Source organism: Mixophyes fleayi, chromosome 9 (assembly GCF_038048845.1).
Source record: "Mixophyes fleayi isolate aMixFle1 chromosome 9, aMixFle1.hap1, whole genome shotgun sequence".
In the NCBI taxonomy this organism is placed as follows: Eukaryota; Metazoa; Chordata; class Amphibia; order Anura; family Limnodynastidae; genus Mixophyes; species Mixophyes fleayi.
The window spans coordinates 111329357-111467858 of record NC_134410.1 but is presented as its reverse complement, the minus strand read 5'-3'; the positions used below and the strand labels follow the sequence as shown (position 1 = coordinate 111467858).

Sequence of the window (138502 nt, the reverse complement as noted above, 5' to 3'; positions counted from 1 at the left end):
GTACATTTACTCCACAGAAATAAAATGTAGTGTGACCATTGTGACTATTGCTTTCTAACAGGTTGATCTTCTGTGCCTCACACTTTGTGACTACACCATCAATTCAACGTCTTTGTACTCACAGGCCTGTTTTGAGGGTGGAGCAAAACAGGCTACTGCCTGAGGATATAGTAAACTCCTGGTTCAGAATTTATAGCTGAGTAAGGAGACCGAAATTCATATATAGGAAGGCTCCTAATATAAAAGATCTCATTGTCCGCAGTATAGTACCTAGGGAGCCTTATCAAAAGCGGATCAATACTGTAGGTTTCCATAGATGCAGTATGTGTTTGCCGTGCAGGACTATCCACAGTAATCAATCTAAGATTACTGACTATATATCTACGGCTAATGGTTCGAATCACAAGATAAAAGATTTTATCACTTGTCACTCAAACAACGTGATATATTTGATACAATGCACATGTAGCAAACAATATATAGGAAAGACCAGCCGACCTTCGAAAGTCCGTTTAGCTGAATATTTGAGAAACATAAAGAAGGGTAACATCAATCATTCCTTATCAGCTCATTGTAAGGACCTACATGAGTGTAACACTAATTCACTTTTGTTTTTTTGTGGAATTAGAAAGGTTACAACTAATTGGAGATGTAATGATTTGTAAAACAGATTAGCAAAGGCAGAAATGGAAAGCATTTACAAGTTAAAAACGTTGGTCCCGGATGGACTCAACGTGGAATTTGAACTTAAGTGGTTTTTGAAATAAACAACCCCATGTTAGTACACCTAGGGATGAGTAGATACTATGCCCATCATATTCTCGTTATTTGTTCAATAATGAATGTAAAGGGACTCATTGACGTATTAATTTAGAGATCTCTTATAGATTCATGGTCAGTTATGTCGTTTTCATTCTGACATAGGAATGGGAAAATTGCTATGTATATTTATGTTTTATAATTTTATTTGTTTACTTTATTCCTAGTTCTGTTTGGTCTAGGGAGTATACATATATATATATATATATATATATATATATATATATATATATATATATATCTATGCACATTTGATAACATGCAATCTTTCCAATTGCATATGACTTCTTTTTTGAACGTAGAAGGATTCTGCATGATAATGAATAACAATTTGCGATATGGATCTTAAGAGTTAATATGAATCATTTATGTTTCCACATTATAATATGGTGTGGTTTTTATGGTGATCGACATAGTCTATAGTATGTATTTTGATTATGGACACATGGTTTATTGGATCACCATGCCGTTGCCTGTAAAATAGAATTAGTTATTGAAGCGGTGTTCGCATTTGCCAGTTGCTTTTTATTGTATTTTAGAACTTATAGAAGTGTATCTATACTTGTTTTTAACATTATTTTCTTGGAATGCATTATCTTGACAATGATTGGTTATCATATGCATAAATTAAGATTGGCCGGAACCCCGTGCATACCTTGACAAAGACCCCAAAGGCGGGTCCGAAACGCGTCGGTAAGCACGGTGTATATTGATTGACAGCAGCGTCTACTATCCGGACGGAGGTTGATTGACCAGCTGATATTGCCTGGGACTTTACATCTTCATACTGGTTTCTATCTTTCATCTATTAGGAGTACATCTGCTAGTTCATTTAAGGATATCTGTATAGATGTTTTATCCCACCCAGTGGGTTGGTGATTGTACATTTGTTTTAATCTAATAAAATCTCAAAGGTATTACGCTAGTCCCCCCCCCCCCCTTCTCTTTTTTATATGCATTGAATGGGAGAATAAGATACGATAGGAAATGGGAGAGAGCTATGTTGAAGGAAGATATACCTTTCGAGTGGACTTACATATAATGTAAGTGAACATTTTGTTTTATATTTATTCCATTAGATATTCTCTTCACCTGTGGTGTTATTAGGACTTGTTATTAACAAGCACACTACCTTTAGTGGTGTTTTTGGGATTATCGATACTTGTATTTGTTTTTCAATTACTAATCCAGTTCCCACTCCTTGTTTATTTCTAAATACCACTGATTTGGAGATATAATAATAAACAGATGGGACAATTGATTGGATATCTGTTACAGAAAGAACTTTATGAGGATTTACACTCAGCTTTATGTGAAAAAGAAAAAATACTATATGTTGGACATTGTACATGACACCAAGTCTGTTTGATTATACAGCTGTATCGTGTTTATTTTGCAATACGCGCCTTTGGTATTTTCATGCGTACATTTCTAAATTCTGATGGTGAATTTTACCATCATCACCTCATGTGATACAGTCCTACCACTGCTAATTCATTCTTAACGTATAAGGCAGAATGAATCATCACATGGAAGGGTAATTTTTCCAGACCCGATGAGATGTTTGCCAGATGTTTGAAAAGTACACATTTCTTTAGATCTAAAATCAAATCGTCCAATCAAGTTTCACAAATTAGGATGTTATTCTTACAAAATTACTCTTTTTATGCATTGCAGATTTTTACATTCTCCGTTCCTTAAAATGTTTTCCAGTCAATAATAATTCAACACATGGACATTGTAGAGGCACTGACTGCAACTCCAACCATGACAACAACAAAACTCATGTTTGGAGAGCAATATTTTATTCTTTTATTGTAATGGAGAAAACTTCCTGTCATTTATAAACACTCCAAACACTGTAATTCAGGCTAAGGGAGACTCTCTGAATTTTTCATGTTTCTACATTCTTCAGGGCACTCTAATCTCATTTTATTTTCACATTATAGTTCTTTAATATAAGTATAATGGAATGAATGGATACAAATATTATTTATGTTATAAGACTTACCGGTAATTTTTTTTTTTTTTTTTAAAGTGTTTTCTTTCCAGAGTCTTTGGGGCATATTCAATTGACGGCCGAAAATCCCGCGCTCAAAGAATATAACAGTTAATACGGTAATTACTCGCTGGATTTCAGCTCGCAGCTCCCTGAGCTGCGAGCTGAAATCCAGCGAGTAAATTACCGTATTAACGGTTTTCCCGCGCAGGATTACCGTAATAACGTGGGATTTTTCGGCGATCCCGCCGTCAATTGAATACCCCCCTTTGTGTCAGTCTTATTCGTTTGTGATAACCCTCTCAATACATTAGTCTGCAGTTGTGGTTTGTGACATCTTTGAGTGTAGGTATGGGGTCATTGGGTGCATGACCTAACTGGTAACTTATTGCCTACACATAAGGACTGCGTAATACTCTGAGCCTGAAAAAGTGTAGGTTGCAAATTGGGCCTAATTTACGCTTAAAAATACATATACTGAACTGGGATAGGAAGAGCCACGTAAGTTTCTGTGATGTGCACGTGGCTCTCCCTATCCCATAACAGTTTTTTGTCTTAAGTCTAGCAGGCTATGTGATGTCACTTGCATTGACGGGTCATTCCACATGAAATCAATACAGGGTTTCAAACTGACAGTTTCAGATTGTAATGACATTTGGGGGTAAATGTATCATAGTCCGGTTTTTGCATCCCGCAAAAACCGGACTATGATACATTAACCCCTTGGTATAATAAATGCTGAATGAAAATCTTGCTTTCAATGTTTTTTTAAATTCCATTTGTAGATCACCTGATTGAGCTAGAGAGTTGGGCAAGATTTTGTTTTAAACCTCTTTTTTTATGGTCTTTCATATGATATATAACACAGCATCATGTTTCAATTAAAAATTAAAATTGTACAATTTTCAAAATCAAAATTTTGATTTTCTCAAAAAGCCATATTTTTACATTTTTGAAAAACATCTCAAAAATGGTTCATACTGTTGTTAATAAATCCCCAAAGTTGTATTTTGGGATCATGATGGGATCATCTGCTGCAAGATTTTTTATTTTGGACTGTTTGTTAAAATAATGAAAATGAGAACTATCTGGGACTGTTCATTACTTTTAATTTATCTCCTTAAACAATCCCTTTGATGTATATTATGTACAATGATACATTATGTTAAATATATGCCTTTCACATAGTTTAAGAAAGCTTACTACATATCATTACCATTTGTTGCTGCTGCTCTGGATGGATGGTGCTACTTGATAGGTTGGAACTGCCTGAAGGCTTCATTTATTTTTAGTATTTCCATTTTAGAAGGGTGTACATTCCACCTGTTGGAGTTAACGGACCTTACACAGAACATCTACCATAGTAATCCATGAAACACTTCCTTGGATAAGAAAATGGTGGCGATGGACCATCTGGGTGGAGGAATGTCACCTTCACTTCATCAATGTTTTCATCTTTCTCCAGAAGAAATGCGAGCCACCATATCTTGTCATCGACAGCAGTTACTTGCCCTCTGATGTCAGCAAGTGGTATCTGATACTACATTATCTTGATGAGCTAAACATTGACCTTCTTGCCCTTCTCGAAGTGTCCCGAGTTGTTTTCTGCAGCTGGCACAGACTTTTGCCACTTTTGCTGAGGGGTGACAGGAGCATGTACTGAGCTCTGATTGGAGGAACCCATCACATGCTCCTCTGACCCATTGAGATCAGCAGCAGCCTCATGGGCTGTGCCTTCTCTTCTCTGCCTGGCCGGGTGACTGAAGCTTCTTCTTGTGAGTACAGTGTTGCTCCCAGCGTTCTGAGTCTCTCCCTCCCAGCACCCCTTCCCTAATTTGCTGTTCCTCCCTGCTCCCAGCACACATTCTCCCAGTCTGATATGCCACTGTAATTAAACACTCCACTTTTTCAAATGTGACACAAATGGTCCAGGGACAGGTTAGGGTTGGGTAGGCTTAAATTAGTGACCAAGGAGCTTTTCTTCACTAAGTAAAGCCCACCCAAACCTAACCTGTCCCTGTAAACTGCAGGCCTATTCAACACAATTGAAGTGTCTTTCCACATAGAGTATCTTTCCACTTAAGTTTACACACCGTGCAGAAATGGGAGCAGGCGCTGTCTGTAAAATCTTGTCTTATTTTTAATGAAACATGTTACTGTGTTATATATCATACGAAAGCCCATAAAAAGAGGTTTAAAATGAGACCTTGCCCAACTCTAGCTCAATCAGGGGCGCTACAAATGCAATTTTAAAAAATGTTACAAGCAAGTTTTTTGTTAAAAAGTGCAACTTTAAAGGCATATTATTATTATTATCATTTATTTGTTAGGCGCCACAAGGTATCCACAGCGCCGCACACAGTACTAACAGTAGACTATACAGGGTGAAACTATACAGAACAATGAACAAAACGTACCAATACTTCAGAAACTCCGGCTAGTCATATGCAGTAAAGACGGAGCGGAAGAACAGGTATGGAGACAGGAGGGGAGGGGGCCCTGCTCATACGAGCTTACATCCTAAGGGAGGGTAAACAGACCAAGCACAAGAGGAGCCAGTTGAGGCAAGAGGAGAGAAGGGAGGACGAGCTAAAGGGAGGAGATAGGGGTTAAGTAGATGGTTGGTAGGCTTTGAGGAAGAGGTGAGTTTTGAGTGCACGTTTGAAGGAGCACAGAGTAGGAGAGAGATTCTGGAGTGGGAAGAGGTGATAAGAGTGGAGGAGAGGCCGAGCGCAGGGAGCGGGCAGGAGTGTGAATGGAGAGGAGGTTAGAGATATAAGGGGCAGTAGACTGGGAGAGAGCCTTGTAAGTGGTGGTGAGGAGTTTGAAAAGGATTCTGTAGGGGAAGGGGAGCATATAACTTCAAAACCAGTGCACATATCAGTCTAAGATTTGGGGGTTTTCTTTACACCCATGACAGCATTTATTATACCAAATTTAATTGAAATTAGGGAATGTAAGGTAGAATTTTTTCTAAAATTGTGTTCATTTTATGTGGAATGACCCAGACTCTTCCCCACCCCCTCACACAATGGAGCCCAGTCCACTGAGAAAGAGCATAGTTTAAAACTCCATGTAAAAGCTCCCTACTCTTACATACACTATATGGACTAAAGTATTAAGACGCTTGATCATTACACCAACAGGGACTGTAATGACATTGTATTCAAATAAATATACTTTAATATGCAGTTGGTCCCCCGTTTACAGCGATAACAGCTTCCACTCTTCTTGGAAGGCTTTCCATCAGATGTTGGAGTGTTTCTGTGGGAACTTGTGTCCATTCATTCTGTAGAGCATTTATGAGGTCAGGCACTGATGTTGTACGACAAGGCCTGGCTCACAATCCCCATTCCAGTTCATCCCAAAGGTGTTCGATGGGGTTGAGATCAGGGCTCTGTGCGGGCCAGTCATGTTCTTCCACACCCAACTAATGAAACCATGTCTTTGTAGTCCTTTTTTGATGCACTGGGGCACAGTCATGTTGGAATAGAAAAGGGCCTTCCACAAACTATTGCCACAAAGTTGGAAGCATAGCATTGTCCAAAATGACTTGGTATGCTGAAGCATTAAGATTGCCCTTCACTGGAGATAAGGGGTTTAGTCCAAACCCTGAAAAACAGACCCATACCATTATCCCTCTTCCACCAAACTTCACAGTTAGCATAATGCAGTCAGGCAGGTAACGTTCTCCCGGCATCCGTCAAACCCAGACTCATCCATCTGTCTGACAGAGAAGTGTGATTCATCACTCCACAGAACATGTTTCCACTGCTCCACAGTCCAGTGCTTTACACCACTCCATCCGATGCTTGGCATTGGCCTTGGTGATGTGAGGCTTGCACGCAGCTGCTCGACCATGGAAACCCATTCTATTAAGCTCCCGCCGCACAGTTTTTGTGCTTACATTAATGCCAGTGGAAGTTCTAAAATCTTCAGCTATGGAGTCAGCAGAGCATTGGAGACTTTTACACACAACGCACTTTAGAAGTCGTTGACCCCACTCTGTGATTTTACGTTGCTGTTGTTCCTAAATGCTTACACTTTCTAAAAATATCACTTACAGTTGACCATGGATTATCCAGCAGGGATGAAATTTCACAAACCGTCTTATTGCAAAGGTGGCATCGTATCACAGAACCACGCCTGAAGTCACTGAGCTCTTCGAAACGACCCATTTTGTATCACAAATGTTTGCAAATGGCTGGGTGTTTCATTTTATAGACCTCAGGCAACGGGTCTGATTTAAACACCTTAATTCAATAATTAACAGGTGTGGCCAAATACTTTTGTCCATATAGTGTATTTTTAAATGTTTAATATGCTGTAACTGACATTAGTCCTACTATGTCCAGTGATAAAAGTGGACTGGTATACGGTGGTATTCCATTCTGTCACTCCTACTGACTTCATTGTAAAACTATTAAGTTCCATTCACTTACATTCCCATTACATTTTTCATACCACCACTTTTAAATTTCCACTTCAACCACTGACTATGCCAGAATTTACTGACTGGGTGCTACCATGAAGGGGTCTCTCAAAGCAGGCACAATCCTGTTTAAAATGTACAATAACATAAATGGTTTGCTCTTATGGTCTATTTTTAAGTATCATATTTAACCAGGTAAAGGAGTTGTAACGCTTTACCATAACATATGGTGATGCTAATCGGGCAGTTTAATGACCCGTGTCAGTAGCAGCATTCAGTGAGAACTTAAATTAATACAAGACATCCAGCTGCAATGAAACATTAGGCATTTTATATATAAATCACAAAAAGGTAATAAAAATGTCTAAATGTCCTAATTTAATATTCTTAAGACATTCAATAGGCATATTGAACAACTGATAATTAAAATCAGAAATCTGTCGTCAGAGGCAAGGAAGAGTGTTCTCCAGATGTGTGCCCAGAACATATCACCCCCCTTTTCACTATTCAGAAAGAAGGTCTTCCTTGTGTTTCTTATGGACTGGATAGAGTCATCATTACAAAAAGAGACCCAAGTACAACATTTCTTTATTTGGGAAAGCTTTATTGATCTGTATAAATACAGATCTGGAAATGCTTCTGTCACACTACATGGTACAAAGCACGTATGTGTGTTGACAATCCACTTATATCATTGGCAATGGACTAGATGATTCCATGATCCTCAGGGGTGGCTCCCACACGCCTTGATGTTAATACCTTCTTTGGAGCAAGAATAGCAAATGTCATCTACTCTACCACTGTACTAATTTTCGTGTATCATCATGTATTATTGGCTGTCAACTTTGATGCCAAGGTACTAAAAGATGCCACCCTACATAATATAGTCCATTCGGCAATTATTTAATATTGTAGTAATCCTAATGGTTAAGTAAAGCACCTAATTTATTTATAATAGTACATGTGGTAGCAATTAAGAAACAGGTTAGCTAAATCACAATGCAGTGCTAAACAACAGACGTACATAAAACTGTCCATTACCAGAAAGTATGTGTCACGTCCACTATGGTCAGAGGAATGCCCGTACAGTCCTCTCAAATTGGTACTTCCTCCTAAGAGGCGCGGAATCTAACGGAGAGGGATGTTTTCGCCAGTGACTTCTGCAAAGGAGTTTGGACTTCGAGGCTCCTAGACCGCAGGTCACAGGCCCCCTAGGGGCGAAACTGTGATGAGAACCAAAGAGTATAACAGTGGATACCAAGGATAAGTAGAATTGGAATAACTGAGGACGTTAGAGGTAGGTTCCACGAGGGCTAGATACACAGAGTGTAATAATCTGCGGAGCAGTACACTGGAGACTCAGGAGGCATGCAGCAATGGTCTGCAGGGTGTTTACCACGAAGGCAGTGGAGAAAGCACAGTGGCTGTGATGGTCTGCAGACCAATATGCTGGAGACTCAGGAGACAGGTAGCGATGGTTTGCAGAGCGTTTACCACAAAGACAGTGGAGAAGGCACAGAAGCTGCGATGGTTTGCTGATCAATATGCTGGAGACTCCGGGGACAGGTAGCAACGGTCTGCAGAGCGTTTACTACGAAGACAGTGGAGAAGGCACAGAAGCTGCGATGGTCTGCGGACCAATATGCTGGAGACTCAGGAGACAGGTATTAAACTGGGTACAAGACGTCTGAACAGGAGATGAGACCTGCAGATCCAGCAACCTACACAGGTAAGAGGTGTGTTGAAATAGTGGAAGCAGGCAGCTGAATGGCTGGAACGAATAAATGGAGAGAAATGCTGGTTTGCGTATACGCAGTTCACCCGACAAGATGACGTCCCGTCAGGAGAATTGCGATGTCTCTCCCAGAGAAGTACAGCCGCCGGGGAGAAGGTGAGTAACAGTGGGGAGCCAGGACGGCCCCAGATATGTAATATCCACTCTGGAACATGCTTGTGTAAAAAAAAAAAAAATGAAGAGAGCCGTCGCAAACAGCTTCTACAGTGTAGAAGCTCCGATACGCAATGAACTTAGTTCATTGCACTAGGTCTATTTGTAGTATTAGTGGATTTTCCCACGCTGTTGTGGGAAACCACTAATACTATAAATAGACCTAGCGCAATGAACTTAGTATCGGAGCTTCTACACTGTAGAATCTGTTTGCGGCGGCTCTCCTCTTCTTCTATTTTGTTCAAGCAAGCATTTTCCAGAGTGGATATTACAAATCTGGGGTCCTCCTGGCTGAAGAGAAGATGACTTCAAGCAACAAGGGGGCCCTCCTGGCCAAGAAGAAATGAAGACTGCAATCTCCAAGGGGGGCTTTTTGCCCAAGAAGAAGAGAAGACATTAGAAGCAGGGACTTTTGGATACAAATAATTTTTGGACATTTCAAGCCGGACTTTGGGAATTACAAATTTATTTTGGACTTTTTCAAGCCGGACTATTGGATATAAAAATTTTTTGGGACTTGGTTGACAGCCATTTTCGTATTAAAAGCTGCTGACAACAGATGAAAACATCAGTGGTGAGTATAAGGGGATTTATTCTTAATAAAAATATGTGGTATAAATGAGGATGTTTACTGTCTTTATTGGGGTTTTATTATTTTTATTAAATGTGGTTTTAATGAGGGTGTGGTGGTTTATTTAACATTTTCTTTTGTGGAACTACAGGTCTCAGCCAGCCATGGGTGTCAGGGCATGTTGGCATTTGTGGTTCTCCAAGTGCCAACATGCCCTTGCTGCCATGGGTATGCTGGTGCTTGTAGTTATACAAGTATCAGCATGCCCTCACTGTTGGCTGGCTGGGACTTGTAGCTCCACAAAACAAAATGGCGTCAGTTTATATTTTTGTATTTTTATCGCCGTTTATTACCCTACACCCACCGCCCAGAGGTGTAGGAAGAGCCTTAGTGCTTTCAGCACTGTGCTGGGTGTCCCTAGAGAGGGTGGCCCGCTTGTTTTTTTCGGTGGACCCCACTCCCTAGGGATTCCAGCCCAGTGCTGAACCTGGGGTTGGTTGTCATTATGGCAGGGGGACCCCTGCCGTGTGTCCCCCCTGCCATAGTGCCACCAACCCCGGCTGGTTATGTGAAAATCGATTTTCACTTAACCAGCAGTAAGCTGGCAGCACTAGGGTTAATAGTGAATACAGGGGGGACCCCCACGCTTTTTTTTTCCACTTGTATCTATTTTTTACAGTTTTGACAGCTGCCGGGACCTCCGGCTGTATAGACAGGGTCAGCGTAACAGTGATGTGTTTACTAATCTCGCAGCTAGATAAGGGCAACACAGGAGAGTTAGCTAAACACGGGAGTGTTTGACATCGCAGCAAATCGCCAGAGATGACCAGCGATTTTGAAGATCAGGATAAAAATTGTAGCTTAATACATTTGAGAAATTTTGGACTAAAATCGCAGATTTTCACTTGCGATTTAACACGCTGAAAAAAATCTGACTTTTATACATTTACCCCCTGGATTTTTTCAAAGGATTTCAAGTATCTGATCCATATGCGTACAAGATGTAATATGGAAAAGACTGTTTTTTATAACATAGAGCAAGGTTATCATAAAATTAAAAACTACCTTACTTGACAAATAAAGATTACACCATAGTCGTCATGTTTTTATGAGTTTCACTCTCCTTGACGACCGGGGCGTCACATTCGGTTTTCGGACAATATGTCAGTTTGCCGCATCCCTGCAGCACAGTGCAGCCGGGCGTGTGCGCTTTAATTACCACCAAGCCTGCAGGCTAAGTAGTCATCATTACATTTATAAAGCAGCGCCTGGGGGGCTGATTAGGTCATACTTGCCCCTGGCCCTGATTGGCTACATTTAGTATTTAAGGCAGGGATGGCTTAGCCTCCCTGCCGGTTATAGCGTTTGATTCCCTGTGGATTGCTGACTTGCTGACTCCTGATTGATCTTCTGTTTTGACCTTGGCTTGTTTTGGACTGCTTGAACTCTGATTGCCCTAAACTCTGCTTGTTATTTGGATATTCCTGCTTGCTGCCAGCACTGACAGGCCAATGCTATCTTTGACTACTCTGCTTGCTTCGGACCCCTGACTTCGGCCTCGTCTGACCATCCGTTACCATCTGTATTGCCTCCTCCGGCCCTGCCGCTGCGTTTTTTGTTAATAAACTTACACTACAATAGAGTTAAGACCTGGGGGCATCTAAGTACCTTTGAGCACATCAAGCTCTACGGGAAAGGCGGCTGCTATAGGCGAAGACCTCTACCGCTAGTTCTGTAAGCCTAACATTATAACTGGCCAAAAAGAAATAACTTGGAGGAAATCACTTAGATGGATGAGAGCGGGACTGGTCCAACTCCAGCCCAAGTTCTGGCTGGTCAAATTCAGACCCTATCCCAGATGGTTCAGGGATTATCGCATCGGCTATCTGCACAGGAAAAAGCTTCCAGGACTTCACAAGTCAGTCTGTCACCTGTCGCATAACCTAAATTAAATTTGCCAGACCTGTTTTCTGGGGACAGATCTTTGTTCCGGAATTTCAAGGAGAGCTGTAAGCTCTACTTCCGCCTGAGACCTCGGTCTTCCGGCTCTGAACAGCAAATGGTTGGTATCATCATCTCCCTTCTCCAAGGTGATCCGCAGTCATGGGCCTTTAGTTTGACTCCAACAAGTTTAACATTGCAGTCAGTGGATGCTTTCTTTAATGCCTTGGGTCTACTCTATGATGATCCAGATCGTGTGGCATCGGCTTGAAGCAAGGCCGGCACTCTCTTGAGGAGTACTGTACTGAATTTAGGCGATTGTCTACTGACAGCGAATGGAATGGTCCGGCGTTATGCAGCCAATTTCACTTAGGGTTGTCAGAACAGGAAAGGCGACTGCTATATGTGAAGACCTCTACCGCTAGTTCTGTAAGTTTATTACGAGGCCGGCAGCCTAACACACAGCCTTAAGTTTAGCCCTTATACCTTTCTCTAATCTAGATCTAACCACACCTTAGGTATGAAAATGAACAAAAGAAATGGGGGAACACATTTTAGGATATAATTTTGGGAGTTGCTTCTATAAATAAATGACTATTAAAAGCTGGAAAGGAAGCCCTTTCTATCAGAAAAAAGACAATGTATATTTTACTTGGCTATGCTAACGTAAAAGAGCTATTCTTGAATATAGAATGTCCAACAGGTCTGTGGCTAGGGCGGTGCTACGTGTGCCACCACCCAGGATGCAAGGCTGAAGGGAGGGCTGGCTCTGACTGTACTGACAGTGGCAGAGTGACTCGCTTGGAGCAATAAAATACAGCAGTCCTTTTTTGGTGCTTCTGGTGGCTGGTCCTGTGCAGTGGCGGAACTACCATTGGTGCGGCAGGTGTGGTGCATCGGGGCCCCTCAGAATAATGGTGCTCGCTGCATGGCAGATGCAGAGGGTTGGGCCCTGGTTCCCGCCTCCCTGCATCGGGGCCCAGAGCTCACTAGTTCCGTCTCTGGTCTCGGAAACATAATTCTATCCACCACAGACCCCTCCCCTCACTTTTTTCTTTCTCTCTCTCCCGCTCTCTCCTTTTTCACCCCTCCACTACCCTTTCTACTGCTCCTCAGCCTCCCACTCTGCATTCTTACACACTGGCCTGTAATACTTACAACATTCTTGGCTCATCAGCAGTCACATCTGTGCACCTGCTTTGGGTAGTTCTAATCTGAGTTCAGAGTACTAAATTGTTCAGGGTAAGTCTCTCCTTCATCAGTGTGACACATAGGTGATAGCAGTATGCAAATAACAAGTTGACACAACTGCTTTAAATCTACAGACTGGTGAGACAGTGAATCCCAAAAGCTCTTGAAACTATTCGTGCCCTCCAGATGATAGCTCCCCTCCACTCTCAACCCCCGTCTTTCCTCCCTTACCCTCTCTTTCTTTCCTTTTCCACTTCCCTCATCCCCTCCCACTTCAGAGACTGAAGTGATCTGGTGAGGGAAGTGCTTGTCCCTGAATAGATCCACCATCCCAACTGGAGAGCAGGTAAGTGTATTTTTGAGGGAGTATTAATATTATTTGGGTGCTGGTGGAGTTATTAATATTAAGGTGCTGCTTGTGGACAAGAAGATGGAGGCTAGTTGGGTATTAATGTTATTTGTGATCATATTTATGTACTGTGTTGTCTATGTTAAATGTGGAGCTAATAAATGTTTACTCACTTAGGGAAATTTGAATACTATTAACTTGATATTGGTGCTGCTTTGGGGGAAGCAGGCCTATTTATTAATACATAAATACTGTTAATTTAATGTTGGGCTGGTTGGGAGGAAGGAGTGCTACCTTTTTAACGTGGGTGCCATTAATTTAATATTGGAATAGTTTGAGAGAGGCTTAGAGTGTTCACTTAATGCTCAGATTTCCAAGAGGTTAATAGTAAATATCTGTTTTCCAAACAGGGACCCAACATTGCAGGATCTGGCCAAGCTGAAACTGAGCTTAATACAGAAGCAGCAGCAGGTAGTCAAAGCTGCAAGAATGGATACGTTAGAGCAACTTTCCGAGGTTTGCCCCGTGGTGACAGGACTTTGTCTTGACTGCTCCTCTTCACAATGCTGTGCCCAGGAAGGGGAGCCACTGCATTTCAGTGTGTTTGAAGGGGAATGGTAGTGGTTGAGGTTGGCCTAACTTAGACCTAGCCAAAAAAATATCAATAAAAAGCCAAAACGTGCAGAATGGAAGGGGTCGGGGAAGGTGGGGATTGTATGGTAGCCATGTAAGGCAAGGCACGCCCCACACAGTAGGCAGTATACATACATGTACATTAAGATGGGGCCTGGGGCACCAGTGTTGTCTCTTGCTCTGGGAACTGAAATGTCTATTTACAGCTCTAATGTCTATGTATATTGATCTTTCTGTCATAATAAATTAAATATGTTCTAAAAAAGTTATAAAAAAAAGTCTAACCAACACATCAAGGGGTAAATTTATCAAGCTGCGAGTTTCCAGCGGGTTTGAAAAGTGGAGATGTTGCCTATAGTAACCAATCAGAATCTAGTAAACATTTATTTAGTACATATGTACTAAACTGCGGGTTTGAAAAAATGTATGTATTGCCTATAGCTACCAATCAGATTCTAGCTATTATTTTGTAGAATGTACTAAATAAATGATAGGTAACATCTCCACTTTTCAAACCCGCCGGAAACTCGAATGTTTGTGGCCGCAAAGCTAGAAACTGCCACCAGTCATTATGGGGTTACATTACTGTTGTTACTTTAATTTACAATGGCACTTTACTTTCAAATAATAAAATAAACAATATATAGAACAATATACCTTCATATTTAAAGAGAACCTATCACATACAGTGGAGGCATTTTGGGGGGCTGAACCTGTTTGATTCCTATGAGCTTGCTGATTTAAATTGTTCACTGTGCAGGCTAATGATAAAAATAAAATAACCTCAGCTTACTATCCTCGTGTGGGTTACTTTCTTTTTAGAAATAATTTTAGTCACCTCGTAGCCAACACATCTGGTGGGGTTGCGTGATGATGGGTTTTTAAAAGAGATGAGGCCAGAGTAGAAACAAACAAAGTGTGGGCATGAGTGTGTTTTATGTGGACCATATGCCAATTCTTGCTATTTTAGTTGTAGAACAACATGTGGTGCTTAACATATTTGTGTAAAAATGAGAAACCATAGGGAGAATTTTAGTATATCTCTGTTTCTAAAATGTTTCAAGCTTTTCTTTCAGCAAAATGCAAAACAACAAATGCAGAAGGCTTCCTTTACAGTTGCATGCATGTCAATACTTCTGGTATAAATTTACGCATTTCCATAGTGTGCATGCTTACCAAAATACATCTGTATCTACATTTGTCCTGATTACACCTCCAGCAAAGATCAGAGAAGCTGGGCATCATTCTCTTGAGGACACTCGGGCATCTATACAACCTATTAAAGTAATTTCATCGGTTCATGTGGTTCCAAAGCACAAAGATATTTAATTGCAAAATATAGCAGCATTTACAGCAAGCCATTATTACACATAAAATATATTACAATAAAGCAGGAAAGTATAAAAACACCAAATACATTACATCTCCTCTAATGCTTCATCCAGGCCCAGGATAAGGTATTCATGTCTGCTGTAGTCAAGCCACAAGAGAGCTAGCTGGGGGAAGCAGCTTGATAATATCCAGTTTTAGTATAGAAAATACTACTGATAATGTCACTATGTACACAAGCATCACGTCTAGGGGTCTTCATTGGCTCACGGTTAATGATGTTCCAGTTGTCTGCTGGTCATAGGTTAATTCAAAGGATTTCTCTGATAAGGTGTGATCACCCAACCCCCAACTGCTGCACACATGCTGGTGCTTAAGGAACTAACTCTTAATACATTTTTCTAATAAATAAATGTGGATTGGAACCTTAATAAATGTGTATTATTTACAAGTGTAAGTGCGAATGTAAATGTGTGTATTATGAATCCGTGCGATTGCGTCATAACACGTGGTGTACTAATCGCAATCGGACAGTAAAACAATATTAATCAATTTGGTTTACTTCATCCAATTAGTTGACCTTCACAAACCTATAAAGAATTTTAAGTTACCTTTCTAGAACTGATACTGAGGTGGAGCTTGCATGAGCAAAACGGAAGATCTGATGCCACCGATCTCCGTCCACTTCGAGTTCCTGGTTCCAGGACAAAGCATAGCTGGGGAATGAGGTGGAAACTGTCTCTAAGCATTGTTTATCAATTTGATTTCCAGGACGGCTCTTAAAGGCCAAGAATAGAATGCCTCAGGTGAAGGTAAACCCAGGGCGTTAGATGTATGTAAGGAAGGCTAGCAACTTTTCACATTTAATACTAACATGATCAAACCGTATTTTTACGCTTTAGTTGTTCGAAAGTATACTTATTTGTATGTCTGAAGAAAGCCTGACACAGAAATGATGACTTGAACATATCGTGAGATATTTGTGATATACATAATCGTATATAGGCGTACAGTCAGGATGCAAAATGCTTCCAACTCTAAATGAGGCCCAGTTATTACATTATAAAAAACATGTCATTATTAACCCAGGACAGAGGTATTTTATACCTTGATGGCCTGGGAAAAATAGGGAGCTTGGACCTAATTAAATACACATTGTACAACAGTTAAACAAATAAGAAGCATGTGCTCTGCGTGACATAACTGTAACGATACTTACCTTTCCTCGCTCCCCCGCCGCTCCTTCGGACCCGGAAGCCGCACTTCCGGGTTCGGCGGTCACATGACCGCCAGACCTGGGCCGGGAATTCCATTCTGGACTTCCTATTTAAACAGCGCTCTGACACTCTAGAAGTGTCAGAGCAACTTACCTGTTCCTGGCTCCTGATTCCTGTGTCCTCCTGGTTTCAGCTCCTTGTGTGTATTGATCTCCTGTGTACCGACCCGGCTTGCTGACCGTTCTGGATTCTGTTGCCCCTGTGTACCGACCCGGCTTGCTGACCTCCCTGATTGCCTGTGCTCCTGACCCGGATTGTCTGACGCTCCTTCCTCTATACGTTTATCTGCCATCTCTGTGTACCTACCCGGCTAGCTGACTTCGCATCTGTTCTGGTGACCCGTGTACCGATCCGGCTTGATTGACTCCGAGATTGTCTCCCGAATCTGTCTGCATTGCCTACCTGTGTACCAACCCGGCCTGTCCGACTATTCTCATCCTGCTCCTGCTCCGCTGTACTACATCTTGAGGCAAACCTGAGGACCGCGACCTGCGACTCCTGGCAGCAAAGCCCATCCCGCCTTGCGGCGGTTCTTGGTGAATACCGGGGAGATCGTTAGACTCCGCACCTCAGGTAAGCCAGCACTAATCAAGGTTAGTAGTGTATCCAGTAATCCGTTACAATAACAAATTGGTGCAAATTGTGTAAGTCTCAGTTTATGGAAACTAATAGTTTATAGAAACTAGTTAGATGTTGAAATAGGGATCAAGAAGAAAACAACATTTTACCTTCTTGGAGAAACCTGCTGTCATCCTCCATAGACAATTTCAAAATACAATTTTGGATTTATTCATAAAACATATAGGTAGACAGGGATTCAGTGCTCCTTTAGACTTCTTTGAGTGAGTGCTCAACATCCAGATACAGGTGTTTCACACGTTTCTTTATTTTGTAGTCCTCAGCCAGCACTACAGTACGGTTTTAACAGTTTCAGGGGGGTGGGGGTGCTGGCAATGACATAGGACTTTATTCAGTTGTTTATAGGCACCACAGAGATTGAGAGATGCAGTACATTGAGCAGGCTTGTTTTTCCCTTTGTCAACTAAAATGAACAAAAGCACAAAATAGTAGTAAAAAAAATAAAACAACTGACAACAGGGTCGGCACCACATAAGACGGTGGCCAGCAATTTGGGGGCACCTTCTACACTAAAGCGTCAGCCGCTTTAGTGATTTTAATTTGAACTCCCCACCCTCTCCTTCTTCATTGGCTGACAATGGAAAAAGAAGAGATGTGTTTAATAATTTAAATTAAATTGTGTGTGTCCTGCACACTTCTTGCCTGTAGGGGTGCTATACCTCCACATCACTAATAGGCTGGGAGTATGACGTGATGTCACAACTCACTCCCAGCCTGACACAGAAGAGGAACAGCACTGACATTACCCTCCGCTGTCTGCCCCCTCATTGCTTTGTGGGGGCAGACAGAGGAGGTGAATCCCTGCTATGGGGGACAGGGATGCCTAGTATCTTCCACCAGCCCTGGTGACAGGAAAGCTACAGGGTTTTCTGTGTAAATGAGGTGAGTCTAGTGTCCTATAACCCCAACCTATCCACTAAGTTCATCCTAGGCTGCTACAGCCTTTCTTTTTATAGTAGGCTAATATGGTACTTGTTGGGGCACAGCTGCTAATACTGGCTCGGCAGGCCAAAATGTGGCTTCTTTTCTTGTACAGTTCTCCATTATGTTAAACCCATTTCCACATGTTCTAGTGAGAAAAAGAAAATCAACATTCATTTGCTAAGTAAAGATTTTGGCATAAAATTTGTCAGCAATTATAAGACACATTTTAAGGAAACTCGGGAGTGGGTGTGGAGCTATAAAGTTGCAAACTCATATTATCACTCTGAATGACCTCATTTGGAATAATTCACCATCCCTGGGAGAGTGATCTCATACCGAAGCCAATTATAGAGAATATATACAGTATATATTTCCATAGTAATAAAGATGCAATGCATAGCAACACAGCAGTACTTATTTACCTTCTTGACTAAGTCAGTGTCAAAAAATATAAAGCTGAAGAAAATATTAATCTCAATATTTTCTAAAGGAGACACTTTTTCAATCTGCATGCTAATAATAATACCTCCCATCCATCCTTCTTCTGGTAGAGTACACCTTCTTTTTATCCCAAATCCCTCTACCTATAAAAAAAAAGTTTTATGTCCATGTCCCTTCACTAGCTCTCAAGTGTTCTTTATTTTCAATTTTAGTTATGGCAGGTAGGGCTGACAACTGTTGACCTAGGGAGACAAATGGGAGAACCCATCATCTTTACAATAACAGGCTATATGACTTGGTGATTTCCTAGTTCATTGATACCTCTGGGCTCCTGGCGCCTAGCCCCTCATTTACTTACTCTTTTAGAAGCCAAAGAAGCTTTTAAGGAGACTCTATATACTTACTTTGCAACTAACTCCCCGGGACACACCCCATTCTTCAACTTCTGGTGTACACTTAAAGCAGTTATATGGGGTACAGCTATCCAGACGGGAGCAAGACTTAAACGCACATCCCTATATCATCAAACGAGTTGGAAACAGAGCTCTCTTCTATTGCGTCTGTTAACAAGGTGCACCCCTCAGACGACCTTAAAACATGTATTGCTCAAATTAAGTCCGAACTCCAAAAACTTCTTCTTACTCGTACTCAAGTTGCAATGAGTAGATTACGTTAAAAATATTATGTCTCAGGCAATAGGGCAGGTAGATTGCTTGCAAGGAAACGAAGAGGAAAAAGGGCACACAACCGGATTAAACATTTGGTAAATTATGCTGGTGCAAGGATATCCAATCCCAAGGTCATTGCCGATACCTTTGCGGCCTATTATTCTAAATTGCATAACCTCTCTGACTGCTCCAGAACCTCCCAGCCGACCCAACCTCTGATTGAAAGTTTTTTAAGCAAGCTCAATCTCCCATCCATAGACCTTGACTTAAAAGAGGCCCTTAATGCCCCATGGACTCAGTTGGAGATTCTGTCAGTAATTAAGGGCCTGATTCATTAAGGATCTTAACTTGAGAAACTTATTATTTCAGTCTCCTGGACAAATCCATGTTACAATGCAAAGGGGGCAAATTAGCATTCTGTTTTGCACATAAGTTAAATACTGACTGTTTTTTCATGTAACACACAAATACTTGATAGCTTATTTGTACACTGAAATTTAAAGTTGATATTTGTGTGTTACATGAAAAAAAACAGTCAGTATTTAACTTATGTGCAAAACAGAATACTAATTTGCAGCCCTTGCATTGTGACATGGTTTTGTCCAGGAGACTGAAATAAGAAATTTCTCAAGTTAAGATCCTTAATGCATCAGGCCCTAAGTCATTACCCAAAGACAAAGCCCCTGGACCTGATGTATTTATTTACCTTTTTTATTCTACGTTCCAGACTGAACTTAGCCCTTATCTAGAACAACTGTATAATGAAGGCACCCGACAGGGACACTTCCCAGCGGAGACGCTGGAGTCCGGAACAGTGACGATTCCCAAGCCGGGTAAGGACCCGACCTTGTGTCAAAATTATAGGCCTATTGCTTTACTTAATTCAGATATAAAGATCTATGCCAAACTAATCGCAAATTGCTTAGCCCCCTAATCCCGAAATTTATACACCCAGATCAAGTGGGTTTTGTTCTGGGCAGGCAGGCATCTGATAACAAACGCAGATTAATCAACATCCTGGAACAAGTGAACAAATCCTCTGACAAGTTGTTAATTCTCTCATTGGATGCAGAAAAAGCATTTGACAGGCTCCCTTGGGAATACATGCAGGAGGTCCTTGTCCTGTTTGGACTCAGTCACGAAATTTTAAACTTAATCATGACACTATATAATGTATAATGGGCCGTCAGCATCTGTATATAGTAACGGTTTCACTTTGGACAAATTTCTAATAACGGTACTAGACAGGGGTGTCCCCTTTCGCCCCTCATATTTTTGTTAGCGATAGAACCTCTAGCTGAAAAAATTAGACAACATTCTCTTCTCCCTGGTATCACTCTGGCTTCAACTTTACATAAACTATGTTTATTCGCTGATAATATTTTGTTGTTTATTACCAGCCCAGAGACCTTGTTACTGATTTTACATGACTTGCTACTCAAATATGGCGATGCCTCATACTACAAATTAAACACGTACAAAACTAATGCCCTACCTATTAACATGTTGGGCCCTCTCCTGATACGTTTGAAGGCAGCCTTTCCGTATGCTTGGAAAGCCCCGTCGATATCATAACTAGGGATACTGATAACCCCTCACATAGACTCCCTGATCGAAGCAAACTATGTTCCACTATTGCTACAATTGACCAATTTGGCGAGATCATGGCAGTGTCACAAGGTCTCCTGGCTGGGCAGAATTGCAGCATTCAAAATGTCAATGTTACCCAAAATGATGTATCTGTTCCTCACACTCCCCTTCATGCTACCCAAATTTTACATAGATAAGCTTGATCACATCATTAGCTATCCCATACAGTGATGACTTGTTCCAAAAGGATGTGTGGTCTGGCCCTTCCCGACATAGCAAATACCAGGAATTAGCCATACTTACACAGCTCAGAGATTGGTCTCTCCCGTCTCTCCATAAACCATGGGTGGATTTAGAGAGAGAGTTGGTTCAGGCCTTTCCGTTGGCAGATCTCCTGTGGATTCCTAAGCCTTGGCGTCCATCTCCATCCGAACTCCCTAAGCTTACAAAAGATGCGTTGCAAGTGTGAGATAAGGCTTTGAGGTCTACAGGAATAATGTCCCTTCCTACTTCTAACCTCTCTATTCCAGCCCTAGGGAAACTCATCCCAGATCTCAACCTTAACATATGGTTTGCTAAAGGAGTTACTACTATTAAGACCTTATTTTTAGACCAAACTAATTTATCTTTTTCGCAACTACAGGAACAGTTTCATAGAGTAAAGCAGGACTTTTATAAATACCTACAGTTCCACCACTGGTTGACTTCATTACATTCCCAGCACCTTTCCCTACAGCAGTCCCCTTCGCACCTCTATGCTAGATTAACTATAGGGGCATATAGGGCTGCCATATCTTTTTGGTACCCTTTTCTCAATTCTGAGACTGAACCGGCAAAGCTCTCCTCCCAATGTGCCTGGGAAAGGGACCTTGGTTTTGTACTAGACGAGAATCAATGGGATCGAGTCTTCCAAATTGCTTATTGAATCTCAAAGTGGCTGAATCACTCTGAGATGTTCTATAAATTACTTTATAGACTTTACCTGACCCCTGATAAGCTCCATAAGATGTGGCCTACACAGTCTAAGGCCGGCTGGCGGAATTGTGGAGGGATAGGCGACATGATACATACGTTCTGGAGTTGCCAATAGTCTGTGGTCTGCAGTATATACTATGGTATCCCAGGTTATTTTGACTCCAATCCCATTTTCTCCAGAGGGGGCACTTCTACAGCTCTTCCCATCACAATTGACCTATGACGATCGTTATGTAGTTGGTCACATATTTATAGCAACTAGGGCGGTGATTGCACAATCATGAAAAACTCCTTCCCCCCCCCATCTGTTGCCAAGATAATATCCAAAATCCAGCTAAGCTGCGACATGGAAACATTAAGTGTCCCATACTCCTCCTCTGCTTTCTCACCCCATATGATCTGGTTCACATGGAATGATTATGTAACCCATTGCCCGGTCCCTCAGGATAATGTAAACACATTATTATCTTCCTCCAAGTAACCCTTCAACATAAGCAAGTGTGCTGATAACATGTATAATGTGATTGGAATTTCAAAATATGTAATGTAATTTCTAGGATAATATGTGTGTACTTCCACTCCCCCTCCTCCCCCCCTTCTTTCCTCTATTTTAATGTATGTTTTCTGAAAACTTAAATAAAAACTATTGTAGATTGTAGAGAGAACTAGAAGACTATAGTTAGTCTTACCAGTTTTGCCCTAACCTCTTGCCAATCTACCCTTGCTTTGTAGTGCTTGTAACATATATCTTCTTCTTTATTTATATAAAAGAATACGTTTGTTTTTTGGCGAATGTCTTATATCTGTGGCCACTGCAGAAGGTTTAAATTAGTATAATACAGTGCACTACTGTAAAAAACATATACTTAGCAGGATGCACGGTACAGTGAAAAAATAATATACTTGACATGCATGGTACTGCAAAAAAAGTCATGCTTACTGTAGCGTAAAATTGATTGCTTGGCATGTGTTATATGGTAAAAAAGATTCAGTCTACTTATTGAGCCAAGCACAGCTTCACAATACGTTATAAAAGTAAATATTTAATTCATGGCCAGTAACTAAGTAATTACTGTGCACATTAGACCCACTGACTGACATATGCAATGTCCAGAACAAACAGTAGATTCACTGGTTCAACACATACAGCCACAAACCCCACCATATACAGTTATATGCCAGTTCAACAGCTCCATGCTACTATATACAGCCTCATTATGTTACCATAAACCTCTATAATGCCCCCAAATAGCCATACAACTGCATTGTATATATCACCATAAACCTCATAATGTCAATTGCTTACAAATAATTAAGGTTCTATATTTCAGAGCACTCTGACTGGTTGGAGTTACTAGGATGTACAACATGAGTGCTGTGTAAAGTTGTCTAGTACCTATCTGTTTACTCCCAGTGACTAGATTTGGCATGTGATCAGCTCCTCTCACTGACTGTATAACAAAGTCCCAAAACAATTATATGTCTTGAAGGATTATCTTGGTCTTAAAAACAAAGGGTGTCTATTGTTTTCCTAGGACCCAGGGATGTTGAAGCCTTTCGTGGCTCCATATCCAGGAATTCTCCATCCACATTCCTGCAAAGCCTCATCCACTTTTCAAAATCCCTGCCCCTTTCAGTGTCTGAGAATCAGGAGAGTCCCACCAAAATTAGGACTAATAGGAGTGAGGTCCAATATTGTGACTTTATTATAAACAGGTTGGTGAGAAATCCTCGATTGCTAATGAGTTTGCAAAAAGTGATAATTTACTTACCTGGTCCTCTGTGACTATACCCCATATATCCGTGGAAACCTTGATGGTAGCTGCAAGGGGTTCTATATCAAGGGCAAAATTTAGAGTGGAGAGGGGACAGCCGTGGCTTGTGCTGAGATGGGGTCAGAGGGATAACCATATTCCATAATGCTCACCAAGGGATGGGCGTATAGAGCTTTGATACTTCAGGAGACACAAGGCATGTGACACACCTGCCTTTTTTAATTGTCTTTAACGCAATTAGGGACATTCTGTGCACCTGTTCAGGCAAATGAAATGTATTTACTAAAGGCTTGGTTGTGTTATTCTGAATGAACACACCTGATAAATACATACACACCACTCTATGCAAGTATGTATATCATGATACAGTGTTGTTATTAGCAATGATGTTGCATTGCTAAGTATGCCCCTTTAATTAAAAACACTTGCAAACTACATACATTTTCAGGCAACTGCCTATTGTTTAAACAAATGCTGATGCGTTACTACTACATAATGCTGTCAGTATATCACTAAAGTCCTGTAACATCTAAGCATAGCTTAGCATGCAAATAGGTATCTTACAGTACAGCAGAAGAAGAGCAGGCAAAAGGGTATAGGTCATGCTACACTGTGTATTGGCCAGAGACGGTTTCGGTGCTGTTACTATGAGTATGAAATCCTTGTTTTCTGTTTATTTAATATTGAAACCATTTCATTCACAGTTCACTAGCAAATTGCATCATTATTTTCCTAATAGGGCCCCTATGTGACAGACCTGTGCTGGAGGATGAGCCATTAGGGAAATGTCAATTTAAGTCAGCTGACAGGAAAGGTGAGCAAAGAGGCCAGCTAGCAAAGAGGGGGGCAAAGACTTCTTATTAACTGCTTCATGGAACTTTTACATATTCTTTTATTCAATTTTAAGACAAATGCTAGTAATTTTGATTGAATCAGTGTAACCGAAGGCCAACAGCCAATCTTGAGGATAAGTTAATGTGTTATTATTTTAAAAGTGAAGTAAATGGGATATGCAGGAAATATTTTGGAGATGGAGGTAACATTTCAGTACAAGTGCTTGAAAGCAGGGAGAGAGGGGACAGGGCAGAACCAATCATGACTCCAAGACAATGGACCTGGGATTTGGAAGTGATGTTATTGCTGTTTACACAGATATATCAGATATTGTAGTGATAAGGAAAGTTGGCAAAACAAAAGTAAATATATATCATTCTCTTCTAGGGATATAGTTACCAAACTGCGGGTTTGAAAAAGTGGAGATGTTGCCTATAGCAACCAATCAGATTCTAGTTAACATTTATTAGTACATTCTACAAAATGATAGCTAGAATCTGATTGGTTGCTACAGGCAATACCTCCACTTTTTCAAACCCGCAGTTTAGTAAATATACCCCCTAGTGTCCGAAGTGCGCACCGATACAAATAACCATTCCTTTCTCTTTCTCGCCTTTTGTGATAGATATATAGTGGTTATGGATATCCCCATCCATATTTATTTCTTCCCCAACCAGCCCCAACACTAAATTAATAACATTCCCATTAAATAAAAAAGCCTATTTCCCCCATCAACTTACAAATTTCCCCCCACATTTAATAGTCTTTTGAAGGTATTAATGATGTATTCTTTATAAACACATTTAATTACTGATTATGTGCTACAGTATTTATGTACCATATAATTATGTACCACAAAGAAAATCCTAACTTCCCTCCAACCCCCAGTACCCTCTGCTTCCTGGCTGCTGGTTCCCCTCTGCACCTCTCCACTGACAGTGTCCTGACGTAATTTTATTCATGTCAGCGACGATATAGAGAGCCGGGCTCACTTCCTCATTGTGCTGCACTCTGTTGCCATGAAAGTGCAGTGCTGCGATGCTACCCTGAGGCACGCACCGCGTTCATGTGTACATGGGAGGCTGGACATTTGGCATATAGCGGCCAGTCGATGCACCCTTGTGCCCTGGCAGCCATACCAGGCTCGTTATGGTCCTGGTCTTTCTTCAGAATATAAACTCTTAAGTGTTGAGAATAACATCAGAATTAGCACTGTCCTCTAAAATAGAAGAGTATATCAGTCTCTAGGTTAAAGTACACTTTAAGCGAAGTGTTACTACATGCTGTGCTAAGCTCTACTTTACACATATAAGGCCTGATTAATTTACAAATGCAGAATGAGCGTAAATCGTTTTTTAAAAAATGCACGTACATCGGGCATACGTATGTCTGTATTCAACAAGGAGCGGACGTAACGGATTTTCTGCTCTAACAGACAACACACTGGCGGATACGTCCAATACATATGTGGAATATAAAGTCCCAAAAGTACCCAAAGAAGAAAAAAAAATTCCAATGATTGTCACCTGTTAATAATATTGTCATTAATGACAATTTTTTGTGCATAATAGACATTTATTTGGATGTTATGAATGTCTGCTGTACATGAAATATAGTTTTACAGATTACAAACACATGTTATAGCATGCATACACAGCCATCATCACTAGTAATCGGTACTTACACCAGACCGGTACCTGGAGCAAGTGAAAAGAAAAACACGTACCTTTGAGATGCTCAAAGCTTGAATAGCGCTCCAGCTTGGCACGTACCTATTGTACATTAACTACGTACGTACGTACGTACGTACACCTTATCCCCTCCCTGTTCCAAATTACGGTGTGTATAGGTATTTACATTCCTTAATGACTCAGGCCCAAAAAGCTTTGTTTAATTCATAACTATGGCATTTGTCCACCGAAAATTCCAGTGCAATATGTGTCACCAGATCTTCTCTACACCTTCCCTCACCTTTAATGAAGAAAACTTGGAGAAGTTTCCCGGGAATATTCCTTGTCATCTGTAGCACTGTGTGGGATTAATGCACCTATTGTGTAATCATCTAAAACTCAGATTAATTTAAATCTGTGGTTTTCAAGAAATGTAAATACAATGGTTAACTTGTGTTTAAAAAGTCTTGATATGAACAGAAATGACTGCAGTCAGTAATAAATACCTAGTGGACAGGGGAGCAGAGTCATTCTAACTGCGTGTAAAAGCCAGTAATTGCTATTTATTTACAGCCAATTCCCAGATCTCTTTCTTGTTTCTTAAAAAGCATAAGATAGTTCACAAAGGGGCGATTGTACTTTGAAACACATCAAGCCCTTTTCCTTTGGTTTCTAAATTTGAAATACAGTTCTATTAATAGTATGAGCAAATATCTTAGTCATCTAACTTCCTACTCTAGTAACTGTACGTAGAAGGGTAAACAAACGTATTCAATTAATTAAAGGCTTTGTATATATCATAGAAGGTTATTCTAAGAGAATATGAAGCTTAGGGATCGTTCATATCTATGCACCTTCCTTGCTCTTTAAACCCTCTAAGATCACAAGTAAAAAGCGGATAGGACACCAGAAGAGTCTAGGTTAGAGGTGATGGAGGGAGAGTTTGGAAGAGGGCCTGATAAGTCTGAAGAGTTTGAAGTGCCAAGAGAGGCTTCAGGAACAGTGGTGAGAATGCCGGGGGAAGATGAGGGAGTTCGACATAAGGCAACCTACATAGTTGACCTACGATAGAGTGCATGAGGCCTCCAAGAGTTGTAAGCCATAGCACTCCATTGTGTGAATGGCATGAGAACCGAGGAACGAGATTAGGTAGGCACATGGCTCCAAATTTTGTTGGCATGGTGAACAGTCATTGAAGAACAGCTCTAGTTCACCAGCGGGTGAGTGAAACCCCCAGACCAAGAGCTCACCTGTATATAGAGGAAAGGTCTAAAAGAGAGAACTGCCAATTCCAGAGGGGAGTCAGACTCTGAGAGCACTTCAATGTAGTAGACAATCCGGCAAAGGAGGACCCCCAGAAAATAAAGAATAATATAGTATGTACCATTTATAAACTAGTGAAGTAAAACCGTGAGAAAATATGTGCTCACCAAATTTATGTGTTATGGTAGCTATGTAAAAAGATTCTCTCTCAATCCAAATGATTCAGAGATCAATCCAAATGAATCAGACAAACCAGAGAAAGGAAACAATAGGGCCTCGATAGGCGTAGGTGAACAACTTTAAAGATAACTTTTCGTTGTGTATTGTAGTGATGTATCAATAACCAGAATGTTCATGCTCAAAAAAGGGAAAACAAGGAAATAGCAAAGTAGATTCCGTTACTTACATAGAGAAAGTGAAATGTATTTGCCCGCTCACCTGGGATTAAATGAAAATATCACATTAAATGAATCCACTGTTTTCATGGAGTAAATGAAAAATATCTTTGTTCTAAAAGAGATAACAAAATATGATGCAATTTTCTTAATAAAATAAATATTGTACAGGAGAAAGTTGCACTCACAAGAATTGGATTCAAATCAGCATATAAATGAAAAACCAGTCATAAAAGTTAATCTACTGGTGAAGTTGAAGTACAATCTATCTGTCACTTCAATATTTCTGTCTGCTTCTGAGGAAAGTGTTTAGACTAAAGTTGTAGAGAATATATCATAGCTGGTCATTTTTGGTGCTTGGAGATCACTAAACTAATTTTAACAATACAGGCTTTAAAATTAATATCTTCTAATAATATATATATAATTTAACAAATAACATCATCAATGAAAGAGGTAATAATTCAGACCCCAAACCCAGTCCTCAGGGCTCCCCAACATTGCAGGTTTTCCGGATCACATGTGACATAATTAGGACCACCTGTGGATCTGTTACAATGTGTCAGTCAGTAATGATTACACCTGTGCTCCAGCAAGGAGATATGGAAAACCTGCACTGTTAGGGAGCGCTGAGGACTGGGTTTGGGAAACCCTGATTCAGACAATAAATACATTTTCATATATAGTTGAAATATAAAAGGATTCCGGCTCAGAAGAACTCCGATATTTCTTCCATCAGAAATAAAGTAATAAATTCAGATTAAATTAGAATTGGCTCCATATGGAGAGTAGGTTACTTTGTTTTAACTATTGTGCTTAAAACATTTAAAACAACCCGCTTTGTTTCTTTCTGTGAATGGCAACTATGTTTAAAATAAACACAGTCAAATTGTATTCATTGTGTGGGTATGAGTGTGTGTATCAGCGAACTTCATTAAGGGAACATTTATTATCATGTGAGGATCCGGTATGGAAAAGTGAAACCAGAGTGGTTCCAATCAAACTCAAATGCTGACTTAGGGCTAGATTTACTAAACTGCGGGTTTGAAAAAGTGGAGATGTTGCCTATAGCAACCAATCAGATTCTAGCTGTCATTTATTTAGTGCATTCTACAAAATGATAGCTAGAATCTGATTGGTTGCCATAGGCAACATCTCCACTTTTTCAAACCCGCAGCTTGGTAAATATACTCCTTAGTGAGGTTTAATATCCAAGTCAGTAGGGCGTATCTATTAAACCGAATAAATTACTGCAAAATAATTGTTTTTAAAGATACCCTCTATTCTAACAATAAATATGGTGCTCATCATAGTTAACTATCAAAATAGTACAGGCAATGGCACTTTACTAAATAATCCTAAAACTAAATAAAAGGCCAACACAAGTCTCAAGAATGTTGTATGAATTCAGGTAAAGTCTGTTGCATCAAAACTAGATTACATAGTCTTCTATTTTTTGTAGTGGAAATTTAGAAGTGGCGGTATGGAAAGTGTAAATGAATTAAATGTGATAGTTTTATAAACACAGCAGTAAGAGAAGTAGCGGTATGGCATCATCATCATTATCATCTATTTATTTATATAGTGCCACCAATTTCGCAGCGCTGCATAGAGAACTCATTCACATCGGTCCCTGCCCCAAAAATCAGGAGTTGGTATTAAACCTTGCTGTTTGAGATCATGCGCTTTGATGTATGGTTTGGTCTTTGATAAATTGCTGATATCTGGTCAGAGTGGTGGAAGTGGGGGTGTATACGGTGGCTTAGTGGTTAGCACTTCTGCCTCACAGCGCTGGGGTCATGAGTTCAATTCCCGGCCATGGCCTTATCTGTGTGGAGTTTGTATGTTCTCCCTGTGTTTGCGTGGGTTTCCTCCGGGTGCTCCGGTTTCCTTCCACACTCCAAAAACATACTGGTAGGTTAATTGGCTGCTATCAAAATTGACCCTAGTCTGTGTGTCTGTCTGTCCCCCTCTCTCTCTGTCTGTCTGTGTCTGTGTGTGAGTGTGTGTCTACATTACGGAATTTAGACTGTAAGCTCCAATGGGGCAGGGACTGATGTGAATGAGTTCTCTGTACAGCGCTGCGGAATTAGTGGCGCTATATAAATAAATGATGATGATGATGATGATTTCTGTAATGCTGTTAAAATAATATTTAATTATTAAATAATGCGCATACACACAACAAAGCAGCCTGGACTGGCAAAACAGTAAGTTACCCTTACCCATACTTGCCGACTTTGTGACTCTGTCCTCCGGGACAGGTCACATGACAGGGGTAGGGGGGGTGTGGTGATGTCTTTGCGTCACCACAGCCATGCCCCCACTATAAAATGGCTACATTTACTGTATTGAATAGCAGGAGGGGGGCTTAATGACGCCTTAATGACGCCATTAAGCCCCCCCCCCCCCCCCCCCCAATATTCAATACCGTGAATTTCAGCATTTTTTAGGATCCGCAGGGTTGCCTACTCTTCTGGGAGTACAGGAGGACTCCCCTACATTCGTGAGCCTCCCGGAAATTCCGGGAGAGTAGGCAAGTATGCCATTACCACTTCATTTGTTGCAGTACTGTTTAAAATAATTATTAAATAACATTGTGTTTATTAATTTATGCAAAAAAATCAACACCATAAGTTATATATTGTATATAATGTAGTAGTGTGTGTGTTTTTAAACATTTTTTGTATGTAACTAATGTAGATGAAAGCATCGCGCACAGCCATAGAGACTGGTCCGGTAAAGCGGTAAGTTACCATTACCGCTTCTATCTCCAAGGTGCCTTGTGCAGCATGTGCGGGGACTAAGGGCTCCTAGCCACAGGTTGTAAGTATGGTACACAATAAAGGAGCTCTGTATATACTAATGGTAATCTAAGTTTCGGGTAACAATGACATACATCAGCAATATATTGTTTCAAGCATAGGGGACAGCTTTAGAAAAACAAAACTCCACTGTCAATAATGGTATCTCCATAGTCATTGACTTTCAAAATCTCGCATCAAATCAGTGCAGATAATACTTGGTAGCTTGTGGCCAGATTGCCGACTCACCAAATTGTGAAGATATTACAGCGTGTAAACCTTCTTGATCCACAGTTGTGTGTTCAGCTTTCCCAGTAATTATTTCCATCATTTCAGGCGGTTGGATGGGGGGAACCGCAACAATCTGTGAGATACTGAAAGTTTTAAAGTAGCCTCATTGGTAGTATAGCAATGACAGGCTACTTTATTACATGTTGTGGGCAGTGGAAGGTCTTTTATCGGGGAGACTTGTTTTTGTGGCTTCCCAATACATTTATATGGATATTGACCAGTGATAGTGAAAACTGAAAAGTACAGTAAATTTAGTTTTTTGCACCAGATAAAAAAAAAATACACTGGTTGATATAGGATACACACTAGTTCCTTGTGATTTCAACACCTATATGGGGAACAACAACTGATACGTACAAAGAGCAGACAGGACAGAAGTGAATATAGTCAGAGGTCTGCCCACTAATGTATGACAGCTCAAGTCACAAGTCACAAATAGTAGTATTTATGGACTTTTTCTTAGAACTGTCCAGAATGAATGCGTGCCAGAGTGCTGTAAGATGCTTTTATAACACTATAAATATGTGACATTTCTCAATCCTTGCTGATTGCCTTCTTTACATTCCATGCACCACGATGGACTGGATTCTTTAGGGGGAGTACATTACTGGATGAAATCAATTTCTCCTTCCCAAATAAAAGAAATTCTATTGCAGTATCATCAACATTTAAAGATGAGCTAATTAATGGGGTATTATTAACAAAAAATAACATTGCCAATATTTCTGTGCATGCAGCTGTCCATATAGATTTGGTATATTACTCCAAAGTTATTACCGTGTGACAATAGGGAGTTATAATGGAACACTTAGATCAGCGTGTGGCCTGTGTTAGCTGAGTGGGAGCTGCCATGTTGATTTCTCTCAAAGTGAGCCTTATGGTTCATATACAAAGAACAAAGACATGGAAAGGCCTTACTGTCAGTAACATTTGTTACCTTTTAACAGGTAAACAGAATAAAATAAAATGGTTATCTGCAACATACATCGCTACATTGCAATTGCGTCAAGTCCCATCCTCGCCCACTTTAACAGTGAACTCGGCTGAGTGCGAGTTGTCACGGTTTGGTAAACTGGATTCTTAGGTCTGCCAAACTTGGTGCTACTCCCAGCAGGGCGCGTAGTCCAACGGACGGATGGTTTTCACCAGTGACCACCGCAAGGTGATTTGGACTTAGCGGCATCCGCCAGCAAATCGCGGCCCCTACCAGGAGTGTCAGGCGAGACCCTAGGGGATTAAATAGCATAAGATATTATAGAGAGACACAGTGGAGGCAGATGGAGCGTAAGCTCTTTGGCCAGCGGGCCAGTGGAGACTGATGGAGTGTAAGCTTTTTGGCCAGCGGCATGATGGAGACAGGTGGAGCGTAAGCTCTTCAGCCCAATGGCAGAGTGAAGACAGATGCAGGGTGCACAATTCAGCCAGCAGGATAACGGAGACAGGTGCCGCTTGAGCAGTACAACCCGTAGTATAGCGGTACAGCGGAGACAGGTGCGGCGTGAACAGTCCAGCCAGCAAGGTAACGAGGACAAGGAGGCGCTGAGAATCCAAGGTAAACGCTCAGGAGACAATACGAAGTCTAATCAGGCAGGTAACTTGATCAACAGGCACTGAGGAGAAAGGGGAAGTGTCTTTTCAATTTTGGAGCCAAACTGATAACCAATGGAAAACATGCAGAGGACACAAAGGTTAAAGTCTGCGCATGCGCAGAACCAAAGCCAGGATGCCAGCAGCTGAAGTATGAATCATTGAGGAACAGGGGAGCGTGTCGGTCTTCGGTTGTGGAAGCCGAATGAGCGCCGTGTGACAGGAGGCCTTCTCTTCCTGGAGTCTGGGAGACTCCCTGAAAATCTTGAGACATTCTTTCTTGTGAATGGCCACTCATTTATTAGAGGAAGATTTTATTCACACCTATATGTGGTTTTCAGACATGTTACATGCATGAAAACCAAATACAAATACTGATTACTATAATAAAACCCCCGCAGTGTACAGGGTATTGCAGGGGGGCTGCATTTTTATGTGGACCCAAACTCACTAGGGTATGCAGCCCTGAGCGGCCTGGGGCTGGTTTGTCATTACGACAGGGGGACACTATGCTTTTTGCCTCTCTGATTTTGCTAGTACCAGCCTCCTTAAGCTGTATGGGAGGGGAAACACCGTATTTTTTTTTAACAGGTATTGCTGTTTTGTTTACATCTGTTGACATTTTGAAAGTCGACTTTACAACCCTGTCCACATTTTACATGTCGGCATAATGAACATGTACACATTATGATTGTCGACATTTTGACTGTCCAAATTTCATTTCCAAACCATTTCTACCTATTAGCCCGCAAAAATAACATTTACTCTGCAATGGTTAATAAGTTAAGAGAACTCTAGTTATAATTCAGACTTTCTAGAAACTATGATATTACTTATTTTGCTGTTAAGATTTTGTTTTTTTTTATTAATGTTGCATATTGATATTATATGTTCTTTGATACACTTTGAGGGGTTTTTTTCTGCACACATCCACCCAGCTTTTTTTTAACATTGAAGCTTTAAAAGAATACTTGTGGTCCAGGGAAGTATTTATAGTTCCTCTGCACCCCCATGTGCTTGGACTCTTGCCATTGAACTAAAGTTATGGGCCAAATTTAGGCTTTTCACCAGCCTTTCCCCTTCCCTCTAGTTTAACAATATGTGCAATGACTCATATTACCCCATCTTTCCTCCACCTCTCCAAGACCTTCCCTTTTTCATTTTCATTAGTGGTGCGTTCTCTTGATTTAAACTTGTTAGTCCCTTTGACATTTAAACGACTACAAGCGTAATGTCGTTTAATGTTAAAAGTTTGAACAACCCAGTGAAGCAGATGGCGGGAGATGAACTCACCTCTTAATTAAACAGCAATCACGTTCTCAGATTTGAATCATGGATTTCAAATAGAAAGGGCTCCCACCTTCTGTCTTTCATTCATGTGACACAAGGCAGAAGGTTGGAGCTATTCTATTTGAAATACCTCCACAATTCAAGTCTGAGAACGTGATTGCATGATTTGTAGGTTCTCTCAATAATTCTCCTGTCACCTTGGTGAACGTTTACGTTCGAGAGATCGAGCCACAGTTTTTGTCTCACGTGATGAAAAAAAATCTCACAATGTAGAAAAGGAGAAATCATAATGACAGGGGATCTTAAGATCATATTAAACACCAGTTTAGACCGATATACACCCCTGCTTCTATCCATTCTAAGAAGTGAGCGTTGTTACACACCCTTCTTACAAAGCATCTATTGTCTCATTCTTGGAATCATAGGAACCCCTTAACTAGAGATTTCTGGTATTAAGTTATAATGCCTGATATTTATACAAGGATTAATGTAATTTTTTTTAGGACAAGCAGGGACCGTGACATCAGATCATGCCCCTATAGCAGTTGATTTATGTGGAATTTTACATTGAACCATCTAAAAGGCATAAGTAGCATGGACACCCATAAGATTTTAATAAGGGGTCTTATTATTCAGGCTGCCTCCCATATTAAACGACAATGAACAGAAAAGCTAAATCACCTGACCTATCATCTCCAGCATTGATTCATGAAGGTGAGGAGGAATTAAACATTCTTTTATCTGCCCATACCGAGAGGTGTTTATTTTTAGTAAAAAAAATTATGAGCTGGGTCTCTGCAGGTGTTCGATTTGGAGGGGATCTAATATTTCATGATGCCTTTATCTCCTGGGATGCTCTGCGCTCTAATTTCCCAAGTCTCCATCCTAAATTCTATGAGTATTTCCAGTTACGGCACTTTGTAGGCTCTCTCCTCGGGGGGACTCCTTCCCCCTCCCTTGATTCCCCCTTTGAAACTTTATGTCTCTCCTCATCTTTGGGTAGGGGGACGATTTCCTATATCTACAGCCTTATTCTTGATGTACTTCTACCTCCGGGAGGTAGGCATGAGAGGGAGTGGGAGAGGGATCTGGGGCCCCCCCCGGAGGAGGATTACTGGGAAACCATAAGGGAACAGGTTGCCACCAGCTCTATTTCCACTTTAGTTAAGGAGAACGCATATAAAATATACTATAGATGGTATTACACCCCTGACAAACTTACTAAAATGTTCCCCTCTAGTTCTCCGTTATGTTGGCGGGGTTGTGGCCAGATGGGTTCTTTCTTACATATCTGGTGGACCTGCCCTAAAATATCCTCCTTTTGGGAACGAGTTAGGACCCTCCTCTCCTCCCTCCTTCCGTGCCCAGTCCGGAAAGACCCATGGTCTTTTCTTCTCTGTTGTCCTCTGATTGATGATGATAGACAGTCTGTGAAATTGGCTTCCCATATCCTTGCAGCTGCACTTTGCCTAGTGGCTAAGTCATGGAAACAAGTTGATCTCCCCACTATGGCGGCCTTACGATCCTATATTTGGTACATTGCACAGATGGAACAGATTACATACCACCTTCACGATAAGGAGGATAAATTCCACCAGATTTGGGCTCCTTGGCTTTACTTATAACCCCTTAGCTCCTGCACCAACTCCTTCCTGTCAAGTGAACTCCTTATGTGCATAGGTGGCCTGACTCCTGAAGCTGTCTCCCTGTCCCGAAAACCTTGGTAATACTCTGTTCTGAACTTACTTTTTAAAATGAAAGAAGATAAAAGGAAGAATGTTCTCTTTTTATTTTTATTTTTTTACTTTTTTTTTTTTTTGGGGGGGTGACAACCAGTGCCACCACCCCCCTCATCCCCTCCCCCCCCACTATACTATTATAAAATGTTTTTGATGTTTGTATATCCTGAGTAACAATTGTGTACTTACCTGTTTCCTCAATGGCATTCTGTTGATGTCCTGGATATCCATTACTCAAAAAAAATTCTGTTTCATTGTTATTTACTCATGTTTTGCTTTGTTTTCTGTTTTGTTTTGTTTTTTTCTACTTCTGCAATGTACTAATTTGCTGATTCGTATCTGTATATCACTGTGATTTCTCAAAATAAATAGTTAAAAAAAAAAGAAAATGAGAAGGGAGATAAAGCAGACAAACTACAGTATCAGAAACTGAGGACAAAAATTGTCCAAAGATATATGGTCTATATTGAAAATAAAAGTGCTACCCTATCACATGACCCTGTCAAAATTCTCAGGGAATTTGAGAAATTTTATCACAATTTGTACAATTCTCATCATAACTCAAAATTCCGTCTAGCATTAAGGAAATTATTTTTATCTTATTGGGATGTCACCTGCCCAGACTGGGTCATTCCAGGGTTGAACATGTAAGGGGAAAAATATCCTACGCAAAAGTAGCCCAGGAAATAATGGGACATACATAAGCCAACATCTCTCCTCTTTTTCTTAGGACATTGAGAAGTCGTTCAAGAGAATGGCCCTTTATGTTGGCCACAATGGATAAATTTGGTGGGGTGGCACATTGTTTTACAGGAATAAATGTGCTCTATTTAAACCCCTCCACTAAAGTGTTAGTGGTTTGTATGTTTGCATTTTTCATATTGGGAATGCCGCTACACAGGATATCCTTTTATTTTGTCCCAACAGTTGAACCATTGGCGGAACTAGTGGAAATATTTTTACTTTAGAAAAGAGACGTCTTAGAGGGGATATGATTACTTTGTACAAATACATTAAGGGTCAATACAAAGAACTTTCATGGGAACTTTATACCCCGAAGACTGTACACAGGACACACAGTCACCCACTAAGGTTAGAGGAAGTTTCACAACCAGCAAAGGAAGGGGTTCTTTACAGTAAGGGCAGTCAAGATATGGAATTCACTGCCAGGGAAGGTTGTGATGGCAGATTCAATCGATATGTTTAAGGAAGGGTTAGACAAATTTTTAGTGGAAAAGGGTATCCAGGGTTACGACCGCTAATTAAAATGAAGGATAGTAGTGGATCCAGGGAGAAATAAGACTGCAATATTGGGTCAGGAGTGATTTTACCAGATTGAAACAGATTGGTGGTTGCTTCATCTGGATCAATTTCTAATAAAAGCGGGATCGCAGGAGATCCAAAATAGGTTGAACGTGATAGACTGGAGTCTTTTTTTCAACCTCAACTATGTTACTATGTAAATAAATAAAGACACTAGACGAGTAAAGGTAGTGGGGAAAGAATGTATCACTATGTGCTAATGATGTTGTACTCACCCTTTCTCCCCTTATACCTATCTCCCAAACCTATATAAAACTTTAGAATCATACTCCATATTATTTGGATACAAAAAAACTATACAAAATCAGAGCCCCTACAAATTCATATCTCAGAATTAGAGAAGCAACTCTCAGAATTACATTAACTGAAGATCAAAGAGTACCGTGGGCAGCATGGTGGCTCAGTGGTTAGCGCTTCTGTCTCACAGCGCTGGGGCCATGAGTTTGATTCCTGACCATGCCCTTATCTGTGAGGAGTTTGTATGTTCTCCCCGTGTTTGCGTGGGTTTCATCCGGGTGCTCTGGTTTCCTTCCACACTCCAAAAACATACCAGTAGGTTAATGAGCTGCTATTAAATTTTCCTTAGTCTCTCTCAGTCTGTGTGTATATTAGGGAATTTAGATTGTAAGCTCCAATGGGGCAGGGACTGATGTGAATGAGTTCTCTGTACAGCGCTGCGGAATTAGTGGCGCTGTATAAATAAATAGGTGATGATGATATACCTGGGCATTTGTATTACAAGTCATTATATTCTACAATACAAATAGAATTTACCTTCTTTGTTATTTCCTGGTAGAACATGGATTAATGTACATGGGGACAGCAATTAAATCAGGCAACTAGTGGCAATTAAAACAAATGTGAAGAATATCATATTATTGCCAAACAATTTCTGTCCATGTTCCTCAGGAAGTTATTAAACAAATAAGAAACTTATTTTTACTTGTATAGGTAAACCCCAGGCTAAATATCTCAGGTACAACCTAATACTCTGAATCTGGGACCTAAATTAGCTTATGACTCTGTCGTCAGAGTTAAATAACGCTCTTTAAATTAACTATACAAAAGGCAAAACATCTCCCAGCTTAAACTGTACAAATACTTTCAGGTACATTCATATTTACCATAAATATCGAGGGAACAGTTGTTTAGACCTCTTGCACCCTTTAAGAGACATAATTATTCAGCTCTAAATAAATCTATTTGTTCCATAATCTATAATGCGTTGCTATCCGCTAAATAAAAACTGCTAATGACGTATGAGATTGAGTGGGGTTAAGAACCCCTCAGAAGAGGATATCTGGTCGAGTGGAAAGTGGTTAAGTCCTCAAGGAAATGTGTTTAAGGATTACACCAGATGGTATTTAGTACCAGTTTGATTTAATGAGATTTACCCATCTACTTCAACATTGTGTTGGCGAAATTGGGATAAAAGAGTTTATTTCTCCCACATTTGATGAACAGGTCCTAAGATATCCATCTTCTGGTGAGAAGTTCAAAATCTACTTGAGGATATAGTGCAAATAAATATCCATTTGACCTCCTGGTTGGTTCTCCTTGGTCTACTTATCTCTAATATGGATAGATGCTCTGATAAATTTGCATTCCATATTCTATATGTAACCAATTTAAATGTATGTATTTTCTTAAATTTTCACATGGTTTGATTCACGTAGCGCTTGATTCCAATATGATTTTATTGCATTAAGAATGTTGGTTTGATATACATATTTATGTTTAAACCCCTTAGAGACACAATCCAGCTCTGTTCTTTTACTGTGTGTTTTTTTTAATCTTTATTTATAGGGTATAAGTAGTAACATCCCTGTGAACAGCAGCAGAGGATTCTATCTCTTGGCACAATCATCTTTCTAAATATACCAATTCAAGCTGGATTGAAAGTTATAGCCTAAAATGTTTCACTTTTAAAGGAAGACACAGATTACATGCTTAAATTTGCATTTACTTTGCTTTATTATATTGTCAAATAATCAACATTTCAACAATGTCATTTTTTAAGTAAAAGGTTTTAAAAAGAAGGAACATATAAAACTACTACAACTTTGCTTAGTAATTCTCCGTAAAATGCTGACAAATAAAGCGGCAGGTGATGTTTCTCTCTTACTTGTTGCCAATCTAGAATGTGATTCTTTCTGATGTCCAAAACGCATATAACTCCTTAAAGTATTCATTAACAGTTCAGACAAATATAAATGTCCGAAGAGATGTCAATATTCTGTCACATGAAACGGTAGCGCACCTGAGCCAGGCTAATGTTTTTTTCTCTTTAGGTGTTCCAATAGGGGGTAATGGTCTTTGTATCAGCATATGTAGGGCAGCACTGTGGCTAAGTGGTTAGCACTTCTGCCTTACAGCACTGGGGTCATGAGTTCAATTCCCGACCATGGCCTTATCTGTGAGGAGTTTGTATGTTCTCCCCGTGTTTGTGTGGGTTTCCTTCAGGGGCTCTGGTTTCCTCCCACACTCCAAAAACATACTGGTAGGTTAATTGGCTGCTATCAAATTGACCCTAGTCTCTCTCTGTCTGTGTGTGTGTATGTGTTAGGGAATTTAGACTGTAAGCTCCAATGGGGCAGGGACTGATGTGAGTGAGTTCTCTGTACAGCGCTGCGGAATTAGTGGCGCTATATAAATAGATGATGATGATATGTAATGTAAGAACCTGTCATAACTTGCTGGTTTTCTACTGGCTGGAAGGGAATGTCACTTGGACATTGCCTCTGTGTACAGCAGAGATACTCTGGGGGTCTTCTTGCTGACCTCACAGAATGAGGAACAGATATGTAGCTAATCTTTGAGAATATGTTTTGCCATAGGGTGCTTTGAGAATAACAATACATGTTCTGTGCTTGTCTGCTTCACTCCCTGGGCCACTGATACATTTTACAGAAGGTTTTAGTTCATACTTGCCTACTCTCCAGGGCCCTCTTAACAACAGTTGGGGCCCCCGGGCAAAGCAGTGCACCGGGGCCCCTATATATATAAAAAAAAGAAAGAATATATTTTGGGCCCTGCAGCCCAAGGGGCCCGTCAGAGGCAGCGAGAGACAAAAGTTCCTGAAAAGAAGAAGAAGAAAATACTTACCTTGCTCTCAGCTGGCGATCCGGCTCCCTCCATGGTCTCCTCCTCCGTGCTGCGCTCTGCAATGGATGTCGGGCGGGCATGATGACGTCACGCCCGACATGCACTGCGAGCGCAGCACGGAGGAGGAGACCAGGGAGGGAGCTGGATCGCCAGCTGAGAGCAAGGTAAGTATTGTCTTCTTCTTTTCAGGAACTTTTTTTTTTTAGCTGCCTCTGATGGGCCCCTTGGGCTGCAGGGCCCCTGGGCACCTGCCCATCGTGCCCTATGGAAGAGACGGCCCTGCTACTCTCCCGGAAGGCTCCCGAATTTCGTGGAGTCCTCACAGACTCCCGGTAGAGTAGGCAAAGCTCCCGCATTTGCCGAAATTAATGACATTGAATGTAGGGGACGGGGCTTAATATCGTCATTATTGCTCTGCCCCCTCTATTCAATGCCGTGAATTTTGGCTTTTTATAGTGGGGACGTGGCTATGGTGACGCGACAATGTCACCACTCCCTCCTCCTACCCCGTGTCACATGACTTCTCCTCCGGGGGAGAAATCTTAAAGGTTGGCATGCATGTTTTAGTTATGATTTATTTGGTACATTCTACAAAATGACAGCTAGAATCTTATTGGTTGCTATAGGCAACATCTCTACTTTTTCAAACCCGCAGTTTCGTAAATATAACCCCATGAAGTGGCAGAACTACCATTGGTGCAGCAGGTGCAGTGCATCGGGGCCCATGGAGACAATGGAGCCCGCAGAGGGTCAGGGGCCCTGGCTCCCTCCTCCCCAACCAGGGGCCCACAGCTTGCTAGTTCCGCCTCTGCCCCCATGTCTCAGCTCAGGATTGCTGTAGTCATGCACAGGTGACTTGGTGTACTTGGCTCTGTCAGTAATTAGCAATTACCCTATCTGTTTCCACAGACAGAAATCCTCAAAATGAGCCATTGCGGTGCGTGGAAACTAGAGTTAAGAAACACTATTTTAAAGGGTGGTGGGGTCATGTAACCGAGTTGTGTTTTATATCTTCACACAGTCCAGAATGGGGTCAATATATGGAAAGAAGCAGCAGTGTTGTCCAGATATTGCCCTAGCGGAACGTGTGCAATTATAAAGTGACGATTTGCACCAGGTAACATTATGAAAGCTTTGGTGCAATCTGTATTTCTTCATTTTTAGCTAGAACAAATAAACCAAAGTCTTGAATATTTTAAAAATAACCTATTCAGAATAGGGAGCATATATATAGGACTTAGTGGTTTGAAGGGATCATTTAGTGAAGAGCTTGCCACCGCTAATTTTTGCTAGAGCACCTCTCACAGCTGACCCTCCAGTAAATAAGTAAACATGTCTTTTAGCTGCCTACCATCTCATCTTTGATGTCCTGTGCTGCATTTGACTTCATTTAAAAAGCTATTGACACACTTCAGAAACTGGGCTGAACTTCAAAATATTTTGGTTTCATTTAGAGCAAAAAGGGGGGGGGGGATTGGAAGGAGTTGGCCTGTCTCCAATTAAGCGTCCCGAGCCTAACTCATCTGGACAATCATGGCTTGTAAAGGAATGAATGCATCTTTTATAGACCTTAACACCCAAAAGAAAAAATACTCTAGGTTTAAAAGTGCAAAGGAAAGTCCATCCGTACGGAGTGAATTCAAAGAGCAGACTCTTCCTTGTGATGCTCCTTAGATATTTCAGTTGTGATCTTATGGTGTCAGGTATGGGGAATTTATTAAGAAACTACTTTCTACTGCTTGTGTCTCTATCCATTGCCGACCCGTCCTTCGCTGATGGGAGCAGTCTTAGAAGTCCCTACCTGGAGGTAAGCCTGGCACACTACGTTTACTTTAATTTGTTCTATCTATTTTGTACAGTACGTAGTGTAGCAGATTTGCTTGCTGCTTTCATGTGCTATTTTGACCTGCAAAATATTATCATATGACTAGTGAAATGTGTTAAAGTTGGCATTTTGTATATGTAATATGTAAGTTTACAATCAAGAAGATGTAATAAACATATTCAGAGAGCCCCAGGCAGTATGAAATTCCCCACTAAGTGTTGTCAGCATAATGAAGGTACATGCTATGTAAGGGGGCCAAGTGCAGTCTATTAGTAGCAAATATACACTGGGCTAAAGACATTTTATTACAATATATTGTGGAAAATAATAAATTATATTTTTAAAAACATATTTGCTTTTTTTTAGTTACTATTTGTAAAAATATGTTTCTCTTTTGAAAACTTGTTAAGTCTGTGCCCATAGTAAAAGAGGCACCCGACTGTATTCTGAGCTTAGTTTGCTGAAACGTTTGGTGATTTCCCAGGAAAGTTGTGTTTCGTTATGTTAGTGAAGGAGTGTAATTATAGTTCATCTTACTTATTTATCTCCTGAGTATTGCAAATGATTTCCTGCTACATTCCCAGGCTTGAAAACATTTCATATGAAAGATGTTTACCAGTAAGAGCTCCTGAGCTGGCCCCAAGACGCTTTGTCAAAGCTGAAAATAGGCTATTTTGTGTCTTGTGATAGTTTTTACAAGCATGTGTATTATAGCACAACAAGGGCACAAGTAAGAGAAAACAGGTGTCTGCCGAGTTCTTGTAAATAATTGTGTGTGGAAATTTAGTTCCCTTAAGAACTGCAAATGTTAAGCAAGTAAAGGATCAAAATAAATAAAATCTTGAGGCTATTCCTGATCATGAGATGATTTGCAGAATACATCAGTACTGTATGTGTGGTAGAACAGGTTACTGATCTGCAGATCTCTAGAAAGAATATTACAATGGAAGTCACAGATAGTTTTCCAAATATATATAGTTTCTAAAGTATATATCTTTACATTTAAATTTGCCCAGTTCTGTATGAACATTTAAAACTTTTTAAATTATATTGGTGATATGTGCATAATTTTAGGTGTGTAGAATTTTTAAAATATTGAGTAAATATTAATTATTATTATTACACAAACTAATTATTATTGAGCAGTAAATCACTAAATGCTCAAAACACACTGTCCATATCACGTAATAAATCAGTTTAAACATACATCATTACCAGATATATTTAATATTGTGTCAGTCTTGACCTAATACAATATCTCAAGATTTTCGTTAACAGGACCGAAATAATTAAAGACTTTTTCTTTTATAGAGATTCAAGCGTCAAATCCGTGCAACAAAAACAGAGGTAAGTGGTGAACAAAACAGACCTTTGTTGCTTTTAGAAAACGTTTTATTGACAAGTTAAACCATATTTATCCTCTGAAACTTCTGGGAACGAGTGTTATCTTTTGAGCATGGGATTTAAAGAGAAAATAAACCTAAACACTAAGAGTTTATATCTTTTCATAAAGGGTGGATTGTACTGCCCTACATTTTTCCCAGTGTTGGACTAACTCATTAATTAATTTATCAGTTAGCTGTTAGGTTTCCATATTTCGGTGAAATTCATCCCAGTCAATAAATATAAATATAATTATATATATATATATATATATATATATATATATATATTTGGGATGAATTTCAGGGATGATGGATATTGAGATATATATATATATATATATATATATATATATATATATATATATATATATATATATATATATATATATATATATGTCATTTAGAGGATCATGTGGTGGTTGTGGTTGTTTCATTTACCTGTTTGCATAATTGTAGCCATCAATATCCATCATTCTAGAATCTAATATGGTCTGAGCAAAAGTATTTACATTTTTTTAGTTATTGTAATTTTATAACAAATAAAGGGACATAAGAATATTACGGAGGACTTCATAGTGCAGTAGAAGACAATATAATAATTAGACATATACCATGTATATTAGAAGATAGATGACTAAACCATATTGATAAACCCAGCAGCTATTGTAGATATGTGAAAACATTTTGTAGCTAAAGGTAAGGTCAAAATCAGGTGTTACATTTGATCCACAAAGGCGGGCCACAGGGTTCAGATGCCCCGCAAAGGCGGGCCACAGGGTTCAGATGCCCCGCAAAGGCGGGCCACAGGGTTCAGATGCCCCGCAAAGGCGGGCCACAGGGTTCAGATGCCCCGCAAAGGCGGGCCACAGGGTTCAGATGCCCCGCAAAGGCGGGCCACAGGGTTCAGATGCCCCAACCAAGGCGGGCCACAGGGTTCAGATGCCCCTACCAAGGCGGGCCACAGGGTTCAGATGCCCCACCAAGGTGGGCCACAGTGTTCAGTTGCTGTTCTACTAACACTTTTTTCTCCACTATTTTCATGGGGTGGCTAAATATAAGGTCTGTAGCATCAATATTTTCATTACCATAGATGTCTTGTGCTAAAAGTTTTCAGAGCTAACGATATAAAACTGAGATTTTCGGGAAATTGCCTGCTTTTTCAATGGTCCAGGTGGTCTCCCTCTAATTCGGGAGTCTCCCAGACATTTCAGGAGAGTATATGAGCTGCAGACAACAATGAGGATCATTTCTGACTCAAGACATGTTAATACTTCTTACTATTGTAGCCAGTCTTGATATGGTTGCCTCCAACAAGAAACTTAATAATGATCATTTATGAAACTGGAAAACTGCTGGCCTGCATCGGCCTAGTTTTGTGCTTACGCACCTGATTTTGTACAAGGTACATGGAAAAAATGTCCTAGCACACATGAGGGCCTCATTTTAAGCCAACATGCAAACATGAGATTTCCCTTTGTGGAACAAAATATATCATTGAGATTGAAGGGTTGGAGGGGGCCCATTCACAGGGATGATGCCTGTTTAGCACACACCCTGCGTTCCCTGGCAATAGAACTTGATTTTTCCACCTGCTCAGGGGTGGCAGAGATCGGTTGCTCCTATACTTTCAATGTGGCGCTTTTTGCATTTTTTTTGCACAGTTTATTCCAGAAAAATCATTCCTAATTTAAAATAAATAATAAATCACAGTGGCCTAGTGGTTAGCACTTCTGCTTCACAGCACTGGGGTCATAAGTTTGATTCCTGACCATGGCCTTATCTGTGTGGAGTTTGTATGTTCTCCCCGTGTTTGCGTGGGTTTCCTCCGGGTGCTCCGGTTTCCTCCCACACTCCAAAAACATACTAGTAGGTTAATTGGCTGCTTACAAATTGACCCCAGTCTCTCTCTCTCTGTGTCTGTCTGTGTGTGTATGTTAGGGAATTTAGACTGTAAGCTCCAATGGGGCAGGGACTGATGTGAGTGAGTTCTCTGTACAGCGCTGCGGAATTAGTGGTGCTATATAAATAACTGATGATGGTAATGGTGTACAATAGTGACACAAGTATTAAGGCCGATATCCACCCATTCTCATGATTTATCTAACCAAGCATCATTTTAGGTTAAAAACTGAAATTAATGAAGGATAATGTCCTAAACTGAAGGTAGATTCTACTCTGCCCACCATATGCATCGCCAGCTGAATCAATGTTGCCGCCATATAGATAGAGAGCGCTTCTGGCAGATACAGAAACTGTAATGTGTACAGGAGATGGATGAAAAGGCACATTCACACAAATCAAAACACTATGCCAGGGGCACATTTTTCCCAGTATGTACATGACCTCCAAATTAGTGGTACTTATGTATTTGCAGTAGAGTCAGGTAGTTACTGCTGAGACAGCAGAGCTATCAGAACGACCGCTTCAGCTTCCAACAATTAAACTTTAAAATTGCAGATTTACGTGGACAATTTTACCCACACAAAATAGAAACTAAGTGAATTATAGTCAGTTTTGATTATAGTGCCCATTAAGTAGTTTTATGATGCAAGTACAGAAATATGGCATTTTATAAATATCCCAGCATGTATACCACTCAGTAGGGACATTATGCTACGCTGCTAAACGGGGCTTTTACTCTTGGCATCCTGCACGCGTACACTTTCATGTTCCCTGATTAAAAGTTACCTCTTGCAAAGATCTCTGCTCCCCTCAGCTAAGAGGAAACATCTCAGGAATGTTAGGTGGACAGGATGTTTACACAACAACTCTGTGGTCCTTGCCTGCTGGGGAAGGGTATAAAAGTCCCAATCATTGATGTGTCCCAAAATACCACTGTCCCTGTTGAATAAACAGAAGCGGAATGTGCTGAGTGACAAGCATCACAGAGCCGTCATTGCTCCTGCTCATTTTTTTTATCAGATCCAGGGGATGCATTATGTTGACAACATTCCTCATGACCACTTTGAGAACAAATAGTTAAGTCGTGGAACTTATTAATTGAAGGATAGATTAAACTGGGCAGAACTGTGGCACGGTGGTCAGCATTGCCGCGGTGCAATGCTGAGGTCAGGAGTTTGGTTCTACCCAGGGTGCTATCTGTCTATAATTTGTATGTTCTCCCCGTGTTTGCGTGGGTTTCCCTCCGGGTGTTCCGGTTTTCTCCCACAGTCCAAAAACATACTGGTAGGTTAATTGGCCCCCGGCTTCAATTGACCATTGAGCTTGTGTGTGTGCTTTTGAATTTAGACTGTAAGCTCCAATGGGCTAGGGACTGAGATGAATGATGCATTTTCTATATAGACCACTGCGTAATATTGTGGCACTATCTAAATAAACTAAATTAAATAAATACATCTAAAGTACAAGTTATTACACTCTGAAAGTGAGCTTGTAACATTTACATATACAAGGAAAAAGTGATTATATTGTGAACAGAATATAGAATCTGGGACATTAGCGGCTAACTAAATGGTGTACATAGAAAATGGTGCTGTAAGCGGTAGAAACCAATCATATTGTAGTTCTCATTAGGGTGGTGTCACGTGGCAGCAATTGAACTGTGCACTTATTTAGATGAAAAAGACCAGAATCCATATGAGCTGCAACCCCACTGTCTGACCACACAAGACTGTTAATAGTAACTTTCTCCTTTAAAGTTACATTACTACCTCAGTGGCAAAACAATACAGTATTCCTGTCTAAAATGGCTGTGGGGGGACTGACCAATCATAAGGTGCATTCTCTAATTGGGGCTTCTGACTGGTTCTCCCATTCACACTCCTTTTCCCTATTTTTACGCAGCCTCAAACAGACCCAGTTTATGGCCGGATGAACCACTGAACTCTTGGCGAAAATGCTCCTGGGAAGGGGAAGGAGGAGGTTAGGATATAGATGGTAAAGCTTTGCTACCTAGTGCCTTGTGTACTATATAGTTATAAAGAAGAATGTGGGTAACAATCTTACCCCATTTACCAAGGGGAGAGCAGTAATAGCAGTATGCTATACCCTATGCTCTATCCTGGGCATACTTCCTCCAAAGTGTACAGCAGGAAAGCTGAGAGTTATAGAGAAACCCGGGCCCAGAGTGAGCTCACTACGCCGACAGTTTGACTCCCCGGATCAGACTGCATTATGCTCAGCTATGAACAGCTTCCACCAAAACTCAGAGCTGTCCTGCTGTATAACTTGTTGGAAGGAAGTCTGGAAGAGAGCATAGTGCAGAAGGAGTTACCCCAATTTTGTTTTTCACATAATGCACTATGTAATAAATCAATTAAATGACAGAGTGTATCGTGTTCTACCTACCTCGACGCACTGACCTGTGAAAAAGTACCAACCTGTACCAGAACACAATGCAAGACCTCCTTACCGGTAAAGAGGAAACACAAATGAATATCTGGGATGGCCTAGCTGATCGTGCTCAGAATGTTTAGCTGGGATAAGGCACCTCTCTGCCCAACCTGGTTACTCTGGCCTGGACAGGGGGACTACAATTTTCCGCAGCAGAAACGTATCCCACAAGGTCACCTTACTCGCGTGGATGCGAGGGAAAGCCAGAACCATCACCAGGGATGGCAGAAGATCCCTTGATCGTAATTCACTCATCTATACTGCTACACCTGCCAATGAAAAACACAGAATAAATCCTCCCACAGTCTGCAACCCTACCCTAACTAAACCTGACATCCCACTGAATAACAGGTACAAAATGCAATAGAATACAGTACAGCCAAAGCAATAGCTCACACAGTGCAGGTAAACAGTGAAAAATAATCAATGATCAAGGGTTACTCACCTCAGTCTACCTGTAATGGGGGCCTGATTGAGGTTCCCAGGGAAGAGAATACACACCACCGTGCAGAAATTGGAGAGATCAGAGATGAAGCTTAATCAAGGGATCCCTACCTGCTCTCCAACATGAAGGCGAGTCTGTCCCCAACACTGGGCACCTCTTCTCAATAGAACCTTGTGACAGGTCTGCTTTTATATTTAGCAGTGGAGCATTGTCGATTTGGTTTTCCACATCAGGTACAGGAGATTGGTGGAGATTTACATGTAGTACTTTTCAGCATCTGATATTAATCCTTTACACAGCAAACTATTAAACCCATATACAATAAAGTTCACTTCCTCATTCATGTATATTTTTAGGCAGGACTGTGTCTATAACAAGGCAAATTGAGGCAGTTGTCTCAGCAGGTTGCGGAGGGAATCAATATATAGGGAGTTAGGTATCAAAAGTTATTATTTCTACCTTCTTTGTAGATGCCATATTAAATAGAGTGGCAATATCTTCCTTTATACTGTATACTATACAGTGGTATGGTCGGGCACATCTGTTCTTTGGATGTAATAGATGTCTGGGGTCATCATCATATATCATATTTAAAACATGTTTTGATTGCTATACCACTTGTAGCCTGCAGGTAGAGCAGAATATGGTAGAATATTAATATATTGTATAAATCAATTGCTGTTTGAGTCTGCAGTTTGTATATATGTGAATATTATATGTATAAGAATAAAAGTCATGCTTTGCCTTTAAAAGTGGTCAAAAACAAGTTAAATAGAGAGAAGGAATAGGGGATTTTATCTGTAAGGTGCTGCTGCATACTGTGGCAAGATCGTATTGGGGTTGCCGCCCTCTGGGGTGGACGGTTGCCCTTCAGCCAGATAAATCACAAATCCAGTGTTTTAGGTTCAATAGCCTCAGCTAGTTTTATTCACCAGCTTGCAAATATAACAAATTATAGACAAAATCCTAGCCATCTGGCTACTAACTAATACAGAGGTATTCCCCCTCTAGAGTGAGGAACCTAGTGTCCCTCACTTAAACCAAACAATGGCACTCACAGATCAGAGTTGCAGTGTCTTTCAGCAGCCATCTGACCTCCTCCCCAGACATTGAGAGAGTGAGTGAACTGCCTAACAGCCTTTTACAGGCAGCACACAGGTGCAACTCCTTATTAGTCTGCTGAGAGACTGGCAGACCAGGAGACCCAGACTGGGTCTTTTGTATGGAGCCCACCTTTCTCTCTCCATACATAACACCAGAGACCCTTACCATATTTTCCAACAACTGGACAAACACTTTGAGAAGCTTTTACTCTGACACAATCTCTCTGGTGTTTTATAATACAAATGACAGGAATCTAGGTCTTATATACCTGTCGTTCACTTATTTACCAGCACTTCTGTCACAATACATATAGGGAACATTTTATAAAAGCAGGTAAACTGCTTGACAAAATACCCTACATTTAGTGAATCTGCACTGTCAATTATTCTACACCAGGTCTGACCTACTGGATGTCAGACGCCGTCCCCGCTGATCTCCTGTCAGACGGGGAACAGACGTCTGATCTCCCTGTCGGCCGCTCCGGGACTTCACTTCCGGGTTCTCGGGCGCATGCGCCCTGTCCTCTGTCCCGTTGCTAAGCAACGGGACGCCGCTATCCCACGAGGTTCCGCCTCTTCCTCTCCGCCAATCTGTGCATCCAGACCTCTATTTAAACCTGTCTCTGGCGCCATTAGGGTGCCAGAGTAACAGGTTCACCACCAGTGTTCCTGGCTTCCTCATTCTCCATACTCCTGAGTATCCTGCTTCCTGATTACCTGTTGTGACTTCGGCTTGGCGACTATTCCTTTGGATTACCCTCTGTACCTGATATTCCTGATTGCTGTGACCCGGAATCGTCTGACCTTTCTACACTACACTGGTGACTGGCTAATAGGACCGCGACCTGCGTGCCCTGTGCAGCAAAGTCCAAACCTCCTTGCGGGGGTCCCTGATGAACACCAGGGGCATGTTAGACTCCGCGCCTGTTAGACCAGTTGTGCTAATACCGGTTAGTGTTTACTCCTCTCCAGTATCCCTAGGCCTACGGCCTGACACTGGACAAATACCTTAACCCCTTCATGAGTGGTATGTTGTTCTCCTCTCCAGTATTCCTAGGCCTACGGCCTGACACTGGACAAATACCTTAACCCCTTTATGAGTGGTATGTTGTTCTCCTCTCCAGTATTCCTAGGCCTACGGCCTGACACTGGACAAATACCTTAACCCCTTTATGAGTGGTATGTTGTTCTCCTCTCCAGTATTCCTAGGCCTACGGCCTGACACTGGACAAATACCTTAACCCCTTTATGAGTGGTATGTTGTTCTCCTCTCCAGTATTCCTAGGCCTACGGCCTGACACTGGACAAATACCTTAACCCCTTTATGAGTGGTATGTTGTTCTCCTCTCCAGTATTCCTAGGCCTACGGCCTGACACTGGACAAATACCTTAACCCCTTCATGAGTGGTATGTTGTTTATGTTTTTCTGCTGTTTTGCCATCAGTGGAAATAACTTTTATTTCTAATTTAGCAGATTTTGTATTGTTGGCATATTGGAATAATTTATTTGATTTTGTGGGCATTCCAAAACCAGACAAAATCACACACAGTTGTTCACTTTACTGCTGCTTTTTATTAATGCTACTAGTACTATTTTCAGCAGTAAATTATTGGATCTAAGATGGTCTTCTAATAGCTAATGTAGCAATTCTTATTATCCACTTTGCTGGGATTTCTCATTATTGCCTGATTCATCTCTTCCTCTTCTAAGGGGTGATGGGAACTTCTACATGTTTCTATGTGAATGTTGTGAATTGCCTTTTCATAGTTAGGTTTAGTGGCTGTTTAAATTAAGATCATGCCAAAATAGGTCATCATTCCTTATATACATTTACCTATGAAGAAAAACAGACAATAGAAAATAGTATTACATCTGAACAAAAATATTCATTTTATATTTATTTTCTATCATCGTCATCATTTGATTCATATCAAAACGTTAAATGGAAAATTATAGATACGGTAAAATGTGTTCAGGTATTTAATATAATGGGAGCAATTTACAACTATATATTTAAAAGGTTTAATAACTTTACAATATTATTTAATATTTGAAATTATATAAAATCTTGTTAACTAGCTCACTTTAGGCAACTTACCTGTGTATGACTATCTTTAACAGCGCTGGAACGCTTAGTGCAATGTCCTTCTGTATATTTAGATTTATAGAGGTATCCGTACCATCTAAGGAGCATGTTACCTTTTTCTCCTAGTTAGAAATGAATGCTATCAATTTATAGCTAACTAATAACAAAATATCCTGCATTGAGGAACGAACAAGATTTTTTCGAACAAGAGTTTTAAACTGAACTAAAAATCTCATTTAACGATGGAACAATGTGGTTCCAATCCTGCAGTGTGTATGCACTCTGCACTATTGAAACGACAGTTTAGCTATAAGTAGGAGGTGCAAGGTGTTGTGTAGTAGTGTGAGATTCTCTAATACTTACACATGTATCTCCAAGCTTGTTGCTCTCCACCGATCACCAAATAATCAAACGAGTAATGGGGGCGGCGCTCACAACACCCAAGTCTTGAACACCCACATAACTGGGAGTGCTGAGGCGCACCTGTAGATGAAGCTGCTGGTGTATCTACAAGTGTTATGTAGCAGTGATCTAATGAATGAATGTGATGGAGAAGATCTGCTATGTGGAAAAGTGACGGATCCAGTGCTGTAAAGTGAACTTGTAGATAGTGATCTGTTGTAACAATTGTTGGGGACAGAGCAGCGAGTTGTAGCACTAGACCCGCAGTTGGATCTACCCCTTCCTCGGTGTAACTGCTGGACCGGGAATCTGATGGGAGCGGGTGGAGTAGTGTGACTGCTTCCCCACGACACTGTCTGTAGCAGGGCTCCTTGTAAAATTAAATTCATTATAGCTTTCTTTTAAGGGGTATATCATTGACAGCAAAATACATACTTGCTTCAATTTGGTGCTTTTGCTGTTTAAGGTTTTGATCTATTGTTTAAAGATATTTTCAGGAATTTGTATATAAGTGTGTATGTTACGTGTCAAAACTGCAGCAAGAGCAATTTTTTTATGTACACATAATGGTATGTGACTAAATTTATATTCATTGTTTTTGTGAAGTAATTCCATTTGGTTAAAGCACTGACAGTCCAATCCTTTACAATAGAGCCAAACCTGCCGCCGTTCTTTGTGCGCTGTGCCTGGCACATCTGCGCTGTGGTCCCCTGTACGGACTGGCGGGGTCAGTGACACTTACCCACTATAAGGATCCACATCTCTATCTGTACTCCTGTCATTCTCCCTCCTGTCAGATGGTTATGACTGGCTAGTCCATTGATACAAGTGAAGCAACCAATTCCAAGAATCCAGAGTCTATAGTATGTATGCATGAATCGTCCTACTGATCGGGACTCCAGTCTGACGATTCATGACGATATCATATAGTTTGACATTTTCTGTAGTGTGTCCACAGCCTTACCATCCACCCTGCTTTTGACCTTCCCATAACCTGAACATAAGCCTTTCATCATCATCATCATCATTTATTTTATATAGCACCACTGATTCCTCAGCACTGTACAGAGAACTCACTCACATCAGTCCCTGCCCCATTGGAGCTTACAGTCTAATTTCCCTAACATACACACACATACAGACCGATGGTCAATTATGATAGCAGCCAATTAACTTACTAGTATGTTTTCGGAGTGTGGGAGGAAACCGGAGCACCCTGAGGAAACCCACACAAACATGGGGAGAACATACAAACTCCACACAGATAAGGCCATGGACGGGACTTGAACTCATGACCCCAGCACTGTGAGGCAGAAGTGCTAACCACTGAGCCACCTTTAGTCCGTCTCCAAAACAGTGCTGTCTGTCTTGACCTTTGGACTGTTTCCGACTACACCTGTGACTTTTCTTATTGTCTCCTGTTCTGTACACTCTCAGCTTCTGCCTACTTGGGTTGGCCTTCTGGTGCTTCACAACTAAACCCATTATCACCGTGCAAGGTTCTTGTTGAAGTCCAGACTCTCATTAGACTCATGATGGAATTTGGAATTCCACAACACTTGGAAAGCCACAGGTTTCCTACCTTTCCTAAAAAATATCTCCCTAATCCCTCGAGAGCCAGAGGGAACCGTAGTTCAGAATTCCACATGTCTTTCAGAATTTGGACAAGTAGACAAAATTTTTCCAGTGGCACGTCTTTAATTAAGTCACATTTAAGGAAGCAGGTGTTTAAAGGCTTCCTGTGATGCCGGTGAAGTACATTTCTTTATGGAGAGATGTCTGAGAGCTAAAACATATGGACTATGAAAGAAAAGGGTGATTATTTCATTGCTTCTAAAAAGGTAAAACAGTAGCGGAAATATATCATTTTTTATTCGGTTCATGATTTTCAGCTATTTTGAGATTCTGTTCAACTTTGTGCTGAAAAAAGGAAAAGGAAATGAACAAAATTCAAATGTTTTCGTATTACCATGGTCTAAAGATGGGGTTTCCATACATGTGCACAAGGCTGTATTTTTGAACTATGAAAATATTTGAAAAAAATGGGATTATATGTTTGCTAGCAGAGAGACACCTGTAGCAAAGCAACAAGAAGGTTAAGTTTATATATTTAAAAAAAAAAAAAAGTAGTTAGGGTGAGTCACATTAGTTACATTAAGAACTTCCAGTAACAGTCAAAGTGATAGTAAAAATATGGTTTTAGGGCCTGATTCATTAAGGATACTTGAGAAACTTCTTATTTCAGTCTCCTGGACAAAACCATGTTACAATGCAAGGGGTGCAATTTAGTATTTTGTTTTGCACATAAGTTAAATACTGACTGTTTTTTCATGTAGCACACAAATATCAACTTTAAATTTCAGTGTATAAATAAGCTATCAAGTATTTGTATGCTACATGAAAAAACAGTCAGTATTTAACTTATGTGCAAAACAGAATACTAATTTGCACCCCTTGCATTGTAACATGGTTTTGTCCAGGAGACTGAAATAAGAAGTTTCTCAAGTTAAGATCTTTAATGAATCAGGCCCTTAGTTCTAGGCAAATTGTATAAACCCCATTGCCAAGCACACAGGGAGGTAATTATCATGCATAGACCCTGATGTCAAGCAATCGCATTGCACATGCCCAAACAAAACAGGGATATAAAAGGGAGTGGACTAGGGATGCAGGGAGTTCTGAAGAAGGGATTTATATGAAAAAATGACATAAACAAAACACAGAAACATAGGATTTGATGGTAGATAAAAAACAGTTGCCCATTTTTTAAACTATGGTAACGTCAAACCCTATTTGATCCTTCGTTCTGTGTAAAAATGTCCTTATGTCTATCTGAGGCATGTTTAAATTGCTCTACTGTATTAGCCTCTACCACCTCTGATGGGAGGTTATTCCACTTACCCACTACCCTTACTGTGAAGTAATATTTCCTCAAATTTCCTCTGAACCTACTCCCCCCCCAGTCTCAGTGCATGTCCTCGTGTTCTAATACTTCTCTTCCTATGAAGAATGTTTCTCTCCTGCACCTTGTTAAAACCCTTGATATATTCGAACAATTCTATTATTTCCCCCCTGTCCCTTCTCTGCTCCAAACTACACATATTAAGACTGTTTAGTCTTTCCGGATAAGTTTTGTGCTGTAGGCCATACACCATTATAGTTGCCCTTCTTTGTACAGTCTCTAATATATTTATATCCTTCTGGAGATATGGCCTCCACAATTGAGCACAGTGTTCTAGATGAGGCCGTACCAATGATCTATATGGTGCCATTATTATTTATTTATTTCTGCTACTGATTCCTCTCCCTATGCAACCAAACATCTGACTCACCTCTCTCATTGCTTTGTTACATTACTTACCTGCCTTCAAGTCACCTGAGATAGTGACTCCCAGATCCATGACCTCCTCAGTAGTTTCCATTATAGTGTCGTTAACACTGTATTTAGTCTTTGGGTTTTTGAGACCCAAGTACATGATTTTTCATTTTTTGGCATTAAACTGTAGTCGACCATTCCTCTAGTCTACCTAGATCATCAATCATTTGTTTTACCCCTCCTGGTGTCTACCCTGTTGCATATCTTTGTGTCAACTGCAAAAACTCATACTTTCCCTTCAATACCATTTGCAATGTCACCAATAAAGATATTAAAAAGCACTTTTCCAAGTACAGATCCCTGGGGTACTCCACTGGTACCCGTTCCCTCCTGTGAATGCACTCCATTTACTATAACACTCTGTTTTCTATCCTGCAACCAAGATCTTATCCATTCAATACCATCTTAGAATCCAATCCCAAGCTTTCAAGTTATTTAACAGTCTGCGATGTAGGACAGTGTCATAAGCTTCAATAAAGTCTAGATAGGCTACATCTACGGCCCCTCCTTGATCTAATACTTTAGGCACCCAGTCAAAAAAGTCAATAATATTTGTTTGACATGATCTCCCCCCAGTTAATCCATGCTGTTTAGGATCCTGTAAGTTACTGAATTTTAGATACTCTGAAAGAAAGAGTTGTAATCAATTTCCCTACTACTGTTAGGCTCAATGGTCAGTAGTTGCTCGCCTCTTCCTTGCTTACACTTTTGTGCCGTGGGATTACATTTGCTCTCGTCCAGTCCTCTGGAATTACTCCTGTAGCTAGTGACTGATTGAATTATTCTGTTACCAGCACCCCTTTAAGCTCTTTTAGCATCCTTGGATGTATCCCATCTGACCCCGTTGATTTATCCACTTTCAGTTCTGTTAGGACCTTCTCCTCTGTAAATGCACTTGTATCTATCTCATTTTTATGAATATACTTGTAACTTAACTGCAGCCCCTTCCACTCTCTTTCTGTAGAGATGATCTTTGATTATTTTGTCTTCTTTCACTTATGTACCTAAAAAAAAGTTTTGCCACCTTTACCTACTGACTGGGCCATTTTCTCTTCAGCTTGTGCCTCTGCACATCTGATTACCTTCATAGCCTCCTTCTGTCTAACAAGATACACCTCTTTGTCTTCATTATTCTGAGTCTGCTTATATTTCCTAAAGGCCATCACAATACTTGCTACTTCTTTTACAAACCACACTGGCTTCCTTTTCCCTGTGCTTTTCCTAACCCTTTTGATACAAAGGTCTATTCATACTTGCCAACTTTTTGTAGTTGGCACCCGGGAGTCTCCCGGAGAGAGGTGGACGCATGTGGGGCGAGGCTCCGAAATTGCGGCATTTTGCACCCGCCCCCATGATGCAATGACGCAAATGCGGCAGTTTACAGAGGGGGTGTGGCCAGATGCCGCTATTCCTGGAGAATTGCAGCATTTTGGACCTAATTCTGCCCACTTCACTAGGAAGTGGGCAGATGCGGGAGACTGCCATACACTCCCGGGAGTCCGGGAGACCCACCCGAAATGCGTGAGTTTCCCGGACATTCTGGGAGAGCTAGCAAGTATGGGTCTATTGCTAGTATTCCACTTTTTAATTTTTCCCACCTCGCCTGCTCTCCTTTCATGGGCATCCAGACAGTGAAATGAAAATAAGAAAACTTTGGCCACGTTTACCGCTCTGATCTGCTCTGGGCTCTGCTTAGATCTCTGTACAATGACCATTTGCTCCCCTCACTACTTTTCTTCCTCTTTTGTTGCTGTTTTGGTGTGTTTTCATGTGTTGACAAGGACTTTATTAAATTAAATGGACTTTATTAAATAAAAGGGAGTCCCGATAACAAATGTATATCAAAACCACATGTGCCTATTTTGTCATTGAGCAGGAGTCCTGAATTAGATGAAAATCTTCTCAATGCACGAGAGACAGGCATCACAGCACGGTCATCAATACAATACTTGCTTACAACTGCAACATTCCTGAAAATAGTGTATTACTTTTACACAGTAACTGCATTTATAATAAAGTGTGTGTTTAATCGTAATGAATGTGTTTAATGTCTTCTAGCTGACCATCAGCAGCCTCTACATTCAGTCCACCATAGTCTCCCGCTATGCCTTTACCAAGGTGCAGTCCGTTATGTACAACCCTCACAATGAATCCAAGGAGGCGATCTTTGACTTGGAGTTGCCCAGCTCAGCATTTATGTCCAACTTCACACTGTAAGTAGATCACATTATTTTATGTGAACTAGGCTTAATTACAGGACAAACTGAACAAACAGCTATAAAAATGACTAGAGCTTAGCTAAATTTCTCTACTGTTTCATGTTAATATAGCCAGTGCTATGAATATATATTGGGAAATCATCATCACCATTTATTTATATAGCGCCACTAATTCCGCAGCGCTGTACAGAGAACTCACTCACATCAGTCCCTGCCCTTTTGGGGCTTACAGTCTAAATTCCCTAACACACACACACACACAGAAACACGCAAACACAGCCAGACTAGGGTCAATTTGTTAGCAGCCAATTAACCTACCAGTATGTTTTTTGGAGTGTGGGAGGAAACCCACGCAAACACGGGAAGAACATACAAACTCCTCACAGATAAGGCAATGGTCGGGAATTGAACTCATGACCTGGGTGCTGTAAGGCAGAAGTGCTAACCACTACGCCACCCTGCTGCCCATGAAATGCCATTTAGGATTCCATTGAGGTAATATCATCATCAGTTATTTATATAGCGCTACTGATTCCGCAGCGCTGTACAGAGAACTCACATCAGTCCCTGCCCCATTGGGGCTTACAGTCTAAATTCCCTAATATAGACACACACAGACCGAGAGAGACTAACTAAGGGCAATTTAATAGCAGCCAATTAACCTACTAGTATGTTTTTGGCGTGTTGGAGGAAACACACGAAAACACGGGGAGAACATAAAAACTCCTCACAGATAAGGCCATGGTCAGGAATTGAACTCATGACCCCAGTGCCGTGAGGCGGAAGTGCTAACCACTAAGCCACTTTCTCATGCAAACAGTAGGCTTAGTAACAGTGTGGTCCCTGTCTTCCAAATTTGTCTGGCATTGCACCATGTGGGGCACAAAACCGTTGTTCTTAACATTTTAGTGTTCATTGTTCAGCATGAAAACTTAATTACCAACTATAAACAAAATATAGAGCTTAAAAAAAAGACATTCGCGCTGCGAAATTGGTGGTGCTGTATAAATAAATGATGATGATGATTTTTGACAGTATTAAATGATATAGGATATTTTTTTTAGATTAAGAGCGTCTGCAGAAGGGCCATGTGTTCAATGACAACCAGGGTACTATTTGTGTGGAGTTTGCGTGGGTTTCCTCCGGGTGCTTCGGTTTCCTCCCACACTCCAAAAACATACTGGTAGGTTAATTGACAAAATTAACCGTAGTGTCCGTGTGATAGGGAATATGGATTGTAAGCTCCAGTGGAGCAGGAATTGATGTGAATGACTAAATATTCTCTGTAAAGCGCTGCATAATATGTAGATGCTATATACAATAACAGTTAATAAACACATTTGTGGGAGCATTAGACTGCTGGGGGTAAATGTATCGATCTGCGAGTTTTGAGAAGTGAAGATGTTGCCTAGAGCAACCAATCAGATTCTAGCTGTCATCTTGTAGAATGTACTAAATAAATGATAACTAGAATCTGATTGGTTGCTATAGGCAACATCTCCACTTTTCAAACCCGCCGGAAACTTGCAGCTTGATACTTTTACGCCCTTGACTGTTCCAGGAGTGTGCTAAACGCTGGTAATATTACTTGGTTGCTCTTTGTGTGCTTCTCTTATATGTTAGCGGGCATGTTTACTTTTTAAAGGGATCTTTGTGTTAGTTGCTGTGAAACTCGTGAGGCTATTTTTTAAAAAAAATATATTTTTCCTCAATCTTGATGGTTGGTGCCCAGTCTCTCTCTTCCTTAATTCCTAATAAGTAGTCCAATTAGACAAGGCTACCACTTAGACACAACTTAGGAAAAAACAGACGAAATTGGGACTCAGGATGTTGCTTTCGTCTGGGTCTCATCGCCAGGGGAAATAGAAAAACTCCAGTAATATCCTTGACATTTCAAATACAGTGTAAAATATTCAGCAACAGAATTAAATGTCTAGGAGCGAACTGGATAAAATAAATTATATTTTGGGTTATTTCCAGTTTCTAAGTGTATAAATATGTATCTGGCACAGAGAATTTAGAACAAGGTTATATTCTCTAGATTATTTGTTTTCAAAATGCATATACCGACACCTGTCTGGATGTGGAAGCTGTGGATGTGGAATGGCTAAATATAGTCCAAACTTGGTCTCCTAGGGAGATAAGGGGTTTAACATATAAATAAATATGAAATATAAATAATTGCAAAAGTTCTGTGTGATGGCACTGCCAATGCTTCCCAATGTGCCAGGGCACGGGCCGTCATTAAGTGCTCAGGTGCCTCATGTTATGTACCATATTCAGGGCCAGGAACCTATCAGAATGGTACAGGAGGGTACAGACGGGCAGGGCACAGTCGAACACCAACTCCGTGGAATGAGACCATGTTTGCACCCTGTGCCACCACATTAGTTATACTAGCGAATATGTTTTACTTATCCATTATTTATGTCATTCTAGAAAAGTGATTGGCAACTTGACATCTTCAAAATGATCGCACATTACCCTTAATTGTAAGGGTGATAAACAGCCAGAAAACTACCTGGGCATGCCCACATCACGCATCCCAAAATGCACCCACATGCTGCTCATTTCCTCCAAAATTCCACGACATGCCACCCAGACCTCCCATTTGCTTCAAAATGTCACCACATTCCCTAAGAACTCCTACTTGCCACAAATTGCCAATACAAGCCCTCATGTCTCACATGTACTCGAATACCCCCCCCCCACATGCCACTCAGATCTCCGTACATGCCCTCAACATGCCACTTAGACCTCTTCACGTGCCCCTCAGACCTCAGGCCCCTCTCATGGTCATAAGGTCTTCTCCACATGCCCCTTACACCTTCCTCACAAGCCTCATATGCCTCTCATACCACCCCCAGGTTTACATCTGGAGCTCTTGGCTGATGGAGGATTGCAGTGGTACAAGCACTGCCGGAGAGAGCCAGCACGCTGGTAGACTTTAATATATAGGGTTAAGTCCTATCTCTAGCTATTCTATGTTTAATAAATAGACTCGTATGTATGTACCCAAGATGTTTGATTCAAATTATCAGCCTCCAGAACTAAACACACATTGTCCCATTCCAGTGGCGGATCCAGGGGGGGGGGGGCGATCGGGGCGACCCTAGCAGACACTTGCTGCCGACGGCTGCACAGTATGTGCAGGTCCGTCCAGCCGTGACAGGCGGGGACAGTGTGCTGCCCCGCTGCTCTGACTGTGTTTAAAACACAATCAGAACAGTCGGGCAGCACACTGTCCCTGCCTGTCACGGCTGGACGGACCTGCACATAGTGTGCAGCCGTCGGCAGCCTAAGATGTTAGAAAGGGGCGGGGCCTAAATCGCCCCCAAAGCCCCCCTCCCCCTAAATCGCCCCGGGTACAGCACTTTTCTAGATCCGCCCCTGTCCCATTCCCTGCTGCAGAGATCCTTCCCTCATAGGGTCCTTTCTCAAAACAACACTATAATAATATCTGAGTATTCCTGCCCTGCCACTTCTACCACTACCAGATGCACAGTAATTTCTGCCATTAGTTCCTCTACGAGATTTAGTGTCCACTCTGGCATTGTCCATGCCTGTATATATTGGCCTCAATCACTCAACGTTTAGCGGCTTCTTTTGCCTAAACATCACCAGGCACTATAAGCACAGAATTTCTATGTCACAAGTGCTGATAATCTCTATGAAAGCTGCAGCTGAGTTTATACATGCAATCAGCGGTCCAAGGGGAAATTTAGATGTGTCGGTATGGAAAATGTAAGTGAATGGAATTTGATAGTTGCACAATCCAAGCAGTAAAAGAAGTGGCGGTATGGCATACCACCTGTGAGAAAGTACACCATTCACATGGATCGGGCACAGGTATGCTGAACCATTTAGCTGTTTATTAGAAGTTTTCAGGATGGTAAAACAGCTCCAATGCTGGTACAGCATTCATATCCAGTAACAGTACACAAAAATCCCCACCACCTACATCTGGCTATACATTACTTCCTTGTCTGCTCGCCGGCCACTTACTGGCATCGGTGGTCCCACCCACACATACAGACAGTGTCTTTATCCTCCACCCCAAGCACTAAAACAAATCACAGCAAACCAATCACACCCATGTGGAAGACCTGTGTGTGTGTGTGTGCTAAGAGAGGAACCTAGGGAAGACTTAACCCTTTCTGCAGCCTGCTGCTGCAGACTATCTGTGTTCCTACCTGTTCCCTTACAGGGAACTGTGGTAAATATCCCTCTTTGCCACACACTGTATACACCCCTACTCAGGGGCGGGCTGGGCCGGGGGGCAGGGGGGCATCGGCCCCTCGGGCCGCTCACAATCACGGCTGTTAGGGCCGGCCGCCCCCCCGGAAGTAATATAAATGTGATGCGGCCGCCTGTGCGGCGTGTGCCCCCCGGGCTGACGTCCGTCAGCCCGCGCCTGCCCCTACTTCAACACTCTGCATGCAATACATGGAGCAGGCCTAGACAACCTGTGGCTCTCCAGGTGTTGTAAAACTACAAACCCCAGCATGCTTTGCCAGCTGATAACCAGCCAATAGCTAGCAGGGTATGTTGGGTCTTGTAGCTCGACACCTGGAGAGCCACAGGTTGGCCAGGCCTGGCACAGGGCACTCTGTGCCAGCATACAACATTGTTTTTCACGGCTTGATCAAACCATTGAAGTTGATCATCATAACACAATTACATAAATTATCATTGACACGGTACACATACAGAGAGCAGATACTGAGAATTAGATCCAGCATAAACAACAAGAGAAGTGTTACTGTGCAGTTGGTCCAACCGTTATACATGGAATTAATCCCTAATTGTCCATGGGAGATGAAATTTGTATCCCAAGGGACTTTATTTGTGTTTAGCAATAACAAACTCCCTGGATGTTTTGGCCGTAGTGTCAGTATGCTTGTCGCTAGGTAATTATAAGATCTAGGCATTACCAGAAAAGGTTGCTGCCGTTTTCATGCCATTATGCTGATGTTGGCCACAGAAAAATAATTCAAAAAAATAATCCTGTGCTTTGAAGTCAAGTTTGGAAAAGGACCAAGGATACACAGAAGAGGGAAAAGAAATGGTGCAAGGCATCCGAGCACATACAGCTCCCTGTCACAAGGAAAGTTTTTGTCCCTCGGGCCAAGTTAATCTTGGCTGGCCCCTGTCCTTCTACAGTTTATGCTGGCCGGCCGTCTATGCGTGTCTCTCTTAAACTTCAGCTTGCCTAGAGACCTGCTAACAGAGGAGCAGCTGTTTCAGCCGCTCGAAAGTTTTTTCTCTTAAGAAAAAAAAAAAGAAGAAACTAGGAATCAACATTATTTGTCCAGAGTGCAAAGTTTTTAATTGGAAGTCAGGGACAGAGATGACCAATTTGCGATGTTTGTGTCCTAGTTGCCACTGCTAATGAATTCAACCAAGTACAAATGGAGAGATCAGCTAAGATCAGGACAGAGTGTGCTAGATTGTAAATTATATCTGAGAATAAGGATTGTCCTTTTAATGAGATGCAGTTCTTTCAACACAGCGCGTTTAATAGGGAATGCGGATAAAAGTAGATATTTCTCTAACAGGTGTTATAAACAGTCAGAATAGTCCAGCTATTGCAGATCATCCTGTTTTTGTGTATCAGAATATATGGCCCAGTATATCCTCTCTGGAACGTTACCTTGTTTCAACTAGAACATAGCAGACTCACAGCGCTAGGATATATTTTGCAGAATGTTTCATAATTATAAACCCCAACACGGAGTTCATGTTGTTTTATGAACCTCTAACTGAATTGTGTTCCTGGGTAGTCATCGCTAGCCTGTCCCTATCTCTGATTTATGTACCAAGTACAATCACCTAAATTCACTTAGGAATATGTTATGCAAACGTCATTTAAAGGGGAAAAAAACACACATTAAAAAAACAATAACATACTACAATTAATATTATTTAGAAATGATTTGTATTAACTTCTCTGCTGCCTTCAGGTGGTGAATAAAACACATTTTTCCCTATGGACTTAATACTTTACCTAACAGTAATCAACTCAGTATGAAGATTTACCAGACATCTCAATCCTTCCCAACTCACTACAATAGAAATCCAGGCAGCCAGGACTGTTAGGTTTTATTTTGTTTAATTTGTGGCAAAACTGTTGCAACTCTGTTAAACAATTAACACTTAGGGGCATATTCAATTGTTTGAATTTCCCGCAGCGTTAAAAGTATTAACCGTTATTACGGTAATACTAAGCTGGATTTCAGCTCGCAGCTCCCTGAGCCGCGGGCTGAAATCCAGCGTGAAAGGTACCGTAATAACGGTATTTACGTGCACTATTACCGTAATGACGGTAATAGTGCGCGCACTGCGTTACTTTGGCCAGTAACGCTAACAATTGAATATGTCCCTTAGAGCTGGTTCACTGTAGGACAGTGGTGGGCAACAGACGGACCTACCAGCCTTCACCTGCATCCTCCAGATCCTTCCTGCTTTATTGTCAGATATGTTTGTTATAGGTTGTAACACTTGTTTAAAATGTCTGCTGATATGTTATTACAGATAGGGGTCTCTTTATTTGATTAAATGTATTGTTTTAACTTATTGCGGAGATTAAGGACAATGTGCAGCCCCTTTGCGGGTTAGAGGACCGCACCATGCGTTCCCTGAAGAGTATCCGTTTTCCCATCACTGGTCTAGAATCTACCATACACTTTGCAAGCAGGATGCCCTGATCCCAGTTTTACTGTCATGGATTCCTGGGCCGTTCACACTACAGTGCATGTTAAAGTTGTACTACATCCTAGTGAGGGTAGTACAGCTTTAACATCCCCCCCACCTCACCAGATTCGGGTGGGGGGGGGGGGGGGGGGGTGCACTACATTGTACCCTGGGCTTTGTGGTGTCTCACAGTCCTCGCTGAAAACCAGGACCAGGGGCGGGCTGGGCAGGGGGGAATCACGGCTGTTAAGGCCGGCCGCCCCCCCCGGAAGTAATATAAATGTGATGCGGCCGCGCACTGATGACGCGGCCACATCACGTGTCATGTGATGCGGCCGCCTGTGCGGCGTGTGCCCCCCGGGATGACGTCCGTCAGCCCGCGCCTGACCAGGACTGCGTAACGTTTTGGAGGGAGGTGTGAGCGGGAGGACCAATGAGATGCTGCGGCTTCTCATGTATCCTCCACTTACCCATACTGGAGACATTTTAAAGTGGTGAACAAAAATGTTCATCTCTTTAGCTGCTAATATGGATTTAATGACCACTACACCCATATATCTAATGTTTATGGAAGCTATATAGGACTCATTTACTAACACTGCATTTATGTGCAAAATGTGCACTAAACCAATCAGCACCTAGTTTGTATCTGTCTACTGCAAGTTACACAGTGAAAGCATGTGTCTGATTGGTTGTTATGGTTTATTATAAAAAAAAATCATTGGACCTCAATGAGATATTGAGCTACAATATTTGCACTTTTGTATCATTTCCTCCAATAAAAAGTCTCCTTCTGGCAGAGATGACGCAGCTGCAAATAATAGATTAATAACCATTCTGTTTAGTAAGCTATTGAAATAATTCAATATCAGTGTACACATAGTCCACTGGGATGTTAGTTTATACAATATAAATGTATCGTGAGATTCCATGGTCCTTCACAAAGCAAGGATTTCATACCAGCAGTGTTATATATTGTTATTCAGGTGTAAAGTGTTTACAAATTCACAGAATCACATTCTTACAGCACAGTTAATGGTAATACGCATGTTGCGGAGGTAAAGGAGAAACACCAGGCCAAGAAGATGTACGAGGAAGCAAGGCGGCAAGGGAAGACCACGGCTCACGTTGGTACCAGGTAAGAACACAAGTGGTCCCTTAGAGCTGTTCAGCAATCCCTTGGTATCGCCAGTTTTGAGTGTTGGATTGTTTTTACTGTATTGATCAAAGTGCACATAGGAATGCATTTCTCCACAAAAGTGTAACTGGAAGGGGAAGAATGCATCACATTAAAAGTCACCTCTGAGGTGAGGAAATATTAAAGTCCTTTTTAGGGGGAACACAAGGCTCTGTGCCGTCCCACAAAGCAGTGCGCGACCCTGTAAATGCACCTTCTCCATCCACGGATCTCATTTAAATGGCCTTGTTCCTCAAAAAATGACTTTGGGGTATATTTACTAAACTGCGGATTTGAAAAAGTGGAGCTGTTTCCTATAGCAGCCAATCCGATTCTAGCTTTAATTTTGTAGAATGTACTAAATAAATGACAGCTAGAATCTGATTGGTTGCTATAGGCAACATCTCCACTTTTTCAAACCCGCAGTTTAGTAAATATACCCCTTTGTTTTTGCAGTCCACAAGGAATGCCCCTGATCCCCTCATCTCCTCTGACCTAATAGTGCAAACTTTTGTATCCTTCTAGATGCTACAGAGTTGGGCTGTAAATCCTTGAGCTTAGCCATATATACAAGTACACTTGTGCAAAGTAGACACATTACACTAAAAACAGCAGCATATACACTGTGGTTTTGCACTTTCGATAATGAGCCTTACTGTTCTAATGTCCTATATGGGTACACCTGTAGCAGGGGCAAACGTAGGATTTGTAGAGGGGGGTTTCCACACCACGCCACTAGTGGGTGTGACCAGCAGGCATGGGGGCGTGGCTATACTATTAGACAGTGCTTGGCTGCTCTCCAACTCTTCCTATCCTTATAATATACATACATGGGCAATGCTGCGTGCACTACTGTTATGTGCACACAGCTCTTCCTTTTCAAGCAGAGCCGTGTGAAGCGGAGGCAGGGTTCAGCCACCTCAATTGTACAGTGCCCCAGGCTTGGAGGTGGGTTTCCAGGCACTAGGAACCCCCCCCCCCCCTCCCTCGGTTTGCCTATGTGTAGCTATTGCATGATGAAGGCAGCTACTTAGTCGTCAGAGCCAGTATTCATAAGAATGCAACAAATTCAACTTACAAAATATCTGCCTCCATTATGTGTAGATGATAAATGCACTTTAACTTCAAGCAAATAAATAATACTGTAAAATAAAATATATATTCATTGGATTTCCATCACTGTAGAGATAGGGAGACAGAGAAGTTCCGTGTTTCTATGAATGTGGAGGCTGGAGGGGAGATGACCTTCACACTGACCTATGAGGAACTGCTGAGAAGACACCTGGGGAAATACGAGCATGCAGTCAGTGTGCGGCCCGGGCAGATAGTCCAGAACCTCACCGTGCTGGTGACAATCTCTGAACGGACAGGCATAGACTATGTACGAGTGCTACCTCTGCGTGCCAGCCGTCTGATAACCAACACCGTGCGAGGTATGTTCTTACCACTGGCAATGAAGCCTTGGCACAACGAGAAGTTGCTATACATAATAAGTTACTCTTCTGGCTAATATTATTTGGATGGCAGTAACATGCTCTATCCCTACAGGTGAGGCAGCAATGCCCCCATCCACTGAGATAGATAAGAATTCACACTGTGCACGGGTCACTTTCCAGCCGACACCTAAGGAACAGGCTCTCCATTCCAACGTTGGTATTGTTGCAGATTTTGTTGTCCAGTACGACGTGACCTTGAAAGACCTCGCGGGGGATGTTCAGGTAAATTGTGCGGTTTAATCGAACACAGAAGAAAGCTACACACCTAGAAAATCATTTGTCCTGCTTGTTTTCCAGATATACAATGGATATTTTGTTCACTACTTCGCCCCGCGAGGGCTCCCAACAATCCAGAAGAACGTGATCTTCGTCATTGACGTCAGCGGGTCGATGTTTGGCACCAAAATGAAACAGGTTCGTTTTTGTGTGTTGCACAGTGCTAAAGTTGTTGCGAGATTTCATATTGAAAAACTATAGAGATCTAGGATATTGCTGCAGATTCTATGTCGTTATTGGGGTATTTCTTTTTATTGAATAAGAATGTGAAGCAATGACAAGCTGCATTTGGTCTATAAATGCTTTGAGTTAAATGCTTTTTGAAAAATTCTTCGCCGTGTTTGGCACAGTGAGCTAGTGCTCCAAAACACTGCATTAAATTTTTATAGAATGTTTTATATAGTTACATAAATTCAATTTAGCAATTGCCTTTTTTTCTCCTTTATAAATATGAACTCAGTGATGTTATTGGAACATTACTCTGTACAGTCCACAAATCAGCCATTTAATACTGGCCAAACGTGCTTTACAAATGCTACATACTTGCACAGTAAGAACTGCAAGCATTTACCTACTCCTTTCCTAATGGAGCACCTACTGTGTCATAGAATACAGTATGTGTCTTGTATCATTGGATGGTATTGTTCATTTCTTACGATGAAATTCCCTCTGGATGCTGATTGCAGGACTTGGGTCAGCTACATCTCCAATACGTGGTTGGTGAATGTGAGATGCAGAGCTGGATTTAGACCTCATGGGGCCCTAAGCAAGATACTGGTTTGGGGCCCCCTCCCTGAAAAAATCCATAGCACTATAGTTTTTTAGGATAAGCTATACCCCTATTCAGGGGCTGGCTGGCAGACTTTAGCCCGGGGGGGGGGACACATTGCACTGGCCCATAAGTAGCGGCCCATTTTTAAAGGGTGGTCTCACTGCCGGCCCTGGGAGGGCCCTCTGGGGACCGCTGGGCCCTAGGCAATTGCCTAGGTTGCCCAGTGGTAAATCCAGCCCTGGTGAGATGTACTCAGCTATTTAACATTCCAGCTTTCAATTAGGTTTCAAGATCTTTGGACCTCCCCTGCCTGCTCTCCTCTTATTTGTGCACTGTACAATTATCTCTGTACTGATTAAATGCAAGAATACAATATTTGTATTGCATATATCAATGACATTAAATGTCTGGTTTTAATACTAAAGCTAATATTACAATAATTTTATTACATCTATATAGGGGTGCGATAGATTGCTTTTGTGGCCATGGCAATTGCATAACAACTGTAATCATTAATAACAACTTGAAGGAAAGAAGAACAACTTCATGGGGTTGATATACTAAAAAGGAAAAGTGGAGGTGTTGCCCATAGCAGCCAATCAGATTCTAGCTGGGATTTATCTAGTGCATTCTAGAAAATGATAGCTAAACTCTGATTTGTTGCTATGGGCAACACCTCCACTTTTAATAACTCTACATCCTTGTGTCTTCTTACAGGTAACCAGATTGATTTATGTTACAAACAACATAGACATAATTTGTTCATGGGATTGCAACTTTAAGTACGCAGCGCATGGCTCAGATGCGTACTTTTGCCACTAGGGGCGTGGGTTAAAATGATGGTATACCCCGCTAATCGTGCCATGGAGGCTCCCATCCTGGCCAGTACACTAGAAAATGGGTCTGATGCGGGAGAATGGCCTGTTCTCCCGAGAGACCTACTCAGAATTCTGGAGTCTCCTGGACATTCCGGGAGAGTGGGCAAGTATGGTTAACACTTACTGCTCCGGCAGCTGAATCTCACTCACAGTTGACTAGTAGTTTGGGTTTTAAGGCTTCATTCTCATTTATGGATCAGCCCACTGCCTCCAATGTGCATTTTAAGAAAAAGCTTCAGACGCAGAGACAAAGTTGTGTAGTATGGAAGTCTACACTCACAGAATTATATGTTACATTGTTTATCTCCTCTCAGACCAAGAGTGCAATGCATGTCATCTTAAATGATCTCCACCGAGATGACTCCTTCAATATAATCACCTTCTCGGATGTGGTACAAGTGTGGAAACCTGGTTTTTCCATACAAGCGACAGTTCAGAACATCAAGAGTGCCAAGGAGTATGTGAATAAGATTGAAGCCGATGGATGTAAGTGACAACTTAGAAAGTTTATTTCATTAAGTGTCTTTAGAGCTAATCTGATGAAAGATTATAATTGAAGATTGGAGGTGCTTACTCTGCCCAGAGTGCTTTTGGAAGTTTCTGCCTTCATGTACCTCCAACTTTATTGAATGAACTCCCCTTTTATTTATTAAAGGGTATCTCCACATTACAGAATCATTTTTTAAAAAACATTGTTTGTATGAAGGTGGTCTTTACTTAACCTTCAGCAGCCGTCTTCTTCAGCAGCTCTTCACTGTGGATCTTTTTTGGTCCTGGTGTCCAGACGCTGGTGGTTGACATGCAGAAGCGATCATTGTGACCAGACATGGACTGCATTACGAGGTCCAGGACACCTTTGCTGAGCACTGAGACATAAGTCAGAAACATGCACAGTAAGGGCCTGATTCACATTGGAGCGCAATGTGAACGCTGTTTGTGTTTTAAAAATCAGACGCACACGTAGGCCCGTATTCAAGCACAAGCGGATCTCCTGAAACGTATCTCGTTGAATACAAGTATAAGTACGTTCTAGCTATACATTACTTGCCATATGCAGACAGACACAACACATTGCAGGATATGCACAAGCAAATCTCTAATAAGTCCCATCAGAACGCAGGCGTAAAAAAAATTAAATACATTAACAACTCACTTAATACTATAATCATTAATAAAAATAAATTTAAAAAAAGTTTGTTTCGTTAAAAAAAAGATTTTTACATGAAATAAATAATTCAGAATGTTCATGTACATATACAGTGTATTTTTACATTTTCTCTTACTTAATTAAAAACACATGTTCTGGAATGCATATACGTCAGTTATCACTATCAGTCGGCACTTACACCAGACCTGTATCTGCTGCAAGTGTTACGGCTAAAAAATACGTATTCAGAGATGGCGAGAGCTTGAAAACGGACTATTGTGTGTGCGCTCAACCTCACTACACCCTAACGGTACACTGCCAACGTGCGTCCACCCCTTCGCTCTCCAGTCCGTCCTTCAAATCGTAGGCAGTCGGAAGTGTCATTTGTGTATGGTTTTGAATTGTATGTAATTGCGTAAAATCAATTTCTGAGCGTAGGCAATGCAATTTCACGCCAGATACACGTCTTAAGGCTGAGTACAGGACACCAAGCCATCTTTACACACAGAGCAGTGGCGTCACGGAACTTAGCCTGTAGCCTATGTCCGGTTCTTATGCATGTTCCTGCAAGGCAACTCTCTGTGCCTGGATACTAGGATAGAATAAGCACTATAGGAAGCATCTAAACAGGACTACGGTAAAGCATTTTAAATTCCTGCTTTAGCCAAACATTATATATAGATAAAAATACACTTACATGGAGATACGTTTTTTGCACAATGAAGCAAAAAAAATGCACAATCATGCTCTCTATCTGTATCATATAGATTATTGATTAGTTTAAACATAGGAATAATCAGTGGAGTGAGGAACTAATGCCGTGTGTCTCTTCAGGGACAGATATTAATGCTGCAATCCTGGCTGCCGCTTCAATCTTCAACCATACGTCAAATAAACTGGAGAAAGGTGGAACCAAACAGAAGATCCCTCTGGTCATATTCCTTACTGATGGAGAAGCCACCTCAGGGGTCACGTCTTCTACCCGCATTCTGGTAAATGCCCAAAAAGCCCTGAAAGGCACCGTCTCACTCTTTTGCCTAGCATTTGGTGAAGATGCTGACTACAACCTCATGCGCAGGCTGTCCCTGGAAAACCGCGGCATAGCGCGGCGCATCTATGAGTATTCTGACGCCACGCTGCAGCTAAAGGGCTTTTATGATGAGATTGCCAGTCCTCTCCTCTTCGATATTGAGTTGGCTTACCGTGAGGAAGCGGTTCAAAATGTGACACAGACCCTTTTCCCTAATTTTTTTGAAGGGTCAGAGTTGGTGGTCGCAGGGAAGCTTAAGCCAGGCACAAAGAACCTTCAGGTTAGGATGACGGCACATGACCAGAAGGAGAAGCTAAGCCTAGACAATGACATCCACTTGGAGGATAATGCCACACAATCCAACTTTGGATGTTCGGGCAATGTGGATGAAATTCAGTGGTTTGTCCAGAGGCTTTGGGCCTATTTCACCATCCAGGATTTGCTGCAGGCTAGGATCAAAGCCAATGACACTATAGCTAGAAAGATACTGACGGAGAAAGCTACCAACTTATCCCTGAAATATAACTTTGTGACGCCTGTTACTTCCCTGATTGTAGTGAAACCCGATGACTCGGATGACCCGAAAACAACCACAGTTACGTCAATGCCTAGTACTGCAACTCTACCCGTCACCCCAACGTCCCATACTACAATAAATACTACGGTTCTAAGTACTGCTGTTCTAAAAGCCAAGTCCACTTCTGCGGCCCGACTAACAAGGCCAGCCGCTAAAACTCCCAAACCTTCAACAATGGCCAAGATAGGCACAATGAGACCAACCACTGGAAAAACAACCACAACTTCTCAAGTTACAGGAACCAGAGCCCAACCTAACATTAATCCAGGAACGCCCACCGCTAATACCTTGGAGAAGATTACCACAATGCCTTCATTCGCCAGGTTATACCCAACTAACAATACAATTCTCCGTCCCAATACCCCTTTGTCCCCCACCGGAACACTTCATCCAAGCAGTTTAGTTACAACAGGAACAACAACATCCAGCACAGAGAAGCTTTCTCCCACTTCCTCCAGCTCTGAATCTCCATCCAGCTCAGTGGTTTCAAGCAGTGCCCCAGCAACAGAAACCGTGCAGGGGATCTCTGCCTCCTCTTATGCCAGCACACTTACTCCTGATGACCCGGTTGGTGATGAGGTACAAGAGTCTCCACACACTGAGATTCCCACTTCAGTTCCTGTGAACCCCACTTCTCTGAGACTCCTTATCCTTTCCCATGATACAGAACTTCTGCCTGGCACATATTCCTATCCAACATATGTTGAGTCCCTGAATCCTCCTCCTGTTTACAGCTATTTTGAAGAGATCAAAGGTACGCTATATATGTGTGTTTTTTAATGAATGATATGGTTTATTCCTGTATTAATGCCGAATACAACCAGAGAACTCCCTCCAGTGATGGTTTATTAAGAAATATATTTTTGCATAAAGCCTAGTCCGTATCCTAAAACTTCTAATGATAATTTCACAGTTTAGGTAACACTTAAAATGGATTTATTACTTTACTATTAAAGAACAAGCCGCTTGGCAGCTCCCATTTGTATTCAGCCAAATCCATTTTATGTATTTGACCAAATGCTGAAGTCTTATTACAAAGGATTCTGTTGAATGCCAAACTATATCCAAACTATAGTACAGTCTAACTATATTTATTTTTTTAATTTAAATAAAAAAAAAGTTATTTTTAAAACTGCTTCCTGTAAGGCAACATCACTAAAATACTTTGTCACTGGTTTCTGGTTTCTAGTGAATTGATTTCCCCAAAAATATTGACTCCACTATAACCATCTTACAAGAATATTTATTTTCATTTTAAAGCTGCGGAACTAAATTTCAAAGTTGAACACAATATTACTTCCTTTTCAGGGGTCAGTCTTAATACATATTCCACAGATGGTACGTACTGCTCCTTATTCTGCCTTATATTGTATTTGGGAAAAACTGCCATATTGCCAATATAACAGTAAAATTGTGTTACATAAGATAATCTCTGCTAGGCATGCAAACATGTTGTCCTGCACCTTCTAAAGTGCACGGGAGGTACTGTGCTTTACGTAATAGTGCCCAATTCAAGATTGTGGGTATACTCCTGTGCCCTGGGCTTTGCATAGGTGCATCCTCTTAGCATGTGAACTAGCTAAGGAGGATACAGCAGCTGGAAATCTGAATACAGCCTTAAAGCCTGATGCCCACTATCTTGTCTCATATAGTTGCCGACTCTCCCGGAATGTCCGGGAGACTCACAAATTTCTGGGAGTCCTCCCGGACTCCCGGGAGAGCAGGCAATTCTCCCTGGTCCTGGCGGGCTGTGTAAACTAAACGGGAGGGGGGGGGGCTTAGTAACGTCATGAACGCATCACCGTGACTCCGCTCCATTTTTATTGGTCCATAGTAGTGGTGTCCATTTTGGGGCGGGGCTAATGACGCGATTCTTCGAGACCTGCCCCCACCCGTCTGCACCCTGGATCTCCCGGGGAACATCTTGCCCATATTGGCAAGTATGTCTTGTCTACTGAACAGAACCATTTGATCAGTTTTAACCTGGAGAATTGCCAAGCTATATTTCTGCCACTGGAACATTCCCCCCCAGCTGTGCCCATATTGCATGGAAATTATACACATTAGGTGAACGTGTCTACAGAAATAGTAAGTGCATGCCAAAATACTTGTGGAGCAAATAGTAATTAGCCATCATAACATCTAATGTCGTAACCTATAAACAGAATGACCAGCATGCATTAAACCTGCTGTCCTGATTTTGCAGATTATGATTATTCTGTAATTGCAGACTTGGAACCAGACATTGACTTTGAAGGTGAGTATTTTAGAGATCCGTAAGGCTCAATCTAGGAGGCTGTGCACAGGGATCATTGAACTGTGAGGTTCTTACATGGGCTTAGACATTAACAAAAATATAGCAATAGGCCCTGAGTTGAATTGGGTTAATGTGAAACTAAAGCCCCAATTATATTCTTATATATTGCAGAAGAAGGTAAACTCTAATTAATTATTTGTCCTTTTATTGCCTGCCTGTCAGGCTCTGTTTACTCAGAACATTTACTGGACATTCCTCTTTATTAAAAATATATAACAGGTTCTCTCTACCAGACAGCTCTAAAGACCTAATTTAAAACCTGCATATAAGTAAATAATAAAAGCAGAGGTCTTAGGACAACGTCACATGTGCGTCTTAGAACACTACGGTTTTCAAACCAGATAACTGCAACAATCTGAAGGTTCAATACTCCCATAAGGAAGGGAAAGGCTCTTACCATGTCACAACTTGATGCCTGCTAAAGGGAGTCTGTGTCTAGGAACAAATCCTCCACCTCAGTCTGCTTTACTGAGTAATATTGGACTTAACGCCACTGTTCTGAGGGTACATCAGCTTTATTAGATGACTATAAAGATGAATATAAATCGCAGATGATGATCACGACTATAATTAACCTAATGTACTTTTTACATGTCCTAAAAGTGGCATCTGTTGGTGCGCCGCGGCTCCAGACCTTCATGTCCTCGGGTGAGTTCACTGCTGGAGATTACTGTTCTGTTATAAATGAAATAATTGTTATAAAGGAAGAAAACATCCCCCCCCCCATTCTTCATGGTTTAGTCCTGATAGCTGAGGACAGAGAGTTAAGAGTTAAAGAGTTCTGGATGTTGCTCTCAAATCGATTGCTGTCTCGTGCTGCTTCCAGTCTTAACTAACATCTGTGATATTTCCCTCTCCATTGGTATCTTTCCATCAATATGCACACATATAGGGGCCCGGGTGCACTACTTTGCCCGGGGGCCCATAATGTTGTTAAGATGGCCCTGACTAACGGGGTGGATGATGTGATCACTGTTAAATATGAAGGCCATTAGTTGCTCCGTATTCACAAGGACCATTCTGCTTCATGTTACACTGTAGACCAGTCTCTTCTCATGCAAACATTACATGTCCCCTAAGACAGTGGTTCCCAAACTGTGCACCTAGGCTCCCTGGGGTGCCTTGGAAATCTCACAGGGGTGCCTCGGCCAGTGGTAAGCAAGGAGGTGGACTACTTGGTAAATTATTTTGGCTTAGGGGTGCCTTGAAAATTTTTGGGAGACCCTAAGGGTGCCTTGAACTGAAAAAGTTTGGAATCCACTGCCCTAGGGCATTGTCCTATTCTCAGTCCCATCTCACTTTTTCAAAAACACTCCATTAGCGACCTACCTTATCTCCACTTCCTCAGCTGGAGTAACATATTAGGCCCTCTGCTTTCTTTATCTATAACACTTATCTATAACACTTATCTTAGAAAACTAAAGAGCCCCTTTGGGTTTCACTATCACCTCTATGAGGATGACACCCAAATATATCTATCCTCTGCCATTGCCTTCATTGTTTGTCTGTACTGTTATATAATCCAACATAAAATTATTCTACTTGCAAAGTCATTAACAAAACTCTACCAATATACTACTCTTCATTTGTCTCAATATATCTCCCAACTCGATCCCTTTAAGAACTTTACCCAAGATCTGAACCTCTCATTCACCCTAATTATTTTCTTCAATTCTCAGATAAAGGACTTTTTTCAAGCTGGAATAACCTCCCTTGTACACCAAGACTTTCCCCTAGCCTTCAAACCATCAGGAGTTTCATGAAAACTCACTTTATGACACAGTTCTTGCAAAACATTTCTGTATTCAAACTAGTGGCCTAGTAGATAGCACTTCTGCCTCACAGCACTGGGGTCATGAGTTCGGTTCCCAACCATGGTCTTATCTGTGTGGAGTTTGTATGTTATCCCCGTGTTTGCGTGGGTTTCCTCCGGGTTCTCCGGTTTCCTCCCACACTCCAAAAACATACTGGTAGGTTAATTGGCTGCTATCAAAATTGACCCTAGTCTCTCTCTGTGTGTGTGTATGTTAGGGAGTTTAGACTGTAAGCTCCAATGGGGCAGGGACTGATGTGAATGAGTTCTCTGTACAGCGCTGCGGAATTAGTGGCGCTATATAAATAAATGATGATGATGATACCTACTGCATCCTAAAACTATCATTACAACGGGTTGCAAACTATCATTACAAGGGGTGCAAACTAGTTTTCTAAGGTAAATACTGTCTGTTTTTCTTGTAGCACACAAATATCAACTTTAAATTTCAGTGTATAAATAAGCTATCAAGTATTTGTGTGCTACATGAAAAAACAGTCAGTATTTAACTTATGTGCAGAACAGAATACTAATTTGCAACCCTTGTATTGTAACATGGTTTTGTCCAGGAGACTACTTACTCAATTTCTTTACTTAGCTTTCCTTAATGAATCATAACCTAAATAACTATGCTGTGTCCTCAGGACCTGTCCCACACAAGCTTCTCATTTGTATTGTTGGGTAACTCACAAAATATTTTTAAAAAATAAAATAAATATATATATATATATATATATATATATATATATATAAACTGGAGATGAGTATTTAAAAGTTTTTAAATCAAAGTGATGTTTTAACCACCTATAACCTGAGAGTAGTCTCTGCTGAAGTTAATTTGATATTCTGCCTGCCACAGTTGATGGAGATCCCCACTTTGTGGTGAATTTGCCTCAGATCCGAGAAAAGTTGTGTTTCACCCTAGATGGTCGCCCAGGGGACACTCTGAGGCTCCTCTCTGACCCAGATACAGGTATGATTCATCTATTTCTTGTTTCAAATATTTTTTGGTAGCAAGGTAGCAAGGCCATACAAATTGTGCTTAAGGTAGTGCATCTATTGGCTATACACAGCTGAGTCAAGAAGATGTGAATTTCAGATACTAGCATTGCCCTATGGCAGCGAGTTTACTGGAAACCTTGATGAGGCTTTATGACATTCCAGAGGTTTCCAAGCTCTTCTCTAAACATACGTGAGGTTCTCAGAATGTGCAGTGAAGCCCCGTTTGGCTTCCATTTCCAGAAGTACAGAGCTGAGGCCTACGTAGAGGATTTGATGTTACACCCCTGAACCTACCAATTCACTGAAATCACTGAGGCATCACTATTGGTTGCTTTTGAAGCTGTGAGCATGTGTAGACACCCACTGGACACTTTTGGAATTACCTCTGTGCAGAGCGCAAATATTTGAATTATTATCAGGCTGAGAGGAGAATGGACATGGAAGAAAAAGTTAAAAAGTCATTACAGACTACTACCTTTTATCACTTTGGGATCACTGCCAAGTCTAACTTCTCCATACTTCTTAAATAATGCTCCATTAAGTCTCATTTATGTGTTAACTTACGTAACTAAGATCTTGTGTTCCCTCTATAGGTATCACAGTAAATGGACATTTGATGAAGGCCCCTTTGAGAATTGGCCATGAAAACCGGTTACGTACTTACCTAGACATCATTACCATCACCATCAACCAGCCGCGGTGCAACTACATAGTCAATATCTCCCTCGATAATTTGACACTAAAGGGGGAAAAACAGCTCACTCTCCCCGTTACCAAACCTGCTCTGCTGCGAAAGCCCAAACTGGCCATCAAAATATCCCCATCGTCCAATATAACAGTGTGGATTGGGCGTAATGTGGAGTTGTTGGTCTTGTTTCACCACTACCAGCATCCAACGTACCTGCAGTTAAGCCACCTGGGATTTTACATTGTCAAAGGGGACGGTTTATCTTCCGGCTGTGGAGGCCTCTTAGGTGAGATCATGTGTTTGTGTAAAGTAATGGTTGGCACTCCAACACACCAAACACCCAAATAATTTGTTTATTGCCTATTTACTACATATTGCAGTTGTCAAGTATAATTCATATTTCTTTTATTCTTGATTTGCATCGGAGAACAAAGAAACAGTGATTATAGGCTCTGCTGCCTCCAGAAGGTTGGCCACTAAGGAAGAACAAGATCATTCCTTCTCTTGTAGGCCATATCCCTATGATACTAGCTAGCCACTCTAAGGAGGGAAACCTAGACTCAGTCCTTTGAGCCTGTGGCCATATTTATTTTACTTTCAGGCAGGGTGTTCTTTTCCACAATCCGTCTCTCATATACCCTTTCTTGGGTGGGATTATGGGCTGACATCTGATCTGTCCTTGCCTCTAACCAGGCTTCACTGAAGAACTATGCTCAGTTCTCGGGGGACCCTCCTCACCATGACAAGTGAAGAACCAGCCCAGCCCAAGGGGTCCTTCCACAATGGATGGGCACAGGGACTAGACGCATGTGTAGAATTGCTATCAGTTCTGTTATAGCTAATGTTCCCCCCTATCTAATATTTATTTCAAAATGACCTACACATAAAAAATAATTTATTTACTCAATAAATGATTTATTTGTTGTTTGCCTATGGCTAATAGGCTCCTCCATGCAAAAGTGGCTTTGGGGCTATTGTCGGCAGTCAGCCCATCAGTATATATGGCAAAGAGAAAACAAGCTTTTACCGACAAAAAGGGCTTTTCGTCCTGCGATATATAAGGTCCCTCGGTGTAGAACATTTTCTAATAAAAGAATGAGGTCCATATAAAAGATACATCGAGGCCATTCTTTCACGTACATGAAAGTAAAACAGGCTGATTTATTTTATTTTTCAGGTCAATTCCAAAACGCCCACATAGAGGTCACTGAGCGGAAACAGAGTAACGATTTGACCCTCTCCGGAATCCTGAGGAGAAACAATCACACAGCTCTGGCAATTCTCACTGTAAAATCCCTGAAGGACTCCACGGCACAATCACACATGTCCAAATGTTGGCTGGTAAAACACACAGACGTGGAGGAGATTCTAGACGGAAAGTACATGTCCTACGTGGTATCAGACCTTCAAGATATGTAAAATCACCAAAACAACACATACAACACATGCAAAGTGATTTCTACATTGTAACAAAACCACCAATCAAGGGGTTCCCAATGTACGAGGCTGCTGCGTTGCTGGACGGTGAAAGACACAAAATAATATAGACAGCAATATATTCATTGGACAACCGACAGAAATTACCGTCACGGTGATTAGTTCGTGATCCTAAAATCAGACGTAGAACTATCCTCTAATTATTATCATCTTGTAATTGAGTTATTAAGTCAGGAGCGTCAGCACTTGTGAGTCTGCAGATCAACTGCTGTCACATCGGAGGACTTATTAAACAGTCAATGAATGTAGATGTAAGAAGTTACTGTAAAGTATATTAACAACTTTAATGCTTCCTATATTTATATGACAGAAGTGTCTATGAACGTGTATAAAATGTTGTGGTTGTTGTAAAAAGCAAAGCATGTTATTAATTCACATGAGTAGGGTTTGCGGATTTTTAAGTTCCACATGGTTAGCCACAATGGAACTACAGCAGGATAGGTTTAAATGATCCTTACGATGATCCACCAGTGTTGACTACAATGACAACATCAAAATAAGAGGCATTGATAGGACCTTCAGAATATGATGTCATTCTAAAACATACTAAATTCTAAAACCGCTTGTCTGGACAAATCAGTTTCAATACTTTTTTGTGTGTTTAAAAATAGGAAGTTTTGTGCATTTGTAACATTGCTGAATATTCTCCTCTAACTCAGTTGTCCATTTGTAAATACGATCTGTATGACAGATTTAGATGGCTACCACTGAAAAAAAGACTGTCTCACATCTGGGAGTATATTTACTAAACTGCGGGTTTGATAAAGTGGAGATGTTGCCTATAGCAACCAATCAGATTCTAGTTTTTATTTCGTACATTCTACAAAATGACAGCTAGAATCTGATTGGTTGCTATAGACATCTCCACTTTTTCAAACCCGCAGTTTAGGATATATACCCCTGGGAATCTTTGGTTCCTGTTTCCTCCTGGAAGAATGTAACTTTATATCTGAGTTGGACCTCCATGGTGGCAACGTGATGGCAAAGGAGGGAGTGGGGGATTATGCTTGTAGAGAAAAGGGGCTCCCCTAAAGCCTCTCTGCTCACTAAATCATGTCAGGGGACTGTGGGTTGTCATAGCAATCACATGACAGTGAGCAAACTGTAAATTGTTAATACTAGAATCACAATTGAAAAGAGAAATTAACAAAATGAGGTTTTACTTTTTTAAGGTAACCAGAGTGATTTATGTTAAAGAAACATAATTTTGTAAAGGGGTTGTATCTGTACAGCAGACCTTTTTAAACACCATCTTTAAAACATCAAATAAGTATTTGTTCAAATGATTTTTCGGGTAATTAAATGCAGCACAGCAAATATTAGCATGTCTACCTGTGCAAATGTGTGCTTGGACTCACAGCATATATACTGATGGGTCATATAACATCCGCCTGTGGTTCCTCACCCTATTCTGCAATCACTGGGGGTGAACAGAGCGTCAGTATAGCCATCTCTTGATCACAATGACAAGTGCAGGAACTATATTCACGGCACTGAGCAACAATCAAGAGGAAACAACCGTTCATTCAGATTGGTTTGGATTATCAACAAGTCCTATAATCATCTGATTGATTTAAAGCGAACTATAATCTGGCACTGCAGCGATATAAGGTCAGTTGGCCAATATTGCTGCTGATATCGCTGATGATACCTGTGGCCAGCGTTAGGCCATGTCCACACGAGCACTTACTAGCATCACTATTTATTCACAATTCATGTGTGAGGCAGACAATGTGCAGCAGGAATAACAAGATTAAAAAATTATGTCATTTGTGTCAGCATAGGGAACAATCCTGGGCAGCACGGTGGCTCAGTGGTTAGCACTTCTGCCTTACAGCACGGGGGTCATGAGTTCAATTCCCGACCATGGCCTTATCTGTGTGGAGTTTGTATGTTCTCCCCGTGTTTGCGTGTTTTTTTTTCCGGGTGCTCCGGTTTCCTCCCACACTCCAAAAACACACTGATAGGTTAATTGGCTGCTAACAAATTGACCCTAGTCTGTGTGTCTGTCTGTATGTGTGTGTGTCTGTGTTTGTTAGTGAATTTAGACTGTAAGCTCCAATGGGGCAGGGACTGATGCGAGTGAGTTCTCTGTACATTGTCTTACTTACAATGTATTTGGAATCCTTACAAGTAAACCTTAATAGGAGCTCATGTGGACACAGACTGAAATGACATTTAAAAGGATGATAACAACAGTAATGTCATACTTGTCTACTCTCCCCAAATGTCCGAGTAGGTCTCCCGGACTCCCGGGAGAGCAGGCCATTCTCCCAGATCCTGCCCACTTCCTAGGGAAGGGATGGGAGCCTCCATGACGTGATTTGCAGTGAATCGTGTCATTTTGGTCTCACCCCCAGCGTCAAAATGACGCCATGAGTAATATTCTTCATTACAGTGTTAGATACATGGCCATCTATTGACATGTTCATTAACATCTCTTTCATAAAGCAGTTGGCTTACTGACACTTTTGGACCAAGAAGCAAAAACTAATGGACTTTACCCACCACAAAGTCCGTTAGTTACTCTGACAAAGTGTCATCGGTCATGTTTATTGTACCACTACTGATGCAGCTGTCTCCTATTTCCCATTTCCATATGACAAAGAGCTAAATGGCTCACAATAAAACTAAGGTTTCCTGGGGAAATTGTTATGATCTATCAGTAGATATTAAATGATAAAATATGAATTTCTGTTGATATGTCCATGGTAAATGAAAATAGGATGTGGTGCTTCTAAACGCCCATTGTCTGTTCCTTTTCTGTTGAGTGTTGCCCAACTGAGTTCATATCCTATGACACCATCTAGGTGCAGCGAGGCCGGGGTGTCTTGGGGTGCGCTTCATGTGCGCTTCATGTGCGCTTCATGTGCGCTTCATGTGCGCTTCGTAAATGAGGCCCAGTAACTAAACATTAAGGACTACGACACCAGCAGTGACTGCCCGCTGCATTTAAGAAGATGACACTGCACCTGCTATGGAGGAATACATTTTATATTTTATTAAATAATTTAAAAAAAAATCTCAATTATATTTAATTCTACACAATACAGTAAAACGTGTTTTGACGGCAGTTTAATTACATAATTACCGTATATACTCGTGTATAAGCCGAGTTTTTCAGCATACTTTTGTATGCTGAAAAAGGGCACTCGGCTTATATACGGGTGAACTTACCTGGTGTCCGGTCCCTCGGCTGTCAACTTCTGCATATGCGTTGCAACAACAGGAAGTTCGGCATTTGGAACGCAAGTTTGCGTTCCAAATGCCGAACTTCCTGTTGTTGGAACGCATATGCGTTCCACTGCCGGGTAAGTGAAAATCTCTCTCTCTCTCTCTCTCTCTCTCTCCCCCTCTCTCTCTCTCTCTCTCCCTCCTCTCCCTCCTCTCCCCTCTCCCCTCTCCAATTACATAATGAACAAACAATACAGCCACCATGTTCATACATTTATATCCCTACCCCTTATATACCCCTTTATTTAGGTTAGGTTGTACCCAATGATTTTATAATCATTTATGAATGTTCCTTGTCATCTAGCTAAAAATGATTTCATAGATTGAACCTATCATTTTTATTTAGGTTTTTAAATTAGCGCTCTTTTCCACCCTAGGCTTATACTCGAGTCAATAAGTTTTCCCAGTTTTATGTAGTAAAATTAGGTGCCTCGGCTTATATTCGGGTCGACTTATACTCGAGTATATACGGTAAGTGAAAATGTGATAGAAATGATATGACACACAATGAACCTTTGTTGCAATGTGTTGTGTAATAACTGTATCTAAGTCAGGTGCATGCACCGGAGAGTAAAGATGATCATATTAGGTTAAACCTTACAATTATCTCCATGGGTGTGACACTTAAAAACAATTTTATTCTAATGTGTGTGAGCCGATTGAGTGCCTGATTCATATTCGGATGCAAGTCTCTTTGTGTGCCGTATTTTGCACGAAATAGCTCTGCGCATGCTCAGAAGCATACTTTACGCCAATGAACGCAACTGCATGCAATTTATGTCTGCATGGAAATGACTCTTACTCATACTTGCCAACTTTTCCTTGTTTGCTTCAGGGAGATCCCAGGGGAGGTGGGCGTGAGGGGGCGGGGCTTGACAAATCGCATCATTTTGGCCCTGTCCCCTAAACGATTGTCACAATTTTGGCCGATTACAGCATGGGGCGGAGCCAAGATGACGCAATATGTGCGTCATTAAGCCCCGCCCCCACCACTTATCTATTGTCGGGCATGAGAATCGGGAGGTTGCCCTGCTCTCCCGGTAGGTCTCCCAGAAGTGCGGGAGTCTCCTGGACATACCGGGAGAGTAGGCAATGATGCGCTAAAGAAAAGCAGCTAATGAATCTCTAGAGACTAAAGTGTCTTTTATGTTTCTGTCTCCATTACTGAAGTCATGTTGTCTTATCTGTCAGTCTGTGATTAAATCTTGGTCTCCATGAAAATGGCCACCTCCATCGGCATCAATACATTGACATAGGACACAATTTCTGAACTGTGCCACAGATGGCGAAGCCAATCATGTCTTGTACTGGCTCAGCATCAGGGAGAATGCCAGACTCTTCAGGGAGTGAGGGAGATCACCCCTATTTCAGGGAGTCTCCATGACATTCAGGGAGAGTTGGCAAGTATGCTCTTACTAGTGTCTATGACTTAAGAGGAGGTACGAGAGAGGGAAGAGGCGTATGAACATAGGCAGTGTACAGTAAGGAGGTGTCCCAAGGGCGCTCCGACGCAGATGCGGGCGATTCAATTCCTGGGTTTCTCTAAAGTAGGTTTCTTCCAGCCGTATCGGTTTCACCAGGTACAGGGCAGGTGTAAGTGCCGAGTGATACCAGTACACATGTGCGCCACTAGATCGCACAGAACATGTGCATGCAAGGAAGATTGACTATGTAAATGTAGTGTATGTACAGTACACAGTAAGAACATCCTAAATTTTTATATTTAATAGAAAAAATATATTGTTAAAACAAGTATTTTTACTAATGGGTATAGTATTATGAGTTGGTCATTTCTTTTAGAAATTGTGTTTTTTTTGCATCTGTTCTGATGGGAATTTATATTGGGCATATTCCTGTGCGTATCCTGCAGTCTGTTCTGTCCCCACAGTTCTTCATGATTCACTGACAGGCAGACAGCCAATCATCTTGTTTTCTGTGCAACCCGGGTTGAAAAACCCGGGTTTTTCCATTCATAGTGCAGGCAACCCGGGTCTGACCCGGGAATTACCCCTTGATAAATCCTGGATTGAAGACCCGGGTTTTTAGACCCGGGATTTTTGACTTGTACCATTCATACTGCACCAAGACCCGGGTCGTTTGAGCTCGACCCGGGAAAAACCCAGGATTTTGGTGAAGTATGAATGGGGTATAAGTTACACTGAAGACTCCAATTTCTTGTCTATAGATCGGAATGCTGCAGCTTACTGAATTGTGAAACACTGAGACTTCCTGCGAGATCTCAAGGGGCTGGAGAGAGCTACGCACTGTAAGCACTTCCACAGTGCCCCATTTTCACCTTGTTAAAAGTCCTGCGAACAGAGAATTCTTTCTAACCAAAAATGCCTGTGTGAGTATCAGATGCCAGAGAGGGCAGATAAATAAACATGTTGAAATGTATTAATTCTGGAGGAGTGAGAGAAATCTGCAGAGCTAAACACTTCATTATACAGCGTATTATTATCCTCAGAATTAAACAAGGACATCATAAGGAAACATGTCTTGTGTTCTGTAGTCTTACATATAAAATACTGTCCTGTAATCGGTTACAGCAATAAAAGGATGATATACTTGTTCTGCTTTATTAAGAATCACTATGTATCTCTCAGTAATAGCCGCTAGGTCAGTCTGGGTAATGTGATATTTTTGTCATGCTGTGGTGTTACTGGGCAATTGGCCCTTTAGTGCAGCATGTTTGGTCCCAAAATGGTTGTGCTGTCGGGTAATGATCCACAATTAATCAGGAGGTATATCTACTAAACTGCAGGTTTGAATAAGTGGAGATGTTGCCTATAGCAACCAATCAGATTCTAGCTGTCATTTTGTAGAATGTACTAAATGAATGACAGCTAGATCCTGATTGGTTGCTATAGGCAACATCTCCAATTTTCAAACCCGCAGTTAAGTAAATATACCCCCAGATCTTTATTGGGCATCTTGTAAAAGTGACGGATATGACCTACCTGTGCGGTCATCTTCCAACCAAAGTAAGAGTGGGCAGAGTAAGCTGGAAGGGATTAAGTGCAATTTGATCAGACACGTGTATAGCCAAATTGGACAGGGATCCTGTTACTTGGCATTAGGACAAATGGGTAAGATCTCCCAAGTGTGACCTTCTTTGTTAAACTATAGACCAGAGGTTCTCAATCTGTTATTCAACACTTTCCATGACATCGTTCCAACAGGACCAGATTAAGGGCCAAGCTGGTCTGGAGCTGATAATTATGATGGACCTATTATGAACATCATCATGCCGCTGGAGGGGTATGATCAGCGCCATGGAGGGCGTGGGTAGTGCCTCCCGCCAACCACCTCCATCTCCCTCTCGTCTTCCCTTCCCTAGCTCACTGAGTGCTTTACATATGTGGCAGCACATGGTTCCCTCTAGAATCCACTGTATTGCCCTTTCATAGCTGGTTTCAACAAAAGCCTCATCATCGTGGGTGTGAAAACTAAGAATACAGAATATATATTACAATCATATATATACGTCAATTGTAAAATCTAACATTCAGACACAAAGGCCCCTGTGCAATAGGTTTGAGGGCTACTTACACCGGGCAACAAGGATTTCAGACTCTTAAGAGGAAACATATGTGGGCTAAGAAAGATTACAATATTGCTGACTATCATAACAGGAGACAGACGACCATTCATCAGAGCCTCTAAGTTAAAGAGAAAGCTGCACTTCTCATGGATGGGCCTATATATGAGAGGTAGCCTGGAACTCCATCAGGCACATTTTTAATCCGGCCCTGACCGTGTATAGGCACAAGGTTCTGTTTACGAATAATGTTCCTTCCATTCACTGTATTATCTACAAATTGAATGCCCTACATAGCACAATCCTACAAGCAACAACCTCTCAAAATACTACCTTGGACAAAACAACTTTTAGAAAACTTCCTTTTCTAACAAGCACAAAAAACTATTGACTTTATGAAAACCAGATCCTACAGATGGGGAAACATGTCAATGCATATTCTGCCACATATAGCTAAAGCAACAGAGAGCAATATATCACATGAATAACCGACCCATCAATGGGAACATCATTGGGACACCCAGAGATCGCAGCACCATTCCATAAATATTATTCTATCTGCTATCCCTGTAAATGGGTTCCTGAGGCAAATTTTTTTTTTACCAAAAGCTAATTGTCCACGCCCCACAACCCAACAGAGGGAGGACTTAAACTCATAATTGAAGATGATCACAGTGGGATTATTATAAAACATTACAGGAAGACTTTATAACTACTTTAACCATCCTATTTATAAAATCCAGAATCACATAAATTATCCACATCTAAACAAAGCATTTAAAATCCCAAACCAAACAAATATAGAACTAGTTACCTGATATGGACCAATTTCTCTCTTAAATCAGGACTTCAAACTTTTAGCTAATATTACAGCTACCAGACTGCAAAAATTAATCTGTATAGTCCGTCATTCTCCTCAGTGTTATGATAAAGAAGTGCAATAACAATACTAAGGGGTATATTTACTAAACTGCGGGTTTGAAAAAGTGGAGATGTTGCCTATAGCAACTAATCAGATTTTAGTTGACATTTATTTACAACATTCTACAAAATGACAGCTAGATTCTGATTGGTTGCTATAGGCAACATCTCCACTTTTTCAAACCCGCAGCTTAGTAAATCTAGCCCTAACTAGATGATACCACCCATGGATCGAGGAGCATATCCTGGGTGAGGATCACTTTTACTGTTCACAGCACCTAGTTACAGTAATAGTAAATAATGGGGAAAAACACCATAAATTAGAAACCATGTCGACTCCATATTCACACCAACATAGTGCGGAGCCAGCTGGAAACATTGACTTTACATGAACTGAGGTTCTATATTATCTAGATAACAATTTAATGTTTTATGCTTCTACCTTTGAGCTTATGTAGGACACCTGGTCACGATAGGGGATAGGAGATCATTTTAAAAAGCTTAGTCATCAAGATACCGGTTAAAAATGATGTGACCTTACCTTTTAAATTTTGTTCTCTTATCTCCAGAAAGGAACATTTTGTGATTACCAAATACAAAAGCAAAATTTTACAAGAGCCAGTAAAACATTACTATTCATAATATCAGCAGTTGCTACATTATGTATACTCCAAAACTGAATTCACTCCAACCCACAATTACATTGTTTAAAGAAAAAACTATTTTTTTGTATTTAAAATGGGTTTGTTGAAGCACCCTTATGTAAAGAATCCAGAGTCCAAAGTGTTTTTAAACTTGGGAAAGTTTTGTAGATACTTTGCCTGAATCCACTAAGCTACAACTAAAAATATGTTTCTAAACAACTAGGAGGAACGCAAACCCAGACCCTATTAGTTATAAGAAAATAGTTTTATTATACTCAAAAGCATGAATGCAGAGACAGATGATTTTTATAGGTATTATATACTGATATACATTGATAGGAACAATTATTAAACTTCTTTTGTTGATTTCACAGCAATTTTCCCTGTTCACCTTTTGCTTTCTGTTCCCCGATGTTCCACTTCCTACATAATATTCAATAAAAAACAGTTTAAAAAACAACAACAATTGAGCTGCCGGAGTCGAGGTTCCCGTTATAGGAAAAGCCCTGCTCAGGAGTTGTTCACTGAATGTGATTATTTATTTATTAATATATTACTTATGTAATGTATTTACACAGGCATATTTAATAAATATTAGCTTACAAAGCTTAGCGCAAAAGATCAGATAATGAAAATTGCAGCTTATCGTTGAAAAAGAGAAACTGCAAATTACTGTTGGTAAATATTGAAAAATAGGGACAGATAATACTGAACACCATAAGGACAGTTATCCTACGGATTAGTGATATCCACTAAACAACAACACCTGATAGATTTTATTAATGAGGTCCCAGTCCTGGTTAGAGATGCGTTGTCAATTCTGATTCACTTTGATAAATAGAAGTGATAGAAGTCATCACAGCGTTATCGTGCAACACGCGATCTGCTATAGAGACGAGCCAATCACAAGTCTTGTCTTGTGTTGGGGGCGGGACGTAAAGTGTATGTATAGTGCGGAGTGACAGGTAGGTGAGAGGTTGGGTCGGGGGAGCTAACACTCTAACAGACTGCGGCTAATAGCTGATAACAGAGAATGGCCAGCTGCACTCACGTGGTTCTTGTACTGTCCTCCCTAATGCTGTGGGCTGCCGGGTCTGATCCGGATACTGCAGTTATGGAGAAGGGAAAGGCCCAGCTGCAGGTTCTGCAGAGCTTTGCTCAGCACCCTCGTTTTGGCGATTGCTGGAGTCGAGCTCTGCAGAGGGTGGATGTGGGGTGCAAGCATCTGAATGAAGAGGAGCAGAGCCGAATAGCTCTGTCTTTCACCCACTGTCATCTAGAGAGGTGCGAGTAACTGACTTACAATTAATGATATCTAACCTGTGGCTGCAGGTATTCACACCTGGTCAACCCATGAGATTAGAGGTTCCACCTGCAACTCTTTGCAGTAAATGTGTAGACTTTGTCTACTAGGGAGGTGATCCTGACTGTAGAATATTCTTTAGGCAAATCTTTTTATGTATTTTTCAACAGATGCATATGCAAAATGTATGCACCTATAGAATACAATGTGTGGAAATACATGGACAGGTGTGATAAGTGCTTAGATATGTTTCCTCCATTCTATTTAAATGGAAATGTTTTGTTTACATTTTGCATATTTTTTTTATTTAATCTGTTGCATTAACCACATTTATATAAGGTAGGTTTATTGTGTTTGGAAATCCACATAATTTGGGCCTGTATGTGAAATAACAGTGTAATATGGATCCTTTGCAGATCAGGCAGAGACTTCCCTGCCTGCACAGAACACAGCAGTATCCGGCAGTGCACACGTGGAATGGATTCTGTGGCATTTAACGCTTATACTGAGTTCTTCACCCACGCTCACAGTATCTGTTACTATCTGCAGAATGAGCTGTGGCAGGAGAAGACTGAGGACATCATTCTCCGGTAATCTGTGGCTGTGATCACATCTGGTATTTCTAGGAATATTTCTGCACCCCGGTTTCCGAATAAAAATATGGTTTAACCTATGACCTTTAGCATTAGAAAAGTTCTCATATTATTTAAATGGAAGACTGGGGTACCTATGTAACATGGCATGAACTTGAAGGTGGGACTTCACACTACCTCACTTACATGTACATGCTTCCCCCCCCCCCCCCCCCTAACTTTGATTAGGTTTTTTTTCAGCAGTGCATTTATATCATCAGGCAGGATAGCTCACGAATAGATAAGTATAGTATCGCATATCTGGTGGTAGAAACAGTCTACAAATTGTGGAGGTGGAGACAGGGTACCAGCTGGGCAGAGTGGCAGGGGATGTCTGGATTAACAGACATGTGTCAGGCAACATAAATTAAAAAGTGGTAATTCAATCCAGGAGTCGGAACAGGTGCTAAAGATTTTTACCAAGCTGAGTTCACAACATTTTAAATAATGAAGGATGAGGGGTGTGAGCAGGAGGGCCAATCACAAAATGCCATCTCTTGATCGGTAGCTTGTGGTTGGTCCTTCTGCTCACACCTCCTTGATCACACAACTGGGTCACATGCTGCAAAGTATTCAATAAGTCATTACATGTCCTGCGTGAATGCTAGTATTAACGGTTGCTGAATGCAGACAATGGGCGCGTGTTATCAGGAACACTGGGACCAGAGAGCCCCTTTTCAAGTTAAAAATAAAATAATATCCTGTTGGCAACTTGTAGTTCTAGGTGTCATTACCTCCCATTCCTGACCTCTAATATAAAGCTATTATCTCACACCGCAGGCTTACTGTGAACTCTGACAGTGTGGCCCGCCAGCTGGAAGCCACAAACGTAATGGCGGAAGAAATGATGCAGGCTCAGAATGCGACTCTCCAATCGCAGGAGGCGATCCTACGCAATGGGCACTTACTGAAGCAAACGCTGCAGGAGTCCACGATAGGTGGGTCACTAGATTGTTCATTGGTGCTCTTATAGGGAGTGGTGGTAAATAATTGTGTAAAACGAGATGGGAGCATTCAGAACTAGAACTTGTAATCCTCTTAATTTAATGTCTTCAGGGCTCCTACTTAATTTAATGTGTTCAACATGCTTCCTTAAAGCCCTGGTCACACTGTAGCACTATGTCCAAAAATATGTGCAAATGAACTTATATACACACTATACACAAGTTCACTTTTCTTCATGTTAATGAACCTTTTCAGATGTGGTTACTCTGTAAAAAGCAATTCTTTAGGAACACTCGTTAAGATCATACAAACCCTTGGCATCCTTTATTGCAGAAAGACTTTTTATGGAATTCAACGTTGTATTTATTCTTTAAAAATAAGAAAATAATAAAAAAAAAGACCTTCCATATTATACTGCCAAGAAGTAAAGACCAGCACAAAAATCAGACAATTGAGTTTTGCTGTGACCACCCTACAGCCTTGTTGCTCGCATGTCTGCATAAACCTGTCTTTCTCTCTCAAGGAGTGAGGCAAGCTTTCCAAGAAATGCAGCAATCCGCCAGTGAGCAGCGCCTGCTCTTTTCTGAGATCTTTAACCGTATCACCTACTTGCATCAATTTGTGGTGGGAGAATCCAACACCCTTTACTCCTTCCTGTACAACCTGATGGGCTGCGGAGCGGTCTTCCTCCTGACCTCTACTCAGCGAACTGCTGGCGCCAGGTACCTCCCCGTTACTCTGCTGAGACCGCGTGTCGCTGGCTCTGATCTGATGCCTCAATGTCACTTTTCACAGACTGATCCTGTTTAGCCTGGTAGCTGCTAACATCTACACCGAGAGGATGATCTGCTCGTACGTCTTGGGTGGTTCCCAGCCCAGTTATGACCAGACGGTGAGGACATCGTCTGTTGTTCAATACTTGCAAAGGCAGAATGTTCTGGTTTTTACTGTTAGAGATCACGGGGTATATCTACTAAACTGCAGGGTTGAAAAAGTGGAGATGTTGCCTATAGCAACCAATCAGATTCTAGTTATTTTGTAGAATGTACTGAATAAATGATGACAGCTAGAATCTGATTGGTTGCTATAGGCAACATCTCCACTTTTTCCGAACCCGCCGTTTAGTAAATATACCTCCACACATGCCTTTTATGTCTTGTTGGAGAACCTTGCCTGTAACGACCTTCTGGGGTCAGAGCTACTGGAAAGTGTTCTCTTAAGAGCTCGAGTGCAAGAACAGTATGTTAGGACAATGGTTATGCTTACCAGTGTGGTACTTTGCCTATAAGTAGGGTTATGTTTATTATAATTGGCTGTATAATATACTTGTAAAGTTTTGTGCTTTACACACATACGTTTGAGTACCTCTGTTTAGAGATTGTTGGAGATACAGGAAGAGCGTAACATGATTGTATGGTCATCATTAACCATTATTTATACTCTGTAGTGCTCTACAATTGGTCATTTGTCCAATCAGGTGAGGGCTTTCATCCAACACCATCTCTATACTATTGATGGGTCTGTACAAGTGCTACTGGGAAGCGGAAGGAGTTGGTTCTTGCTAACGCTTATCAGTCATGATGTAGTGGAAAAACCGGGAATTTAAAGACAAGTCATAGTGCCAGTCATAGCTTTTTCTAAAGGTTTTATTTTTTTGTGTGTGGTTTTTGTTGTCTTGTGATCTTCGGCCATATCCTCTTCTCTTTTCCCAGGAGAATATCACCTTTTGGGTTGGAATAGCTCGTAAGATCTCCATTGCACTTGGGCTGTTGGTTCTCCTTTATTTCTCGGTAACTCATCAGGATGTGCAGCGTCAGAGCTTGGAGGTTCTCCAGGGACTGCAGGAAACTAAGGCAGAGCTGCGGAGCATCATACAGGAAGCCGGTATTGTATTTATGTTCATCTGTCTTGCGTTATCCTTATAAACTGCTGTCCTTGTTGGAATAACTCCTTCAGCCAAATGATATGGATTGAATTCTGAGGATTGTCCAAAGTAGGAGAAATGTTCTGGTTGGTGACGTCTAATAATATAATCATGTGACATATATAGGAATTTATCCAAATGGCAACAGGAAACTAAACCTTGGGTTACGTAATTGGCTGGGGGAACAGCAAAAAGTTGCTGTCTAAAAAAAAAAAGTGTAACCATAATGTGCAAACTCTGGCTATTCTACCCTGTACCTACCAATGAAATGCCCCAGTGATTACCAGGTACACTTCTGCATCTGTACTCTTATGTGGGCATATATGGGTGAAAATAACTATACTTAATATTCCCTTCTATGAATGGCTATATCACAAGACTAGAGAGAACCAGCATCCTGTATACAGTGTACAAATGATGGACCACAGGCGGCCCTCTGAGCCTTTACCAGAATCCACCAGCTCCTTCCTGCTTTATGGTCCGTTCTGTTTGTTACAGCTTGTAACACTTGCTGAGTTTACAATAAAGACTGCTGATGTGATATTACAGTTAGGTGACTCTTTATTTGGTTAAATGTATTGTTTTAACTTTCTGAGACTACAGGTAATGTGTGGCCTCTGCAGTCCATCAGGTAACCTAATCCTTGACCAGAGGCTTTAGTGCAACTGCCAGGGCGGATCTGTTAGGGTCCAGCTTACGTCTGCTTTACTGACTATTCGGCAGCGGTTCAGAACAAGCTTTTAGTGGGCACACTGTGGTACAAAAGTCTCCAGGCTGTCCTAGGAACATTGAGTGTAGCTGCAGATGGCTGCTTATTTTAAGTGCCAGTCAATCGGGAACCATAATCCCTGTCCAGTGCGGTCTTGACTGTCTTTCAGAACGCTAATCCTTATGCTAACTCTTGTTCCCATGCTGGTTTGCTCTAGATATATTGGGGAAGTTGGCCCAGGATGGACAACCATTGGCCCTGCTTATCTTGAGGGGATGGGAGCTTGATCCAGTGCCCACCTGGATAAGCTCTATTACTGGCTTCTCTAGCTTGGATGATAAGAGGTAGGAGAACAATTGGGAAGAAACATTTAGGGGACAATGGCAATAGATCACTTAAAGTGAACCGTATCCTCTCCACAATAACTCCCTCAGAGGGGGCTGGTCTCCTGGTACCAGAAGTGGTGGTAGTCCTGCTCTGTCTGGCTGCCACTTCCCAAGGTGATAACAGTGAACTTCTAGAGGCAGAGGTACCGGGTACATAGAAAGGGAAAGCATTTGCACTATACATTTGGAAATCACGGCAGAGTGATTACAGCTCCCACAGCGAAAGGAGTCTTACATTGTACACACAGGTAATATTGCAATACATGATATTTAAGAACATTGAGGAAGTGTACTAAATAATTCCCATAGAGGGGGTACCGTACAGGTTGAATCCTAAGTGTGTTGTACACATCTGTCACGCTGTGTAATTACAGTTGATGGTTAATCACTATTTGATGAAAGTTTTCCACAATGTACTACAATACTGGTTTTCTGAAAAACGTTCTTGCAGTTGAGCATGTGGTCATATGGAGACCTATTATGAGAATGTAATAGTGTGGTGTGGTGTGTAGCTATATGTAACAGGTATACAATACATTACCCAACTAACCAGCAGTCATTTAACCAGAAGAATCAGGAGACCACTCAGGATTCCTTTTCTCTCTGCTGCTATTTCTCTGACCAGCGAGTTCTTCTTGTCAAGAACCAACAGCAGTTTGGAGTGAACCCTTTAACTGTTGGGGATCGAGGCCAGTGGCATTGCTAAGAGCTGTGTGTTCTGTTGGTAGAGATGCTGGCTGCCTCCTGAACTCTGGAGGTTGGAGATAACGGAGGCTGTTGGCAGCCAATCAATTTCCTGACTGCTGAGGTTGTACAATGCAGCCGTAAAAGTTTGGGTAACCACAGCAAAACCTTCTGTGTCCTTCCTTGAGTTCCACTGTGGTAACGGACAACACAAAAATCAAAGTAGTAGTAGTGTGCCCAAATCTTACACTTATTTTGTTTTCCACGATGAAATGAAAAACTTGCCTAGATTTGAGGATAACCTATATACGAGTAACATGTTTTGATGTGTATTTTGTAGAGAAGCTTCTCTACAAGACCAACGGTGCACAAGACAAGATTCTGCTGAAAGAACAGATGTTCGGAGATTCTGGAATTCCTGAGTCCTCATTTAATCAGCAGCCTCCAGTGAGGGGCAGCCTCCTGGACTCTCTATACAGTGTACAACTTGGTGAGATGCAGCTTCATATTGTGAGGCACAGATGCTTAAAATATTGAGGGGAATTGAAATTGTGAACATATTTCAGAAGGCATTACTTTGGTTTCAGCAGAAGGTGAACTGCATTAGAAGACGTCAGAATGGCATCTATCGATCTGAGGATCATGCTGTGAGCTCTCATGTTAACTTGAAACTCTGGGTGCACATTGGATGCAGCTTGATGCATTTATACTGGCAGTGTGGTCCTATATAGCTCATTAGTTTGAGGAAGGTTTCTGCCTATTGGTTCACATACTGCAGGGCAAAGCACCATCGCTGGATGTATAATTGTATGAGTATATGCCTAACGCAGTTTTCTTAATCTACGCATATTCTCTCTAGACTCCCAGATCACAAGCACTCCAAAAAGAAGGGTCCGTGGTAGGTCCCGCAGTGGCAGCCGCAGGAGGAGCACCAGACCCTCGGAACCAGCGGTGTATAACATCGCTGTCACCCAGCCAGAGGTGAGTGTGTCCTCAGGCAGGAGAAAATTACGGTGTTGCCTTGCCAATGAAGACTCTTCAGTGTAAAATACATATTGTACACTGACATTCCATTGTCTAACAAAAATGAGCCGATAACCAATTTCGGTTTGGTCTGGGTAGTTCTGGAGTGCACGAAGTCTTTACAGGTCTTCTGCAAACATGAGCTAATAAACCCCACTAACTAAACCTTTTTTCAGGATATCTTTATCCGATGGAATAAGTGGTGGTTCAGCAAATTGTCACTTATGAACCCAGTTGAGTTTTTCTTTAGGGATATTCTGACGACCTACACGGTCTATGGAAAACAAACTTGGAGCACTGAACTAGGACTATAGCTTGCAGGCTGGCTATCGGGCATTGTACTGGGCCCACGTGACGACACTGGGCCAATTTGGCAATATTGCTGGCAAAGGGATGACCGAATCAGTCTGATTTGGACTTTCTGGTAGTCTGGGTACACACAGATCAGATGACTGGAATTGATGGTCATTCAGAAATACTGCTTGACATATGACATACATGGATTAAGTTGGGGAGACTTGTCGGGAAGATTCACTATTGGTACAAAGTAAACCCTTTGGTGCTTATCTGTACTAAAAACACTGATAGTTACCAATTTAGTGTTCATAGAAGTGGGAGTTGCCATGTATGAATATACTCTACCTTCATGGATATTTGCCTATGACTGGTTGGCTGTAGTTTGTATGAATATGACAAAACAGCATTTATACTTTGTCTTGCTTACTATATATTTTAGCATCTTCCTGTTGTCTTTAGACTCCACGGTACAACCTACGCAGCGGGGCGTCAATCAACAACTCCATGTCTGCTCTTTGAGAAGCTGGCCTGGCTTGTCACCTACAGTAGTCATTCACTTATGCGATATCTAAACTTCCTGCACTGCTCTAAGTTGTTCAAGGCAGTCTGCAACCCATTAGCAAGGAAAATTGAAGTATTGTATTTGTTCATTTTTAATGGATATATGTTGAATAAATTTTTGTACCCTACTTGCACTGTATAACTTTATTCCTTGAAGCATGTTGTGTAGTAAATGTATCTTTTCTTGCACCACTACAAACATGACTATCCCGATTACCATTTGTGAAAATGTAACATGTTGGATATATGTACATGCCTTGCTAAACATGTTCAAACGGGATGACCTTTCAGGAGCATATAATACATGTTATATAACATGCCCCACAGGGGGCAAACTGACTTGTGCTCAACAGGCTCCAATTTATCTGCAAAGAAGCAAGATCAGCTCTGGTAAAATTCTACCCTTGTGTATATGGCAGCAAAGCCTATACTGTTCTCTTCTTGCACTGGTTCATTTATTCTGCCTTCTATATATAATGTTGAGTTTTTCTGATCACAAATGGCAAGTTCTACATCTTATTTGGGGTGTCACCTTACAAGTTGCACACCTCTGTCCTACATCTCAAGTTATTCAGCAGTGCAGATGTAATATTCGCTGTCTCAGCAGATTTTATACTTGCCTATACAGTGTAGATGAGGCAGGCGGCGTGAGAACAATTATCATCACCATTTATTTATATAGCGTCACTAATTCCGCAGCGCTGTACAGAGAACTCATTCACATCAGTCCCTGCCCCATTGGAGCTTAGTCTAAAGTTCCTAACACACAGACTAGGGTCAATTTGATATCAGCCAATTAACCTACTAGTATGTTTTTGGAGTGTGGGAGGAAACTGGAGCACCCGGAGGAAACACACGCAAACACGGGGAGAACATACAAACGCCACACAGATAAGGCTATGGTTGGGAATTGAACTCATGACCCCAGTGCTGTGAGGCAGAAGTGCTAACCACTTAGCCACCGTGCTGCCCATTTTAGTTTGTATTAAAGGTAGATGACATTACTTTCTGTGATGTTCTTCTGAAATGATAATGCTGCAGGAAGAGATCACCTTCTGCTAGAGAGACTACTACATGCTCTAAGGCTGTGATGGTTTTACTGATGATTTATACCCTTAGGAGAACTTGTCCCTGCTACTGTAGCAACTGTTTCTAGTCCTGTGTTAAAAGGTGCAAAGTGTTTTCAAATTTAAACCATACTGTCAGCCTGAGACAGAAGCTGTTTAGACAGATGTGGTTCTATCCTGTCAGCATCAGTACTAGGAACAGACTGCCTGTGGTCTGCAAGACCTCCTCCTGAAGGTAGGGAAGGGAGGAGACGTGGTGAGGGGGACTGGCGTGGTCTCAGTCCTACTGGTTGGGTGGAGGATGTGAGGAAGGTTTATAGTCAGTAGAGATGCTCCCCCGTGAAGTGGTTTTGGATCTGCTTCATGTTTTGCCAAAACCACCCTCTTGTGTTTTTGATTAGTTTCGAAAAATTGCTGAAATATGCTAAAATCACAAATTTGCGGGGTTTTTTTGGTTTTTTTTTTATCCTACATTATCATTAACCTCAATTTCAAGTCATTTGCGGTCAATTTTGACCATCTCACAGGTCACATTATTATTTTCATACACTTTAGGACAAATACTGCAGTGACCTGGCTGGATGGTAAGCGACAGAGCACTGACTCCCAACTCGCAGCAGTTCCTAGCACATCTAGGACACATTGACACACAGCAGTGGCAGGAAAGAAAAGTCAGAAGAAAAGCCTGCAAGGCCTAGTATTTGTATTTCAGCAATGACAGTTAGCAATGGAGCTCTCCTTTCTGTGTGTTACCTATATGACACAGAAAAATTGGACTGCAGAATTACATCAACCCTGTAAGCACTATTTGTATTTTTCTGCGATGAGATTTAACATTGGAGCTATGGAGCTCTCCTGAAAATCACTGATTACTTTCTTTAACACTGCTACCTTTTTCAATGCTATCTATTTGCCTGCCCAACTGCTCTACACTCTATGCTACCCCTTCTGTGTCCCTCTCTCATGTGGCGGTAGATCGCCGTGGAGGGTGGTATTTATAAATTTCAACGATGACGTCACAACGTTTTGCCTCATTTTCAATTCCGAAAAAGGGGGAAGTACCGAGCTGACTCAGTACTCGGATCCCCTAAGTTCCGGTGTGTTTGGTTTCCAAGGAAACAAGCTTGAGCATCTTGAATAGTCAGTTAATCACTTTCTTTTTTAAAACGATTAAATTTTGTGCAAGGCAATTCGGTGTGACATCTGGAGCAGGCAAAAATCCTTGGTACTGTCCCATTTACAGGCTTTGTCCCTATACAAACACCCCACACACAGGTAACAAATAAGAAAAGATAGAGGACAAAAACAGTTGCACAATGCAGGTGAATGAAGCTGGGAAAGACCACAGAAAACTGGCTCCCCCACTCCCTCCCTACAGGTAGGAGCTGCTGCTCCTAAGATGTGTCCCTTTTGGTGGGTCAGTATATACACCTATCCAAAAGCTAGTGAGATGCGGCTTGTGTGATGCTACCCCTTTATAAACGTGTAAAGCCTGGCGCTGCCCCACTACATATGCCATCTGCATGAATGTGAGATGGTGAAAGTTTACAGTATGTGATGGGAGGTGGGTAAGGGGCTTTTCTTGCCTAGTACAGATTAGGCACATGTATGCTACTACTTTGTACACCCCTGTGCAAAAATGTGATATTTAAATGAGAAACAAAACAATCAAAGTTGGTGAAGGTACAGGGGCATTCTCTGGGCACGCACCTTGGAATAGAGAGGATGTATGTCCCAAATATATGGGACTCTCATTGTTTAGAGTAGGACCACCCTATTAGCAAAAGCACCTTGGAGTGGTGGGTGGCTTCAACATACATTTGCAAATGTGTGCAACTGAGACTTTTGCATTTTTATCTACAGTAGAAATAGCAGATCTGTTGCTGGCTATAGCATTGTGCTGGGTGAATGTGTCTGTGCTTTTTCCTTTTAGGATAACCCCACCCTTTCATGCACCTGTTATAGCCTATAAATTGATTTGAGCAACTACCAGTTCTTTATTAATAGAGCAGGAGGACAAGTTGGCACACTCATGCAAATGATCTTCAGGACTTCCTTTTTGTGAACCATAAATGACCCTAACAGGCCGTTAGAAGAGGCCTCCACCTCCCTAGACGCAGCAGCCTAAAACCATGCACTGCCCCCCTATATGGCTGCAGAATTGCCCTTGTCTTAGTGCAGGCCTGGCCAACCTGTGGCTCTCCAGGTGATGTGTACTCCAAATCCTAGCATACTCAGCCAGCTGATAGCTGGCTATCTACTGGCAAAGCATGCTGGGACTTGTAGTTTCACAACACCTGGCGTGCCAGAGGTCGGCCAGGCCTACCTTATGGACTTCACTGGATGACTACTGATATTTATATTTGTAAAATAATCCATGGCAAAGAATTATGAAAAATAGTGATTGGCCATCACTGTAGAAGCATCACTCAATCATGGGAAAATGTTCTTTTAATTAGCAGGGTCCATCATAAAAAATATCATAACAAGTAACTTCATTATAATGTCCCTTGAATGGAAACGGTCAGAGCAGACCCATACTGCCATGTGTGTCACAATACAGTCCTTATTCCTTTCACAAACCACATTTCATGTTGGAAGAATCCTTAGATTCAATGGCGTGAGACTCCGGTCCAATCAGATTCTGTGTTTTCAGTCATCGCCGAAAGAAAAATTCATTGCTTGTGTCAACGTGTCTGATAACTTGGTCGCTATTTTATCTGTAGGAAAAGACATCATAGGTTGATGTTCAATGTATAACGACAGGTACTAGAGATAATCGGCTATTACATTTCCAATTTAGACATTTTAATACAGAACTAACAATCGTCATAATCACCATTTATTTATATAGCGCCACTAATTCTGCAGCGCTGTACAGAGAACTCACTCACATCAGTCCCTGCCCCATTGGAGCTTACAGTCTAAATTTCTTAACACACACTCAGACAGAGAAAGAGAGAGACTAGGGTCAATTTGATAGCAGCCAATTAACCTACTTGTATGTTTTTGGAGTGTGGGAGGAAACCCACGCAAACATGGGGAGAACATACAAACTCCACACAGATAAGGACATCGTCAGGAATTGAACTCATGACCCCAGTGCTGTGAGGCAGAAGTGCTAACCACTGAGCCACCGTGCTGTCCAACAATACCCTCTAACAATTACCGATTTTCTTGTCATTGGTCATTCTGCTTTACCCCAGTGGCACTAATCTCTCACACCTCCAGTACTAGCTCATCTTATCACTACAGTTAAGAACGGAACCTAAAATTGAATAGTTTTATCTGGAAAAGCAAAACCCAGGAAGGCAGTGAATCATGAAGAAAGCATCGTTTTCTATGTCTTCAGTTAAGTCTACAGCAGTTTTCCAAAAATAAACTGACCCATGACAAAACTTGATTTTAAGAATACACAGTTTATTCTGTCATGTGCCAAGAACTCTTATCCCAGACTGTGTGAATGTTAAAAAAAATAACATTAATAAAACTATATTAAATTTTTATCTTCAGTAGCATAACAATTTAAAACTACAATAAATGGTGATTTAATTGTGCAAATAAACAACACAGCAGCTATATTGTGAGCTGAAGGAATACTAGTGAGTTTGTATCATGAGACAAATAAAGCCACCGCCTATCATTTTACTAGTGACCTGTGACATCACTACATCACTTTGTGGCTGGAGAGAAGAAAGCTCTTCGTGAACTCAGAGCACTTGCCCGGCAAGAAGGCAGCCTTACCGGACAGACCCTAGGGCTGGATGTTTAACCATGATTTCTACGTTCACTGCAGTTCTAAATGAATGACCAAGCATTACTGTATGTAATTAGCAGTTCCCTGCGGACTCACTTGCTCTCTTCTGCAGCTTCTTCCTCCTCTTGCCGGCTGCGCGCAGGGCCTGTCCTTGTTGCAGAGGATCCACCGCTTGGATTTCCTTCAGACTGGGAGCTCTGGGAACCGCTGGTTCTGTGGTTACCGGCCCTTTGCTTTTGGTTGCTTTGATTTCAACAGTCATAGGTCCAAACTGTAATGAACATAACAACTAACATTCATACAGATCACTCACTACTCAATATCAGTTTTGTCCGGTTTAAAAAAAAAAAAAAAAAAATCTCACCACATGTATAGAATATATATAGGGTTATAGATTTTCTGCTGTTTACAAAACGTGACTTAAATAATATCATGGTGCATTGCGTCTAGTTGTGCCGTAGCTCACAGCCACCTATACACCTATACAGCCACATATAGCAGAGAAGACGTGATCGGGAATTGGCTCATTGTGTAAAGGGACCAGCCATAAATTACTGCAGCTCAACTGCGTAGCTTATCGGTATTGACTAAGAGAGGCAACATAATAATAATAACATAAACCATACTTGCCAACTCTCCCGGAATGTCCGGGAGATCTCACAGACTCCCGGGTGAGCAGGCAAATATCCCGCAAACGGCATCTTGCTGTCAAAATGACGCGATTCGCGGTGAATCGCGTAATTTTGCCCCTGCGACAAATACGGCATTTTGTCGCAGGGGTGGGGCCAAAATGACGCAATTCACAGCGCCCCACCCCTCCCGCCCTCCAACCACGCCCCCCTGCCTGGGATCTGCCAGAAAGAACTTTAAAAAGGCTGGCAAGTATAAACCCATATAAGAATGGAAGAAGGGATAGGTTCTTCTGTGTATTTCTATTGGATATACCTCATTATCTACATCTTCATCCATTGCATCAGCCTGTGCCTCAGTTTCGTCACTCGACTCCTCTAACTCAACGTCCTCCACCTCCTCTCCAGCCGTCAAATCGGAGGCCGCCATAGCTATGCCCTGGGGAACGGACTGAATTTCTGCACACAGGGTCAGAACAATAAAGAACAAAATAAGTTTATCAAAGTAAAACCATTACAGGAAGATTATATTCTATTTGCAATTAGAGGTACATTTTAACTATATTTTCGGCAAAAGAAAATTAGTGAAATATATGGGGGGAGATTCTGCAACACTCAGACACATCAAAGCGATGTTCAGGCTGTAATCCCTGCTCAGTTTTCCTCGTTGCCCATAGGGATGCGCAGAAAAATGAGCGGAGATTCCTTGCTGTGATAGGCAGCAATGTGCACAGCTGGACTTAGAGACAAATAAAAACTTTGCATCTATTAATAAGAAAAATAGGTTTTGCTAGCAGTAGCAGAGCAACAAGAAATATCCAGAGACTCCTATCTCTCCACAGACCGAAATGTTGATAAAAATGGACATACTCTCACCATTACCTAAAATTATCTTGAAGAAAGCGTCTTTCAAATAAAGGTGACCTTGTTTTATTCACAAGAGATCTATACAACAAACTCATTGTCTGCACAATCCCCCTTGAATACCATAATTACCACTTTTATTCTGGTAATAAAGACGATAGAAAATGCTCTCCATAACTAATATTCTTGTGAATGCTGTTCCTGAACATAAACAGTCCATGGGTTAGATTTACTAAGCTGCGGGTTTGAAAAAAATGGGGATGTTGCCTATAGCAACCAATCAGATTCTAGTTTTCATTTACATAGTACTTTCTACAAAATGACAACTAGAATCTGATTGGTTGCTATAGGCAACATCCCCACTCTTTTAAACCCGCAGCTTAGTAAATCTAGCCCCATGTCTTCTGGATCTCCTCACTGAAGCACAGCTAGAATAATTAGTGTCACAACCATCATATAAGTCTTGTGAAGCGATCCGGAAAACATGCACTGCGGCCAAATGGCAGAGTTTGAGAGCCACCGCTGTACATCAGGCACTAGGGTTGGATTTGGAAGCACTTTGACCTCTGTAGAGTAAATTCTGGTGGACACATGGATACCGCAACTAAACAGGTGACTGACAGATCACAGGTTCCCTCCTGAAAACAGCAAATCAGGCTGCGATTATGGTTGGTCACTCACTTGTTACAAAATGCACAGACTTTACATTTCACTGGAGATCTACAGTATGTTCCCTCAGTCGCATTATTCTGCAGTATCCATGCATTCCCCAATACACCACAATGCAGGGAGACAGGCAACTGGGCATTATCACTGGTTGTTACAGAGCAACCTCAGCTCATGATGAAGCCAGAATACTACAGATACAGGCACCATGTTATTTGTTACTCCCATTATTGAACGGTGCTGGTCACATTAGCGATACTCACATTACCCACAAACTGAATTCCTACAAATTAATGACGATTGTAATAAACCCAATAATCATCATCATCACCATTTATTTATATAGCGCCACTAAATTCCGCAGCGCTGTACAGAGAACTCACATGAGTCCCTGCCCCACTGGGGCTTACAGTGTAAATTCCTTAACACACACACACACAGACAGACAGACACACAGACTAGGGTCAATCTGTTAGCAGCCAATTAACCTACCAGTATCTTTTTGGAGTGTGGGAGGCAACCGGAGCACCCGAAGGAAACCCACGCAAACACGGGGAGAACATACAAACTCCTCACAGATAAGGCCATGGTCAGGAATTGAACTCATGACCCCAGTGCTGTAAGGCAGAAGTGCTAACCACCGTGCTGCCCGATGATAAAGAAATGCAGACTTAACTTAAAAAAAAACACAGAGGATCCCCGTCCTGGCTAGTCCACGACTGCTATATTTTCCAATTGAAAGAAATCGTGGCACTTGCTATTTATGTCACTGATCAGGGCGACAGTCAAATTTCCGAATTTAAAGCGGCAATGTCATCACTCGCCGCATTTACAATTCAATTTAAAGGTTAGGATTATAATCAAGCTTTTTACATTATACACGGGTCTTACAATTAAAAAATCTCACTATCACCCTGATCAGTAACATAAACAGCAAACGCTGTAATTTCCTTCAATCTGAAAATATAGCAGTCATGAAGCAGCCATGGCGGGGATCTACTGTGTCTTTTTTAAGTTAAGTCTGCATTTTCTTATTATCGGGTTTATTACAATCAGCATAGTCTGTGTGTGTGTGTGTTAAGGAATTTACACTGTAAGCCCCAGTGGGGCAGGGACTCATGTGACTCTGTACAGCACTGCGGAATTTAGTGGCGCTATATAAATAAATGGTGATGATGATGATTATCGGGTTTATTACAATCGTCATTAATTTGTAGGAATTTAGTTTGTGGGTAATGTGAGTATCGCTAATTGGTGTCTTACATTTTGTTATAGGCCACAAAACCAGCAATGGAAGCTACGGTGACTCCAGAATTATTCAAACTCTTCTCTTCTGCACTTACTTGACAAAGACTCGCAGTTATCTAACTCCAGGGCTTCAAAATCAAACGCCTTCCCCATCTCGGTGACTATCTCAGCACTGATGTGCGTGGGCAGCGTGTGAGTCTCCGGTGGATGTGTAAAGTAACTGATTTTACCACTGAAGGGAATACAATACAAACATCATAACAATGTAATCAGTCACGTAAGGGCTTGACAATGAAAGAAACAAAATAATAATACAAATCTAAGGAGTTAAAAAATATATTGTATAGTAACTATTTTTCAGCTGACATTCTTTTCTCATAATCAGGAAAACACGACCATTTTAAAAGTAATGGAAATGTCAGAAGATAAACACGTGATTAAAACTTTTTTTCTTTTTTTTTTTTTATAATTTTTTATTTTCAGTGGTCAATCAAGAAAATACAGACAGCAAAACGATAACACTGTGTAGCATGCACAGTAAAATCACAACAGTTATTGTGGTGTATCGCATATTAGGAAACCTTTAGACAAAAATGACCGGTTTTTACATTTTTAAAGAGTAATATAAAATTGGTGTAGGAACAAAATGGATTGTGGGGGAGGGGTGAGGGGGGTAGGACCACAAAGATAAGCACTGTAAGTATTTAGAGGATAACTAGGGTGTGTTGAGCCTATAGCAGAGGGGGAGATATGTGTCGGGAAGAGTTAGGGTCATCGCACATGGGTCAGGTCGGAGGACGTGGAGCGTTGAGGGGGGAAGGTGTGTTCCACGGCTAGCCATGGAGCCCAGACTTGACTGAAGACGTGGCCTCTATCGTGGAGGTAGTACGTAATCTCCTCCATAGCGGCCACGTGCCAAATCTGCTTCTTGAGAGCCAAAAGGGATGGAGGTGAGGTCTTTTTCCAATTAAGGGCTATGAGTGATTTGGCTGCTGTCAGGATGTGGGCAGTTAATACTTTTTTTCTTTTTAATATGGATCTTAATGAGAAAGTCATTCACAGTTGGGGGTATATTTACTAAACTGCAGGTTTGAAAAAGTGGAGATGTTGCCTATAGCAACCAGTCAGATTCTAGTTATCATTTATTTAGTACATTCTACAAAATGACAGCTAGAATCTGATTGGTTGCTATAGGCAACATTTCCACTTTTTCAAACCCCGAGTTTAGTAAATATACCCCTTTGGAGTCATAGAAATAGGGTCTCAATATACGCTACATTGTGCAGTAGTGGATGAAATGTGTATCTACAGCGCCATCTTGTGAGCAGTAACTAAATTGCAACTACATTATTCTGGCTAGAGTACAAGGTAAGGTGCGCCTGTTACCTACACCTATGGAAGATATCCATTATAGTGGGCAGTAGTACTGAAAATGCAGGCTTTCAATTCATTATGACATGTGAATTGAATCAATGGGCTGCATTTCCATGATTGGCACACAAAATCACTGCTTCCTTATTGTCTGTATACACAGTGGCTAATCCAGCAACCCAGAATGATATTCCAGCCAATATTGTCCAATAGCTACTGAATCCATCTGCAAAGGGTCCGAAGGAAGACTGAGTTTAGTTTTGCATCTACAGATGCAACAGTTTTTACAAGCGACTTCCTTTAAATATTCCTTCAGTTCAAAGCAGGGACTAAAACTAACTGGCACTGAAAGAGTCATTAGAGAAAACAAAGTTGCATTTAGCCATTGAACACTTAAAGCATAAACAATAAAACATGTCCCCTTCCCCATAAAGCAAATAGTGTGGTGGATCCTGAAGTTGAGAGCTAGTTCACTCTGGAGCTGGAAGACTATGGGGTATATTTACTAAACTGCGGGTTTGATAAAGTGGAGATGTTGCCTATAGCAACCAGATTCTAACTGTCATTTTGTAGAATGTACTAAACAAACTAACTAGAATCTGATTGGTTGCTATAGGCAACATCTCCACTTTTTCAAACCTACAGTTTAGTAAATATACCCCTAAGTCTCTCCATAGCTCCCAACAGAGCTCTATAGAAGAGTTCTGGACAACCTGCCATTTGCTGTACAGGGGAGCATGTTTTATTGAGAAGGAGTTGACCTAAAGTGGACAAACTCCTTAAAACAAACATATGAAAGCCGTACCTCACCCAGTCTGTTAAAACAGACTTTGCGGCCTTCTCGTGGTCTGGCATGCCCCCTTTCTTCAACTTCCCCTGCCTTTTCGCAAGCATGGCCAAGAACTCCAACGTGTCCCTGAAATCGGTCACCTTGTAGTGCTGCATGATCTGTGAGACAAGAGTTAGAATGTGGCAAGGTCACATGGCATAGGGAGGCCAATCGCAACACCTGTCTGCTGCAATATGAATGTGGGCAGAGCAATCCAGAGATAGAGTCACCTTAAAGGGGAACTCCAACAAAATATCAATATACTTTTCAGTGGATTTAATAAATTGTGTTATAATACAGAATTATACTTATCTGAGGTGATATTATGGGACCGCTATGGGCTCCAGCTCTGCACACTTGGCTTCTTCCAAACAAACAGTTGTATGGTTGATGCCTCTCACATTCCCATTAATGGGAAGTTAATGGAGCCTATTGGAACCAGGCTAGCGATAGCAAGAGAGCCTGGGGCATTGCTGAACCATTGAAGCAGAATTCTGTATTACAGCGGAACTTTTAGGTTTCCGCTATAAATCCTATCCATCTTTACTGGCATATATGTATCAGTACGATTCTTCTCCTCCATTAAATTACCTGATCTTTATTGCAGCGTCTCAGAATGGCTTCTACTGGTCCTACAGGGTCCATTAGCTGCTCGATTTTGACACAGTTCCGCAGGATCATGGCTGCGTCAGATGTGGATGTGGCCATAACGATACCGGGACAGTCCAGAAGTTTGATGTGTTTGTCCAGATGAACCTCTTGCAGACATCTGGGTGGAAAGCATGACAATCGGTATGGACTATTCGCTTATACTTTAAAGATATAGGTTTGAGATTTAGTAAGATACACTATTATATTATACTATTATTTCCATTGTTCTTACTTGGTCACCCCAGGTGTTGCTCCCACATTGCACGCACGCGCCCTCTTCAGGCTGTTGATTAAACTGCTCTTCCCCACATTAGGAAAACCTGCAAACAATGAGGCAAATGGAACTATAAATTTGTAGGGACAATCTTGTGTACAATTTATATTGTCAAAATAATTTAAAGGCCATTCCAGGGCGCTGAACTAATATTCATGAGAATGCAGCCAATCAATTCACTAGGAACCAAAGCCTCATGAATGTTGGTCATGAGTCACTACAGTGATGTCATCGGATCCTAGTGAATTGATAGGCTGCATTTTCCTGACTATAGGTTCACCGTGGAAAATGCTTGGTCCACTCTAGATCATTTACAAAGCGCACATAAGACGCACAGAAAAATGTCTTGGTTTTACATCAGTGCGCCTCCATGATCCATCAAAGTGTCCAGCTCTCTCTGTCACAATTTTTCACCCCCAAAATTTATGAGCCCCTTCCAAAAGCCTTGCACCCTAGGCTGCAGCCTAATCAGTCTATTGGATAACACTGGAAATGTTAAATTGTTGAAAGGGCTTTCAGGACTTTAAAGTGACAGCACAGTGGCTTAGTGGTTAGCACTTCTGCCTCACCACACTGGGGTCACACTGGGGTCACGAGTTCGATTCCCAACCATGGCCTTATCTGTGAGGAGTTTGTATGTTCTCCCTGTGTTTGCATGGGTCTCCTCCGGGTGCTCTGGTTTCCTCCCACACTCCAAAAACATACTGGTAGGTTAATTGGCTGCTAACAAATTGACCCTAGTCTGAGTCTGTGTATGTCTGTGTCTGTGTGTGTGTTAGGGAATTTAGACTGTAAGCCCCAATGGGGCAGGGACTGATGTGAGTGAGTTCTCTGTACGTCGCTGCGGAATTAGTGGCGCTATATAAATAAATGGTGATGATAATTGACATGTACCGAGGATCAGCATTTTGTCTCGTTCATAAATATCTACAAAAGTGAGGTCAAATGAACACAGTTGACATCCATTACGGTATTGCCAGCATAGTTTTACGTGCAGAAAACGTATCCAACGTTCCTTCCTGTTCTTCGGCTTGTTGAGAAAGCATGGCTGCAATAATTCTTATTTTACTTAGGTTCCATTTATTTACTTTAGATAGGGCTGAATGTGTGTTTAGGGCGTCATTACTGGGGCGACATTAGAAACTCGCACCTTATTTTTGTTTAGAAAAACACAAAGTGAACAGAGAGTAAATTACATACAGTTTGCCACTAAATTCATTGCAGGAAGAGGAGCAAAATGTTCCCAGTGAGAACAATTAAGATTTAATTTGAAAAAAAAATAAAAAAATCCATGTGTTGGCTGGATAAGCTTTGAGCAGACTAGAAGTAATGTTAATGCACAATAATGTGATGGTTTCACAGGACTGGAGAGTAGATGTGGGCAGCACAGTGGCCTAGTGGTTAGCACTTCTGCCTCACAGCACTGGGGTCATTAGTTTGATTCCCAACCATGGCCTTATCTGTGTGTAGTTTGTATGTTCTCCCCGTGTTTGCGTGGGTTTCCTCCGGGTGCTCTGGTTTCCTCCCACACTCCAAAAACATACTAGTAGGTTAATTGGCTGCTATGAAAATTGACCCTAGTCTCTCTCTCTGTCTGTCTGTCTGTGTGTATGTCTGTGTGTGTGTGTTAGGGAATTTAGTCTGTAAGCTCCAATGGGGCATGGACTGATGTGAATGAGTTCTCTGTACAGCGCTGCTTCTCTATCATCAGGTCTCACGTAACACCTGCTGTCAACGTTTATAGCATAAATGCACATGTCATGAAGATCAAAGAGATTGATGGTGTGACATTTCCTCGACCATGTTCTTACAATGCTTGTGTGCGAATAAGCCCAGAGGGCACTATTAACTAACAGCGCACCAGTACGTGAACAGGGGGAGCCCAATGTCAGCTCTATTTTTGTTTCCTGCACATGTTGTCAGTAGGACCCAACCACAGTAATCCACAGCGCACAGAAGTGGCATTATGTGAACGAGCCACTGAAGACAGGAAATCTGCTGCTAGTAGGCTGGAAAAAAAAAAAAACCTTCCTCCACGATGTACCTCAATTCCACCCCCCATCCACTGTTACAAACCAAAATATATTTTCCATAGTCTTTAGACAGCGGGTAAAATGGTAGATATAGGACAACAAGCTCAAATGGCAAAGCATAGTATGTCAGTTATGCCTCCAGTGAAATTACTAGTCATGCCCATGTGCAAATCCACCAAACCTGTGTAGTGCTTTTCTGTTACCTAGGAAGCTTGTCAATATAAGAGACAGTGAAGATAAAAGGACAGAAGTTGCACAGGTTAGATTACATATACTGTAGTTATGTTTAAACGGTGCTATTTTCTAATTTGTATGTTAAAAGACCAGAGTAAACCCTGTTCGGTCATCAATATATATATAATCCTCTCCCCACGTTGTTACCCCACAGAACAGTGTTCCCATCTTTGGCGTTACTAGTACTTTATAATTCCCCCATGGAATACATTCTCAAAAAGCGGTTATAGAAGATAACACAACGCACCAACGATCCCAACTGTTATGGATGTCTTGATGTCCAGATTTCTGCAGTAGTTTCCGAGGAGTTTCATCAGACAATCGGCTCCAACACAGGCCCCAGAGCTGAGCAGATCCTCAGATGCCTGTGTGACCGGTACTCTGCTCTGTTGCTGTAACATAAAGTATTAAAATAAGAAATCGTTACTACTTTACGCTGGGGCCTTAATATGGCAGACCTATTCACATGCACACAACAAGACATTAGTATGAGGTAATGATTCTGGCTTCTGGAGGGTAAAGTTTAGAAAGCGATTAGGCAAACATTAAGCTTAGCTGGAATTAAAAGTAGACTAAAACATCTCTGAATTAATTGCTGAGGAAGGCACAGTGAGGAATGTGGTATCTATGCGTAAATATGCCTCAGTTTTAGCCGTCAAACTTATATTAGATCCAATATATGAGTCACAAATGTAAAAGATTTACAGAGATATCAATACCAGCAGAGTCATAGGAAGGCTCAAAAAGCGAGAGTTACAATCAGGTTAGAAATAGATTATATAAATACATATAAATGTATATCTTCCCAATAATAAATTGATCTGCAATTCATGTTTAACAAAGCTTAGTAAATGCTCATTAAAGCCAAGGATCGAAAAACAATGTAAGAGTTGACCCATACATTTGACACCAGCTTTCTGACAAAAGTTTACTTTGCTTCGTTTTGTGCCTATTTTGAAAGTACCCAGCAGCATTCGCAAGCATTATTTCTCTGTACAATATAATGGAGTTCTATGGGGGTAGTCATTAAGTACACAATACCCTTACAGATCTTGGGAGTTCAGGTCGGATGTGGTACAGTTGCTAATCTATGGGTCTTGGGTGATATCTTAGTGGTGTTCTCCATTTAAAAGGGAAGCTGCACCTTTAGATATTAAATTGTCCATATTTTGCTACCCTTGGATATAAAAACAGGATAGCCCATGTCTGTCCACTGGATACAATTATATTTACACAGCAGATCTCTTGTCATATCAATGCGCAACAAAGATTTCAAGCTTCTGTCCAGACAATAGATTTCTGTGAAGGTGGAATTCCTTGCAAACGACAATAGAGAAGCACAGAATCTATATCCAATCACACTTCTGAAAAAACCTCAGTGAAGGCAGAGCAGGAGATTGCAGCTAGGGCAGACTTAGACCATCCATGTGTGCATAGCCCAACACAAAATACTGTGTTCTTCAAACAGGGGGGGGGGGGGGGGGGATTCAATTTGGCACAAGATGCCACAATGTCTCCAGAACAGTCATATCACGGCTTATTTTCCCTGGCGTCCCATTGGGATGCAAGGAGAAATTGAGAGGAGATTCTGTGCCGTTTTGGCCGGCAATGCACGCAACCAGACATCGCGGTGATGTCCGGCGGCACATAGCCAGCAACTGAATTGCCCCCATAGTGAGGATGTTCTACAAGGGCTGATATAACTTGATGTGTTGACTCTACTCCAGTGACAGAGAACAGATCCCCCCCCCCCAAAAAAAAGCCTGAAGTTATAGAAAGCCTCAGTACCAAGTTCTTATTTTGCTGCTGTGTAGACGCCTTGAAAGCCACAGTAGGGAACTCGTTCCGCAAGTACTTCAGCCACTTCTCCACTATTGGTTTGGACACCAGATCTAAATAAAAGATAATGTGATCAATGAAATGCAAACTTTTTACCAAGTCCATTATATTGAACTTACCCTTCGGAACAAACCCAGCTATTAAACGGTGCAAAATAGCATCTGGACAAACCATGTTGCAATATGAAGGGCGCAAATGGCATTTTATTTGCGCAGACAGTAAAAATCCTGCCTGCTTTTGCACACAAACACTGAGCAACTTTATTTTTACTCTGAGATTTAGAGTTGAGATAGGACATGCCCCCTCTCAACTGTAAATCAATGCCAAATTGCAATTTCTAGCTGGATTTACTCTACATCAGACACAGTAAGTGTAACTGCCTTTGGTAAGACACACTTGAAAATGGGCAATTTGTAAAATTCCATAATATTTATGCAGATTCCAAGGGGTATATTTACTAAACTGCGGGTTTGAAAAAGTGGAGATGTTGCCTATTGTAAACAATCAGATTCTAGCTGTCATTTTGCAGAATGTACAAAATAAATGACAGCTAGAATCTGATTGGTTGCTATAGGAACATCTCCACTTTTTCAAACCCGCAGTTTAGTAAATCTAGCCCCAAGTCTAGTCTCGCGGAAAATCCAACTCTAGATGCTATCTGTTCAGCGATTGTGTGTCCTTCCATGGTCCCAAAGACAAATTGGTGAGTTATATATTATTGTGGTAAGGTCTTAGATTATAGGTTCCACTGGGGCACAGACTAATGTGCGAGAATAACGTGTGTGAGAGACAACTCTAGAATTCCCATTCCTCAGAACAGAGACTTATTACAAAACTATCCTGGGACAGATCAATAGACCCTGTTAGAGTGGATGTTGTTGTAGCACAAAGGCAAATTAATCCCACACAATATGTACAGTATATAATATCTTACATGACAGCGAGAACTACACCTATTTAAGAATGCCACAAAATAATGTGTTGCGTCAACGTAGCATAGTTCCCCTTAAGTAAAAAAGAGACATTTGAGATATACCTATTTTATTAAGGACTAGGACCAGTTTTTTGTTTGCGCCACTCTGCACCACAGCCTGCTCCACCTGCGGGCACCGACAGCCCAGCGGATCCCTGGCATCCAACACTTCCAGGATAACATCAGCTGCATCCACCACCTACAAGGAAAGAGGATAGCTGATATAAGACACATAGCAGTGTCTAAAACGTACGGTGGCTTAGTGGTTAGCACTTCTGCCTTACAGCACTGGGGTCATGAGTTCAATTCCCGACCATGGCTTTATCTGTGTGGAGTTTGTATGTTCTCCCCGTGTTTGCGTGGTTTTCCTCCGGGTGCTCTGGTTTCCTCCCAGACTCCAAAAAAATACTGGTAGGTTGATTGGCTGCTAACAAATTGACCCTAGTCTGTGTGTGTTAGGGAATTTAGACTGTAAGCCCCAATGGGGCAGGGACTGCTGTGAGCGAGTTCTCTGTACAGCACTGCGGAATCAGTGGCACTATATAAATAAATGGTGATGACGATGATATATAACATACAGTTATTCTTTCGAAAAAATGACACTTACATTTAAAGAGATGCTGAAATCTCAGTTGTGAAACATATAGATCTAGCAATTTACAGAACTGTGCCAAAGCGGATACAAAATCTGTTCCTTTTGACTAAAACCAGATAGTTTATTCTGCTAAATAATGGGGAGCTCTAAAGTAAAATAGCAGAAATTCAATAGAAATGTATCAGAAACAACAAATATACATTGCAGGAATATACTGAAGATGAGATATACAATATACACATACTTAACTTTTTCTAAGGAAATTAAATAAAGAATGGATTTAATTTTATACTACCTGTTTTAAACAAATGACATTTTCTACAAAGCTTCTACAATACACAGGCAGCTTTTATAAACGTGTCCTATACACCATACCTATACACTCTGAAGGCAGCCAATATTGTAGGCAACACCAATATTCTGCCTAAAGCCCCTAGTAACTAGTGACATCACTAACGTTACTGGTTCCTAGTGAACTGATTGGCTGAATATTATTTCAGACCACAAAATGGCTGCCTCCAGTGATGGTATGCGAAGAGCACTTGCAGTCCAAAGTACTAGGGAAAGCAACCTGGGTATAAGATATGACATACATTGCGGCAGAGTTATGTGGTCAACATTTAGTCTACTACTGACCTTTTTAAATTCACGGTAATAGGCTTTTCTGGAATTCTCATTCTCCAACTGACCGTGCTTCTCCAAGTTCTTCATATCTGCCTCCTGCGGACATATTTATGTTATCACTCATCGATATCAGCAACAACCACCCCACTGAGTAAGGCCAGGTACTTACTGGCACTGTGCTTTTTAACGCTAATAAAAATGTACATTAAACACAAACACGTTGTTACTAGCGTTTTTGGGAGATCATATTATCAAAGTGTTTACCATCGCTAAACCCACTGAATAGAACACAATGCATTTGAAAAATACACAATGCACCCGACTGCCATTAGAGCACAATTGGGTTTGGTGACACTGGAAAAATTGTTTCAATTTTCAGGCCCACTTATATGCATTGTACAAGCATTAAAAATGTTAGTAAAAAACAAAGAAATTAACACCAATTGGCATGAGACCTAAGAGACTGAAAGAATATATAACATATATAAGAATATATTTCCTGAAAATGAAAATTTTTATATTTTCATATATAAATATATGAAAATATATTTCCAGTAAAAAGCAGTGGACCTAGATTCCATCTTGTTGGAGTCCAGCTTTGTGTTCCATGTCTAAGGAATCACCTTCTGCTCAAACTCCCGCTGCCGCTTCAGCACGTCCTTTTGAAAAGTGTCCAAACTTCTTCTCTTAGTCATCTCTTTCTCTCGCGCAGCTTTTTGCTTTGCTCGCATCTCTTCCACCTGCAGTGAGAAAAGGTTGTGCATCAATATAGGTATTACTAAACCAGGGTTAGGCAACCTCATCTCCTCCATTAGTTGCTGAACTGAAATTCCCAGCATGCTTTGCCAATCAATTTCATTAGACAATGATTTTCACCTAACAGTTCACCTGTAAGTAAATTATAAAGGTGGTCTTAATCACTCTTTGCACCAATGGTGCATTGAGATTATATAGGGGTCCAAATTAGCAATGCAATATTTTAAACTTTACATTTTGAGCCTTTTTTTATTATTTTTTTTTAAACAAAAAAACTTTTTTTACTTTACTCTCGAGTACAACAACAATTAATATGTGTAGTTTATTTTAGATATGAAGGGGCATATTCAATTAGGTTTCCGGTCTGCGGTAACGTGCAAATTGCGCAGTATTAATGGTAATACGGTACCGCAATAACGCAGATTTTCCTTTGCAACCCTATGGGGTGCGCACAAAAATCCACGTTGTTGCGTTACCATGGATTGCCTTCACGGCCCGTTCCAGCGCGTTACCGCTGACCAGAAACCTAACTGAATAAGCCCCTAAGGAAATATAGAGCTGTTGGTACAAACTGTATATTATTCATTTACGTATTTACTTTAATAATTCTTATTTTTAACCTTGGGAAACCCTGAGTTGTTTGTTGGGTCTCCCGTTTTGCCAAACTAAAGGATGCAGTGCAACCTGGATCTAATACAAAATATTATATCCAGTTAACATGGATCTAACAGGTCCCTTCTGCACTCCTCCCATTTCTAGGCCTACCTTGTAGAATAACTTTAGTTCCATTACAGGATTTCCTGTACGGACAAGGGGCACAAACCATTCATGTTGAATTCTATGTTGCGATCAAGGAGCCAGGAACCAAATGACACAGTTACTGGTATATAGACAGCCGAGACTAGCTGTGTCTCTGCTCAATGCTATTTCATGCCTGCTGTTTTAAGATGCAACACAGGCTTACCCAACTACTGCTGGGTTGGTTTAATATGATGGGCAGTCAGTGCGTGGTTAACTCATGTTTTTAAGATTCTATTTATTTATGCTTTGCAATAAAATTATAAAAAAACAAAACCCCTATCCAGTTACATATGTATAGAAACAACAAGCAATATGCAGTAAAACTAGGCTGTTGATGAATATAAAACGTGGGGGCCAAGATTGGTTGACTAGAACAGTCTCTAGCCAGGTAGGTAAACTTAACAAGTCTATCCGCCTGTTTACTACTTTTCTGGGTGCCACTCTGACGCTGGCACCCAGAAAAGTAGGATGGTCTTCTACAAGTTACAGCAACTAAGTTAAAGTTTTGCAAATCCTTTAAACAAAATTTGCATTATAAAAGACAGCTGCAAGTACAATTCACAAATAAAATCCAAAAATATTTCTGCTGTAAAAGGCTCAAAGCTATATGAGGTTTCATTTCATCAAAGGGGAGGAATATCACACAGTCACTAAGCCTATTAAGGGACACTGGAGGAGAGCTGATCACCATAAAGTGTATAGAAGTTAATACTGCTCAATGCTCACCCTTTTTCTCTTCTGCTCAGCCTCCCTTTTTGCATGCTCTTTGAAGTTGGACAGGTTCGGTACTCCAGGGTCTTTCTTAACATTCTTCCCAGAATTCAGAGGATGGTTCACCTACAGGACAGAACAAGTCAGTGAGAACTTCTCATCTGTGTCCTAAAGAGCATGCACTGAACAATGCACAACATAGATATGTGCATTACAATGATTTATGCATCAATACATTAGAAGTGATAAATACGTAATATTATAATATTGTATATTATAATCAGAGCCGGATTAACAATAGGGCTAAAGGGGCTACAGCCCAGGGGCCTTGGGCAGCTGGGGGGCCCGCCGGCATTCATCGGGTCAGGGGGTGTCCTTGCCCCTGGCTCCGACTGTCACCTGTTCAAGGAGAATGGCAGGCAGCTAACAGCAAATGTTATGCTGTTAGTTGCCTGCTGTCACTGTAGGACTTGCGCGGAGCGCAGTGATCTCCTTACTGAGGAGATGTTGTGAGAGTGAGACTATGAGAGACTGCACGCCGCATAAGTCCTACAGGGAGTGGAACAATGGAAGGAGGTAAGCTCATAGGGGGGGGGGGGCCTCATGGCTGGGGGGCCCTCACAGAGCCCTTAGCCCAGGGGCCTCCCTTCCCTTAATCCGGCCCTGATTATAATATACAATATTATTACATTACGTGTCTGTTTTGGTAAAATATAAAGTAAGTCTCTCTGACCACTTAAAACTACACACATTTCTTTGCAATTTATTTAGGCACATTTTGTAAGTGATGAAATGCTAGTGTATTTCTATGCGAACTGCATAGCCTTGTGTATCAAACTCCTATTTTCCTTTACATTGTAAGCCGAAATTTGGGGAGGCCTCCTTGACAAGCAGGCACCCTGCGAGATCCCGGCGGAGGCTGGGTTTAATGGCACGATTCACGTCACCATGGGGCCTGATTCATTAAGGATCTTAATTTGAGAAACTTCTTATTTCAGTCTCCTGGACAAAACCATGTTACAATACAAGGGGTGCAAATTAGTATTCTGTTTTGCACATAAGTTAAATACTGACTGTTTCTTCATGTAGCACACAAATATCAACTTTAAATTTCAGTGTACAAATAAGCTATCAAGTATTTGTGTGCCGCATAAAAAAACGGTCAGTATTTAACTTATGTGCAAAACAGAATACTAATTTGCACCCCTTGCATTGTAACATGGTTTTGTCCAGGAGACTGAAATAAGAAGTTTCTCAAGCTAAGATCCTTAATTAATCAGGCCCCATGTCTGCCCCCCCCCCCCTATACAATGCCGTAAATTTCGGCATTAAATAGCTGGGGGCGGTGCCACAATCCCGTCCCCACACTTGCCATCTGTCCTCCGCGCCTGGAACTCCAGAAAGGGACGTTATAAAAGTTGGCAAGGATGTTGTAAGCTTGTGAGCAAAGCCGTCTTATTTTTATTTGTCTGTTTGTTAATACCCAGTCTTGTTTTGTTACTGTGCTTGATAGTAAAGCACTGAATAGTAGGTTATTGCTATATAAATAAATCTTAATAATAAATACTTTAGCAATCCCTAAAACCCATTAGAGCAGTATTCCAAGATTAGCCAGACAATATAGAGAGATGTGAGTATTAGTGGTGTAAAGGGCGACCTTTAACACATTAGGGACACTCTGGAACACATTGTAAACTATTCTTCGCAATTTGAGCAATCAGTTAATTTCCTTCCTATGCCACAGACTGCATATTGTATAACATAGAACCCCATGTGAATTTGTGAAACTATGTGTCCGCGCTTCATGATGGGATTCGTAGTTCTTATCTACCTCTATAGCGCTATGCGAACAATCGGTAAAAAACTACAACTCCTAGAATGCATCACTCTACTTCTAGGACCAGTTCCTAAAACGTGCGCTGTACCCTCACCTGAGTTTTCCCGGTTCCTTTTCCAGGCCGTCGATGTTCTGCAGGGTAAAACACAGAAAAAGGTGAGAAACAACGGGCAGCACCGGAGTCGTATCAAACCGTGAACAGGGAAGAGACCTACTGCGCCGTGACATGATGTGACGAGTCTGCTCGGGGTACGGCCGTAAAGGAAAGCGTCGTAAAGTGGTCAAGCGACACGCTGTAGTGGGAGGCAGTAAAGTGAGAGCAGATGCCAAGTTTGGTAGTTTCCAGGTCAACTTGGACTGATTTTTTAAAATAGTTTGATATTTAAAATAGGGATTGGCTAGTTTTACTCCATTTACGGCTGTTGGCTGGTTTGGTGACTGCTCTGGCTTTTGACTCTGCTGCATTTGGCTTGTGAAGTTTCTGGAGGTATTGGCATACAACTACATTACTTACACACTACTTTAAAATACATTTTTCTTTTTTATATTTAAATTTTATCATTATTAATATAATACACTACCCAGTACATTATACATACATCATACATACCACAGACATACCACACGTTACTTATACACCACACATATACATACCTACATACATACATACATAAATACCAATTTGTATACCTCATTTGTGTGTTTTGTTTTGGGGTTTTTTGTTTGTTTTTGCTGTAGTCACACAACCACATACATACCCTACAAAACTGTATTATTGTCCCTGTATTTCTGTTAACTGTACAAAATAGTTTTGTAAAAAGCTAAATTTCTTATAACCTAGTTCCCAATAAATTTTCTATTTTTTTGTAGTATATAATTATTTTTTTTTAATTGCAGATTAGGTAATAAACATATTTTTGAATCTCTTGCCCACTAATTTATTTGAATTTGAGTATTTCTGATAGCATTTTTAGGTCAAAGTAATATATTTATTAACATAGTTAGATTTGTCCTATTGCATAGTATATTGTTTTTGCAGAATAGTTAATATACTATTTTGATTTCTTAACCTACTGCAATATCATTTAATTCAATTGAATTTATAGTGCATATCGGTAAAAGTAATATATTAACCTAGTTCATTAGAATTGTCCCATTGTAGTGTAGGCTAGTATTTTGTATAGTATCTGTATAATGCAGATTAGTTAATAGAAATATTTCTTAACCTTCAGGCAAATAATTTCTTCTGGTTAGTATAGGATAGTTATTAATATTAAAATAACATATAATTAACAAATTAATAAGTGTATTTAGGTTGTTGTTTTATTTTTAAGATAGTTCCCTTTTTTAATATTAGTCAAATTTTGAAGAGCAGCCATGTCTAGGGAGCGTAGGGATTCTCTCTTTCCACTGGACAGCCAAGAGGAAATTCTTAGTAGTGGTGAGGAATGGGCAGAGAACCGTGAGCAACGTCGAGAAGAGCGAAGACAGCAGTTTGTCAGCAGCGTTCAACCATCGACAAGCAGACAGCAGGAACATCATGAAGTTGACAGTGAGGAAGATGACGATGAAGGCACAGCAGCATCACAGTCCAGGCGCTTCACAGAGGAGGAGAATGATGTCCTTGTTGGCCGGGTACTGCAGCACTACGAGACGCTGAAGGGTGCAAATGCTCAGAAGACCTCCCACAAACAGAAATCAAAGATTTGGAGCCAGATTGCCTCTGAAGTGTCAGCTTGTGGAGTTCGCGCCAGAACAGTTGAAGTTTGCCAGAAGCGCTTTCGGGACTGCAAGCGCACCACGAAGGCAAAGATGGCAACAGTTGCAAGACATGCCAGGGGCAGAGGTGGTGGCAAGCCACTGCGCATCAAATTCAAACCGTGGGTGGAGAAAATGCGTCAGATTCTCAGGGCTGATCTTGTGGAAGGGACAGTGGACACACTGGAACCACCCACTTTCCAGCCACAAGGTATATTTAATTAACAAGTGTTTAAAAATTGTGATCTGATTTAACTTTTATATGATTACTAATAATTTTTTCCCATTTCACACTGAAGAAGAAGATACAGCACGGCCCAGAAGAGATGCAAAGGAAGCAGGACCAGGGACGAGAAGATCCAAATCTGGAGGTAAATGTAAAAACTAATTTAAAAAATGTTATTTTTTTATTTTTTTGGGGGAGTTGACTTTCATTGCAAAAAAAATATTAGTTAAAGATGTATTGTCTTTTTTTTTTTTTTTTGTTTTTATATTTATTGTAGATTTGGGTTCTTCTCGAGGACAGAGCAGCGGAGAAGGTATGATCTAAAATGTTCAAGAATATATACACATTATACACATGTATGTATGGATTAGCCAACTTAGATAACATACTTTACAGTACAAATTTGAGTCAACTAATGCTTAAATCTTTTGCCAAATGCAATAGTATTCACAAGATTTTTCTTCTTTTTTTTCAACGAAAAGTATAAAACATAAATAAAAAAATACTCCTGGCCGCAGTTAGCGTAACATATATTTTTACATTATATTTTTGTGTAAAACTGAGTTTGACACACACATAGAGATAGATATATGAAAAGAAATTTTATATATATATATATATATATATATATATATATATATATATATATATATATATATATATATATATAATTAATCTGGAGTGTATGATTTCTATAAATAACGCTACGTTGTATGTTGCTGTAGACTTCTTATTTGTGTTGTAATCAATACTGTATGAATATCTAGCCTCATCCAAATTATTCAGCTGATGTAAAGGTTATTTGAATATTTATCTTGATTGTTTTAAACAATTTAAATTTATCTTATTTTTTTTTAAAATGTGCCAAAAAATTAACATAATTAATATTGATGTAAACATCAATTAAGAAAGTTAAATATTGCATCTTTTTTAAAATATTTTTGGTGTTCTATTTGGTTAAGTATTGAAGTCTCATTGTAGTAAGTCTTATTTCAATTTTTGTATTTTTTTAAATCTCTTTGAAAAATACTTTTTGGAATAGATGTGAGATCACAATTAGAAAGTCAAGTCGCAGTCGAAGTAGCTGGAACGTCTTCATATACAGGTAAAAATTTGAAGTAATTGTTGTAAAGGGTAAGATAGGCCCCAAAAAATGTGCAAAGCTTATTTCAATCATTTATTTTATTACAGAACAAGAAAGGCGTTCTACAAAGTCTACTGTTCCTGCCAAAAGTCTTGAACTGAGGAAAAAAGGTATTTATGTTTTCAAATACCCAACTGCAAATATCTCGCTCCCTCTCTCCTCCTCCCTATCCCCCTTTCATACTCAATAAACATTGTTATAGTAGTAATAATATGTCCCTTTTTTAATGACTAATTTACAGCTCACAAGAGGAGAAGAGTGACTGAGGAAGACGTGTCGGAGCACGTTGTAGATGTCCATCAAGGTAACGGTTTCACTTAAGCTTGTATTGTTTTTGGTGTGGTTAACATGGAATATTTATTAACACCTCTGTCCATTATTTTTCAGGAAAGATCATACATTATTATATATATATATATATATCTCGAAATAAATATAGATAAATCTATCTAGATATATATATATATATATATATATATATATATATATATATATATATATATATAAAAATTAGATATACACTGACCAAAAATATAATATATTTTTTACCAATTCTATTTTTATTTTTATTTTTTTAGAATCAATCACTTCAGAGAGTGTTGTAACGCAGCTCACCACGTATCAGTTGCCTGATGCCATGGAAGAAATAGCATCTGTTGTCTCAGAAACAGGTAAATATCAAATTAATTATTGAAATGGTGTACTGAATACATGTTACAAGAGAGTTTTTAATTTTAAACATTTCATTGGTTAATATTTAATTTTTTTGTTATGTTTCTCTTTACAGAGCCAATTGAACGTGACAGTGATTCATTGTCATTTTCTCCTGCTGAGACTTTGGTCCACGAAGATGCTGCTACAAGTTTCGAGATGCTCCAGGAAGCCTTCCCCAACCTTCAAGTTCCAGCCACCGCAGGGGAAGGTCCATCTCAAGCAAGGGTACCCTCCACAGGCACCAGTCTTCCACCACAACTGGTGCACGGTCTGCTAGAAGAAAGCACTCGGTTTGCTTCTATCACAAACTTTGCAAGACAGATGGGAGGAAGGCAGGAAACTACTCCGCAAAATATGGAAGACAGAGTCCAGAGAATTGGTGATTCGGTAGACCGTTTGTCGTATGTTGTGGAAGATGTACGAAGCTCCTATAATTCCACCAATTCATTATTGGAGCAAATGGTCGCAGTCCAAGAAGACATTGCAGCATCTCTTCGCTTGAACAACACCATTCAGGAGCGAATGGCACTGTTAATGGAGCAGAATACAGCGCTCTATTTTCAGATGAATCAGTCCATGGCACAGATGGATGTTCAACAACAGCAACAGACCATGCATCTCCAACTGATGACAACGCATCTTCAAAACCTGTCTGAAGAGCTGAGGGTCCGGCGAGCATTTGTCATTAGACCTGAGAAGAGTGAAAAAACTGAAGACATTTGACCACAGCAGGAAAGAACGTACAGAATATTTTACTCGGTGAGTTTGTTTCAGTTTATTCCTTGCTTTTTAACCTGTCTTTGTTGCCGTAATGGAAGGGGTATGATGTGACCAATGGATGATGATGTAGAAATGATTTATATTTGAGTTCATACTGATCCTTCATTTTTTTTTAAAGTACTAAGGTTTTAAAAAAAAAAATAGCCCAAACAGATTTTCAAAATGCACATTTTTCTTTTTTTGTTTAGAATGAGAGCGACTATCAGGTTTACCCGATGTCAAAGAACCAGAAACGCACCATTGAAGGCATTTAAAGATTGAAGGTAATAATTCACCCACAATGCTTCTTTAGAATTTCTCGTCTAACTCCTCCATATTGTTTTGATTTGTTACAGATATCATGGAAGAATCATTTATGTCACTGACAGTGGACTGAAAGAAAAGGAAAGGCACCGACTTTGAAGATTGTGAAAAATGTCATATTCATTAAAAATTTAAAAGTAAATTGAATTAGATCTCTGTTAGAGAGTATGAAGGGACGGAGAGTTATTTCATCAGTATGCGGAGCTTAACCATCATCAGTCTAGTAATAGTTTACTTCCTCTAAAAGTAAAGTGGGAATCTAATATTGGTACAATTAACGATAAGGAGTGGTGTGATATCCTTAAAAACATTAAATTCGCCACATCTTCGGTTCGTTTCCAGCAAATTCACTTTTATATTTTACACAGGATATATCACACTCCAATGTCCCTGGCAACAATGGATAGGTCCCGGAATGCTAACTGCCCTAAGTGTACTCAGCCAGGATGTGATTTTTGGCATTTGCTATGGGAATGTCAGGTGGTTCATGGATTCTAGGAAAGAATATGGAAATGCATTACTAGGGTAGTACCTGGAGTCCCTCCCCTGGAACCCAAGTCATGTCTATTCGGGATATCCCTAGAGGATAAACGAAGTGTACCTATGTACAAATTTGTTTTTAGAGCACTTACTTTGGCAAAGGTTGTTATAGCGCGAAACTGGCTTGCAAATGAAAATATAGATTTACACAAGTGGAGGGACCTGGTAAATGAGACTATGGACCATGAGAGATACACTTATACCTTACGAAGGGTTGAACATAAATATCATGAAGTTTGGTCTTCATGGTACGAATCCAAGTATAGACAAAGAAGGGTGGTTCAGGATGCTAGCTAATATAGTGATAGAGGCCCGAGTGGCCTGGGCTAAGATATACAAACTATATTAAATTGGCTCGGATATACTCAGCATTTGTAAGTGGTACCCCTGATATTGATGCTCGCATTACAATTGTGCATCTGTTTATTTATAAAGCTGTGTTCACATGTACTTGTCTAGTTAAATCTGGACCTGCTCTTTCTTTCCGCCTTGTATCATTTAGTACTATTATATACTTATACTAATATCTATACCCGCATTGATCTCATCCCAGTGCTCTGAAAAACGGCTGATGCATGTTATGTTATGTTTTGTTTTTTAATTTTGTTTGTTTTTGTACATTCATCTTTTATATGTACTAAAACTCAATAAAACAGTACTTGATTAAAAAAAAAAAAAATGTAAAAGAAAATTGGGTTGTTTTTCAATAGATAGACCTTTACACAAATTCGGTATACATTAAATGCAAAAATTGTAAACAGGTATAAAATTCACAATACACTTGGGGTGGTACACGTCTTCACTGTAGATGTGTCCTTTTCGATTAAGGTATTCTAACAAAAAGGTTGATGGGCACTGCCCCTACTCACATAATAGAGGTAAATGTTCATTAGGTAAGTCTTGGTTGATAAAACCAAAATAAGTAGGGGTCTTATCACTATAATTAATCCATATTAATATAGGCGTTAAATTGATGATTTTATCTGTTAAAAATTGGTTTTTGTGATAGGCAAAATTATATTTAACACATCACATATAGGTGCATTTACAACATTTGCACTTGGCGCTAACTCCTATATTGGGGTGACGTAATCTCATGAAAGTTGGATTTATTTGGTTTGGCCAACACTTATCTTCATTAAAATTTAGTGGCTGTTTTGTAAAACAAGTAGAATGCGTTGTAACTTATAGTAAACCATTACACTTTTAATATTGGGTACCTACTAAAAAAGTCAAAATAAAATTTAATTAGACAATTTATTAATAAAAGCAAAGACTGATTGTTCAAAAAACACATTCATGATGACTCCGTTCCATTGGCGAGGTCAGTCTACTTGGAGACTCTTCAGAGAGGTACTGCTCACTTATTGTAATGAAATATTATTAGAATTTCATTTACTTAAATTTCTCTTCAGTTATTTAAAAAATAATTATATTTTTAGGGGACACCTCACTGCTGAGCTCTGCATACTAATGTACTTTGTCTGAAACCAGCTGATCCATGCTGATACGTTTACTTAGTGTGGAGATCTTGGAAAAGAAAAATGATGTCTAATACATTAAATTAACATGCATTTTTCATTTAATCATTAAGAAAAGAATAAGGATCAGTAATTTTGTCAAAAGAATTAGGTTATAAATTGACAAATCCAGTTCACATCATTCCCTTATATTTAAATTTTAAACAACAATTTAACGCAGTGTCATGAAAAAAAAAAATAACACTATACTCACAATGGGTGATTTATTCCTTTTCTTACCCATTTATCATGCGATATAACAAAATATCCTCCTTGGTGACAGCTAGACAGTTGGGCATCATTCCTGTATATTGGATGACAATGCCATATTTATATTTAACACTTTCTTGAACATAAATATAACTTTGGGTTTAAAAATTGAAATTACCTACATGAAAAGAAATCTTCTATTACACGTTGACGGACGTGAGTTCCAAGCTCCACCTCAGTAGAAAGGTCCAAATCCAAAGAAATCTGTGGATCTATAGCAACCTCCAATCGGTTTGAAATACAAATATTGTGCAAAATGGCACAACCAATAATTATATCACAAACTTTAGAGGGTGAATATAAAGGCACACCGCTGGACCTGTCTAAATAGCAAAACTGGCTTTTAAGGGCACCAAAGGTTCTTTCAACAACACCCCTGGTACTAATGTGTGCTGCTTGGTACCTTTTTATTTTCTGTGGCACATACAGGGTTGCTTAATGGAGTCAGCAACCAGGACCGGTTTCCATAGCCTGCGTCTCCCGGAAAAAAAAAAAATGACATTATCAGTTAACCTTTTTTATTTTTTTGCTTCAAAATTTCGGAACGACAACGACTTGCAAAATGAAGGAGTCATGCGATGAACCTGGAAAACCAACAACAACTTTAGTGATTTTTTGGGTTTGCGTCACAAACCATCTGAACATTTATGGAATGGAGGTGTTTTTGATTCCGAAAACTCTCTTCCATTCGGCGGGGTGGTGTAAGTGCAATGTGGGTGCAATCAATTGCACCCAGCACATTGGGCATTTGAGCCAAAGCATAAAAATCATGTTTGACCTCATGCCACTCATTGTCAGACTGGGAAATTAATAAAAGTTGCAGTGTGTTTTTTGAGGGCTTTTAGGACCTGGAACAGGATCCTAGAAAAGGTGGGTTGGGAAAACCCAGTAATAAGTGCCAAGGTCCACTGAAATATTCCTGAAGCCAAAAAATGCAAAGCACCGATCAGTTTGGCAAGTCCAGGGATTGCTCAATTACTAGTGTAAAGAGGTTCCAGGTCCTCTTTTACAATCTTATACAGATTGTAAATTGCAGAGGATGATAGGCGATAAAGTTTTCTCACCTCCTCCTCGGGCAATCCATCAAGCAAACGCCTGTTGCGGTACAGACGTGGCCTGGGGATTCTAGTCCTACTTGCCACAATTGACAATGCTGCCATTGCCTGTCCACCATTCTCTCCCACAGTCTCTCCCTCTTCCATACTCACATTCACACCACATGCATCAACATTCTCTCCAGACACTCTCACATTTGGATCGTTTTGCATTGCATCCAAAGCAGTCTCTTCCATACATGCAGCATACATGTACATCCACACTGTGTCCAGGAATGGCTCCATTGAAAAAGAGACACTAAACTATTATTACAAAGGATAATTTTAAACTAAACTATTAATTCTTTTTAACAAAAAATGTAGGGAGTAAGGCCTGTGAGAAGCACTAGTTTACAAGGATATTACTTTGGCTGAAGTGATAAATTTATATGTTAATTTAGCAAATTTTTAGGACGAAGAACACCAAACAAACAATACGATACATGTCTTTGGAAATCCTTGATAATCCAGCAGAACACACTTCAGTCAAATGCAGGAGAAGGTTGTGTGCACAAAAAAATCACTCAGCCAACAGTTCTTTCTCCTTCACCACTGTCCACTCAAGTGATTTTGAAAAAAAAAGTGTCCCAGTTGAATTTAAAATAAAGACCTTCTACTGGAGCGCGAGAGGACCGTTTCATGAAAAAAAACCGCTTCGTTAAAAAGGTAGTTGAATAGCGGGTAAAGGTAACCCGCTCGAAAATGACAAAAAGCAACGTTAAAATGGATTAACGTGGCGTTGAAAAATATCTCGCCGTCAATTGAATTCCCCCCAATGTACGGGCATCAGTTTATCAGTTTGCTGTGTTTAATTGTTATTTTTATTATTTATATTAAAATAATTTTATGGATACTTTGAGATGTACCTGACTTTTTGAAGCATATTTCACTATGGTGTTCCACTATATTTGAGTCCTAGCGGTATATTTACTTAACTGCGGGTTTGAAAACGTGGAGATGTGGCCTATAGCAACCAATCAGATTCTAGTTATTATTTATTTAGTACATTCTACATTCTAGCTAGAATCTGATTGGTTGCTATAGGCAACATCTCCACTTTTTCAAACCAGCAGTTTAGTAAATATACCCCCTAGTGTGCTATTTAATTGACCATTTGCTTATGAAATATTGCTGAGAAAGATTCCGGCTCTTGTCTACTTCTTTATCAGATAAGATCTACTTCTCTGTACAGAGCCGCGGAATTGGTGGCGCTATATATGGTGATGATGGTTTTAATGTTGTGGCTGAATGAGTTCTCTGTACAGCGCTGCGGAATCAGTGGCGCTATATAAATAAATGGTGATGACTATGATGATGATGATGATCGGTTTATATTGAATTGGATATTAACCAAGGAAACCACAGAAAACAGTGTCATTTAAATGTCTTATTCCATGAAATCAAAGAATATTGAATAAACGCTTGGGCTATAAGTGAGATTGTGATTGCAATGATTATAAAATGTATTCAATATTTTTGTCATTTCTCACTTTATTTTTATTACATCATGGAATCAAAATTGCTGTATTCTGACAGCAGGGTGAGTCCAATAAGAACAGATTCAAGTAATTGGAACATAGCAAACAAAATACTCAAGCAAATGCTTATTTAGGAAGTGTCTATTGTTAGTCCCAAACAGGAACCAAGATGGATTTTTCTGAGGTAGTACTGGCCATCTTGGTTAAAGGCAAGTTCAAGCAAGTGGTACCCTCTAGTGGCTGGAGGTGGAAATATAATATTCCTACCAAATGGTGAACTACATGAAAAACTGTTTCCTCCCAATATGTAGAAACTTTGTCGTACCATGCCTTCCTCATCCACTCAGTAACCAGACAACAACTAAGCGCAGAACTATTTATGCCTGAATCTGAGGAGTGGAGGTGACAGTGGGAGATAATATCTCCTTACAACAAAATGAAAGTCCATTTTGACAACACAATTTGATGGCCAAATCTGTTGAGAATTGGAGGTTAAGCCCCTCGGACAGAGCTGTCAGATCACTCCCAGGATCTCTGGGGTCTGTTACTGTGGTCAGAAGAGGGCCACACACAAGACTATAGAGCATTATGCAAATATAACATTCCTGATAGAGGTCCCATTAGTTATATTTCTAATTATTATTGGGCATTGTTTTCAGGCCGCGCGTGCTTTGTCATTGGACCATTTGCCTGATATTAGCTGCAATGTGACAATGTGTGAGCCCAGTATAACTATAGAGAGTGATGATATTTCCTCTCTAGTCACAGTACCCGAACTTAGAGTTTTGCTAATACAGTGCAGGGACAAACGCAGGATTTATAGAGGGGGGTTTCCACACCACGCCCCCAGTGGGCGTGACCAGCATGCATGGGGGCATAGCTATAATTGTAGACAGGCTGCTCTCCAACTATTCATATCCCCATGATATACATGGGCAATGCTGCGTCCACACAGATCATCGATGGCTGTAAGGGTCCCACGTTGCTTTGTCTTTTTAAAAGGGTGCTGAAGCCCCTATCCCGTAAACATCTCATGGAAAGCCGGTGAAGGGCACCTGCAAAGTGTGTTTTATTTTATCTTTCATCGCTATCCAAAACTACATTTCTTTGTTCTTTAAATGAACTTTGGCTGTGTGTACTTACTGTGACCACATGATGGCAGCACTCCTTTGAGTATAAACTGATTTGAACGCTGTGACGAGTAGTGAATGGCTCATGTACTTGGCCGCATCTGATATTTATATCTTTCGTGTATATTTTATTAATCTCTTGGGTGTCTGCTGTCCCTGATTTTCTCTGTGATTCTAAAGCTCCATTTCTGACCATAATGTATTTGTTATATTGACTAGTTGAGCAGTAACACTATTATTTAGTGTTTAAGGGCTAGATTTACTAAGCTGCGGGTTTGAAAAAGTGGGGATGTTGCCTATGGCAACCAATCAGATTCTAGCTGTCATTTTCTAGACGGTACTAAATAAATGAAAGCTAGAATCTGATTGGTTGCTATAGGCAACATCCCCACTTTTTCAAACCCGCAGCTTAGTAAATCTAGCTCTAAGTCTCATTAGCTCTTGTGCACAGACTGATTTGAAGGCTGGTATTTAAACAGGACTGAATTATCATCATGTCCTGAAGGCAAGCCGTGTTGGAGGGCACCGTGTCATGTCAGTCATGCAGAACATACACAGCCACTAGAGAGCTGAAACCCAGTGATTAAACATAGGTATGTACATCTGAGCCAGGCATTCTTCTCTAGGCGAGCTCTCTTCTGCTTACTGACAAGTGACTGCATAATTGTTAAATCAGGTGGTGACTCCTGCTGTCACCTCACTACACTTAGCGTATCCTGACTTCTCCTCTCTCACTCTCTTGTCCTCATTTTAAAGGCCACACAATTGGCCCATTCCTGCTCTCTGCCCCTCCCTGACTTTACCTACTGATTTCTTGACATTTCGACTTTGTGGCTACTACATACCTTAGTAACTTCCACATCACCTTTGATGACCCCGTCAACACCACTGCTTCAAAGCTTCTCTCCCTAACACTTCATTTAGACTGTCACAAAGCATTACCACTCTCATCACACAGCACACCCTCAATATCAGGTTACGAAGACCGAGGAGCGTGACTTACATTTCAAACTCTGTCTCCCACTCTGTTCAGAACCTACTTACCTTCACTATCTCTGCTTACCTCCTACCCCCAACGCTTCCTAAACTTCCTCCGCCTATATAGAGCGATTAATAGAAACAGAATTTGATGGCAGATAATAAACACTTTAAACACGTAAAAAGAACCTTTTATAATGGCGCCCAAAAGTGATTATAAACATTGTGAACACGGTCAAGCAGCTGTAGAGTACGCTGCAACTTCTAATAATAGACCAAATAAACACACGAAAAGTTACAGCACTCAAAGCCTAGGTTGAACTGACTGATAAAAAGTGTTTATGGATAAACTTGTTTCAAATCTCATGGATAATCAGTGAAATGTAGAAAATAAATAATATTTAATATAACAATACAAAAATCATATAAATATACAACTACTATTAAATGTAATATAAATAAAAAACAATATATAAAATAGAAAATCTAATTTGTAAACATGGATAGAGATCAAAACCTGTCATTCAGTATAACCACTAAATGTCTCAAGTTCAGTAGTGGATCCCTTGGTTAATTTGTATGTATATATCAATTCTTAATTGTGAAATGTCCTAACAAGACAAAGGGCTAGATTTACTAAGCTGCTGTTTGAAAAAGTGGGGATGTTGCCTACAGCAACCAATCAGATTCTAGCTTTCATTTATTTAGTGCATTCTACAAAATGACAGCAGGAATATGATTGGTTGCTATAGGCAACATCTCCACTTTTTCAAACCCGCAGTTTAGTAAATATACCCCAAAGTCTTTCTTTTTTTTAGCGATTGGTCCGTTCGAACTTAAAAATATCACTTATATTATGCTGATGTCACACTAGACAAAAAATAGAATGTTCATATAGCTGGCAACCAATATGAAAAATTAGTCGAAATGGGTTATGAACAAGATGTTAATATGATTGGCGACTCTGCACCACAAATAATGTTATGGCTGTGCAGCGAGTGCTCACAGTATATGTGCGGCAAATAGCAGTATCCACCACACATCTTAATCAACACCCTAGAGTTGTACAGACAGCCAGCTGCACTGGCTGGGCTTCTCTGGATAAACCCACTGGCAGCTCTCACCTGTCTAGCTGATGCTCCGTCAATTCAACGGTCTGATGACAATGAATGTAGAGGTGCTTGAATCATCCAGCTTAGATGGAAGTCGCACTGCCGTGTGTTAGCCAGCAATCGTGTTTGCATGTCAGCGTCTCCACCTAGCTACTACCCTTTTGATTAAGTAATTTTTCCTAAAATATCCCGTTAACCTACTACCTTCTAATGCATATCATTTTGTTTTAATGTTTCTCTTTCATTGAATGTTGCCTCCCTCCTCTACCTTATTAAAGCCTTTGATGTATTTGAAGCTTCTATCACATCCCCCTTCTCCATTTTCCAATTCCAGCTATACATTTTTAGATCCTTTAGTCTTTTCCTCATACAATTTTTTATTTATACCAAGCAACATTTTATCTGCCCTTCTTTGCACAATCTCCTATTTATGTCTTTCTGAAGATATTCCCCAGAACTGAATACTGTAATAAAGGTGAGATAATGTTATCTCTCTCTTTCTGCTACAACTTCCTCTATGCAGCTGAGCATCGGACTGACCTTCCTCATATCTCTGTTACATTGTTAGTTTACCTTTACTTCATCTGAAATAGTGATTCTTAGATCACTTTCCTCCCCAGTAGTTGATATTTTAGTGCTGTTAACTCTATTCTTAACCTTTTGGGTTTTTGAGACCCAAGTACATGATTTTGCATGTTTTGGCATTAATCTATAGTTGTCATAATGGTGACCATTCCTCTAGTCTAGTCTATCTTTAATTATTTTGGTTACTCTCCTTTGTGTGTCTACCCTGTTGTATCTTTGAGGCATATTCAGTTGGCCGCGTTGCCTGCGCAATATTATCGTTATTACGGTAATAATGCGCCTAATTACCGTTATTACGGTAGTTCTAGCACCGGCTTTCAGCTCCCAGCTCCCTGAACTGCGAGCTGAAAGCCGGGTTAAACTTACCGTAATAATGGTAATAGCTTTAATGCAGCGGAAGCTCAGGGCTAATTGACTACCCCCCTTTGTGTCATCTACAAAAAGGCATACTTACACCTTAAATATCAAGGGCTAGATTTACTAAATGCGGGTTTGCAAAAGTGGAGATGTTGCCTGTAGCAACCAATCAGATTCTAGTTATCATTTATCAAGTGCATTCTACAAAATGACAGCTAGGGCTAGAATTATTAAGCTGCGGGTTTGAAAGAGTGGGGCTGTTGCCTATAGCAACCAATCAGATTCTAGCTTTCATTTATTTAGTGCTTTCTACAAAATGACAGCTAGGATCTGATTGGTTGCTATAGGCAACATCCCCACTTTTTCAAACCCGCAGCTTAGTAAATCTAGCCCGTAGAATCTGATTGGTTGCTATAGGCAACATCTCCACTTTTTCAAACTCGCAGTTTAGTAAATATACCTCCAAGGGGCATATTCAATTCCGATCCGATCGTTACACACGTTACCGCGGAAAACGCGCACTACTGCCGGTAATACGGTACCGCAATAACGCAGATTTTTGTACGCAGCCCTATGGGCTGCGAACGAAAATCCACGTTATTGCGGTACCGCGGATTAGGTTCGCGGCCGTTCCGGCGCGATCCTGCGGATTGGGATCGGAATTGAATATGCCCCCAAGAGTCATATCACCAATAAAGATATCAAAGAGCACTGTGCCAGTACAAATCTTCAGGGTACTCTATAGTAACTTTTCCCTCCTCTGAATGCACTGAATTTAAAACAACTTTCTGTGACTAATTTTTTAACCAGTTTCCTATCCATTCAATATTCCAATTTATTTAACATATTTGTGATGGTGCCAAAGGCCTCACTAAAACTTAGATAAGCTACATGTATGGTTAATATATTTTCTTTTGTTTTCACATGCACAGTGGTCTTAATTGTCCTGGCTGCACTTTTTCAAATGATATTATTCACTTGTACACATTTCATTCATTTAAAGTGTTTGCACTAATTTCTAGTTTGTGTTTTGGGAGTCAGACCACTTCCCTCAGGTGCTGCAAGCTTTGAAAATGGAGGCTCAGGGAAGGTTTTAATTGTGACACCCCGAATATACATTTGTTTCACATGCTAGGGACTCACCTGCAGGAGATGCCTTGACGTTGGCAGGTGAACTTATCCCAATATAGTTATATTGTGTACGCAATTCTCCTATTTCAATATTTCCTTTTAGAGCGCCGGACTATATTTTATTTTGTTTTCACATACATCTACAGTTCCACCATGTTCTTAGTCAAAAAATCAATGATCTCCCCTGGTAAATCCATGCAGCTTGTGATCTTGTCAGTTGCTATATTTTAGATGTTCTACTGTTTTATCAGCAGTGTTCCATTATTTTTCCCACCGTCAATGTCGGGCTCACTGGTCTGCAGTTTGCAACATTTTCCTTATTTCTACTCTTTGAGCAGTGGGAGTACATTCACTCTTTTGTAGTCCTATGGAGCTACTCCTGTTAAAAGTGACTGGTTAAATAATTCTGTTAATAGTGTCACCAGTCCTTCTTTAAGCTCTTTTAGTATCCTTAGATGTATCCTTAAACTTTTATCTATTTCCTTTTTATCAATATTCCTGTTACTTATCTTCATCTCCTTCATATGTGAATAAATAAGCAAAACTTATAATTATTATCTGCTTGTCTCCCTCCTCAAGACCTTCTTCCTCTGTCTTTGATATTAGTTTTGACCCTTTTTTCCTCCTTTCACTTAAGCTGGGTACACACTACAGAAATTTCAACCAACTTTTTATGCCGAGCGATTTTACATGCGATGGATGGTCCGATCGTTCGGTCCATGGACTGCATACACACTAGCCTTGTTTAGGACGATAAAGGGAAGAGCGAACGTCCCTTTAGCGACTTTTTACAGCCATGTTGTCATGAGCAATGACTGTAATTTCGTACTCACTGTTGTGGATCGGTCGGAAGTTTATACACACTACACAGCGGAAACGAGATTGGAACGAAAATATTAAATGGTACGACCAACCAAATGAGGCGGCAATCGTCCATTTGGGCAGACTTTCGACCATCGTGTCACTGCACACACTGACCCGACTTTTGAACGAGCGGTCGTATGTCGGCTGATTTAGCCAATTATTGGATGAAAAGTGTGTAGTGTGTACCCAGCTTAACATACCGTAAAACTTTAATACTTTTGTCCTACTGTCTGTACTGTAAATGTATCTCTTATATTATCTCCTTCTGCCTGATAAGACACAACTCGTTGTCTTCATTATTCTGAGTCTGCTTATGTGTTCGGAAGGCCATTTGGTTTTTTATTTAACCATGATCTCCTCTCTTGTTTCCCTTTCCTAGTCTAACTTACATTATTCTAACAAAGTGTTCTCCCAGTACAATAACACACTTTTCCCCTATCTGGATAAGGCTGGGTACACACTACGTTTTTTCACCCAATCATTGGGCCAATCACACGATAAACGACCGTTAGGTCCGATATCGCATTAGTGTGTACGCTCGAACGATCAATGATCTTTCCAAAGCACATCGTAACGTTTGAGTTGATTTTATAAACAGACTAAAAATCTCCATAAACGATGGAACGATGTTGTGCCGATACTGCAGTGTAGGCAGATATCCATAGAATTTACAGAGTCACAATCTTTTTCAGCAGATGGTTATGACAGATGGGGGCAGCACGGTGGCTAAGTGGTTAGCACTTCTGCCTCCCAGCGCTGGGGTCATGAGTTCAATTCCCGACCATGGCCTTATCTGTGTGGAGTTTGTATGTTCTCCCCCTGTTTGCATGGATTTCCTTCGGGTGCTCCGGTTTCCTCCAACACTCCAAAAACATACTAGTAGGTTAATTGGCTGCTATCAAAATTGACCCTAGTCTGTCTCTCTCTGTCTGTGTCTGTGTGTGTGTGTGTGTGTTAGGGAATTTAGACTGTAAGCTCCAATGGGGCAGGGACTGATGTGAATGGGTTCTCTGTACAGCGCTGCGGAATCAGTGGCGCTATATAAATAAATGATGATGATGATGAGCACAGATCTAAAGGTAAATCTTGTAAAACGTGTATAGTGTGTACACATGAATCGGCATGCTGATCAGGACTTTCAGTGGTTGGTAAAATCATTAAAAATCTCTGTAGTGTGTACCCAGCCTTAGATTGCTCCTACCAAACCATATTGCCCATGCTACATTTGGTGGTGAATGTAAAGGGAGAAAATCTGGTATAAACTCTGATTTGATTTGATTTTTTTTCAGCTACAAATGCCAACTTGATTTCTTTACCTCTGCCCTCAACTTAATTAAATAAATAGTTTTTTCCCCCCCTCACTCGTATACTCACAAGATTTTTTTGCTGCTGTCTACTTTCAACAGTTAACTCCCTGCTTAACCCAACTTCAGCAGCCCCAGCAATATCGTTTAGTGCCAAAGACTTTGCAGACTACTTCAAAGAAGAAACTGACACAATCAGGCATGACTGCATTGTACCAGACATCCCGCACACATCACCATTCCACAACTCAATCTTCTGCACAGTGACCGAAGATTAAATTGTCTAACTCCTTTCAGCCTCATTTTTACTGACACACTTAAAAAAAAGTATCAGAAATGAATATAGAAAAAGTGGTGGACAGATGGTTCAAGGATTTCAATTAAGTGGTCCATGACCAAATTCAGACCCAAAAGTGATCAAGCCCCTGGAGGAACTGAGCATAGGCAGGTGTCTGGCCTCAGTTCAGGAGAGATCTTTTGCTGACTTTGTGGAGCCTTGGTGAAATATTCTGCACCAGGCTGAAGGCTGCTGGAAGAGAGATGGTAGCAATGTGTGTTGCAGCTCACCAGGTGCAGTCCCAGGAAAGCACTTTGAGCTGGATGTAGGCAGAATTTGCTCACTGTGGTCTCCCTGGACAGGGAGAGAAGAAATACCTTTGAATGGGGACAGCGGTGTCCATCGATATTTGGGTATGCTAGCCGGAGCTCACCAAAAGCGCCAACCCATGCCCCCAGGTTGTAGTATTCTTGTAATATGCATTATGGGATAATAAAATCATTTAATATATGAATGAGACATGCAGTTGTAGGCTAGAACATGACAAAAGACGAGTGTGAGATCAATCTGGACAAAAGGGAAGGCACACGTTCTATGTAAATCTCATTGCTCAGCAAATTAGCTGTACAAACATGATCGGCTCAGATTGGCCATTCATGTTGATGACCAGATTGCTCACCCATTTGGATGTTCAGAAGTTGTACCGAATGGCCAGATGACAGCATGTGTGTGTGCGATAACTTCCAGTATTTTCAGTTGTGCCCTACCAACCCTCAATTGTTGTAAAATGCAACAAATATTGGCACGAGGTGGCAGAGAGTGTAAACAATAGTTTACGCCATCAAAGAGCCACACATCTTGTGAGTGGACAGCATATGGTATGACAGAACAGTACACAATGACGCATGGAGAAGCACATGACCATTCCCCTTCTCGACCCTGGTACTTATGCCACTGTCCATGATCATATAGATGGCAGACCCTGCCATACAGCATTTCTCTATGAACTGCCTCATTCAAACTGAATTCTGGATTCCTAACACAATTCCTGACTCCCCCCAGAAGCCGCACTTGAGATTTCTACACAGATTGTTTTATTTTCCTCAAGTCATTAGAACACTGAAATTAACAAGCGATGACGACGATGAGCATTTGTTGCATTCACATCCTTGTTAACAATCAACCCGGGAGGTTTTCCAACAGTCGCCCCACGCACCCCACATGCATTTGTCTTCTTGGTCTGAAAAATTCCAGCAGACCTTTTAAAAATGTGACCGCATCCCCTCCCTGAGATGTGATGTGTTTGGAATGGCCTAGTGCACGCTGCTGTTTAATCTTCTTCACAGCTGGACGGGAGTTGTGCAGACACACAGTCTGCGCCAGCCTTGGCCTGTCGGCTCATCTGGAGAACAGAGCTGCGGAGAGAAGAGCTACAGGAAGTTATAATCACTGTTCTCATCTACTGGGAGCTCATTACTGCACACCAAGAATAATTTCCCTTTTTTTTTCTACAGCCTTGTCCACGTTTTAGATTTTGACTCCTGTCCTGCCAAGTATAATAACATTGTGCATTACTTTATGATAAGGGCTGTGTGTGCTAGGCACGCGTTGCTGCTGCAAACTTATAGCTGCCCCAACCTGGTCACAAGTATATATAGCAGACTCTAGTCTGGAGGCTGTGGCAAAAAAAAAATGGAGCCTCTATCAATCTGGTGGCTAGTGTTTAAAGTAGACCCAATCTGACCAGGATATAAAGTGGTCCCCAATCTGGTGGCTAATATTCAAAGATGATCTCAACCTGCTCAGCAGTAAACTAAGCAGTCACCCGGTAACATGAGCATCTAGTTATTCCTCATTCCCCGCTTTCTTCCCTGGCTGTCAGGACGGCAAACGGCTCTGCGCATGTGATCATCTCGCCTGTGCTCACCTGCTCCACTCATCCATTGGTTGCCTTTCATTTATAAGGCTCCTCCCAGCACCCTTTAGTGCTGGTTCTTCTGGTCAGACTCCTGGCCTGGAAGCAGCTCATGCACTCTGCTGCTGCAATCACCTATTACCTGCTCCACTCGTTAGTGGTAACTCCTGCAGATCATCACTGTCAACTCTCCAAGTGTGCTGCTGCAATCACCTATTACCTGCTCCACTCGTTAGTGGTAACTACTGCAGATCATCACTGTCAACTCTCCAAGTGTGCTGCTGCAAATCACCTATTACCTGCTCCACTCGTTAGTGGTAACTCCTGCAGATCATCACTGTCAACTCTCCAAGTGTGCTGCTGCAAATCACCTATTACCTGCTCCACTCGTTAGTGGTAACTACTGCAGATCATCGCTGTCATCTCTCCAAGTGTGCTGCTGCAAATCACCTATTACCTGCTCCACTCGTTAGTGGTAACTACTGCAGATCATCGCTATCATCTCTCCAAGTGTGCTGCTGCAATCACCTATTACCTGCACCACTCGTTAGTGGTAACTACTGCAGATCATCGCTATCATCTCTCCAAGTGTGCTGCTGCAAATCACCTATTACCTGCACCACTCGTTAGTGGTAACTACTGCAGATCATCGCTATCATCTCTCCAAGTGTGCTGCTGCAAATCACCTATTACCTGCTCCACTCGTTAGTGGTAACTACTGCAGATCATTACTATCATCTCTCCAAGTGTGCTGCTGCAATCACCTATTACCTGCTCCACTCGTTAGTGGTAACTACTGCAGATCATCGCTGTCATCTCTCCAAGTGTGCTGCTGCAATCACCTATTACCTGCTCCACTCGTTAGTGGTAACTACTGCAGATCACCGCTGTCATCTCTCCAAGTGTGCTGCTGCAATCACCTATTACCTGCTCCACTCGTTAGTGGTAACTACTGCAGATCATCGCTATCATCTCTCCAAGTGTGCTGCTGCAAATCACCTATTACCTGCACCACTCGTTAGTGGTAACTACTGCAGATCATCGCTATCATCTCTCCAAGTGTGCTGCTGCAAATCACCTATTACCTGCTCCACTCGTTAGTGGTAACTACTGCAGATCATCACTATCATCTCTCCAAGTGTGCTGCTGCAATCACCTATTACCTGCTCCACTCGTTAGTGGTAACTACTGCAGATCATCGCTGTCATCTCTCCAAGTGTGCTGCTGCAATCACCTATTACCTGCTCCACTCGTTAGTGGTAACTACTGCAGATCACCGCTGTCATCTCTCCAAGTGTGCTGCTGCAATCACCTATTACCTGCTCCACTCGTTAGTGGTAACTACTGCAGATCATCGCTATCATCTCTCCAAGTGTGCTGCTGCAATCACCTATTACCTGCTCCACTTGTTAGTGGTAACTACTGCAGATCATCACTACCATCTCTCCAAGTGTGCTGCTGCAATCACCTATTACCTGCTCCACTCGTTAGTGGTAACTACTGCAGATCATCGCTGTCATCTCTCCAAGTGTGCTGCAATCACCTATTACCTGCTCCACTCGTTAGTGGTAACTACTGCAGATCATCGCTATCATCTCTCCAAGTGTGCTGCAATCACCTATTACCTGCTCCACTCGTTAGTGGTAACTACTGCAGATCATCGCTATCATCTCTCCAAGTGTGCTGCTGCAATCACCTATTACCTGCTCCACTCGTTAGTGGTAACTACTGCAGATCATCGCTGTCATCTCTCCAAGTGTGCTGCAATCACCTATTACCTGCTCCACTCGTTAGTGGTAACTACTGCAGATCATCGCTATCATCTCTCCAAGTGTGCTGCAATCACCTATTACCTGCTCCACTCGTTAGTGGTAACTACTGCAGATCATCGCTGTCATCTCTCCAAGTGTGCTGCAATCACCTATTACCTGCTCCACTCGTTAGTGGTAACTACTGCAGATCATCGCTGTCATCTCTCCAAGTGTGCTGCAATCACCTATTACCTGCTCCACTCGTTAGTGGTAACTACTGCAGATCATCGCTGTCATCTCTCCAAGTGTGCTGCTGCAACTCACCCATTACCTGTTCCACTCGTTAGT

The 138502-nt window shown here is 41.0% G+C and overlaps 4 protein-coding genes across 9 annotated transcripts; 3 read left to right on the top strand and 1 right to left on the bottom strand.

The window, feature by feature from the left end:
- The first annotated feature begins 19959 nt into the window (after positions 1-19959).
- ITIH6 (inter-alpha-trypsin inhibitor heavy chain family member 6) lies at positions 19960-79682 on the top strand. 3 transcript variants are annotated; one of them, XM_075184936.1, is made up of 15 exons: positions 19960-19994; positions 42939-42974; positions 56837-56991; positions 64718-64828; positions 66053-66300; positions 66416-66585; positions 66661-66777; positions 68604-68775; positions 70271-71797; positions 72352-72381; positions 73250-73300; positions 73964-74008; positions 76033-76146; positions 76769-77149; positions 78041-79682. In XM_075184936.1, exons 3-15 carry the CDS (start codon positions 56909-56911, stop codon positions 78280-78282), a joined length of 3291 nt encoding a protein of 1096 aa, XP_075041037.1. In that variant the 5' UTR covers positions 19960-19994; positions 42939-42974; positions 56837-56908; the 3' UTR covers positions 78283-79682. The 3 variants fall into 3 exon arrangements, with proteins under 3 accessions (XP_075041037.1, XP_075041036.1, XP_075041035.1); XM_075184935.1 differs by lacking the exon at positions 19960-19994 and adding an exon at positions 41154-41609 and having other exon boundaries at positions 73274-73300; XM_075184934.1 differs by lacking the exon at positions 19960-19994 and adding an exon at positions 41154-41609.
- Positions 79683-87595: 7913 nt separating this feature from the next.
- Positions 87596-95292, top strand: LOC142101683 (uncharacterized). Of its 2 annotated transcripts, none has more exons than XM_075186069.1 (9): positions 87596-87665; positions 88420-88593; positions 89416-89573; positions 90104-90302; positions 90376-90472; positions 91293-91464; positions 93624-93773; positions 94143-94264; positions 95063-95292. In XM_075186069.1, the coding sequence occupies exons 2-9, from the start codon at positions 88481-88483 to the stop codon at positions 95120-95122; spliced, it is 1071 nt and encodes a 356-aa protein (XP_075042170.1). In that variant the 5' UTR covers positions 87596-87665; positions 88420-88480; the 3' UTR covers positions 95123-95292. The 2 variants fall into 2 exon arrangements, with proteins under 2 accessions (XP_075042170.1, XP_075042169.1); XM_075186068.1 differs by lacking the exon at positions 87596-87665 and adding an exon at positions 87677-87984.
- Positions 95293-98664: 3372 nt separating this feature from the next.
- On the bottom strand, positions 98665-117263 carry GNL3L (G protein nucleolar 3 like). The gene is made up of 15 exons (XM_075184929.1): positions 117139-117263; positions 117018-117055; positions 115102-115212; positions 113442-113558; positions 112831-112914; positions 111663-111798; positions 110576-110679; positions 109035-109179; positions 106479-106566; positions 106187-106364; positions 105572-105714; positions 103491-103627; positions 100934-101076; positions 100085-100259; positions 98665-98951 (listed from the first exon to the last, which is right to left on the bottom strand). The coding sequence occupies exons 1-15, from the start codon at positions 117149-117151 to the stop codon at positions 98884-98886; spliced, it is 1680 nt and encodes a 559-aa protein (XP_075041030.1). The 5' UTR covers positions 117152-117263; the 3' UTR covers positions 98665-98883.
- On the top strand, positions 116972-123067 carry LOC142100968 (uncharacterized). Of its 3 annotated transcripts, XM_075184930.1 has the most exons (11): positions 116972-117079; positions 117315-117410; positions 118281-118892; positions 118981-119052; positions 119185-119220; positions 119950-120012; positions 120099-120161; positions 120293-120355; positions 120630-120722; positions 120839-121808; positions 121881-123067. In XM_075184930.1, the coding sequence occupies exons 3-10, from the start codon at positions 118301-118303 to the stop codon at positions 121486-121488; spliced, it is 1632 nt and encodes a 543-aa protein (XP_075041031.1). In that variant the 5' UTR covers positions 116972-117079; positions 117315-117410; positions 118281-118300; the 3' UTR covers positions 121489-121808; positions 121881-123067. The 3 variants fall into 3 exon arrangements, with proteins under 3 accessions (XP_075041031.1, XP_075041033.1, XP_075041032.1); XM_075184931.1 differs by lacking the exons at positions 116972-117079; positions 117315-117410 and having other exon boundaries at positions 117933-118892; positions 120839-121524; positions 121734-121808; XM_075184932.1 differs by lacking the exons at positions 116972-117079; positions 117315-117410 and having other exon boundaries at positions 117932-118892; positions 118984-119052.
- Positions 123068-138502: the final 15435 nt, after the last annotated feature.

What these genes read in the sequence shown, in the direction of transcription:
- LOC142100968 (XM_075184930.1), top strand. Translation starts at nt 118,301, where the DNA reads ATGTCTAGGGAGCGTAGGGATTCTCTCTTTCCACTGGACAGCCAAGAG. An exon ending in TGGAACGTCTTCATATACAG is followed by an intron (nt 120,013 to 120,098) that starts GTAAAAATTTGA and finishes ATTTTATTACAG; the next exon opens with AACAAGAAAGGCGTTCTACA. An exon ending in TCTTGAACTGAGGAAAAAAG is followed by an intron (nt 120,162 to 120,292) that starts GTATTTATGTTT and finishes ACTAATTTACAG; the next exon opens with CTCACAAGAGGAGAAGAGTG.
- GNL3L (XM_075184929.1), bottom strand. An exon ending in CCTAGTCCTTAATAAAATAG is followed by an intron (nt 110,680 to 111,662) that starts GTATATCTCAAA and finishes TCTTTTATTTAG; the next exon opens with ATCTGGTGTCCAAACCAATA. An exon ending in ATGAAGATGTAGATAATGAG is followed by an intron (nt 100,260 to 100,933) that starts GTATATCCAATA and finishes TGTTCATTACAG; the next exon opens with TTTGGACCTATGACTGTTGA.
- LOC142101683 (XM_075186068.1), top strand. Translation starts at nt 87,734, where the DNA reads ATGGCCAGCTGCACTCACGTGGTTCTTGTACTGTCCTCCCTAATGCTG. An exon ending in GCTGCAGGAGTCCACGATAG is followed by an intron (nt 89,574 to 90,103) that starts GTGGGTCACTAG and finishes TTCTCTCTCAAG; the next exon opens with GAGTGAGGCAAGCTTTCCAA. An exon ending in TCGCTGTCACCCAGCCAGAG is followed by an intron (nt 94,265 to 95,062) that starts GTGAGTGTGTCC and finishes TGTTGTCTTTAG; the next exon opens with ACTCCACGGTACAACCTACG.
- ITIH6 (XM_075184934.1), top strand. Translation starts at nt 41,466, where the DNA reads ATGCTCCTTAGATATTTCAGTTGTGATCTTATGGTGTCAGGTATGGGG. An exon ending in CTATTTTGAAGAGATCAAAG is followed by an intron (nt 71,798 to 72,351) that starts GTACGCTATATA and finishes CTTCCTTTTCAG; the next exon opens with GGGTCAGTCTTAATACATAT. An exon ending in CCAGACCTTCATGTCCTCGG is followed by an intron (nt 74,009 to 76,032) that starts GTGAGTTCACTG and finishes TGCCTGCCACAG; the next exon opens with TTGATGGAGATCCCCACTTT.